This window comes from Rhododendron vialii, chromosome 12a, assembly GCF_030253575.1.
Source record: "Rhododendron vialii isolate Sample 1 chromosome 12a, ASM3025357v1".
Classification (NCBI taxonomy): Eukaryota; Viridiplantae; Streptophyta; class Magnoliopsida; order Ericales; family Ericaceae; genus Rhododendron; species Rhododendron vialii.
In genome coordinates this window covers 22367619-22511797 of record NC_080568.1, presented here as the reverse complement: position 1 = coordinate 22511797, position 144179 = coordinate 22367619, and the positions used below count along the sequence as shown (strand labels likewise).

The 144179-nt window shown below is 38.1% G+C and overlaps 5 protein-coding genes and 1 long non-coding RNA gene across 7 annotated transcripts; 1 reads left to right on the top strand and 5 right to left on the bottom strand.

Moving 5' to 3' along the window:
* Positions 1 to 12956: 12956 nt before the first annotated feature.
* On the bottom strand, positions 12957 to 25188 carry LOC131309574 (uncharacterized). The gene is made up of 10 exons (XM_058336190.1): positions 25123 to 25188; positions 24389 to 24637; positions 23642 to 23676; positions 23117 to 23207; positions 19137 to 19227; positions 18996 to 19052; positions 15318 to 15433; positions 15025 to 15219; positions 13855 to 13946; positions 12957 to 13744 (listed from the first exon to the last, which is right to left on the bottom strand). Exons 1-10 carry the CDS (start codon positions 25186 to 25188, stop codon positions 13111 to 13113), a joined length of 1626 nt encoding a protein of 541 aa, XP_058192173.1. The 3' UTR covers positions 12957 to 13110.
* Positions 25189 to 50984: 25796 nt separating this feature from the next.
* On the bottom strand, positions 50985 to 55348 carry LOC131311085 (uncharacterized). Of its 2 annotated transcripts, none has more exons than XM_058338407.1 (7): positions 55118 to 55348; positions 54556 to 54809; positions 54238 to 54459; positions 53612 to 53704; positions 53421 to 53528; positions 52862 to 53324; positions 50985 to 51227 (listed from the first exon to the last, which is right to left on the bottom strand). In XM_058338407.1, exons 1-6 carry the CDS (start codon positions 55188 to 55190, stop codon positions 52869 to 52871), a joined length of 1206 nt encoding a protein of 401 aa, XP_058194390.1. In that variant the 5' UTR covers positions 55191 to 55348; the 3' UTR covers positions 50985 to 51227; positions 52862 to 52868. The 2 variants fall into 2 exon arrangements, with proteins under 2 accessions (XP_058194390.1, XP_058194391.1); XM_058338408.1 differs by having other exon boundaries at positions 54331 to 54459.
* A 9201-nt stretch (positions 55349 to 64549) lies between these two features.
* Positions 64550 to 65501, top strand: LOC131311086 (uncharacterized). The gene is made up of 3 exons (XR_009195400.1): positions 64550 to 64689; positions 65186 to 65266; positions 65398 to 65501. It is a non-coding gene; the product is annotated as an uncharacterized LOC131311086 (long non-coding RNA).
* A 4208-nt stretch (positions 65502 to 69709) lies between these two features.
* Positions 69710 to 75413, bottom strand: LOC131311084 (valerianol synthase TPS8-like). The gene is made up of 7 exons (XM_058338405.1): positions 75282 to 75413; positions 74812 to 75085; positions 73830 to 74202; positions 73171 to 73389; positions 71653 to 71794; positions 70916 to 71164; positions 69710 to 70385 (listed from the first exon to the last, which is right to left on the bottom strand). Exons 1-7 carry the CDS (start codon positions 75393 to 75395, stop codon positions 70095 to 70097), a joined length of 1662 nt encoding a protein of 553 aa, XP_058194388.1. The 5' UTR covers positions 75396 to 75413; the 3' UTR covers positions 69710 to 70094.
* A 9338-nt stretch (positions 75414 to 84751) lies between these two features.
* Positions 84752 to 91551, bottom strand: LOC131309573 (uncharacterized). Its single transcript, XM_058336189.1, has 5 exons — positions 91122 to 91551; positions 90892 to 91002; positions 90497 to 90804; positions 89761 to 90390; positions 84752 to 85114 (listed from the first exon to the last, which is right to left on the bottom strand). The coding sequence occupies exons 1-5, from the start codon at positions 91549 to 91551 to the stop codon at positions 84752 to 84754; spliced, it is 1842 nt and encodes a 613-aa protein (XP_058192172.1).
* Positions 91552 to 97511: 5960 nt separating this feature from the next.
* LOC131309572 (uncharacterized) lies at positions 97512 to 108565 on the bottom strand. Its single transcript, XM_058336187.1, has 5 exons — positions 108518 to 108565; positions 106368 to 106428; positions 103522 to 104677; positions 97874 to 97965; positions 97512 to 97763 (listed from the first exon to the last, which is right to left on the bottom strand). The coding sequence occupies exons 1-3, from the start codon at positions 108563 to 108565 to the stop codon at positions 103701 to 103703; spliced, it is 1086 nt and encodes a 361-aa protein (XP_058192170.1). The 3' UTR covers positions 97512 to 97763; positions 97874 to 97965; positions 103522 to 103700.
* Positions 108566 to 144179: the final 35614 nt, after the last annotated feature.

Genomic DNA, 144179 nt, shown 5'->3' with positions numbered 1-144179 from the left:
ACTTGGGGAAGGTCTTGCAACGGTGCGAGGAAAAGCAGCTGGTACTTAATTGGGAGAAATGCCACTTCATGGTGACCCAAGGAATTGTGTTGGGACACATTGTCTCATCTAAGGGTATTGAGGTGGACAAGGCGAAGATTGATTTGATCGCAAATCTTCCCACTCCAAAGTCTATAAAAGACATTCGGTCTTTCCTCGGTCACGCCGGTTTCTATAGGCGTTTCATTAAGGGATTTAGTGCTATCTCCCGACCGTTGTGTCATTTGTTGTCAAAAGACACCCCATTTGTGTGGTCTGAGTCGTGTGAGGAGGCATTCCAGACATTGAAGCGGAGTCTCACTACTCCGCCGATTGTTCAGCCTCCAGATTGGAGTTTGCCCTTTGAGTTGATGTGCGACGCCTCTGACTATGCTGTCGGGGCAGTTTTAGAGCAACGACGAGGGAAGGATCCCTGCGTCGTGTACTACGCGAGCAAGACATTGAACGAGGCACAGATGAACTACACCACTACCGAGAAGGAATTGCTCGCAGTGGTGTTTGCCTTAGACAAGTTCCGGTCCTACTTGGTGGGTTCGCAGATTGTGGTGTATACCGATCATGCGGCCTTGAAGTATCTGATGACCAAGCAGGATGCGAAGGCTCGCCTTATCCGGTGGATTCTTTTGCTGCAAGAATTCCACCTCGTGATTAAGGATAAGAAAGGGGTTGAGAATGTAGTGGCCGACCACCTGTCTCGTCTGGAGTTTGAGGACCCCACCTCACATCTCCCCATTGTGGATTCTTTCCCTGACGAGCAGTTGTTCGCTGCTAATGTGTGCCCATGGTTTGTAGATATCGCCAATTATTTGGTGACTGGGCAAATTCCACCCCATTGGTCCACAGCTGAGAAGCAGCGATTTTTGAGAGAGGTCCGGCAATATATTTATGATGATCCATATGTGTTCAAGTATTGCGCGGACCAGATAGTGCGCCGGTGTGTCCCCGAAACTGATCAAAGGGGAATTTTAGAGTTTTGTCACACCGAGGCGTGCGGAGGTCATTTCTCTGCAAAGAAGACCGCCGCCAAGGTCAGTGAGTGTGGTTTCTTTTGGCCGAGTCTTTTTAAGGATGCATACATCTTTTGTAAGTCGTGTGACCGGTGTCAGAAATTAGGTAAGGTTGGCCCGCGGAATATGATGCCCCTACAGAACATTTTTGTGATAGAGGTCTTCGATTGTTGGGGTATTAATTTCATGGGCCCGTTTCCGGTGTCATACGGTTATGAGTATATCCTCTTGGCGGTGGATTATGTTTTCAAGTGGGTTGAGGCAGTCCCCACTAAGACCAGTGATTCTAAGGTCGTGCTAGAGTTCTTACGAACTAATATTTTGTCAAGGTTTGGCATGCCACGTGCCATTATCTCTGATCAGGGCACACACTTTTGCAATAGGTCTTTTGGGGCGTTAATGAACAAGTATGGCATCTCTCACAAGGTGTCTACTGCTTATCACCCTCAAACCAACGGTCAGGCTGAGCTAGCGAATCGTGAGATTAAGGGGATTCTAGAGAAGACCGTGAACCCGAATAGGAAAGATTGGTCACTTCGGTTGACCGATGCTTTGTGGGCGTACCGCACTGCTTACAAGACCGTGTTGGGTGCTTCACCCTACCGGCTTGTTTATGGTAAGGCCTGCCACTTGCCCGTTGAGATGGAGAGCATAAGGCCTATTGGGCAATTACGACGCTAAATGCGAGTTTACCAGAGGCGGGTGCCCATAGGAAGCTCCAGTTGTGTGAGCTTGAAGAAATTAGGAATGACGCGTATGAGAGTGCGAGTATTTATAAGGCTAAGGTTAAGGCGTATCATGATAGAAATATTCAGCGCAAAACCTTTAGTGTTGGTCAGAAAGTGTTACTGTATAACTCGCGCCTTCATTTGTTTCCTGGTAAGTTGAGGTCCCGTTGGGATGGTCCCTACGTTGTGCATAAGGTTTACCCGAATGGTTCTGTAGATATTTGTGACCCGAAAAATAATAATATTTCCAAGGTTAACGGGCAACGTCTAAAACCATTTTTGGAATATGTGGAAATAGGTGAACCTGATGAGGTTTTGGTCGATCCTGTTTATTCGGATGACCCTGTTGTGTAGCCGTTGGGCTACGTTCCGACGGGTAGCTTTCGCGTACCACTGTCTTCACTAAGAAGTGGACCTGGCCCCTAGCAATAGGGGTACCCATCATTGACTTGGGTTTTGGGAATAATCTTTGTACACTTGTTCTTTTATTTCTTGTTAATCAATAAAATCCAAAAAAAAAACAAAAACAAAAAGAACATTGGAAAAGGAAAAAAAAATTAGCATAATGGTCTGGTATAGCCACCTGGTCAAAGCTATGTATGTAGTACTTAGGAGGTTGGGTCTGGCGGCAGGCGCGTAGTTAGCAGCGAGAATTCTGTCTGAACCATCTGAATTTAATGTTCAAACTCTGTGGAGATTGCTTCACAAACGGAGTGGTGGGTAAGGAATCTGGAAGCCTCAGAGGGAGTGACAGCCTATTAGATGATGGTACCACTTCTCAAGATATCGTTGAATCCTATGCATATTGTCCTTCCAACAAATAGGGAAACACAGTCTTTGGCCAGGGAGAAAAGTAGTACCCGTGTCTTTCGCGTGAAGAAAGTGGATAGTTTAATTTTTTGTCTTTCATTTTATTTCTTGCCTTGTTTATTTCTTTTAGTTATTTTTATTGCTGTTTTGGAGGCTAACTTTTTGCAGGTTGTTCGATCCAAGTTGGGGGGTCTCCTTCTCTCTATAGTTTACTCTGCTTAGCCCCTCCTTTTCGAGGTGATATCTCTCATCTCTTTTATGTTTCTGTCCTATCTTTATTTTTTATGCTCTCAATGCGGACATTGAATAGTTCCAGTTGGGGGGGGGGGGGGGGGGGGGGAGATCACTTTGTTCTTTATTTTGTTAAAAAATTGAAAAAATAGTGGGTTTCTTTTTGCATGAGACTTGAAAGCTGTTGAGATTGGCTTGCGATTGATTGAGATATGATAGCCATTCTTGTAATATTGTGGTGGCATTGTAGTTCTTTTTGCTAGTTTATCGCGAAAAATTTGTCATGGCATTTATTTTTAGCACATTCGCACTTCACGTCTGTTTGGGCTTTGGTTGCTTGTGAGCTGTGACTTGATTATTCTTGATGGCTAGTTTAGTGGAGACTTATGCCCCATGTGAGTTTAGAACCTTATCTTTTCTTGGAGTGGTGTCAAATAAACTCTTATTGTCACAAAAGAGCTAATTTATTGTTGATCTCATTATTTTTGTCGTCGAGTGTTGGGAATATTGCCTACTTATCTCTTGGGTTTGGAAATTGCATGGTTGTATTGCTCCTTGGAGAGGATTATAGGTCATCTTTGATATCTTGAGCCAGTTCGTTTCTGTCTTTTCATATATTCATCCATTATGAGCCCATTTGAGCCTCATGCATACAGCCTTTTTCTTGTTAAGCTCCACCATCTATATTGTGTCTTGAGAAGGCTTATTAATTATGTGGAGGTGAATTATTTAGAAAAGAAAGGGTAAACGTTGTAAGAATTGAACTTTAATTGTTGGCGATCTTTCCCTTTCAAAAAAAAAAAGAAAAAAGAAAAAAAAAAAAAACAAAATGGCAAAAAGGGAAGATACCAATTTATTGTGAAAAGGAGAAACACTTGTTCCTAATGTGGAATTGTATTAAAGGTAACAGAGAGAGATAAGGTAAAGTTGAAAAGAAAAGAAAAAAATTAAAGAAAAGGGGCACGCATTGTTTTAATTGCCCTATGTGAGTTGCATGTAGCCATTCTCGGACACTTGAATTTTTACCTAGCTTTGAAATACTTTCCCTTTACCTAATGTTATTACCGGAATTGAAGTCCTATTTGATCCTCGAGGCAATTGGCTGTAGATTGATGGATAGAAAAGGTTTCCAATACTTATCATTCTGTTCATGAGATCGTGTATCCACTTTGTAGAGCTTTCTTTTTGTGTCAACTTGTGCAGAGTATTTTGCTTTCAGTTACATAATTTTCGACTGCACATATTGAGAGTAATATGCATCTTGTTTCGAGTGATTTCATTGTTGAGTGCATGACACGGTGAGATTTGAAGTCGAGACTCGGTCCGGAGAGAACTTTTGGTTATTTTTCACTTGTGACCAAAGCCCTTGTTCACACACGCTGAGTATAGATGCCATGGCTTATTTTTCCAACTTGATAGTATCCAGAACTACTTATGTCTGTTATCTCTTTTCGGTGACTTCATATTCTTTGCTTAAGATATCATTGAGCTGTCTTACAGGTTTTTGGGTTTCATGTGGAGAGGATTCATAGTGTTTTGTGGGTGATCACTGCTGAAAACCCTCACGAGACTCCACTCGTCCACTGGGAGATCACTTTGTTCTTTATTTTGTTAAAAAATTGAAAAAATAGTGGGTTTCTTTTTGCATGAGACTTGAAAGCTATTGAGATTGGCTTGCGATTGATTGAGATATGATAGTCATTCTTGTAATATTGTGGTGGCATTGTAGTTCTTTTTGCTAGCTTATCACGAAAAATTTGTCATGGCATTTATTTTTAGCACATTCGCACTTCACGTCTGTTTGGGCTTTGGTTGCTTGTGAGCTGTGACTTGATTATTCTTGATGGCTAGTTTAGTGGAGACTTATGCCCCATGTGAGTTTAGAACCTTATCTTTTCTTAGAGTGGTGTCAAATAAACTCTTATTGTCACAAAAGAGCTAATTTATTGTTGATCTCATTATTTTTGTCGTCGAGTGTTGGGAATATTGCCTACTTATCTCTTGGGTTTGGAAATTGCATGGTTGTATTGCTCCTTGGAGAGGATTATAGGTCATCTTTGATATCTTGAGCCAGTTCGTTTCTTTCTTTTCATATATTCATCCATTATGAGCCCATTTGAGCCTCATGCATACAGCCTTTTTCTTGTTAAGCTCCACCATCTATATTGTGTCTTGAGAAGGCTTATTAATTATGTGGAGGTGAATTATTTAGAAAAGAAAGGGTAAACGTTGTAAGAATTGAACTTTAATTATTGGTGATCTTTCCCTTTCAAAAAAGAAAAAAGAAAAAAGAAAAAAAAAAACAAAATGGCAAAAAGGGAAGATACCAATTTATTGTGAAAAGGAGAAACACTTGTTCCTAATGTGGAATTGTATTAAAGGTAGCAGAGAGAGATAAGGTAAAGTTGAAAAGAAAAGAAAAAAATTAAAGAAAAGGGGCACGCATTGTTTTAATTGCCCTATGTGAGTTGCATGTGGCCATTCTCGGACACTTGAATTTTTACCTAGCTTTGAAATACTTTCCCTTTACCGAATGTTATTACCGGAATTGAAGTCCTATTTGATCCTCGGGGCAATGGGCTGTAGATTGATGGATAGAAAAGGTTTCCAATACTTATCATTCTGTTCATGAGATCGTGTATACACTTTGTAGAGCTTTCTTTTTGTGTCAACTTGTGCAGAGTATTTTGCTTTCAGTTACATAATTTCCGACTGCACATATTGAGAGTAATATGCAACTTGTTTCGAGTGATTTCATTTATTGAGTGCATGACACGGTGAGATTTGAAGTCGAGACTCGGTCCGGAGAGAACTTTTGGTTATTTTTCACTTGTGACCGAAGCCCTTGTTCACACACGCTGAGTATAGATGCCGTGGCTTATTTTTCCAACTTGATAGTATCCAAAACTACTTATGTCTGTTATCTCTTTTCGGTGACTTCATATTCTTTGCTTAAGATATCATTGAGCTGTCTTACAGGTTTTTGGGTTTCATGTGGAGAGGATTCACAGTGTTTTGTGGGTGATCACTTCTGAAAACCCTCACGAGATTCCACTCGTCCTCTGGGGATCGCCTAGGGGTTTAAAAGGCTTGTTGCACGGGCTAAGTGCGATCGTGACTCCTACGAAAGTGGCTTAGTTAGAATTTGTTTTATTTATTTTCTTTGCTCGAGGACTAGCAAAGTGTAAGTTGGGGGGTGTGATAGGCGCGCAAATGTTCATATAAGCGCCCCCTAATTTATCATTGCTAAGTCTATTTATTTTATTACTTGGTATTTTAATGCTTAATTTTTGTGTTGTAGGTGTTTGAAGGATTTGATAAAAGAATATGCGAAATTGAAATATTAGATAGTGTTTGATACTCGACCGTTCGGATCAATCAAGTGGAATTGCTGTACAGGGTAACGATTCATAAATCAAATTGGCCATAGAATCAGACCATCACTGGAGGTGGAAAAAAAAGAAATTGGACTTGAACTTCTATTATGTGAGCCCAATTAATTGTTTACAATTAGTTTGAACATTGATGGACCAAAAGAAGGAAAGTGGCCCACAGCTTTGACGTGTAACAAAAGAGTAGGGTTTTATTTTATTAAGGCAGCACTTCTCTTCACTTGTAAAAGGAGAAGAACGGGGCTGCGGTACGGGGATCTCTGACACAAGACTTTTGGCTTTCCGCAGCATTTTTTTTACAGGCACCCTTTTTTTTTACAGAAAAAGAAAAGAAAGAATAGGGGCTGCGATCTCAAGGTACGGCTCACGTACGAACAATGGGCTATTGCACTTTTGACAGCCGAGGATCTTTACGGATGAAACAGCAAACGAAGAAGGGCTGCCGAGATCTCTTTCTGTTTGGATAGTTTTTCTTCTGAGTTTTATTTTTATCAAGTTATTTGAAGCTTTATTCAATTACTCGCATTCCGGTAATTCGTTTCAACTTTTGTTCTTAATTAAAGTTGTTCATTAATTTTCAGTTAATTGTTATCTCTCATTTATTTTCTTTCATGCTTAAATTTAGGGTTTCCTTTATTTATTGCTTAATAATGAGTGAGTAGTTATTTAGGTAGGGTCGCGGGGTGATTAGCACACCGTGGCCAGTCCGGATACTGCTCCTATTTTCAAACAATGTAAAAATTGTTTAAGATTGGAAAAATACTTCCCGCGGACGAACCTAGGCATTGTCGGAGCCCATGTGAACGGGGGAATGGGGGTCCAAAACCCATTCTCCGCTGCGCATGGGTAAACGGCGACCATAGAGTCTCGCATCTTGCGGGGTATCTTTTTCAATCTAAAATTGAACGTTTTTAAGAATATCGAATGGAGCAGGTTAATCCGGACTGGTTGCGAGTGCTATGAACCCTACGATTTTACCTCCTTTTAATTTTCTAGAAAAGCACATTCAATTTTCTTGTTTTAGTTAATCTCTCAATCAATCGTCAAAGGGTGGCTACCTAAGAGCCCGTTAAATTAGTAACAACCCGAGTTTTTAGTCAGCACACATCACCGTCTTTGTGGATTCGACTCCGGTCTTACCAGATATTGTGCTACGTCGGTCTCAGCCCTACGCTTGGGGCAACCCATTAATTTAGGTCTAGGATTCGGTCAAGCAGCACTCAAAACTCTTGGGCCGGCTCTGAGTATACGTGAGTATGTGTTGTATCATTGGGCCGGTTAGTTTACTTGGGTTGTACTTAACTAGGCCTGTCAATGGACCGGATCCGATCTGAAAAATTCGATCCGGATCCGATAACGTCAATCCGATAATCCGATAATCCGAATCCGGATCGGATCGGATCGGATTAAATCCGTTATCAATCCGAATCCGAATTTTATTTTTTAAATTTTTTTAAAAAAATAGGACATTTTAAAATAAAAAAAATGTTTAAGAAGTTGTATTTTTATTTTTATTTTAAATTTTTTTTTGGAAAATTTTTTTTTTGAAAAAAATTTGTATTTTTTTTAAAAATATATATATTTTTGCTAAAATTTTTGAAGTAAAAAAAGTTTTCGGATCGGATTCGGATATTCGGATCGGATCCGGATTTTTCGAATTCAGATCTGGATTACCACTATCGAATTTGAGTCTTATCGGATCCGGATCGGATTGGGTCTTATTGGATCCGGATCCGGATTGAGCCTTATCGGATCTGGATCCGGATCTGTCGGATCCAAATCGGATCCGGCCCATTGACAGACCTATACTTAACTATTAAACTCGGGTCGGACCAATTAGTGAAAGTGTATTTAATTACCGGACCCTCTATTTCTTATACATGATGAGGACTAGGGTTGCTTTATTTCAACGCTGAAATGACAAGTTTAAAAATTTGTATTTTTTTTAAAAATATATATATTTTTGCTAAAATTTTTGAAGTAAAAAAAGTTTTCGGATCGGATTCGGATATTCGGATCGGATCCGGATTTTTCGAATTCAGATCTGGATTACCACTATCGAATTTGAGTCTTATCGGATCCGGATCGGATTGGGTCTTATTGGATCCGGATCCGGATTGAGCCTTATCGGATCTGGATCCGGATCTGTCGGATCCAAATCGGATCCGGCCCATTGACAGACCTATACTTAACTATTAAACTCGGGTCGGACCAATTAGTGAAAGTGTATTTAATTACCGGACCCTCTATTTCTTATACATGATGAGGACTAGGGTTGCTTTATTTCAACGCTGAAATGACAAGTTTGGGCTGCGGCAGCCGGAGGTACTCACGTGGTTTTACTACTCTTCTAGTTGGCTTCCAGAAGTTCTAATCCTTTACTACTATTTTACTAATCTCTTTTTTGTCTTTATAGGTTAATTATGGAATCAGTTTTTGTTTGGTAGTTCAGAGAGAGAGAGAGAGGTGCGTGCACGGTGGAAATTATTACTAGTACTATACGTTTAAGCATCATTTGACTAGCTACAGTACATTGAATTATTATTCGAACACATATGGTTTTTCAGTACACTGAATTATTGTCGGGATCTGTAGTTTGAACGTAAAAGGCATTTTCATTTTTATTTCTTTTCTCGTGTCAAACAACTTGTGCACTTATATTTATTGACAGTTTCAATGTGAAATTTTGAGTTGGAGAATGTCGGATGTTGTGTTATTTTGCCTAACAAAAATATTGGATTTTGGGTTTGCACAATTTACTTTAATAAAATGTCTATATTTTATTTGTTTCAAGTTGTTAAAATAATTTTAATTAGGCTTCGTATTCCATGATTGTTACATGGTTCACAGCTGGTCAAGATCCCGAATGTAGGGTGTGACATTAGAAGTTAATTCTTGTCCCCGTGCACTCGAGCTGCTCGGCCATGTATGTCATCTTGACGTAGGCACGGTTACAGCACGTGAATCATCATTGCAGCTAGCTCAAGCCATATGCTTGATCCGTAACTGCCTTATCCTGTGTGTCATATGTAACGTCATTTGAGGTGGTTATCCGAGCGTGCCCTGCACGTGCTTACTTGGTGGCCAAGTAAGGTGAGGTCTATAAAAGGAGAAGGAAAATAACCTAATGATATACAGTTTCACTGTAACCATTAACCTACCTTCTTCTTCCTAGATCTAACTTGATCAGCGAGGGGAGCCAAGAACCAAAGCAAACTTGATGATCCTCAAACCGAACACCACGTTGCATAAAATAATGAGCAAAAACTAATTTTAATTGGAAAAATGAAATGAATTATGAAAAAAAAAAGGGGACCAAGTGACTATATTTTGACGTTAGTTTATTTTTATTTTTTTAAAAGAAAAGATAAGGGCCAGTTTTACAAGTTCGTTTTAAACCCAAGAATCTTAAGGCCATCATTGAGAGAGCCATTCATACATAAATAAGATATAATGAGAGGTTGCGAGTGACGTACAGTGTGAATAATTTGTAGTTTTTCCATACAAATTATAGATCTGCTGCCCCAAGAGTACTCGAATATGGAGAAGCACATAAATCTTGTGCTTGGTTTCCGTCAAAAAATGCAGTTGATCGAAACTTGATTTTGGGCAGTGGGTTAGTTTCGCCTCGATGAGTCGGATCCCAGAGAATTTCCCTGGTCACCGTCCGACCACCAGGGACACTGCACGCGCTGTTTAAATCCGGCGCACGAAAACCGAAAAGCTGCGTTCAGGTTCACACACCGTAGTTGGCACCCGCTTCAGAAGGGAGAAGAAGAAGAAGAAAACCGGTCATAATCCTTCCACGTTTTTTTTTTTTTCTAATCCTTAATCCTTCCATGTTTTGATCAGGTCCTTTTCCACTTTTGTCCTGATCCCAAGTTTGTAAATACTCTACTGTCAAAGATTCGCAAACCTAAATAAAACAAGAAAGAAAATTTACTGTTAATATATGGAGTACGGTTAAAAAGACTCGTATTAGCAAAACAAAAATAGATGAAAAAGACTGGCAAGTATTCAAATAAAGAAAAAAAAGAAAAGAAAAAGGCTAGAAGTAAGGTAAAAACCGTGTGCCATATTATACACATTAACTTACATCTAAATTCTAAAAAGACTGTCTCGTGAAGCGGGAATCAAATACTTAAAAAATAAAAATCTTAGTAGAATAGGGCTTAAGCCTATAATACGATTTAGTATATGGATAAAATTCCAAACAACCATTTTACATCACACAATTTCGCCATAATCTCCGAAGAATTAAACAATAGCAAGAAAGCCACAAGTTTTTACTCCACTGACTAAACACAAGAAAATAAAACCAAACGTTTGATTTGTCAAGAGGATGACCACTACAAGAAAAATTCAATTGGGTGACGAATGAAAATCGTCACAAATTGCATGTTTTTCGTCACAAATAATATAGGTGACGAAAAAAAATTTGTCGACTAAAGGTTGTCGAGGATTCCTACCTGGTGACGAAATCTATTTTTCGTCACCTATAGTGCCTTTTGATGACGAAATATTTCGTCACCAAAAAGTGAATAATTGGTGACGAAATTTTTTTCCTCACTTATTGTGCTTTTTGACGACGAAAAAATTCGTCACCGATGGGTCACATTGGTGACAAAATTTTTTGTCACTAATATAAGAAATCGGTGACGAAATTTTTCGTTGCGAAAGATGTTTTCATATGGGAAAAGAAATCCATCTTTCTTGCTCCTGCTGGGTTTCGAACCCGAGTCCCTTGAGTTTTTCGCGCAAGCTCCAACCAACTGCACTACACACACTTTTCAGTAAATATTTGAAATATCTAATATATAACACATATGTTTAACATGAAAATATATTTCGAATGTAATTTTGGACCTTTAAACATTAAAATTAGCAATTTTGATAAACATGAAAGTTGTAGGCAATTGAGTTATTGTTCAAACCCAATTTGAATTATCTCAATCGGAGATTTTAGGAAAGAGTTATGTCCGAAATACATTTAGTGACAAAGCGCAATTCATAAATTTCGTCATGAAAGGTACCCATTTGACAACGGAATATATTTTTTGTCGCTGAAAGCGTTAAAATGGTGACGAAATTATTTTTCGTCACCAAAGTTAAGCATTTGGTGACGGAAAAAATATTTCGTTACTAAATTGCTCACATTTGGCGACGAAATATATTTTTTGTCACCAAATGATTATCTTTGGCGACAAAAAATAATTTGGTAACCTTTTTTAAGCTTTCGGTGACGAAAAATGTATTTTATCGCCAAATGGGTAGCTTTAGTGACGAAAATATTTTTTTCGTCGCTAAACAGGCATAATTGGTGACGAAATTATTTCGTCACGAAAGTTATTAAAATAGTGACGAATTTAATATACTCATTTAGTGACAAAATTAAATTTCGTCGCCACTTTTTCGTCACTAATTTTCATTTTTCTTGTAGTGGACTTTCAATGAAGATTTATCTTTTACTTGGTTGACAGACAATCTAAATTTCGTTACTGTTCACCAAAGAGGTCAACAAAGAGAGGTTACTTAAACTTTGGAACACCAGCGCAATACCCTTGCTTGAAATGGTCAGTTGACTGATCAGTTCATTGAAGGCAATCCTTGACCTAGCCCAAGTACAATAGTATGGGCCGCCCTTCTTCTTCTTCCTTTGTTTGGGCTAATTAAGCACACTTAACGCTTGAAAAGATTTTTCTCCTCGTAGCTAAACTGTTTTCACCAAAAACTTATAATAATGATCTTGTTCGGAACCTTCATTTTCCGCTAAACTTTCCAAACTTCTTTCTTCGGTTTGAATGATGCTTCCAGTTTGTTTGATACAAATTGTGAGCTATACAATACCCAGACTTGACCTGATAGATGCCACTCGAGTTGAAGTGCATGTCACACCTATTACTGGGAGAGGAATTGCAAGAATGGCTTCCAACGAAAAGGCAAATTTAGATTTCAGCTTGTTAGATTTTGAATCTAACGAAAAGGCGATCTAGTTGGATATACCAACATATCTTCTTCTTCTTTTTTGTGCGTGTCATTCTTGGATTTATGTGTCACATGTCGGCTCCGTTTGTTTGGACGTAAAATGTTTTCCGGTAAAATGTTTTACCTATTTTACGGTGTTTGATTGTGTAAAAAATGAAGAAAACATTTTACATGTAAAATATTTTCCATCAATTGGATGAAAATGACTTACCCTTAAATCTTTCGTAAGTTATTTTTCGAAATGAACCCGTTGCCTTCTACTACAATTTTCACTTTTCAATTTCCTCGATCATCAGTCCTAATCCACGTTCAATTCCAATAATCTCATATCTCTTTACCTTTAAGTCCACCCCCCACTATTTTGTTGATTTTTGAAAATATTTTTAAGCGCCAACCAAACACCGAAAAATAAAAATTTGAAATTTATTTTCTGAAAAAATATTTTACATGGAAAATATTTTATATTGTAATACATCGAAACAAACGGAGCCGTAATGCACAGAAGAGCAATATCTTTGCTATAGATACGATATACCAACATATCTATAGCACTTCAATTTTTCTAACATACGGAAACACAACATTTATTTGGTCAAATCCATTTACAAACTTCCATACCGAATGGATGTGCTGCAATAATGAAGTACTCAGACAAAGCTGTATTTCAAGATGAAACAAATATCTAAGCAACATAAACTTATCACTCAATAGAAACCTACTGTATAATAAGATTTAGTACATGGATAAAATTCCAAACCGTTTGACATCACACAATTTCACCATGATCGATCTCCAAAGAATTAAACAATAGCAAGAAAGCCACAATTAATTTTTCACACCACTGACTAAACACAATCTCTTCTACAATATGACCCTAACATTATATTGCCCCCATTCAAGGATTCTTCATCTTGATCCTTAACTTCCCGGTCGCCTGCGCCGTTCTAGGATGCACAGGCCTTTTGCTAGAATCACACTGTTCGACTTCCACCCAGTTGGCCAGTTGATAACCTTCAATATAAGCGACTGAGGAACTTTTTGCGCATCTCCCTCTACTCTCCCCTTCGTTTTCTTCAGACCCGTCTCCAAAGCTTTCTCGAGAAATTCCATGAACCAGTTTCCCGCTTCTGTCTCAATCTGCCTCCCCAACTTGATCGTATTCTCAAGGCTGCAGCAAGTAGCCTTGTTTTCATCGTTTTCGGAAGAGGGAGGAGTGGGCACCACCTTGAGACATGATGATCTCACATGCTTCCCTAAGATTGTCTTCTGATCACTTCGTTCAGGAAACAATGCGATTGATTTGTAGAGTACATTTCTTCTTTTGGATGATGCTTTCGGGTCCAAGGAGTTGTGAGGGAGTTCATTTAAGATGGAGGAGTCTTCTTCAGGTTGTTTTGTGTTCGGGGTTTGGGCCATTTCAGTTGCTGTTGCTGCTTGAATGGACACCATTTCAGCTACTGCTAGCACAATTTGGGTACGAAAATCCAGGAACTGATCGAAACAGGCTGCCGGTGCATCTGATTTCGCAGTTTTGCTTAAGTTTGAAAACATCCTAAAAGGAGTCAATCATGTTAATTTATGAACGAAGCATTTAGATAAGTACTAAAAAGATTAACAAATCAAGTTTTTGGAAAAAAATTGGTGGAAGGAGAGGTATTGTACTTGAGGGGCCGGACTAGATTTTCGGTGGCTGAAGCATCTCTTAGTGCTTGAAGGGCAACCTTTTGTGCTGTTTCTCTCTGCTGCATTGCTTCCTATAATGCCACAGAATTTAAATTTATTGAGACAAAAATGTTCATAATCAAACGTAAATTTCAAAAAAGATCATAAGATTGATGGGTTGAAAGCATTGTTGTATGTTCAGTGGAAGTTAACAACATACAGTTCAACAAGACGGAATGAAAAGAGGTAGACAGTGATTGGGGAATTTTTCAAGGGCCAAATAAAATCTTGAAGTAAAAACTGAAATTCGAGTTGTACGTAAAGGTGCTATATGTCAGACATCTAATGGGACCATCAAAATCATTCTAAAACCATCAGCAATGATATTGTTTTTTATTGGGAGTGTTGGCCAAGTTTACGTCTAACCATTGCAAGTTGCGGATAAGGTGTTTTGGAGTGCGCTAATGCATTAAGAGGTGTAGTGCACCTTGGTAGGCTTCATCGACATCTCATCACCATATTCTTGACAGCTCTTTTTGGTAAAAGCCCTTGTCTGAACAAGTGACCATGGGATCCAAATAGTTTGCTTTGTTCTCTTTGGAACTTAAAAAGAATTTTTCAAAAAATTCTCCCTAAATTTCATCTACTTTCAACATTTCTCTCTCTATCTCTCTCCACTTATTATCCCTACTATTTTTCAAAAAACTTTTCAAATTCCAATCCAAATAAAGTACCGTGAATGTCCTCTTCTTAGTGAAATCTAAAAAATACACTGTTCAAATCATTATGATGGAATTTCGATAGAGCCCTCCGAGATATAGCACAACCCTTTATTGTATGACTACACAACAAGGGCCCTTTCTCCTATATTCAACACTCTCAATGTACCATGTGACATTTTCACATGATTCTCTTGACAAATCAAGTAACTATAAATCTTGTGTGTGAGACATAAAAACACACCATGAGCTAGAATACTACGTAAGCGGAGCTGCATAATACCACACAGAATTTCGGGAGTACCCAATAAGTAGTCCCTATTCACACTCCTTGACAATTACTATCATAGAAAGAGAAGGCATATAAACAGAATCCAATTCACATGTTATTCACACTCCTTAACAATTACTATCACAGAAAGAGAAGGCATATAAACAGAATCCAATTTACCTTTCCCAACATGCTTAGCTTTCCAGGCAAATTCATTTCCAGACTTTTGTTGTCGCTACTGGACTGAGACTCCGGTTGCGAAACCACCACCACCCTTGAGTTTGCTGAATTCTGTGCATCCCCAGCCCCCATTTTCAGAGAAGTTGCCGCTCTTGCATTGCGCAAGCTTGGCGGTGGAGTCACACTTTTCTTCTCCTGAAATAGAACAAACGAAAGAGAAAAAGGCTCCTCAAAACTTCTATCAAGAAAGAAATTTTCAAAAAAGGAATGGCAAAGAGGCAAAATGTACCTACAGCTGTGTTGTAGGGACTCCTAGGGATCCTCGGCTCTCTATCGCAAACACTCTTGCTCCTCGGAAACTTCGACACAGATGGAGTCACTTGCCGTCCTTCATACCGGAAGCCCAACACTTTTAAAAATGAAAATTCTTTAAGAAGAAAAAGTTCAGAGGGCAGCGAAAGTCTGATCGCTGCTATATATGCGGAAAGAAGGGGCACTATGCAAAATAATGTCCAAATAAAGTAGCAAGGGACAAAATGATGAACTCTTTGGCTCTCATTGATGATGATCTTGAAGATGCTGATGTCGAATCTCTGTTTTCTATCGACAATGAAGCAACAGATGAAACAGTTCTTACATTCACTTTTGATGATTCAGACGATTCATCAAAATCAGGTGACTCTTCTGATGATCCTGACTCATTCCCCTATGAAGTCCAAACATTTGGGTTCTCCAATATCATGCTGGCTCAACACTTAGCCAAAGTCAAAATCCTACTTGAAAAATATGAGAAACCCATACCAGTCATCGCTTTCTTTGATACTGGTGCAGCAGCCTCCATTCTCAACCCAACAATCCTCCTCAGGTCCTACTGACAATCGTGTTTTAGACCCTTTACAGCAACCAATGGAGAAACTTTTGTTATCACTTTGATCAGTAAGCCTATTACCATCCAACTTTTTTTGGGATACACCATAAAACACCAAGTCTATGGTTCTAATCTCCCAGGAAAAGATTTATTATTAGGCTTTGATATTCTCCAAAATCTCAGCAAAGTCTCCTGGCTCAAAAAAGGTTTGAAATACAAAAACTACCTGTTACCTTGGACCCCCCAACCAAATCTCTTTTCCATAGAAACTTTTTCCTCCATCAAAGAAACCATAATCTAAACTTCATGTGCTGAATTTCATTCTCAATTCCACACCAAATGCTCCAACCACTTTGAAAAAATCTAGATTTCTTCATTTCTCTTCCTTTTAAGAAAAATGAAGACATCAACCCTACCAAAGCTACCCATCATGGAATGAACCCAGAACACAACCAGTTTGCTCTTCAAGAGCTCCAGCAATTCCAATCAGAAGGTTTGATTGAGCCCACAACCTCTCAGTGGGCATGTGAAGCATTTTATGTGAACAAGAGGACAGAGCAGATAAGAGGAAAACTTCGCCTGGTTATCAACTACTAGCCTCGTAATCATTTTTTGCAGGATAACAAATTTTCTCTTCCTCGAAGAAGTGTTCTTTTTGCAAACTTGCCTAAAGCTCAAATTTTCTCAAAGTTTGACTTAAAAGCAGATTTCTGGCAGCTGGGCATCCATCCAGATGATCGTCCAAAAACTGATTTTTGCATTTCAGATCACCACTTCCAGTGGTCAGTCATGCCTTTTGGATTGAAAACAGCTCCATCCTTGTTGCAAAATGCCATGATTCAGGTATTTGCTCCCATCCTATCCTTAGCACTTGTCTATATTGATGATATCCTACTCTTTTCTCCAGATATTGAGTCTCATGTTGTCTTACTACAAATTTTCCATTCCCTAGTCCAAACCCATAGTATCATGCTTTCAGAGAAAAAGATGCTTCTTGCCCAACCAGAAATTGATTTTTTAGGGATGCATATCTCTAAAGGTCAATATACCCTCCAGCCTCATATAACTTCCCAACTTGACCATTTTCTAGATGAAAATCTCACAGTCAAACAAGTTCAACAGTTCCTTGGAATTGTTAACTATATGGCTTATTTTATTCCCAACCTTGCCCAATACCGAACTCCTCATTCAGCTCTACTAAAGAAAATCCCTCATCCTTGGTCAGCCATTTGTACTAAAGCTGTAAAAAACCTCAAAGCCATGCATAGCCAAACTCTTCCTCCATTAACCGTACCTTCAGATGGAAAGAGAGTTCTTCAGACAGATGCCTCTGATCTATATTGGGGAGCAGTTCTCTTGGAAGAAAATTCAGATCAAAAGCGCAGAATTTGTGGATACAAGAGTGGTGCTTTCTCTCCAACAGAACTTCATTACCACTATACTTACAAAGAAATTCTAGCAATCAAAAGGAGCATTGAGAAGTTTGAATTTCATCTAATCGGTCATCATTTTCTAATTGAGACTGATATGATGAGTTTTTCCAGCATGCTCAAGTTCAAACAGAAGCACCTCCCAAAGGCACAGTTACTCAGATGGGCAAATTGGTTTTCCAATTGGAGTTTTGATGTTGTTCACGTAAAAGAAAAACAAATGTCCTCCCTGAGTTTCTGTCAAGGCTCAAAAAAGAAATAAACCAATTTTCATAAACAAAACCACATTCCTTTGTTCCTGGTTGTTTTTTCATGATTTCCTGTTTCTATCCAGTCAATTTTTCTGTCCACCTTCAGTGTTATATTTTAGAGTTAACTCTTCTTTCTAGGTGTGTTCAAATGTGTCAAAACCTTCAACATCTCTGTATTTTTAAGTATGGTCTTGATGAAGGTCTCATAAAAGGTCTACCTTTCCATCCTGTCTATCTCTTTCTCACCCAGTTTGAAGTGTCCTACCACAATGTCTTTTATTTCAAAAAAGAAGCCTATCTTCTCTTATGGTATTTAGTCGATGTGTATACTATAAGTGTCTGTTTTAATAAATCAGCAGTATTGGTCTATCTGGCTCATGCGGCGTTCAATCAAGTTCAACCTCCAGAAGATTTCTTTTTGAAATTTCTCTTGCTCTTTGGAAATATACCCTATTGGCAACAGAAAATCAGACAAATCCCTAACAGTGCAGGCAGAGATCTCCAATTTGCTTTTTGGAAGCGTAGAGCTGAAACCGACGTAGCATAATATCTGGTAAGTCCGGAGTCGAATCCACAGAGACGGTGATGTGTGCTGACTAAAAATTCGGGCGGTTACTATTTAAACTGGCTCTTAGGTAGCCACCCCCTGTCGATTTGATTGAAATTAACTAAAACCTAGAAATTAATTGTACTTTTCAAATGAATAAAATGAGGTACGATCGTAGGGTTCATAGCACTCGTAACCAATTTGGATCAACCTGCTCCATTCGGTGTTCTTAAAAACGTTCAACTCTAGATTGGAAAAGATACCCCACAAGATGCGAGACCCTATGGTCGCCGTTTACCCATGCGCAGCGAAGAATGAGTTTTAGACCCCCATTCTCCCGTTCACATGGACTCCGACAATGCCTGCGTTCGTCTGCGGGAAGTATTTTCCAATCTAAAATTGTCTTTTTCATAGTTTGAAAATATGAGCAGTGTCCGAACTGGTTACGGCGTGCTAATCACCCTGCGACCCTACCTAAACGACTACTCACTAATCATTGCACAAAAAATAAAAGAAACCCTAGTTTGAAACATGCTTCTATTACTCAATACGAAAAATAAACAAGAGATTCAAACTAAACAAAAATAATCGAATAACTTTAATAAAGAACAGGAATCAATATGAGTTACCGAATTATAAATACTTAAATAAAATTTCAAGAACTTAAAAAGAAAAGAGCCACGAAGAAAAACACCGTACTCTAAAGCTGTAAAATAAAATCGGAACAATCCTCGCGATTGCAGCAGTCGGCAGCCTTTTTCTGTCCGTGGGAAAATCAGATCTCGGCAGCCCCCGTACGTTTCTGCGTCCGAATGAAAAATTTCCCTGTGCGCATGAGACCTCTTCCTTTTATAAACTGTTGCTGCCGAGTTTACTTGGAAAAGCCCTCGTTGAGAAATCAGTCAGTTGGGCCCAGCCTTGGTCAAAAATATCTATTAAACATTAGACCCACTAGGAAGTCCAATTAGTATAGCTTCGGGGCCCACCAATTTTATGACTTGTATTATTTTGCTAACCCATTTTACTTCCATTACCACGTACACAGCAGCATGGTAGGAGGAGAAAGTTATAAGACACAATCCAAGCTTCTTTTACTTCGATCAACAACTAAACAATGCACATTAAAATATTAAAAACCTCCGAATACCTACAATACAAAAATCAAGCATTAATCTCCAAGTAATATTATATAAATAGACTTAGCAATGATAAATTAGGAGGCGTTAATGTCAACATTTACGTGCTTATCAACTGTGTTCTCTCAATGGATTGACACCTGCAGAAGTCCCTTCATCTCTCCTCCATTATGAATCTGCAAACTGGAAATTCAACGATACTTATCCGGAAGAATGACGCCAAAATATCCGCTATTTTTTGGAACAGTATTACTTGACTGACAGAACTGAAGACTATTCTGGAAGCAGTGATTCAGATAATCTAGAGTGACAATCACGTGCTCATGCAACCTGTTTCTCCTCCCATTTCCGAGAAGGAGTGAAATTATTGGAATTTACTATTGTGTATTGTTGTAAGAAGTATAATTGATGTTTACTGTTGGTGTAAAGTACTAATAGGAAAGTCTGCATAGCAGGTGTGATATAGTCATTCCTTTATGGGTAGTAAATGTTGTGCATAGTAAAGTCTACGTCTATGTACAATAGATATGTTAAAGTCTTGTAACAGTAAATCCTAATTATATGGAGTCCTATTACAAGGATGTAATTAGTCAAGCAAGTTAATGTTTGTACGTAAGCCATGATGTAAATACCAGTGTCAGTATTCCCTTATTACGCCTATAAAAGGAAGGCCCTGCCTATTGTAATAACCAAGTTAGTTCAAGCCAGTGTTCCAATAATATTACTTGTGTCTTGTGTTTGCCTTTACTCACTCTATTTCTCGATTCTAACCTACTTTTTTTTTACCCACTTACTGTTGGTGTAAAGTACTAATAGGAAAGTCTACATAGCAGGTGTGATATAGTCCTTCCTTTATGGGTAGTAAATGTTGTGCATAGTAAAGTCACTACAAGAAAAAACACTTTTGTCGACTAAAATAATAGTCGCCAAATGATTATTTTTAGTCGCCAAAACCTTTCCGCGACTAAATTTTTGGTCGCCACTTTGGTCGGCGACACTTAGTCTGGGAAAGTTTTCGCCGACCAAAATTTTTTGTCGCCGAAGATTGTTTTTCCCGACAAAACACTTTTGTAGCAAAAGGTATTCGCGACTAACTTTAGTCGCCGCATCTAATTAATAAAAACCCTTTCGAAAAAATCATATTTACATACGGCGACCAAAAGTTTGGTCGCCGAATACAACTTTCCCCGACTAAAACGTTTTTGTCGCCAAATGTCGTGCCCAATAAATAATATTAAAAAAATTTTGGGTGCCACGTGGCCCCGTCTTTGTACCGCCACGTGGACCAACTTAGATCCTCCACGTGGCACGTGTGGAATAATCCAATCACATGTCTTTGCCAAGAATCGAACTGCTAACCTCCCTTACCTTATGAGGACGCATAACCACTAGGCTATGCGCTTAACTTGTGCTTTATTTCTAAAGATAATATATTTATTACATAAGAAAATAAAATAAAACTTATAAAACAATATTTATATAAAATAAAATAATATATTATATATTATGTACGAAAAATTATATATATAATATATTTATGTTTATTATGATATAATATACAGTAAAAATATGGTTAGATTAATTGCATTTATTTATAATTTACTCTAAAATAGTGATAATTAATTTTTAACTTTATGCTCTCATATGAGAGCCATATGAACAAATGAAAAATGTAACTTAATCATAAAAGCCATAGAGAAAAATATTAATTATGGCCTTTTAGCATATAATGATCAGAAATCCTCTTCGTATATTTTCCATTACTGATATAACTATTTTTTTATTAAAATTCGAAAATTCCTAAGAACCTAATCTAAATTGATAGTTCACTGTCGCAAGACCCCAACTGAAATCCTTTCTTCTACCAAAAAGGACTCTCTAAAACACTACCTTTGAGTCTTCGACATCGAAAAAAAAACTCTAACTTCTAAAAAAATTATCCTCGTCCCACTCCGTTTCTTTATCACATTGAAGCAACCTTCTTCTTCTTCTTCTTGTTCTTTTTTTTTTTTTTTATAATTTTGTTACATGCCTAAGGTCATAATAGTCGAACATGTCCCATATCAAATGAGTTTAACGCAACTTTTTTCCTGTCTTGTTTTTTTTTAAAACGCTTTATGGACCTGTGGTTATGTCTTGCTAATGGACCTGGAAAGCGTAAATTAAATTAGTGTCTAATTTTTTTAGTGCCTTAGTAGCGTAGGAGGATTTTTTTCATTGGAGTTAAAAATGGAGAAACCATGGCCAGATAGAGATTTGAGAAGTTCTTCGTAATTCATTTTTTTTTCATAGTGGGGTTTTTATGACGAGAATTTGTGCAATGTACCAATGGGCATCTTAGAAAAACTAAATGACCCACAAACGGCATGTTATTTTCATCCGCTCGGGTACATTTTGTAGATGCGCGCTATTTGATTAGATGATGAACGCGGATCTTCTCCTACCCCAGTAGGAGGACTTCCTCCAACCTCAGACACACGACAACCTTTCATTGGCCTAAGCTCCTTTCTCCTTAATCTGCCTAACCTCTAACTAACGGAAGTTAGCCCAACCCATATTCCACCGTAGGGAAATTAATCCTTTTCACCATTAACTCCAACAATTCAATGTCCTTTTTTTCTCATCGAGGAATTAGTTATAAAGCTAGACAATCTTTTTTTGTCTAAAAATATAATAGAGAAAAATCCAAAAAAATCAATAAAAAAACACGAAACAACACATATCCAATAGATGAACGCCAATGGGAAACCTTAAAAAAGAAAAAATTGGAATAGCTAATTTGGACGTTCAATCAAATTCAAAAGAGTCCAGAGCAAAAATGTCATTGCCGTTTGAATTCCAACAATGTCATGCCGCAATTGAAAACTATTTTCATCGGTGTAGATGGGAAAAATGATATTGGTAACTCATTTTACAGTAGCTAGAAGTTGGACTGTATATGATTCATTGAATAACAAGATTATGCAATTTGATTGATTCTTGTAAAGATTAGCATAAGAGTTAATTGGATAAATTCTATTAGATTTTTCCTCTTCCTTATTTTAAATGAAGGTTTTCTCCATTCATAGGAGCATTTTTTATTTTTTATTGCTTTGTTGAGAATATATGGAAGAGAGAGAAACTGAATTTAAAAAAAAAAAAGAAATGTAAGGAGAAAAGTGAGATTTAATTAAGGAGCCCTTTTTTTTGTTACTTTGGTAGCATTTAACATTAGATTTAAGGAGTTGCCATTCAAAAAAAAGTGAGATTTAATTAAGAAGTTAACGGTGGAATATGGGTTAAACTTCGGTTAAGTAGATGGAATAAATATAAGTTTACATGATATAATATATAAATTTTCGGCGACAAAATGACTTTTGGTAGCCAAATGGTAGCCTTTTGCCGACAAAAGATGTTTTAGTCGCCAAACGTTCACACAAACGGCGACAAAACGAATTTAGTCGCCAATTGGTAGCTTTTCCCGACTAATATTTTTGTCGGCTAATGTTTTTCTTTGCCGACTATTGGTTGGTCGCCAATTGTTTGTTTTCGGCGACCAAATGATCGTTGGTTGCCAAATGGTAGCACTTCGCCGACTAAAAATGTTTTAGTCGCCAAAGGTCTACAAAATCGGCGACAAAAAAGAATTTAGTCGGCAAATGTCTACGATCGGCGACCAAAACTATTTTAGTCGCCAAAAGTTGACAATCAGCGACAAAAACAAAAAATAATTTTGTCGCCGAAAGTTGGTCGCCAAATCTGTTTTTTCTTGTAGTGAGTCTACGTCTATGTACAATAGATATGTCAAAGTCTTGTAACAGTAAATCCTAATTATATGGAGTACTATTACAAGGATCTAATTAGTCAAGCAAGTTAACAACCAAAATGCAGTAAGCATTGTTTGGAAAGGAAATTCCACCGTCATTGTTTTTGTCGGATAGACCTGGTGCGTTCCTTGTAGCTCCAATCAACCTAAAATCCAGAGAAATATAACAAGTATACCAACCAAAATGTACTGTGACATTGGAGATGCTTGTACTTGATGTATCTAATGTGGGTGGTCCAGGATTCAAAGAATTACGATCCGTGTTCAATGGTCTGGTTTGTGGATTTATGTTACTGGTTTTGGTTTCAATCCGTTTCGAAATGCGTATATATTATCATTCCACGAGAGGTTATTGAGAGCTCTTGGAACAATGCTTCACATCAATCACAACACGCAATGAGTTATTTTGTGCCCCGGGGGCACTTGTTAGCAGAACCTTTATTATTATATATCCTTGTAGTGTTAACATACCACAAGTATAAATGACTATTTTTTAATTTTTAAAATAATCAATAGGAAAAGTTCAAAAATTCAAACATTTTTTTATGAACTTCGATTTATCGTTAGTGCACGTTTTTACACTTGGTCAAAGTATGCATTTTTTATTCTTCTTATCTGTAACAATTTAAGAGGGATTTCGTATTCCATCATTCAAGAGAAGGCAAGAGCAAATTCATTCAGAGGGTTCCTAGGTGTGGGTTTGTGCTCGAGGATTCGAGATCGACAACATGATTGAATATCTTTTGTGGTTCGGAGGGCACCATTAGACTTGTTGGTTTTAAGGCTACGGCAATCAAGCTGGGGTGTGGTGAACGTAGATCCAAAAAATAGATCATAATTCAATTTTTGAGTCACAATTATGTAGTAAAATTTTCATGTAAATAGACATTAACAAAAGTTCTCGATTCACCCATTTTAGGGACTTTTCACGTATATTCTTATGTCCATCTCAAGATTTTTTTAATCAGTATTAACTGTGGGTTGATTATCAAGAACGATGTAGCATTGGATGTTAACCTACAGTTTAGGCTTTACTTATCGGAGTGGTGTTGTATTTTTTTTTTTTGTTATTTCTTGTAAAAAAATTAAATTCTTTAGGTTGGCGCTCCTTGCTGATTAGTCTGATTTCAACTTGATTAGTCTGATTTCATTAAAATCACCACCTATGCACCAGGGTATTTGGGATAAGACTTTGGCTTGTAGTAGTTCACTCCATAATTCCCTCCTTCCCCTAGGATCCTTTGGAAGATCCTTGCTACTATGCAAAGAATGTGGGAATTAGTAACATTTAAAAAGTTTTCTGTAAAAGTATATTGTATATGCTTACCTTGCAGCTCTGTATGTCATTGATAACTCGGAATATTGTTGAGGGGGCCATGAAGATTCTAGGTTTTGATTGTAACCATTGGAATGCCTCAGGGGTTGCGATTTCTCCCATCCCTACAAACGCCGCCGTTGTGAGCAATGGAGATGTGATGGTTACTAAAGCATTGACCAAATGCTCATCCATTGTTTGCACATATCCTTTATTTAACCACTCGGTGTCAACGTCGTAGCATCTTACTACATCTTTGTACTGATTCGAATGAAGGACAAAGAAAAATAAAAATCAAGAAGAATTGAGTTAAAATAAACTTTTTTTTTTTTTTTGCTCTGCAAGTTAAAATAAACTTTACTAAATAAAATAAGAAACTTAAGCAAAATCTTGAACATTGTTTGTAATTTTATTCATTAGTTTTTCTTTTTCTTCTCCAAATGTGTCAATCACTTGAGTTATGTTAAATAGTTTTGTAATTTACTTATTGTGCTAGAAACTTACAACTTTTAATTTTGATTGTTGGATCCGAAAAAAAAAATGCTTAGGAAGTTTAAAACTTGAACTTATTATGATGGTTGTAGATAATCAATTTATGTGATTAAAAGGATATTATATATGAAAATATAAAAATAAAATGCACATATATTAGATGGAGGGACTTGGAAATTAACACTCTAGTAAGGCTGGATTTGAGAATATCAAATTAATCCCATTTGTTCATGATTTGGTGGAATTGTGCATACATAAGCTTCATCATCAGTTCCTTTAAAAGAAACTATCAAGTTGCCAGTTAACGACAAAACTGCCATTTCGATGTCATGTAAGTGAAATTTTTTGTAAAATATTTATGAAACAATATTAATTGTCCCAAATAAAAAACAAATTAAAAAATAGAGAGAACTATTTAGGGCAGCCGGCCATACTGTGCTTCTTCTAAATATTAGACGCCGTAGTTTAATTTTTTCTTTGCCATCTCCTGGTAAATTTCATCATGAACATTTAAGAGAGCCTCGTAGATTGGCTTCATGTACTTTGAGAGTTGATCAATCGCATTCATGTCCCACCTAACACCCGAGCACTTGATGTCACACAATCATACCACCTATATTCAGGGAAGAGCAATGTGCTAGACATGTTCCAAAGTTTACACATCCATTCTTACATCTTCATAAGTACATAGAAAAAATCACAACACTATTTAAGGGTTCCACCAGCACTTATCAAAGATCATCAACCGCGTTAAAAATCATGTTGATCGAGCATTGATTGATATATTTTCGAACCACATTTATTTTGATATATGAATGGGTTCTAATCCAATGTTGCAATCTTTTTCTAAAGGTGAATGCATTGTGATCAAATCCAGTGTTGCAATCTTTTTCTAAAGGTCGATGTCCTCGGAATAGCTCTAAGATGTGAACCATTTGGATCATCAAGGTGGGTCCAGAAAGGATCTGAAAATAGGCAAACTAAGTTATCAAAATGGATCCAAAAAGAACCAAAAAAAAAAAATGCTAATTTTTTAATTTTGTCTCTATAGCTAGCAATAGTACCTCTGCACTGCATTTGTGAAACATTTGAGTTCTTCATAGGTACCATGAGCCTCATAGATATCATTTAGAACATATATCATTATTATAATTTTTGTGAGAACCAGACGGGCAAGAGAGTGTTGCGGCTCGAAACAAACTGCTGTAGAATAGAAAAAGCACTCCACTGTCTCTCACATAAGGAATATGTGGCCGTACGTCCCAGTCTTTCCACCACCTAAATATATGAAAGTAGAATGCATGCTTGCATATGAGTTAAACAAAAAAACACTTACAGGAAGCCCATGGTACACCCCAATTAAAAGAATTAATCTTCTTCTGTTGTGCGAGTGTGTGGGTAAAATGAGCCTGGAAGCTGAATGGTTGCACCCTGAAAAGGAGAAGCATGCATTTAATCTTTTCTCTGTTTTGTTTTTTGAAAAGGCAATCTTTTCACTGTTCAAAGCGCTCTCAATGTTTTAATCTTCTTTTTTTTTTTTTTTCCCAATTTCGTTGTTTATCTTTTATGATAAGCTGTTTCTATTTTTCATTTAGGAAACAAAAAAGATTGAACAGAGTTTAGATTAACCGGTGTCATTGCCAAATATAAATAACATATACGCGCGCACACACAACATATTTTCTTTTAATAAGCACACACAAAATACTTGGAGATCTGGCAGTGTTCTTCCTTGTGTAACATTAGTAGTCGATTCCTAGAAGCATCCTTTTCATAAACAGAAATGTAATGCCCAGCTTCAACTCTTGGAATTTCCATTTGGAGTGGTTGGTACAGGCAGTGGCGACTCCAGGATTTTGGAACCATGGGGTCATTTATTTATAAGCATATACTTTATTATCAATTATAAAAAAAAATCAATGGTAATGACAACTAATAATCTAATTTTGACAAAAAACACATCAAAAGCTCAACAAGCATTTCAACTAAAACAATAAAAGATATCAAAAGGTATGTTCTAATAATCTTATTTTCAGTTTCACCCACACTAAAATAAACTCAAGAACTTCTACAGTTGAATTCAACGGGTTTCGCATTTTGAAATGTTGTATGATAGTTTCTTTGTCGATAATATCAAATACTTCTTTTACGCTTGCGTTTTATTCTATGTGGTGTCTTAACTTTTACTAAGGGTTACAAAGATGAGTAATTTTCAGTAGTCTTGGGCCCAACATGTCACGACCCAAAACCGACCTTGGAAGTCGTGACCGGCCAAGCGGGTGTTAAGCCGCCGAAGGCTTGCTTATATTCTAGTTTAGGGATTTCTAACATCGGCGTCATTTTAAACAATAGAATTCAAGTATGAGGAAGCGTAGAATAAATAAGATAATCCAGAGCTTCTAAGTGTACAAATATAATAGTTACAAACCATTAGACAATACACTATTCTCCACGGTTATTCTAACACCTCATTCAGCTACAACTTGCAATCTATCTTAACCTGAAAAATTGGAAAAAGATTTTCATAAGCTGAAGCTCGGGTGAAAAACGTATACTAAAGTTACAAGTTTGACCATGGAAATACCCCACATTATAAAACAGTTCAAAGCAACAATCCAAATATTTCCTTGAACATCCGGTACATGCATTTTAGCCCGTAAGCTCATTTTTTTTTTGATCCAAAAGATGGACCATTTTCTTTTCATTTCTCTTTCAACTTTTACAATTTTGAGCAATAATAGCATTCAACGGTATTTTTGCCAGTCGGTTGGGGAGCGACCCCATTGAAGAGTGGTAAAATATCATTACCCAGTGATGCCTGGCTGCATCTCCTACCTTATTACTTCACGCCACTAGTATCTTTACCCGTCCCCAAGCGCTCGGGACACCGTTCGAATGAATCATATTATCACGAGCATGTACTAGCAACCAGTAAAATTCAAGTTTCCAAAACATATTGCCATGGTCTAATTTAACTGAAACTCAAAAGATTTATAAACCAGCCATTGCATGCATTAACATCAATTAAACCAAGTAGGAAGTTCAACTTCCATATTTTTCAGCAAAATCAAGTAATGGCATCTCATTCCAAAATTTCAGAAAATACATGTAACTAAGGTATGTGCAACTCACCAAAAAGTAGCGTCTAGCTCATCACGCGTGCGAACTACTCCATTGAATTGATACCTAAGTAGAAGCGCACTGATTCTCACTAACCGAAAAATATGGCTAAGTAATTAGTCTAAATTAGGACATCCCTGTAGGACCAATAACAATTAGTTCCCAAATCTCCCACAAAAATCCAATTCTCAACCTTTTTCACCGATTGAAATTTGAAAAGGACCATAATGAAATGTAGTTTAAATGACATGAAATATTTATCCATTTAATACTCTAATTATGAAGAAAATGTCAAAAATAGTAACTCCTGTGAGTTTGTCCGAAAATTCTGGATTATGTAAGGATAAATTGAGGGGATGGGACCTAGAACTCAACAAGCAATCTGATCCTTTGTCAAAAATAAGTATCCTCTGAGATTATAAAATGGGTTTTATGGTGTAGGGCTCAAAAATTAGGAGTAGGGATCAAGAACAATGAAGGATAGGAGGATTTAAATTTACCGGTTAAGTTTTCTTGACTTCCGAAAAGAAATTGATGTTGAACGGTGATGGCCATGGCTGGACCAGATCTTAAAGGAGAAAAATGGCCGCCTCCTTCTCCTTCACTGATACCAAAGAGGGGTGGAGTTGATTTCCAAATTACTAAGTGTAATTAACTAATATAATATCCTTATACAAGACTATATATACTTCGGATTCAAAAGTTGAATCAGCACCCATTTCACCCATGCATGCCACATGCCACCACAAAGCACCGCGTTGCGCTTCGCGCCCGATCGTCGCTATTCTGGTCCGTTCGCGTACCAATTCCGGTCTCCAAAAATTCTCATAATTTCAACATAAATAAATAAAAATATGAGGATCATTGTAGCGTTGTTCAATTTTCAAGGCAAAATCCTAGCATTGAATAACTTGTACCGTGTATCAAATGTAACTCAATTATCCCTTAGTATTTACAAAATTAAATTAGAATTCACACATTCATTCGGATCACGATACACTTTGCGTAGCCTAACTAACTATTAGAATTAAATTAGAGTGTCGAGTCCCTATTTGGATCACGTGACTAGAATTTTAGAAGTCACGATTTTACACAACACCCATCAATTTGCCATCGAGGATCTTCTAATGATCATAAAGGATACTCACAATTCGAAGTGGATGAGATTAATTTATACAACACCATACATTTTTGCGGGATCCATATGCTTACCGGCGGAATATTCCATGGAAATGTGTTGTATTTAGGAGTGTTGGAGCACCAAATAATGTTTCTCGAAGGAGTGGGTGGGTTTCACCTGAAAAAATAATCTAGTGCGGTCATCAAATTGTAAAGTGTGGTCATCAAATTGTAATGGGTGGTGCTTTAAGTTTTTACTTTGACAAGGAAAGGGTTGGTTTCAAGTGGAAAAATAATCTAGTATGGTGTCTGATAAGTGCCAAAATATACATATTTGGGCTCTCCAATCTATATTTATTAGTCTTTTATTTTTGTTAACAGATTTTTATTATGCGTTTTTATATTTATCGGTTGCTCGAGCCCGTTGTCCGAGACTTTGGATAAAAAGAAGATTTTGAAGAAGTTTGGGGTTAAAAGCGCAAAATGCTTTAAAGTAAATTTTGTGAGTTATTATTATACATAGTTTGAGGAGCTTTGTGTAATAAAATGATGTCTACCCTATATAAGCAACAGAGCAATGACCTCAGCAGTAGCTTTTGTAAAAATGTTTTGACGGACGGAAATAGGACTGCGGCAGCTTGGGAAAAAGGGGATTAATTCCCACGGAAAAGAAGAAAGAACGGGGTTGCCGTGATTCTGCTTGGGATCACGCACGACGAGGCTGCCGAACGAGCTGCAACATGATTTCTTTGTTCCGAATATTATTTAGTTTTCTTGTGAGTTATTTTTCCATTCAAGTTTTGAAGCTTTATTTAATTATTCGTATTCCGGTAACTTGTTTTAATTTCTATTTTTTATAAAAATTGTTCGTTGATTCATGTTTAACTTAAATCTTTTATTTATTTTTTTACCTCCAGTAAAAAGCAAGATGCAATTTAAGGTTTATTTTGCTTTTTGTTTAATAATGTGTGAGTAGTTATATAGGTAGGGTCGTGGGGTGATTAGCACACCGTGGCTAATTCGGGCACTGTTCCTTTTATCAAACAATGAAAAAAATGATGTTAGATTGGAAAATACTTCCCGCAGACGAACCCGGGTATCGTTGGAGCCCATGTGAACAGGGGAATGGGTGTCCAAAACTCATTCTTTGCTGCGCATGGGTATACGGCGACCAAAGGGTCTCACATCTTGCGGGGTATCTTTTTTCAATCTAAAATTAAACGTTTTTAAGAACTCCAAATAGAGCAGGTTAATCCGGACTAGTTACAAGTGCTATAAACCCTACGACTGTACCTCCTCTCAATTTTCTGAAAAAGTGCAATCAATTTCTTGTTTTAGTTAATCTCTCAATCAAACCGAAAAAGGGATGCCTACTTAAGAGCCCGTAAAATTACTATAACCCGAGTTTTTAAGCATCACACATCACCGTCTCTGTAGATTCGACTCCAGACTTACCGGATATTGTGTTACGTCAGTCTCCGCCTTACGCTTGGGGCAACCCATTATTTAGGTCTAGGAATCGGTCAAGCAGTGTCATCGATCATCAAATTGTAATAGGGTCATTTATTAATGGAGAGTGATTTTGCCACTCCCCTTTTTGTTAATATCACTCCCCTTTGTGTCTTGATTCGATGATTTGTTTTGTGAGAGAAAAATAGTGGTATTAACAAAAAGATGAGTGACAAAATTAATTCTCTTATTAATTTGGGAAAAAATTCAATATGGTAATAGTATTTTTTTTTTCCCTCCATGGGGTTGCCCGACCCTGCGGCTCACCATGTGGCATCGCCACTTAATTGGTACAGGGCATGGGTCACTTCTTCTGCCAAATCTGGGCTTAAATGAGGTTTTAAGGACTCAAGCCTAGCTTTTGTAAAACAAAAAAAAAGCCTTGTCAAGTATATTATATCTTCTCCACGAGTCTTCAAAAAAGTAGCTTCATATTGGCTTAACATACCCATCGCATCACTGCTTATGGTTTCCTTGAAGTCCTCATTATTGTCTGTGAATCTTTCGGAAGGCATCTGGTATATTCACACGATCCACACACTATGTCAATAAGATATTAATTACTTTAACTTCCAACAAATTAAGTCTGTAATGTATGTACATGTATATATGAAAAAATGAGGTGTTTGGATCAAGCACCTACGCACGTTAGATGCCGTTGATTCCCGCATGAGCCCACTCGGTTTTTTTTTTTTTAAATTTTTGGACGGCTCGGATTGGTCGTCCGATGGCCGGAGAGAGCCCGACGCGGCCGTAGGTACGATTTTGGTGCCGGACCCATCTGTCCCTATAGCAGCACTCATGTACTAATAAAGAGTGATTCACAAATGAAAGTTCTTAATATGAGACAATTGATCTCATCAAAAATAATATGGCAACGTCATTTTTAAAAGTTAGCTTCAGCGTTGAAAGTTTGGGCTTGAATGAAGAAGGGATATGGAAAAAATGCTACATTATTTTGATCCAAAAAATGGTTTCTAGCTTTAAGAAACTTACAGTACTCAATATGTCATTGGATCGTTTTTCTTCTTTAACTATAAAAAGGGTTGCTTACTGGAAGACAAGTCTTAGCCATGTTGCCTAAAAAATCGAAAGTGAAGTGACACCATGAACAAATTATCATGGAAAACATGACTATAATATTCCTCGTACTTTGGAAACATGTTCTCCAAAAGCTCTTCAATCTCTTTCTGGAAGAGGTAGGAAACACCATGGCGTTCAAGTGCATCGATCAGAACCATCTTCTCTGCTCCTGATTTACCACCTCCAACATCGTCATGATCAAGTACTAGCATATCGACCCTTCACTTCTTCCTTCAACACTTCAACCTCTTTACTGCATTTTTCTAGTAACTGCGTCATGTATACATAGCAATGTCGAAAATGCAATTAGCTTTAGAATCCTTCAACATATACTAACCGCAGATAATAATGTATAGGAGTGTCTTTTTGTTCATTTTCCAGTGTTTTGATTCCACAGAAAATGTGAATTAGAAAGACATTGAACTACATCTATCTAGCTACATAACAATGTGGAAATCTTTCCCATCTGAACTACGTACATAAAGGGTCCAAAGCCTCTTCAGTTCATCTCTTTGTGACTGACTCATTGTGGGTTCCTGCTATATATACCGCGGTATATATCACACCCACAAATTCAAAATTCAAAAGCATCATAGAAGACAGGCCTCCAGACCCACTTGAATTTCTATGCTAATTACCTTACTTCATTCACTGAAAATCCAGAGCTTTGGCAATGCACATCAAGTAACCCAAGTAACAGTTGACTTTTAGTCAGAGTTGTGTGATCTAACCAATTAAATACTCCTTTGTTTTCTTTAACAAGAAAAAATAATTTTACTAATCAATATATATCGTAGAATATACAAAGACTAAAGGGAATGGGTGAGAACGGCATCAAATATGGTCTGGAAGCATGCATATGCAAGAAAGATGATATTCAAATACCTGGGTATCTAAAGTAAATGCGGAGAATCGATCTCCCCATAAACTGAGGGGAAAGTTCCTTAAGGGGCGAGGAGGCATTGTAGGCTTTTCCAGAGATAGAGATGATCCATTGTCGTTGGTGAAAGAAGGAAAAAAAAACAATACAATTTACGCGAATGAATATTCAAGCTAAAATCGCGAGTCCTTTTAAGAAGATTCAAGCTCTCTCTGATAGAACAACAGCTTGATCGTTTGTGACGGTTTGTCAAATGTTTTGAGCTAATAACTCTCCTTGAATAGGATGAAACCCAGCCTCCACCAGATAAAGCTTATCTCTGTAAATAGCTTAATTAACTCAATTATCCTTCCAACTTCATCTACATTTATTTTATTTCTGATTAGCCCTACAAGAAAAATTACATGGGGTGACGAAATGATTTTGTCGCTAAAGAACCAAATTTTGTCACCACATTTCATCACCTATAGGTAGACGTTAAAAGGGTATTGGTAGTTTTACTGACGAAACTTTTCATCATGCTTTCATCACTAAAAGCGACCAAAGTAGAAAAATCAGAGGAAAGAAGATTTTTTAATAGTATAAATTTTTTTAAAATAAAAAATAAATTAGTCTTAAATTTGGTGATGAAAGACCAAGTTCGTTGCCCAAAGTTACTCTTTCGATGACAAATTTTGAGTTTCGCCGCCAAAAGGTACCCATTCGCGACAAAATAAATTTTGACTCTAAATGTGTTATCTTTTGGTTAGGAAAGAAGATTTCGTCACTGAATGGTACTTTTGGGTGACGAAATTGTGAGTTTCGTTGCCAAATACGAGTAGTATGTTTGGGTGACAAGATTCTTTTCTCGTTGCTAAAAAGGTTCAATTTGGTGATGATCAAAGAGATACTATTTGGTGACGAAATTGGGATTTCGTCACAACGTTTTGTCACAAAATGCCATTTTTGTTGTAGTTATTGGGGGGTTATTAATAAAAGGCATAAAGAATGACTAAAGACTTTCCGTTTGACAAAAAAAAAAAAAAGGAAATAAACAAATTGTGCTTTGTCACAATAACCCAGTGATAGGCAACTACTCACCCAATAGAGAATCTAATGACACTTCTAGATCCCATTTTTAAACCGAGTTGAGATTAAATTGTGATTAGTTTGCTAATGTATGAGCAAATATTCAGTAAACCCTACTTTCAATACTACTCCATGAAATAGTTTAATATATAATCATGAGGAAAAAAATTTGAAACTACTCTAGGATGACTGGATATAATAGTTATATGCCCTTTCATCTTTTTTCCAATCTGCTTTATTGTAGTTTTGGGGGATTTCAACATTATTATTATATTGCAAAGGAAATATGTGGCATCAGCATTGTTTGACTTTAAAATTAAAGTTTGAAGTGATGCCAAATTCATGTAGAATTAACAACTTTTGATAGCTCTCTTAGAGCCAAATGGATATCATTCAAAACACGGATTTGTCGTCATTTTACGTGATTGGACTACCATGTTGAATTTGAAACTAAGGCTTTTTTTTGGCTATATTTTATAGTCATCAGAGGTTAGTGGGAAATTAGTCAACACTCAACAGAGGGGTTAAGAGACTATCCATAGTCTTGATACCCCAAACCCCGCCACTCGTAGAGCTTGAACTCAAGCCTCCGGGGGGAAGGGGGGTCAAGGACCTACCACTAGTGCTAGCTAATAGTTTAATTTGAAACTAAGATTAGAGATGCCGTTATTCACCTTATTCACAGGTAAGGGAAAGGGACAAACTACCTTTAAAACTAAGATTAGAGTGTGATATTTGTCCAAGAAAGAGCTGGAGATTCATTAAAGGATGACTAGCTTGTTCTTATTCCTCAATTTGCTCTATTGAAATCTAAGAGTGATTTCGTGTTCATTCATTAATCAAGAGAAGTCCTTTGGTGGATTTCTAAAGGCAAGAAATTCATTCAGAGGGCTCCTAGGTTTTCTAAAGGCAAGAGAAGTCCTCAATTTGTTTGTTTCAAGGCAAGCGATCAAGTTGAGGTGTGGTGAACGTGGATTCAATTAATAGATATCTTAAATCAATTTTGAGGAGTCACAAGTGTCTAGTATATAATTCTTGTAATTGACAAAAGTTCATGATTCACCCATTTTAGGGACTTTTTAAGTATATTCCTATGTTCATCTCAAGAATTTTTTTTGAGAAGTACTCCCTTTGTTCCATATTCTTGGTCTTATTTACTATTTGGGACCTCTAAAAAAATTGGCTATATATTTTAATTTATAATGTTTTTTTATATCAACTATGAATCTTGTTTGATCGATTTCAAATAATTTTAGTAAACATAGTTTTCGAAATCGTAAAAAATATTATAAATTGTGAGATGTAAACAATTATTTGATTGGCACAAAGAGTGAAACACGACCAAGAATATGGGACGGAGGGAGTATTTAACTGTGGGTTGATTAAGTGACGGTGTAGGTTCCTAACGGCCTGTTTGGATGAAGAATTTGTTTTGGATGGATATAGAATGAGAGTGGATTTAAAGGTGGATATGTATGAGGGGTGATATGTTAACAAGGGGCCCCACCTCATAAGAAGTGTGGATTTGTAATGAGGTGATTGGATAATTTTTTGAGAAGGGAAATTTGGAAGGTACATATGATGAGATAAGATATCAAATGACTTAATTGCCCCCAGTTTATTAATTTAATAGATAATAAAGATAAATTTCATTATAATTAGAATATATACATATTTATCATTATTTTTTTGGATAAAACAAATTCATTTTATCTTTACAATGTTGAAACCTTAATATTTATTACGATTTTTTAAAAAAAAATTTAAAACCAAATTTTATAAAATAAAATGCTTATGTATTTATTTAGAGTGGTTGAAAATATGTGACTAGTAATTTAAAAAAAAAAACATAATTTATACATACATACATACATATAAATATGTATATGTTACTGCCTTCTTTACCACCAAAATCCCAAAATCCCCTCCCCACTGTGTTCTTTTTTTTTTTTTTTTGATCGGCAAAAAAAATATTCATTAACTCATAACATGAAATGCAAAGCTATTAAGGTCTTGGGTACATCGGTCTGATCGACCACCCGAAACCCTCTTCTCCTAACCTCATGGACAAACTGATTTAGGCCCAACAGGCTGAGCCCAAATCAAGAGGAAAAAACACCTAACAACTCAAGGTTGGTAAGGAACCAGCACAAACCTAAATACACCAAAATGGGCAAAGCCCAACACCGTACCTAAGCCCAAAACAAACCCTAAACCCTAACGCTAGCCGCCACCACCCAAGCCGTACCTGCATCAAACCATAGCCAAACTCACCGCCTCAGATCACCCATGAAATCACAGCTGCCCAATGGAGTCCCAACCACCGCCCACCACCATCACCACCAAGAGGGGTTACGCACGCACGCTCCAATCCACCTAAAAAAACCATGGCCAGAACAAAACGAACCAGATATAAGGACGAAGAGAAGCGTGATCGTCTCAGCCGTGAGCCACACACCCTCCACCACCTGCAGCCAACCTCCGCCTAAAGAAACGCCTCTATTGCAACCACCACACCACTGCAGCCAAACCTTCAAACTGCTACTTCTCATATCCACAACCAAAAAAAAAAAAAAAAAACTAGAGCCCCAACCCACCCCTCGACCATTGGCAAGAACCCAGCACCATCCAACACGAGAACCGGAGGGAGCTCGACCGGACAGAAGAAAATAGATTGCCAAGCCGTTAGGCCGAGAAACCCGTCGTACCCAGCAGTACCAACGGCGGTGAACCGAAATGACCAGATAAAGGGCGCGGAGAAGAGGTAAAGGGAGAGGACAAAGGGAGGAGGTAGGAGAGAGAGAAGGGAAAAAAAAAAAGAAAACGGAGGCCTGGGGGGAGGAGGAAGGGGTGTCCCCCCCCCCCCCCCCCCCGGCGGCAACGAGGAAAGAAGCAGAAGAAAGTAGCTGGTTTTGAGAGAGAGAGAGAGAGAGAGAGAGAGAGAGAGAGAGAGAATGACATTTTTCTGGGGCCACCCAAATTTGCCAAATTCCTCCCCACTGTATACACCCAAATACCCCACTGTATACACCCAAATACCCCAAATTCCCTACACCTTCACCACAGAAAAACTCAAATACTCAACATCTCTTCCGATTACAAGCAGGAGAGGGCCCTGGTGAAGGAGTAGAGGAAGAAGGAGAGCGGGAGGAGAGAGAGCAGCTCCGGCGATGAGGGAGGCTCCGACGATGAGCGGTAGTCTTTTCTGCCTTTGTTTCCCTCTCTCTTTGTAACCGAATTTCTCAAATTTTTTTTCTTTCTCTTCTGGTTCAAGGGGGATTTGGAAGGGTAAAATAGTTTAAAAACCCTTGGATTTATCAAGGTTGGGGTCTGACCTCCGCTTCACAAATCCACCTCCAGGTGGATTTGAATCCGCTACGGTGTTTATATCCGGCTTCCTCAAAACTCAACCAAACACCGGCTTTGAGTGAGACAAGGACTACAAATCCGACCGCCTCAAATATCCACCTTCTTCTCCGCCATCTGATAAGTGCCAATATATATATATCCAATTCATACTTACTAGTATTTTATATTTGTTAATTGGTATTTATTATGTGTTTTTACGTTCACAGGTCGCTCGAGCTCGGTTTTCATGATTTTTGGGTAAAGATGGAAGTTAGCAAAAGTTTTGAGTTGAAGTGCGAAGTGCATTGAAATTTTGGTGGTCAATTTAATATTAGACAAAACCCAAAGGACCACGATTAATACTTTCAAACCCTATAAAACACTTTACCCTATTGACTTCAGAGGTCTGCTGACGTGAAAGAGGAAGAAAAACGGCTGCTGCCGAAGGGAAAAAGTTACAGACAGGGGCTGCGGCACATATGGTTTTAGTGTTTTCTTTTCTCTTCAAGTTTTTGAGGGTTCGTTTAATTACTTGTATTTCGGTAACTTGTTTTAATTTCTGTTCTTTATAAAAGTTGTTCGTTGATTCCTGTTTAACTTAGATATTTTATTTATTTTTTATCTCGCGCGTTTAAAAACATGTTTTGTAACGCCCCCAATCTTGGGTACGTTAAAAAGATAATTTTATTGAAAATTGAAATAGAGTCTAAGAGTTTGGCTCAATATTACATCATAAACCTTACAAAAGTATTTTTATTCAAACAAGGAGGGAACTAAGGTTCCTAACTACTGCTCTACTTCTTCCTCCATCCAGGCTAGCTCTTCAGCTCCGAAGGCCTCCAAGATGTAGAGTTCATCCTGTTCATCTATGAGGTCTGACATATTATACCGGCGTCGCCACCAATATAATAGGTCAGGGTCACCAAAAAGGCAACACTGTGAGCTTTTTAAGCTCAATAGAATAATCGAAAACCCACTAACCCTTAACTTTCAAACTATAACGCCCCGAATTTTAAGTACGTTAAAAGGACATTTTATTGATAAAATCAAATGGAGTCTGGCTCGTTATTACAATAAAACTCCCACAAGAGTTCAATATTTACACAAATGGAGGGGGTTCTAGGGTTCCTAACTACAGCTCTACCTGCTCCTCCATTCTGGCCAACTCCTCAGCTCCAAAAGCCTTCACGGTGATCTGCTTATCCTGATCATCTACAAAATCTGACACATTATACCGGCGTCGCCACCCATATAATATGCCAGGGTCACCAAAAGGCAACACCGTGAGCTACAACAGCTCAGCAGGATAATCCCATACCCGCTAACCCATAACTTATAAACAACAGTTTATAAGAAAACATCTATTTCCACATGATACATATATACGCAGCAAATAATGACACATCCACATTCATTAATCAACTATCGTTGGTGTCCAAGATTTTTCGTTTTTCTCCTACGCAACTCATCGTAGACCGTGTCAACATTTTCACATTTCATAAACGTATCACCTTTTTAAAAATTGATCATTTTTAACACACCCAACCTCGATTCCGCCGTTCCGGGTTCCCGAGTATTCTCACAATGGTTCCGCCGTCCCGGGTTCCCATTGACACACAAAAACATTTGCATTGGCTCCGTACCGCGGATAACCAAGCCATACCTCACCATGGTTCCGCCGCTCCGGGTTCCCATGGGAACGCACACATTTCAAAACCCTCGGTTCTGCCGCTCTGGGTTCCCGAGTATCCCACAATGGTTCCGTCGCTCCGGGTTCCCATTTGGGGTTTTCGAAATCTAAACCCTCGGTTCCGCCGCGCCGGGTTCCCATTGGCACACAAAACTTGCATTGGCTCCTCTCCGCGGATAACCAAGCCACATTACCAATGAGGCTACCATGTCCGGCCGCATTGGCAATCTTCACAATGGGCTACCAAGTCTGGCAACATTGTGGTTTTCACAATCCACGCAATGGGTTACCAAGTCCGGCCACATTACGAGTTTTCATACACACAACGGGCTACCAAGTCCGGCCACGTTGCGGTTTTCACAATCCGCACGATGGGCTACCACGTCCGGCCACATCGCGGGTTTCCATACACACAATAGGCTACCAAGTCCGGCCACATTGCGGTTTCAAAACACATCTCATCATCAACCACACCCTAGGTGTCATGTTTCTACTTTCTCGATTCTCGTATCTCGTTTACATGCAAAGACTCCGCGGTAGAACAAAAGTAAGCATGAAAAATTCTAACAAAATCATCCAACTCAATACTACTTATCATACTTAATCACTACTTATAGCATAACACCACATGTACGGACGCCCTTGGAGTGTATCACTTATGCTTATTCAAAGCACAACGCCACATGTACGGATGCCCTTGGAGTGAAATCACTTATGCTTTATCACACCACAAGTAATACAAGCAATTCATATATGCATACTCATAATCATCTTAAAGATCAAAATACAAATACTTCTAAACAAACGATAAGTTCTATCTTTCGAAATCCGTTAAGGATAATCTACTTTCTAACATACAGTTCTATACGTAGAGTTAAGGGACAAGGGGTTCTACCTTACTTCTTGGCGGTAGGGCGGCTACGAAAGGCAAGTCGGCTATCGGATGGAGTAACCTCCTATGGAATGCTCCCGGTAGCTTCGAAAGAGAAGGGTCTCTCTCGAAACTTCTTCTTGACTAACACTACTCTACTTTATGGATTGAAGGGTGGTCGGGTGGCGGTTTAGTGGCGGCTTTGGATGAGTTTTTTGAAGAATTCAAGAACAACTCAAGAACATGAAGAACAAGGAAAGAACAAAGGATTTCTAGAGAGAGAAGTTGTAGTATGGGAGGTGTGAGTTGAAATGGCACGGGAATGACTCTATTTATAGCCAAAACTTTGGCTATTACCCAATGGGTAAAATTTTCCCTCACAATTATTGTCCAATGGGTAAAAAGCCATGAATGACTAGATTTGTACTATGGATGTGATTTGGAAAGATTTTGGTGGAAGAAAATCTAAGGTGACTTAAAGGTCAAGATTTCCCATTAAACTAATAAATTGACACATGTGTACTAAGGCAATATTTAAATCATCCAAGTACTTATATAATATATACATAAGTACTTATGTACTCTAGGAAGATCAACTCCCCATTAAACTAATTCAATTGGGTACAAAACCCCAATATAAAATAATATAAGAGTACTTAGGAAAACTTAGGTCCTAAGGCTACTAAGTACTTTTATAATAAAAAAATATGTACTTCATCACATGGGGTTTAAGAAAAAAAGACCAGTTTAATAACCCATGTACTTGATTGAAAGAACAACCTATTACCCAATGGATAATAAATGTCCTAACTTCTATTATCTATTGGACAATAGTTACTAGGGAAACTTTTCTAATAAAATAATCCAAAACGTCCTTTTAAGCAATTATAATAGTACTTTGTTCAAATCTTTCATTAAATCTTTTTAATATAAAAAATTTGGGTTTCTATTATCCAATTGATAATAATTCTTCTAATTTTTATTGTCCAATGGACAAAAGTTAAAAGGAAACTTTTATATTAAAATAATCAAAAGTTGTCCTTTAAAGCATGTGACAAAAGCTCTATATTTAAATATAGGTGTGGTACCAAGTACTCTAATTAAATAAAAAGGCTAGGATTCTTCCAATAGAATAATAATAAAGTACAAGTACTAGTTTAATTAAATGAAGTACTTTGGAAATCGAGGGTTTAGATATACCCCAATAGTTTAATGCATAAAAGTACATGGAAAATCCATACTTGATTATTTAAATAGAACCTTGTACCTTGTTGAAAGATTTGGGCTATTACCCAATGGATAATAATTTTCCTAGCATGTAAAGACCAATGGATAAAAGAAGTACAAGTACTTTTTATCTTAAACCAAGATTTTGAAAGACTACATGTATTTTTAGTCAAATATAATAATGAAAAGTTTATTGTCCAATGGACAAAGATTACCCTAACAATATGGACCAATGGATAAAGGCAAAAGGTTCAAAAGGTCCAAAAGGTTTATCTAGTAACTAGGTGAGTTGGTTGCTCGGTTCCTCCAAGTAGTTGGTTAGAAACTAACTAGATTGGTCAGGTAGGGTTTCTAGTCGAGAGTTAACAAATGACCAAAATCTAACTACGACGGAAATTAATAAGAAATCATATAGCCACTCAAGAGAAAATAAGTAATTTAAATAAAATTCAATTATTTAACGAAATTTTTATTGACCAAAAATCAGGGTTGTTACACAAACAATAGAAATTATACAACAGACAGTAACAATAACACATCCATATTTGATATTCAACTATCGTTGGTGTTCATGATTTTCTGTGTTTCTCCTACGTGACTCATCGTAGACCGTGTCACCATTTTCCACTTTTCTTATTCCAAATCAACGTTTCCAAAATTTGTGTTTAACACACCCAACCTCGGTTCCGCCGCTCCGGGTTCCCAAGTATCCGCACAATGGTTCCGCCGCTCCGGGTTTCCATTGGCACACACACACACCCCCAACTCACATAATGCCACCAAAATTGGTCATTATGTAGTTTCAAAATATTTCCTTCTTTGAACACTTTTTCCTTGTTAACCACACCCTAGGTGCTATGTTTTTAACTTCCTTGATTTCGGTGTCTTGTTTTCATGCATAGACTCTGCGGTAAGACTTTCCACGTAAGGAATCATAAAGCATTCATTAAAATCTTGAAATTAAACTAGCAAGATCATCTAACTCTATATTATTTAGCATGCTCAAAACATAAGTTGACGAGTTCAACATACTCCCCATCCCTTTCATTATTTCTAGAAATCACTTTTCAAGTATTTCATGGAATTCTAACATTTTAGGCAACAGATAACCTTATACACTTATGACAGATAACCTTATATACTTATGAAAGATAACCTTAACAGTCAACAGATAACCTTATATACTTATGACAGATAACTTTAACAATCAACAGATAACCTTATATACTTAGAGAAAACGGTTAAGATCTTTGAACTAAAGACATTCTACTTTCCAACATACGATTCTATACTATACGTAGAGTTAGTAGGCTAGGGATTCTATCTTACTTCTTGGCGGTGGTCGGCTACGAAAATTTGGTCGTCGGTTTTGTGATTCGGCAGCTTCGGATTGCTTCGAAAGGAAGAGAGATGGACTTTTCTCTTCCTAGAAACAACTTGCTAACTAAACTAAGCTATGTTAAAGATCTAGTAGTGGTTTTGGAAGTGGTTTGGTGGTTTCTCTTAAGAACTCTCAAGAAACTCAAGAAACTTTGAACTTTTGAACCAAGAACACTTAGAATTTCTAGAGAGAAGTGAGAGCAAGAAGTGAAGGTGTGAGTTCAAGCTTGGAATGAGCTTCTATTTATAGGCAAGGCTCACTCTCTTCCTCCTCTTGGCCGGCCCCTCTCTCTCTCTCCATATCCCATTTTTTAATTCAAGAAATCAAGCTTTCAAGGAAGATCAAGGTCTAGTTTCTAGGTTTGCATTGCTAGGTTTAGTCCTTGGATTTGATTCTTGGAAGATTTGTGGAAGAAAGGAGAGTTTGTACAAGATTTTGTGTTAAACAATTGATAATTGTACAAAGTAGGACAATGGAGGTTAGATTTGTCAAAGATTGGAAGGATGAAGAAGATCATGGTGGTTAAGGCATGGTACAACCCAAATCTTTCTTCTATCTCTTCCTCTCTCTCTCCCTCCCTCTCTCTCTCAGCCAACTCTCTCTCTCTCCCCTAGAGGTGTAATATGGGCCGGGTCAGCGGGCACGACATGTTTGAAGGCGGCACGGGCACGAGCACGAAATAATCCTGGCACGGCACGGGAACGGGAACGGCACGGTCTTAGTGGGCACGCGACACGGCACGAGCACGGAAGTGAGCAGGAACGACACTGGCACGACACGGTCTTAGACGGGCACGACACTGGCACGGCACAGAAGTGGGACGGGGCACGAGTCATGACATGGCACGACACGGTTCAAGCCAGGCACGGCACGGGCACGCGACACGACACGAGCCCGGAAAGTTGACTTAGCACGGCACGGGCACGCGACACGGCACGGGCACGGGCACGAAAAGTTGACTTGGCACGGCACGGCACGGCACGGTCTTAGACAGGCACGACACTGGCACGGCACGGAAGTGGGATGGGGCACAAGTCACGACACGGCATGACACGGTTCTAGCCAAACACGGGGCATGGCACGGGCACAGAAGTGAGGGGGAACGACACGGGCACGATACGGAAGTTGGCTTGGCACGGGACGGCATGACACGGTCTTAGACGGGCACGGCACGGAAGTGGGATGGAGCACGAGTCATGGCACGACACGACACGGGCACGGGCACGCAGGGCCGATCTTGAGATTTTCGAGGCATAAAGCGAATTTTAAAAATGAGGCTCTATATTTTTAACAAAAAAAATCAATGTATGTCAGTATGTGTCTAATATAAGGTTTAGAGATTAAACTTTTAGCTTCATAATTTAACTAAAATAAAATTTTAAAACGATTTATACCATTAGAAAAAAAATGAATCAAACGTATCGGTATCGCTCATACATTGTGTTTTCTTTTTACTAATGAACTTTAATTGTAAGAATGTTATTTTTAATAATAAGAGAATTAATTATTTTAAACAACTTTTATCAAATTTTGTTGAGTTCGAAGTAAATATTATGCTTTTATATAGTCAAAAGTATTTTTTTTTCCTGTGAACTAGATATTAAAATTTAAAAATTAAATTAAAAAGAAAACTTATCCAAACATTTATAGTAGTGTGCAAAAAGATTTGAACCCTCAGAGTAACATTTAAAACAACTGAAGCATAACAAATACAAGAAAATCTGGCAAATGAGCCTCGTGGGGCTCGAAACAGGGACCTTTCGGTTTAAGCAATATGGACAAACCACTAATACTTGAAGCTTGGAACTCTACTCGTGCTAGAATTCGGAATAACTCATATATAATATATTTTCGTCTAATGAAAAACGAGGCCCAGTTTTCGCCCGAATTTTGGAGGCCTAAAGCGGCTTCACCTCAGGGCGGGCCCTACGGGCACGACACGAGTCACGAGGCATGGAAAAACCAAAAAAAATATGTTATTAAATAAACAAGAGTTTTAAGATTATAGTTTACTTTATTTGTGTGTATTTTTTGATAATCCAATAATTTATTAATCTTTTCCTTTTATTTAAGTAAAATAAGCTTTTAAAATATTTTATATGATTAAGAAATTTTGAATCAAATTCAAACATGATAATATATATTAATATTATATAATTCTATTTTTAAAAAACGGCCTCTTGTACGCTAGGTCGCTAGCCACACAATTGCAATACAAGTATGACGATCCATACCGTTCATTTCGTTGTTTTTGGTGTTTTAATCACTCTCGCACATTTTCGGGTCTATCGGGTTTTTGAAACCCTTTTATCGGGACGTAGATTTATTGATAGGGGATTTATTTTTATGTGCGATCGAGTATATAACGATAACCAATTTACTTTATTTTTTGCACAAATGATATAAATAGTCCCACATAAAAGGTAGACAGTTTCGATTTTCAAAAAACAACTCGGGCGGCCCTAGAGTGGTGCATTATAGGACTTTTACGTCGTTGGAAGCACCGAATGTGTTCTGATCACATGGTCTCCGATATCCGATTATCACCTATTTTGGGGAGGATGATAAATTTGATAAGATCTTAAATCGTAACGATTTAGATCGAATATTTGAAATAATGAGTCTGCAGCTACCGTTTAAATCTATACATCTAACTTATCTAGTTTTAAACCAATGTATTCCGTTATAGTCCAATGTACGCTAGCCACACGATTGCGACACAAGTATGATGATCCATTCCGTTCATTTCGTTGTTATTGGTGTTTTAATCACTCTCGCAAAAATTCGGGTTTATCGGGTTTTGGAAGCCCTTTCATCGGAACATAGATTCATTAATAGGAATTTTTTGTCATGTGCGATGTAGTATATAACGATAGCCAATTTGCTTCATTTTTTGCATGAATAATATAGTCACTCTCACATAAAAGGTAGACGGTTCGGATTTTCAATAAACAGCTCAAGCGGCCCTCGAGTGATGCATTATAGGACTGTACGAGAATTTTTGATAAGTTGGTGCATATGGATTATGGTGTATCGTATGCACATGATCACACACATCATATAAAAGGAATGAGATGCTGCCCTAGCAGACATCTCATTCAGTCATTCTCCGATCTCTCACTCTCTCAGACTCCTCTCAAGTTCTCAACGTCTCTCTGTCCTCTCACGGTCTCACCTCTGACGACGAGCCTCAACGTTCGGATTCTGGCACGCCTTATTTCTTTGGATCCATTCACCGAGTGATTCACCTCTCTCTGTCTCTCACTCTCTCACTCTCTCAGAGTGTAACGACCCTGAATTTTGGTCAGTAAAAATTTCGTTAAATATTTGAATTTTATTTAAATTACTTATTTTCTCTTGAGTGTTATATGATTTCTTATTAATATTCGTCGTAGTTAGATTTTGGTCCTTGGTTAAACTCTCGACTAGAAACCCCACGTGACCAAGTTAGTTAGTTTCCAATCGACTACTTGGAGGAACCGAGCAACCAACTTACCTAGCTACTAGATGAACCTTTTGGACCTTTTGAACCTTCTGCCTTTACCCATTGGTCCATAATGGTTAGGGTAATCTTTATCCATTGGACAATAGGCTTCCTATTAAAATATTTTGGTAAGTACAAGATATAGTATTTTAATGGTTTATAAAAACATGTGCAAAGTACATTTATTCTTTGTTTATTGGGGATTCTCCCACCCCTCCATTATCCATTGGTTAATAACCACAAGGGTAATTTTTGTCCATTGGATAATAAACTTTTTGTTATAAAAGTACATGTAGTCTTTCAAAATCTTATTTTAAAATAAATGGTACTTGTACTCTTTTGTCCAATGGTTATTAACCGCAAAGGAAATTATTACCGATTGGGTAATAACCATTAGGGAAATTAGTAACCCTTGGATAATAAAACCTTTTGACCAATAAACCTTGATGTGACTAAGGAACCTTCCAATAAAGTTGATTTGACTTGTACTTTATTATTATTTTAATAGAGAGAATCCTAGTCTTTTTATTGGGGTACTTGGTACCACATCAATATTTAATATAAGGCTTTTGTCACATGCTTAAAAATACTCCTTGATTATTTTACTATAAAAGTTTCCTTTTAACCTTTGTCCATTGGACAATAAAAGTTAGGAAAATTATTGTCCACTGGGTAAAAGAGTTATTCTTTCAACTAGTCATTTTTCTTAAACCCCATGTGATGAAAGTACACATTATTTTATTATAAAAGTACTTAGTAGCCTTAATAGCCTTTAAGGCCTAAGATTTTCCTAAGTACTCCTATATTATTTTGTATTAGGGTTTTGTACCCAATTGGATTAATTTATTGGGGAGTGGATCTTCCTAGAGTACATTAGTACACTAGTTTATTTATTTTATGTGGCATGTGCCAAAATGGATTTCTTTAATGGATTTTTGATTTAGAAAAATCTTGTACCTTAGTACTTTCTTATTCTTTCTTGTTATATTGCATGCATATGTATATATGTGTGTGTGTGTACTTGAGAGAGAGAGAGAGAGAGAGAGAGAGAGAGAGAGAGAAAGAGGAAGGAAGAAAGAAGGAGATGGGATTGTACTTTCTTGATCTTCCATATCTTCCTACATCTTTCAAGTCCATGGGTGAATCTTTCTCCTAACCAAACATAACTCTCCATTGTACTTCTATTATTGTTTAGCACAAAATCTTGTACCATTGTCTCCTATCCTTCCAACAAATCTCCCATAGTCCAATCCAAGGACTAACCTAGCCTTGTAAGCTACCTTATTAGGTCTAAGTCTATTTTGCCTAATGACAACCTATGATGGGCTATTATCCTAGCCTTTATTAGCCTAAGATTTGACTACAAGCTAGACCTAGGTTATAATTACCTAAGATTCACCTAGAAAGCCTAATGACCTTATAGCCTTACACCTAAGATTTGGCCTAAGATTGAAGTAAAGGTTATGACTTGATTGAAAGGCTTGATTTGATGACTTAATGGAACAAATCCATGGAGGATTTGGAGAGAGAGAGGGCCGGCCTTAGAGAGGGAGAGAGAGCCAAGATTTTGCCTATAAATAGCACCCCATGCTTCTCATTCAACTCACACCTTCACCTAGCAACTTCTCTCTCTAGAAAAATTATGTTCTTTATTTGTTCTTTCTTTTGTTCTTCATGTTCTTGAGTAGTTCTTGAGTTCTTCAAGAAACTCAACCTAAGCCGCCACTAGACCGCCACTCGACCACCCCCTCGATCCAAAAGTAGTAGTAGTAATAGTCAAGTAGAAGTTTCGAGAGAAACCTTTCTCTTTCGAAGCTACCGGAGACCACCGTAGGAAGTTACTCCGCCCGACCACCGACGTACTTTCCGTAGCCGACTAACCTTCCGTAGCCGACTACCGCCAAGAAGAACGGTAGATTATCCCTATCTACTACTCCCAATTATATGTAGTTCATCCTTACGTACTTATCGTTTGATTAGAAGTATTCGTATTTTGATCTTTAAGATAGTTATGAGTATGCGTATATGGGTTGCTTGTATTACTTGTGGTATGTGATAAAGCATAAGTGATTTCACTCCAAAGACGTCCGTACATGTGGCGTTGTGCTTTGAATAAAGCATAAGTGATACACTCCAAAGGCGTCCGTACATGTGGCGTTATGCTATAAGTAGTAAATTGAGCGTGATGAGTAATATAGAATTGGATGATCTTATTAGAATGATTCATGCTTATTTTACCGCGGAGTCTTTAAATGTAAACGAGACACGAGAACCGAGAAAGTAGAAACATGACACCTAGGGTGTGGTTAATTAAAAGAAATGTTTTCCGAGGAAGGAAATATTTTGAAACAACATAATGACCGATTTTGGGTGGCATTATGTGAGTTGTGTGTGTATGTAAAAAAAACATTTGAAAAGGTTGAAATGTTTTGGAAACCGCGGTGTGGCCGGACGTGGTAGCCCATCGTGTGAATTTTGAAAATCGCAACGTGGCCGGACTTGGTAGCCCGTTGTGTGTATGAAAACTCGTAATGTGGCCGGACTTGGTAGCCCATTGCGTGGATTGTGAAAACCATAATGTGGCCGGACGTGGTAGCCCATTGTGTGATGTGTGTTTTTTTTGTGTGCATTCCCATGGGAACCCGGAGCGGCGGAACCATGGTGAGGTATAGCTTGGTTATCCGCGGTACGGAGCCAATGCAAATATTTTTGTGTGCCAATGGGAACCCGGCGCGGCGGAACCATTGTGAGGATACTTGGGAACCCGGCGCGGCGGAACCAAGGTTGGGTGTGTAGCTTGGTTATCCGCGGTACGGAGCCAATGCAAATATTTTTGTGTGCCAATGGGAACCCGGCGCGGCGGAACCAAGGTTGGGTGTGTAGCTTGGTTATCCGCGGTACGGAGCCAATGCAAATATTTTTGTGTGCCAACGGGAACCCGGCGCGGCGGAACCATTGTGAGGATACTTGGAAACCCGGCGCGACGGAACCAAGGTTGGGTGTGTAGCTTGGTTATCCGCGGTACGGAGCCAATGCAAATGATTTTAAAAAGGTTGGGTGTGTTAAACAAATGTCTTTTGAAAGATTGTTTTGTAAATGAAAATGTTGACACAATCTACGATGAGTCGCGTAGGAGAAATACGAAACTCTTGGACACCAACGATAGTTGATTAACGAATGTGGATGTATCATTGATTAACTGTGTATATACTTATCATGTGGAAATTGATGTTGTATTATAGCTTTGTTTATAAGTTATGGGTTAGCGGGTATGGGATTACTCTGCTGAGCTTTGTAGCTCACGGTGTTGCCTTTTTGGTGACCCTGACATATTATATCGGTGGTGACGCTGGTATAATGTGTCAGATTTTGTAGATGATCAGGGTAAGCAGTTCACCGTGGAGGCTTTTGGAGCTGAGGAGCTGGCAAGAATGGAGGAGCTGCGGAGCTGTAGTTAGGAACCGTAGAACCCCCTTCATTTTTGTAAATATTGAACTCTTGTAGGAGTTTTGTTGTAATAAGAGCCAGACTCCATTTGATGTTATCAATAAAATGTCCTTTTAACGTACTCAAAATTCGGGGCGTTACACAGAGACTCAGACTCATACACACTCTCTTCTGTCTCTCTCTGTCTCGCTGCTCCTCTCTCTGTCTCGCTGCTCACGGTCACTTGACATCTCTCTTTCTCTCTCTCTGTTTTTGACTTTCTGGCGACACAACTCGCAATTCTCAAAGGATGAGTCGGTGCGACGGTGACAATCAGTCTTTCAACGTCTGTCACTCCGACTCTCTCATCACCTCAGGCTCAGGTACTGAGCTCACCGACTCACTCACCAGTCACTGTATCTCTCTGAGCACAGCTGCACAGGTACCTCTCTCACTTCCCTCTTCAGTTCCACTTATCTACTGTAAATAGGGTTTCTGAAAATAGGGTTTTAACTTGGTTTTTGAAATTAGGGTTTTTATTAATTGTTACTAATTTTTGAAATTAGGGTTATGAAATTAGGGCTCTTGTTAATTGTTACTAATTTTTGAAATTAGGGTTACGAAATTAGAGCTTTTGTTGCTAATTTCTGAAATTAGTAACAAGAAATTAGGGCTTTTCACTTTTGTTACGAATTTCTGAAATTAGGGTTACGAAATTAGGGTTTTTGTTGCTAATTTCGGAAATTAGTAACAAGAAATTAGGGCTTTTCACTTTTGTTACGAATTTTTTAAATTAGGGTTACGAAATTAGGGTTTTTGTTGCTAATTTCTGAAATTAGTAACAAGAAATTAGGGCTTTTCACTTTTGTTACTAATTTCTGAAATTAGGGTTACGTAATTAGGGTTTTTGTTGCTAATTTCTGAAATTAGTAATAAGAAATTAGGGCTTTTCACTTTTGTTACTTATTTCTGAAATTAGGGTTTTTGTTGCTAATTTCTAAAATTAGTAACAAAAAATTAGGGCTTTTCACTTTTGTCACTAACTTGAGTAATTTAGTATATTAGTATATTTTTGACAAATTTGTCGAAACTGATTTTGTACACACATGGACACGGGACACACCTGCACTAATTTCGTATATTAGTACACACATGCACAGATGCACTGTTGATATTTTGTATATTCTAGAAATGACCAGATCTAATGATTTTGTTATAGATATGCACTGTTGTCTGTTGATACTTCATACTTGATATGGATTAGTTTATTTTTGCATTACTTGAATATTGCATTTAGGGTTACAAAATTAGGGCTTTCGTGTTTCCCAATAACCCCTGTTATCACTACAAGAAAAAGCACTATTGCCTTCGCTTTTAAAAAAGTGGCTAAAAGTTCAATCTCGTTGGCATAGGATTTTACCTACAAAATTTGTTGCGTCGCTAAGGCGTGGCTAAAGGTGCGTCGACAATAGTTTTTGCCAACGAGAAGTCTATGCGTGGGTAAATGAATGAGTTTTAGCAACTACTTTCAGCGTTGGCAAAATGTCTAAGCTGTGTTGGTAATTGTTGTGTGTTGGCAAAAGTCAAGAAAAATATGGACAATATTTTACTTTTGCCAACGCAAAAGAGAAACTTTAGCGATGGCTATCTTTGTGGGCAAAGGACAAGCTTTACCAACGCAAATTGCTCGTTGGCAAGAGCACCATTTGCACTAAATTATAATTTTATTTTTTTCCTGTACTACTTTTGCCGACACCTAAAATGCGTGGAAAAAATAATTTGTATTGTATGTTCCATACCTTTGCCCATAGGCAAAGTTCTTAAATATATCCATAAATTTAAATTTAGAGCTCAATTTTCATAACATTTGAGGCCCATATTCCATCAAAATTCCTTAAAAACACACAAACATAGAATCTGTTATCAAATTTCAACAAAATCAATCCCATATGTATCCAAGTACATCCCAAAAGTAACTAACATTCTAAAATATCCAAAAAGGAACTTTGTCAATACATTTCAATATCCAAGAGTAATTTACCAAGTCTACCATATCCAAGTATCCTACCAATAAATCTATTATAAAAAAAAATGATCCGAAAAATATTAAGTGATTCCATCGCATTGCCTTGCCAAACCAATGCATCATCAACCTGTCAATAAATCAAAAAAAAACATCAATGAGAACTATGATTACTATCGTAATTGTGAAAATAATAGTACCTACTTTTATTGAAACAAAACACCCCAAAAGGAGAAGGGGAACAGAACACCCCAAAGGTTTAAAGTAAACCTAGGCTAAGTAACCCATAAAGTGTACAGGGTATAACTTCCCACATGTTTGACCCTTCCAATAATTGGGATGACACCACTGCCTGAACTACTTGGCAGCAGGCTAACCTGAAAAGCCTCACACCCATAGCCAAATAAAGCACCAGCATCACTTGATAGCAACAAAAAAACAGTATCCAAAAATCCTTAGACACAAGAGAAAATGGCACCAGGTGCACCAATAGATTCAGCATGTACACCAACAGATTCAATAGCATATGCCCAAGATTACCAATTTCATTTGAGACCTAAGGCCCTTTACTTCATGATTGATCTGCAAATTTGATTTAATGCCACTACCCACACCGCACCAGCATCACTTGATAGCAACAGAAAAAAGTTGCAACAAAAAAACAGCAGCAGAAAACAGTTGCAACAAAAAAACAGTATCCAAAAATCCTTAGACACGAGAAAATGGCACCAGGTGCACCACTAGATTCAGCATGTACACCAACAGATTCAATAGCATATGCCTAAGATTACCAATTTCATTTGAGACCTAAAGCCCTTTACTACATGATTGATCTGCAAATTTGATTTAATGCCACTAGCCACACTGCACCGCATCACTAGATAGCAACAGAAAACAGTTGCAACAAAAAAACAGCCGCAGAAAACAGTTGCAACAAAAAAACAGTATCCATAAATCCTTAGACACAAGAGAAAATGGCACCAGGTGCACCACTAGATTCAGCATGTACACCAACAGATTCAATAGCATATGCCCAAGATTACCAATTTCATTTGAGACCTAAAGCCCTTTACTTCATGATTGATCTGCAAATTTGATTTAATGCCACTAGCCACACTGCACCAGCATCACTTGATAGCAACAGAAAACAGTTGCAACAAAAAAACAGCAGCAGAAAACAGTTGCAACAAAAAAACAGTATCCAAAAATCCTTAGACACAAGAGAAAATGGCACCAAGTGCACCAATAGATTCAGCATGTACACCAACAGATTCAATAGCATATGCCCAAGATTACCCATTTCATTTGAGACCTAAAGCCCTTTACTTCATGATTGATCTGCAAATTTGATTTAGTGCCACTAGCCACCACCCAAAATTTTTGTTTAGTGTTGTCATGTAGTAACAACATTTCAATTTCTATTCATTCACAATGCCTCTTTTCTCATTCATGCCCACGCCTCTAACATTCTAGGAGAGAATTTTCAAATCTCCCACTATCCTAGAACTAGACTGCCCAATTTGGGTTAAGGAGTTGATTGAACCACAAGAACTGCTCTTAACTCTTTCTGGAGTGCACAGAAACATGAGTTGGGACTAGTTCTTGAGTGTGGTCCTAATCATGGCCGAGTGCCCTTGATTCAACAACTAATGATAGACGTATGAGATGCTACATACATGTATTAAATAATATCTAATTACTTAATTTGGTAACTCCTATCTTGATGGGTACAAATGAGGATGTAGGAGAAAATTATCGTTTTACCATTAACTTATCCAGTAGAAGTTGCATCATCCTCTTCACTTGATATGCTCGCCTCATCATCCTCTTCATCTAATGTGTTTAATTCGTCTGAGTTGCCCACCGCATCAGCCTCTTCATCTGATGTGCTTGCCTCACTATTGCACCCATCGATTACCTCTTGAACTTGGGCTGGATCAACCCCTGCTTTTACAGCCAACACCTGAAGAAGGCCTTGAACTACTGTCATTGTCCGAGAATGCTTAGTCAAGGTCTTAGCTTGATCGTCAACCTTCCTCTGTAGAAGAGACGCCTCGGGATCAGGTTCTTGAGGTTGATTGAACGATGAAATAGTACTCATGCGGCTCCTGTATTCCTTCACATAAATTGACCTTTTTCCAAGCACATCAACGGAAATTTGTCGCTCGGATGAAGGATTAGTGACATTGGGTTGTGATTGTTCTTTTAGCTTTGCTTTTAATTTAGCCTGTCAAATTTAAATCTGTTAGTTCGTGATAAGAAAACTGCAAAGATAAAACAAAAACAGAATAGCTGTACATCTAAGAATGTATAATATACATACATGATGCTCTCGAGCCTTGTCGTTTATCCACTCTCCCCCATGTCGATGACGTCTATGGGTCATCTCGAACTTCTCCGCAATGTTCTGTTTTTTACGCTTCTCTTTTAGCTGTAAGTCCATCAAATTTTCCAGTAAGTATGAATTCAATAATTAAAAAAGTAGGAAGTTCACAATTCTAAGCCAACACGTACAATCATAGAAGCTCGCGATATAAACGATCTGGAGCCACTTGTATGATTGAATTTCACCTTGGATCGGGCATGCTTTCCTCTGTCGGACTTCGTCTACAAGGAAATAAACAAATCCAATTGTAATGCTAATCAAGTTGCTCAATCCACCAAAATGCCAAGTTGAACAGGTTTCTTTTTCATGCAAACAACATATTAAAGAAAGAAAACTATGTGTGGACTCATACATGTTCAGATAGGATTTAGGTATGGCATGAAGTGTATATCCTTTAATCATTTTACTGATGGAAACAACATCCATAGCACCTAGCGATTTGTTTTAATTATTGTATTGAATCTTGTACAGCTATTATAGTGTAGAAAAGAAGACACAAAAGAACACATAAAACTAGATATTTTCCTTAAACTTGTCTTCCTTAAAAAAAAGAAAACAACGCACTTCAAATTCTAGTTGCTCAAAGAGAAGTTTAAATTTTTTTTTTTTTGGTGACATTGTAACTCCGAAATTCTTTAAAAAGTATCACATGTTTATTGTGAACCATCATGCCATACGATATATGGGTAAGATGTTTAACATGGGCAATTATGAGCGGTGTAAAAAAAAGATGGGTTGCGTGAGACGTCGTTACCTTCCAGTCCTTGGTCTCCCACACATTCTCAATCATGAACACCCAGTCCTCTAGTTTACAGGGATATGGTGCATGATTTTTGGGGTCAGCTACCTTATTTTTCATGGCAAAATAGCGTTTGCACAAGTTGCTCTTCCATTCCTTGTATAAATCCTGACACTTTAGGTCTATGGTTTCCCTAGCCTCCATATCATTCTTGTAGTCTCCAATGTCAAAAGTTTGCTGCAATTAGAAAAAAATAATTACAATATTTCTGCGACATATATGATTCAAATGAATAATGTGATAAATATTTGACTAAACATTAAATTAAATTACCCCAACTCTAACAACGATGGATTCTTTGATCCCAAAATCAATCGCTTTCCAACGAATGTCTCGAACAGGTGCATGATCTCTTATTTGTTCCCCAAGGGCAGCCGCCACTGCAGTGGAATGATCCCCTACTAGTTTCCGAGCCACACGGTCAATTTCAACAGGTATAGGATGACCAAGTTCTTTCCTAACCTTGTCCATATTCTTCCCTCGAGTTGGGCCTCGCGCACGCTTCTTGACCACAACTGAGGTTGGTGCTATTAAGACCATAATGTTATTTCACTATTTTTTTTTTGAAGGCAAAAAAATTTCATTAATTTTGAAATTGTTACAAGACTATAGGAGCAAGGAAACAACAACATGAAGAGTAAGAAGTAGTAACTACATGAAAATGCAATATCATAATGACAAAATGGTTGGAATGAAAAAGTGACTCAGGTGATTTACCTTCTAAGTTTCTAACAAGAAAGATCTGGCAAAATATAAGCTAGAATTTATAAGATTCATTACCGAAAAGTCATAAAAATTTGCAAATATTTCTCACTCACTCCAGTGATTGTTATACCTGCGTTAGGAAGCAGGTGAGGCTGGGTAGACGAGGTGGGGAGCTGGGTTGGCTGGGTCGTCACCCCAGGCATACTTTGCACATGATCAACCAATGGCGTTATAGCTTGTCCTTGTACAACCTGAGTTTCTCCTATCGGAATACTCGTATCTGTCCAACATGGCTCTGAATCTCTTGAAATGTGAGCAGCGTAGCAACCCTTCTTCTTTCTTGGAGCCCTACAAACCTAACATAATCCAAACAATGAATTGTTAGTTAGTACAAGTAAGCAACAACTGATGTGGATAGTATAGGGAGCAGATATTCTGCCTTGAACACACACGTATATATTCTGCCTTTAACACAACACAAAAATAACACATTACACACACACATATACACGTATATATTTCTGTAGTTATGATTGATTTGGTGGAATCAATCTCCAATTGAACTAGAGAGAGAGAGAATTTCTATGCAAATAAACATGTATATATCCACAGGTCGATATTCAAACACAGAAAAATAGGAGAAAATTTTACCTTGATTGACTGCTTCTCGCAAGAGCCCTAGAAGAAACCTCTGAAAATTGACAGAAAAAAGATAAAAGACGTGGGAAAGAAAAAGAATCGATGATAACGAGGGAAGTAAGAGCCGAGAGAAGAGGAGAAAATTTTACCTTGATTGACTGCTTCTCTCAAGAGCCCTAGAAGAAACCTCTGGACAGAAAAAGATAGAAGGCGTAGGAAAGAAAAAGAATCGATGATAACGAGGGAAGTATGAGCCGAGAGAAGAGGACATCGTGGGTTGAGTAGGGAACCAATGGAAAAATCTGAGCGCCCAAGTTTAGCGCCTTTTCTTTTCTGTAGTGTTTTTATTTTTCCCTCTTCACAGAAAATCGGTGCAAGGAAGGGGATCGGAGGTACTGTTGTCGAGAGAAAAAAGGGGAGGCACTGTTCGGATCTTGGGCGTGGGTAAGTGTGGGTTTGGTTGGGTTTTGAGTTTAGATTTTGGTGAAATCAGGTTTTAGGATTGGGTTTGAGCTAGAATGTCCAGATTACCCTTCTTTTGGTGTCAAAACCACATTTGGGGTTAGGTGTTATGTTTTTCCATCCATGGATTTTACGGGAGTGAGCAATTAGATGGAGTGGCTAACAGTTTAGTAGTTGGAGGGGGAAGTAGGTTCAATTGATAGTTGGAGGGGAAAGTAACTAAAAATTGAATAGTTGTAGGGGCAAGGAGATATTTAACCCTAACAAAATAAAAAAACTATACTACTTAGAAAAAAAGACAAAATAAAAAACTTTACCAAACCCATGCCGTCTCGTATCTCATATATATAAACGTATCACATATACAATTTCTATGCCCTTCGGTTGCATATTTTATTTTATTTTTTTGAATATTAAAAGTTCGGACCAGTTTACTCCCAACACAATTAATTTCAGAGTGCTGAAGTAAACGACCCGGCAACCTCTAGAGGGCGAAGGTTGGGAATATTTGACCTTCATGAAATTCGAACTTGTGGCCTCTTAATCAGCTAGTTACTATATTTTAGTAATGGTCAATCTGAACCATAAGAATTTCACGTCTCACTTATTTCGTCATTATCACAATAATCGAATATCATTGGATATCGGCGACCGCCTGATTAGACCACATTTGATGCATCCTGATACATTAAAGTATTGGATTGCAATATCCGATCCCATCTAAGTGTTTCCCACAAACCCCACCCCCCCCCCCCCCCGCCCGATCGGAACCGTTCATCTTTTATATATTAGGGAGTACATCAGTCATACCAAAAACGAAGTTAATCAGGTATCGCTATACACTTGATCGGACAGAAAACTCATTTTGTTAATAAAATTGTGTCTTGATAAAGAAGTTTTCTAAACCCAATCAAGACAAATTTTTACGAGAATGATATAATCAACAAGGAAAATAAAAGCAACGGTCTGGATCATCGTATTTGTGTCACAGTCAAATAGCTACTGTACGTTCAAATACAACATAAGACTTAGTTTGTTAAGAATTACATTGAACGTATTGAAGTTAAAAAGTCATTTCCAACTTAAATTTTTCAGTGTTCAATCTTAACAGTTAAGATTTCATGTCTCACTAATTCCATAGTTGTCACCAAAATCGAAGATCATCGGATATCGAGGACCGCCTGATCGGACAACATTTGATTCATTCTGAGGCATTAAAGTATTAAATTGCAAGACCTAACCCCCTCCAAAGTCTTTATTTTTCGATCCGAACCGTTTATCTTATACATATTATGAAGTTCATCATTTGTACCAAGAATGAAGTTGATCGGGTATCGCTACACATTTGATCGGATGGTAACTATCATCCAAAAAAACAAATTGCGTTCCAATAAAAGAGCTTTCTGAACCAGGTTGAGCCAAATTTTTATAATAATAATTTAATCAATAAGCACAACAAAATCAATGGCCTCGATTGTTAAAATAGTTTCGTTTTATTGAGATCCACTAAATAATCATATCAAACATTATTAAAAAATGCATAACATATAGGAGTAATATTATTAGATATTCCTTAACATGTAAGAGGAAGAATAGAGGAGTAACGAGGTGGGAGAGATAGCGGATAAAAAAAAAAAACAAGGTGGGAGAGATAAACAAAGAGGCGAGAGAGGAGGAAATCATGGAAAACTGGGAATAAAATGAAAATAAATTTGAGCGCGGAATTAAACTGCCTAAAATTTTACGATAAATCTATCCACACATACAATCTGTGCACAGATTTTGTTATGGGGCCCACCACGAGTCCCACACAAACGATCCGAGCCGTTCATTAAATGTAAAATATTTTTTCAAGGGTTCCCGTAAAAAATTAGCTCAATCCAATACCTACAGATGCTTGATTAATCATCTAACTTTTCATTACCCAAAAATCTGACTAAAAATTTAGATGATTGGATCGAGCACTTATGTGTATTAGATTAAGCTGATTTTTTACAGGAACCCTTGAAAAACTATTTTACAATTAATAAATGGCTTGGATCATTTGTGTGGGACCCATGGTGGGTCCCACAATAAAATCTGTGCATAGATGTATGTGTAGTTAGCAGGGTTCAGAATTTTATACTTTTCTGTGTCAGTTCCAATTTCATTTGCTTAGTAGGGCCATAATGGATCAAAATCCAACAATTCAACCTGAATTCAACCTGTTTAATTGGAGCCATTTGGGCCGGCTAAATTTTTGTTTGAATATTTATTACTTTTCAAAATTTTTTGTTAGATTGGTATTGGATTTATTCTATGATTTAATTATTCATCTCGATTAGAGGAGTCTAAAAATAAAAATTCACAACCAAAAGTAAATAAAAAAACATATTAAAGACGGAGAAAATTTGAAACAATTGTCTTTTTTGTGTTTAGTGTTGCCTTCTCTGAATTTTTTCAACTTCGATTTATGTTCTTATACTTTTCTAATTGATCTCGCAGAGGCGAATACTTGTTCCAATTTTTTTTTTAATAAAAAGCTAAAGAAAATATCCCTAAAATTAAATAATTCCGATTGCATTTCAATTTTATTTAAGGTTTTTTTTGATAGGCAACAAAATTTTATAAGAACTCGACAAAGGGTACATCGAGGGGAGATCAATTACGGACCACAAAGGATGAGGTACCAAAATAGGCCTACAAAAGAAAGAAAAGGAAAGGAGAAAAAATTGCAATCAATAGATATTGAATGAGCCTGGGAGTAAGAGGCCCAAGATTCAGCACTTCAATCCATTTGAACATTCAATACCAGCAGCACGATATATCAATTTCATTATAGTTTTAAGACGTCCTAGAGAGAAAAATCAGTATCATCAAACAATTGTAAAAATATTTGCTTTAAAATAATGGACGCCCACTATAATCGTATTGATATATCGTCCACTTATTGGACAACTACAAAAAATGTCACGTAACTAAGATAAATGTTTTATTTGTTTCAAGACAAAAAAGGAAAAATAACACATACCCAATGTTGAATTTTTTTGCCAATCGGTAGGAGAGATTATTACATCATGAATAAAATATAAAGTACAAACCACGGGACACTACATCAAGTCAACGAGATAACCAAGTCCAACAACCCAACTCAACTACAAGTCCTAAGGGGAGAAATAACCCCAGCAAATACAAAAAAAGAAAATGAAAAAAGAATACCCTCACAATGAAAAGACTCGAATTCCTAACCTTTTGGTAAAATAAAAGTGTCCTAGCCAACTAAGCTAGCCCCAATGTTTTTCAATATTGAGTTAACTTTTGGTAAAATATCCAAAAAAGAAAAGATAAATCTTTCCCTCGATGGGAGGATAGATTGGTCTAGTGTTTTCCCTACTCCAATAGCTGACTTGGAAAAGATAAATTTTTAGAGGTGGGGGAGAGAAAATTTAGAAACACTAAAAAATTTCGAAACAAAGGCTTCTATTAATAGTTAATTTACAAAAAAAAAAAAACACATTAACCACAATTAACCTATGTTGGAAAATGTGTGCCAATAAACTACCTTTTCCCAACGTAAAATGCTTGTTGCCATAAGGTTTTACTTATAGCTACGCGTATTGCGTTGCCAAAAGTACGATAGTGTTGGCAAATATTTCCCTCATTCTATCTAAAGGGCATCCAATCCAAATCCAATTGTTTTGCCTACGACAGTATCTACGTCGTGAAAAGTAATTAAAATTTTCAATAAGTTTGCCGACGCTTTTGATTTTTCGTAGCCAAAAGCATGCTTTTGCCAACTACTAATGCCTTGCGTAGGCAAATTTAGTTGCTAAAAGTGCATTTTCTTGTAGTGTATATTGTTTTTTTTGTAGATGGATGCTGGAAATGGGGAGGATCGTGACTCCCACTTAGGTTCTGATGAACTACCACGAAACCCTATTGGAACACAGCGTATGGGTTCTGTAGGTGAGGAGGCTGCTTCAAACATTGTTGGTGGTGGAAGTGGTCCAAGTGGAACAGGACCTCTAGGTTCTACTGCTACTCCGACAGATTCTACTCATGCAGCTGCAAATTCAGGCCTTAGTGGTTCAAAAAGGTCAAGACGCCACTCATGGGTATGGAATCATTTCTCTATAAATGAAAACTTGAAAAATGAAAATGGTGTTGACATAGGAGCTAGGGCTGTATGTCATTATTGTGACAAAAATTATAAATGCAAAAGTAATAATGGTGTAGGGCCACATGGTAGACATCTAAGAAGTAAACATGCTGATAAAATTGGTGATGCATCTGATAGTAGTAATTTTGTTTATTCAAAATAAAAAATGAGACATGGACTGGCCTTTTATGTAGTTGTAGCAGAACAACCATTTACTTTTGGTGATGATATTAGATTTGAATATTTTGTTAAAAATTGTCTGAATCCTTCATTTGCTAAAGTTTCTAGAAATTCAACTCGTAGTGATATGAAGAAAGCTCATAGTGAAGTTAAAAAAGATTTGATTAGTGAACTTGCAACTGTTGGTGCAATAGGTTTTACTTCTGATATGTGGTCTGGTATAAATAATCGTGGTTATATTTGTGTGACTGCTCATTATATAGACTTTAGTTGGACTTTGCGAAAAAAAATTATTGCTTTCCGTTTAGTGGAGTTTCCTCATGATGCTGAACAAATTTATGAAAGTAATATGGGTGTTTTTAGGGATTTTGAAGTTGTTGATAAAGTTTATAGCATTACTTTTGACAACTATAGTGCTAATAGTGCTACACTTCCATTGTTTATAAGAAATTTGATGACTCCTTATTTTGGTGAGTTATTGCATTTGCGATGTGTATGTCATGCCATTAATTTAGTTGTGCAAGATGGTTTGAAACATATAGCACCACAGATTAAAAAAATTAGAGATGCCGTTCTTTTTATTGCTACTTCCCCATCTAGGCAACAAGAATTTGATAAATTGTGCACATCACTTTACAATCTTAAACCCAAAAATATGAACTCTGATATTCAAAATCGTTGGAATTCGACCTACCTTATGTTAAAGTCTTGTCGAAAATATAGTGATGCAATATCTGCTTATGTTAATCAGAGGTATCGACCGTGTCGTGGTAATCCTTTAGCTCAAGCTGATTGGGAAATTGGTTTTGAGTTCATGAAATTTTTGAAAGTGTTTTATGCTGCTACCGTAGCTTGTTCGGGTGTTCGTTATCCTACTTCTTGTATTGTGCTTCATCATCTTTTCAATATCAGTGTCAATTTTCGTAAACATAGGGAACATCCAAATTTTGCACATGCTTGTATAGATATGGAAGGAAAATTCAGAAAATATTATGAGAAAATGCCACCAATATTTATGTTAGCTGCAGTAATGGACCCTAGGATGAAGTCACAAGGTGTTAGCTTGCTCTTAAGAGAGATTGGTACGAATTTGGGGATTACTGCTTTACCTTCTTCTGCTAATGTGAATGATTTATTGACTATCATGTATGCCAAATATGAATCTAAGTTTCGTTCTAATGCTGCATGTACTGCTGCTCCTTTAACATCTTCTACAAGTACCAATGATGAATTTTGGGATTTTGTTAGTTCAAATTTAGGAATAGGAAGTAGCACTGGAACTTCACGCATTGAACTTGAGAAATATTTGGACCTAGAATCTATTAACGTGAATGACAGGCGTGATTTTGATGTCTTAGCTTGGTGGAAAAAAAATGAAGATAAATATCCTGTTCTTTCAATCATGGCACGTGATCTACTAACCCCTTCTGTGTCTACAGTGGCATCCGAATCCGCCTTTAGTGCAGGTAAAAGAGTGTTGGATGAGAGGAGGAGCAGACTAGCTCCAGACATTTTGGATTGTCTCATATGCTTGAAAGATTGGGAGGATGCACGCCTTGGAATTCAAAAACGCTTAGCTAAAGATGAATTCAGAGACTATTTTCCAGATTCTGATATAGACAGTGATTAGAAGGACCTGCTGTCATTTGGTTTGAATCTATTATTCATTTTTTTTGTTGGGGTTGTGTCTGTGGCTTACTCATTTCAGCATTGTGTATGGCTTGTTCATTTCAGTAAGTGGGCTGAAGTGGATATTGTGGCAACTTATGAAGGCCTTAAATGGCAACATGATGTTGCCCCGACTTCAGTTTTTGGCTATGATGTATTTTGTTAACTAACATGTTGAGCCTAAGGCCCTAAGTTATGCTGCATGCCTTGTGGTCTGTTTAGCTTCACTTAACTGAAGTGGATGTTGCCTGCATGCGTTGTGGTGTGTGTGGACAGTGTGGCAGTGTGGGGTGTGTATGTGTCTCATTTTAGTCTGAAATGAATAAGCCACAGACATAACCCCAGTTTTTGGCAAACCGAAGTGTGATTGTGTTGCAACTTATGAAGGCCTTTAAGGCAACTTAATGTTGCCGCATCCATTTCAGTTTCCGGCTATGATGATAAAAAAACACTAATGTCTGAGCCGTAGTCGTGTTGTTATGAACTATGAAGTGGTGTTGCAACTTATGAAGGCCATAATGGCAACTTAACGTTGCATCCATTTCAATTTTCTGCTATGATGATAAAAGGAACTAATATCTGAGCAGAATTCAATTTCCTTATTCATCTGGCTTTTATATACCTGTTTTCTGCTGCTACTGCTGCTGGTTCTTGTTTTGTAGGACATTGTAGACCATAGACTCCAAGAACCAAACCACGTGAAGGCTGAAGCAAATTAATACCAACAAAATGTTGAAGGTGGATTTTCTTACTTATTTTTGTATCCATAGTTGTTTTATGATTCCCTCAATTAAAGTAAATGGTGTTTACTGCTTAGTCTGCTTATGTGCTGGAAATAGTGCATACAACATATGCAGTTTGATCTATTTGAATACCAAAAGTAAATACGTGAAATAAAAAGGATTGGAGCATTTTCAATCTCTAGACTCTAGTAGTTTATGTGTTAGTAGCTCGTATTTAGCTTGGTGGATACCTCTAGCCTGTTTTTATGCTAACCTGAGGTGCAATGAAGCCAGGCTAAATATTGAGTTGTTTTTAGTTAGTATAGTTAGTTTTATTTGATTGCATTTCTTAGCCGAGGTGGTAGCATAACCCCTCGGATATTCTGTTTGCTGAGTTGAGGTGGCGGCCTAGCCCCTCCAGTCTGTTAGTTTGTTAGTATGTTAGCTGTTTATTTGATTGCATGCCTTGTGGTCTGTTTAGCTTCACTTAACCGAAGTGGATGATGCCTGCATGCGTTGTGGACAGTGTGGCAGTGTGGAGTGTATGTGTGTGTGTGTGTGTGTCTCCTTTTAGTCTGAAATGAATAAGCCACAGACACAACCCTAGTTTTTGGCAAAGTGAAGTGTGAGTTTTTAGGAAACCCCGAGAGGTGTGAACGTGTAAGAGGAGTGGGAAAAGGAGTCGCACAAATAAGATTAGGTAAGTGAAGAAACTATTCAGTTCAAGTCTCAAATGGCACATGTGCTTAATGTAATCAACGAGTTAAATAAAAACCATGTAGTTCACTCATTGAATTCATTTAGCATTAAGATGCTACTATTGAAATGTGGTGAAACCGTGAATTAAGGAGTTTGGTCCTCTGGAACAATTCTGTTGAGTTGAGTCCTAAATGGTGGATGACGATTCCATTTGCATTATGTTCTCTTCGAATGGTCAGAAAAAGCATTGCAAGAGATTGCCCAATATATTCCTGCATTCATTCCAATAACCAACAACTACTTTGCCTAGAATTGAACCTTGAAGTTTTTTTTTTTACCATTAAGCTTTCAGCCCTAGTTGAGTTCACACTAAATTTCTGTGGATCATGTGGTTTTTACTTATCAATTCATGAATGACCCTTTTTTCCTCGCAAAAGTATCATGTAGTTGTCTGTCCCGCGTGTCTCAAATAATTTTACTCTATCTAAGCCCCAGGTAGCCTTCAAGGAAACGAAATTATGAACCATTGACTCACCTCACCTGATACAGCTCAAACACGTGACCTCCTTTTCTAGTTTGTGTCAATTAAGTTGAAAACCTCTTTTTGTTTTCTGCTACCGGCATTGCTATAAGAAACGGTTATCGTTATGGTTCTCAGAAACTATCAGTAACATGAGTTGGAACTTGGAAAGTACGCTAAAATAAAATCAACTTCTTTTAAAACTAGAAGCTGTTATAGTAGTTGATTAATGGTAACAAACATTTTGTTACGAAGATCAGTTGAGATAGTACTTCAATTGCAGGAGTTACTTGAGTAAGTTGAGTTGGGTGAGGCAGTTGGAACTCAAAGACGAGGTCTTTCCCAAGACCTTATCTCCATGCTTCCAGTTAAGAAATTCAAGTGTAGCTTCTTCTCTAGGAAGAAATCAAGAAATGAGAGGTACCATTTAAGATTCTGAACCCTGTCATTCTATCGTCCTCTTCTGTCAAGTTGCTACTTCTGAGGTTAGTTTTTATGTACTGAGAGATGTCCAACTTTCTATCCATTATTGTTCCGTACAATTCTGGAATTATGAGACAAAATGGAAAGGATTGACATAGGATAAGGTTATCAACAAAAAGTTGACCAATGTACACAGTTCGTACTGTCATGTCTATGGTTAACTAATTATTGGGCATTCATTTTAGCTCAGTGTATAGTTATCTCCCTCTGTTCTGGGGATTTAGAATTATGATAACCAATGTACACAGTTCGTACTGTCATGTCTATGGTTAACTAATTATTGGGCATTCATTTTAGCTCATTGTATAGTTATCTCTCTCTGTTATGGGGATTTAGAATTATGATAAAGTTAACTTTCCCCAATCTAAGCTGAAAACGGACATAACGGGGCGGGGTTGCGCGCGAGCCGAGTGACGTAGGTGCACAAGAGTACTTCGCGCCACAACCATCTCTTTTTTATGGGTTATACGGACCGATGCCTGCTGCTTCATCTGGGAGAAAAGAATCAGAGTAAGCTCCTTCTTTGCTTGTTTGGACGGTGTGGTTTAATTACCTTGCCAGTGAGTAGAGGGAGGAATGCTTTATGTTTAGTAATATTACTCAGAGAGAGTCGTGTTAAACACTTTGGTAAATGCCAAACCTTTTTACTTGCAGTTTAGTTGAGTTAGCCACCCTTTCCATTTTCAGGTTCAGAAATTTGACTCTAGGATCCTTCGGGAGATTGAGTATAAAGTACAAGTTTCACTTGAGCTAGCATTAGTTTCTTTGGTTAGTTTTGCTTCTACTCTCTTTGCTACCTGGGCTGAATTCAAGTAATGGAAGAGTGTTTTAGGCGTTGCATTACTTTAAAATTGGTTTTATGTATTCTTGTTATTATGTTTATTGTGTTCCTTTGACAGTTTTATGCTTGCAGTTCTGTATTTGTCATTGGGAGCAAAGAGGTGATGAATCGCAAAGAAGCAAGTTTCGAGTATGGAAAATGTGCAAATGAAGAATAGGGGATATTTGAACAGGGGATATTTGAACAAGATGGTTTGCCTTGTACATTTTCTTAAAGTGAGATGCATTTGTGTATTTTATGAAAACCATGTAATTACTTTGACTATTTTGTGTGATTTTGGGTGGAAATTATTTCCAAATCTGATGTAATGAATCATTGTGCATGGATGACTTGTTTGTTTTAATTGAAATCATGGGTTTGGATATAGTTGGTGTGTTGAATGGAATGGCAGTATAATGAATGGTATTTAAAACATTCAAAAAAACTAGGCTAACATAGGCAATGTTTGGTAACGTTGCCACTTTTCTATTTTCTGTTTTCTATTTGTTGAAATCAATTTCTATTTTTTTTTTAAAAAGTAAAAACAGAAAACATGTTTGTGTCAATTTATTTTTTTAAAAAAAAGAAGCAAACGGTGCCTTGTTGCATTTTTTGATGCCAAACAGGGACGTGCATAGATAATGTAGTGGAGGAAGATCACATGTGGCCTGTGGATTTGCAGATTCTCTTCTCTCTCTAAAATATACTCTGCCTCTCTCTCTCTCTCTCTCTCTCTCTCTCTCTCTCTCTCTCTCTCTCCTGCCTTTCTTCACGTTCTTCTCTTTCTGGTTTTTTTTTCTTCCTCTTTCTTCTCCATTTCCCTTGTCCATTTCTACTCCCCTTTTTGAGTGCTTTTACAGAAAGTGAAATTGTAAAGCTAGATCAAGTGACATTGGGTCTTCATCTCTCTCTCGATCCATCGTTGAAGATTGGGTCTTCGTTTGCTTCTTGATTTTGCTTGGAAATCCCCATTACTTCCTCCTTTATTTCAATTGAACTTTTTGGATTTTGAAGACAGAAAGTCAGAAAGAGAGAGAGATAGAGTGGAAGTTGGCTTTTGCTCTGGGCAAGACTTGAACTTGCGTCTCGCGCAGCCTGTTTTTGTTTTCAGAAATAATGGAAGCTCAGTTTTGCTACTTCTCCAATTTTCAAAAATTTTGAAAGTCATTCTCTCTTTTTGCAAATGAAAATAGACATGCAAACATACTTCCATGTCCAGTTTTTGAAAATTCAGGTAAAAAAACAGAAAACTGAAAGTGAAAGCGCTACCAAACATAGCCATAGTGTTCCAAACATGTATGAACCAGATTGATTATCTACAACTTGTATGGATGCGGTTTTTTTGAGTGAGAATGGTTTTCCATGGAGAGGAAACAGAGGTGGTAGGATAGAAGGTTTGCCTCCTGTTTGGTGAAATTGTATAATTTGTATGTCTGCAATTTTTTTATTTGGAGAACTTCAATTTTACATATCAAAGAAGATATCCTTCTTTTTTTCACCATATAACTGATAATTATTCCCAATTGCTTGATGGATATGAACAAAATATAATTTGAAGGAAGGAGATGAGCTATTCATAAACTATTCCAAACTCTCTGCCGATCTTGTACACAGGTGCTTCGTCTTCTCTTGTTAAACTATACCATAAGTTGCCTTCTCCTGATTATTTAAGCATTTGCCAGTGCCTGATGTTACTGGATGACCCAGAGGGTGTTTCCAGCATCTTGGAAAAACTTCTACGATCTGAAAATAAGGATGATGCTTTGCTCGCATTTCAAATAGCTTTTGATCTGGTCGAGAATAAGCACTAAGCTTTTCTACTGAATGTCAAAAATCTGTGTTTTTTGGGCACCGGAATGTGTGTTTTATGGGAAGATTTTTTTTTAGACAAAAATCAATTGCTGGTTGGTAATGTGTATACGAAAATCGATGGCACAACATGGCACGGCACGACACACGATTAAGGGCTGCACGGCATGACACGAACCGACAAAAAAGGCACGACACGAGTCACACGACCCGACAAAAAAAAGCACAGCATGACACACACAACCCGACAAAAAAAGGCACGGCATGACACGACAAAAAAAAGGCACGGCACGACAAAAAAAAGGCACTGCACGACACAACCCGACAAAAAAAGGTACGGCACAATCCAACACGATTAATTAATCGGGCACGGCACGACATGACACGATTTAAAAAAGGCATGGCCCGACAAAGCAAAATGGCCCACCACGGCACGGCACGGGCATGGTACGGCATGGCACGATGAAGTAAACGGGCACGGTACGACACGACACGAAGCACGGTTGGCACGGAAGAAAATGGCACGGCATGGCATGACAGGCACGTTTGACACCTCTACTCTCCCCTCTCTTGTACTAGTACACACACACACACACATATATATATATTACAATGTGCAAGAAATTAATAGATACTTTTGTACTTGTGTCAAAGAGTTTTAAAAGGCTAAGATTTTTCCTTTAAACTAATCAATTAGCACATGCGTACTTAGTAAGTTTTTTAATCAACCAAGTACATATACTAATATATAACAAAGGTACTATGTACTCTAGGTAGTTCAACTCTCCATTAAATTAATCTAATTGGGTACAAAACCCCAATATAAAATAATATAAGAGTACTTAGGAAATCTTAGGTCTTTTAAATCCAAGGTACATATATAATATAATATAGGTACAAACATCACATGGGGATTTAGAAAATGACTAGTTTATGAAACCCTAGCACTAGTTGGAAAGACTAACCTTATTACCCAATGAATAATAAAATCCCTAGTATTTATTGTTCAATGGACAAAAGTAATAAGGAAGCTTTTATACTAAAATAATCAAATGTCATTTTAAACAATTATAAAATTCTATTTTTTATAAATATTAGTACTTGAACAAATCCATCAAGGAACACTTTTAATATAAAGAATGGGGTTTCTATTATCCAATGGATAAAAGTTCTCCTAACTTTTATTGTCCAATGGATAAAGAAGAAAACCAAAATAATAAAAGAAAATAATTAATAAATTTTCAAGTCTAGGGTTTAAAAGGTTCACAAGGTTCAAAGATGGGCAAAAAGGTCCATCTATGGTTAGGGAAATGTAACTAGGTGACTTCCTAGTTTGGTTTCTCCAACAAGTTGGTTAGAAGCTAACTAGACTTGCTAAGTAGGGCTTAAAAGTCAAGAAACGATCTTTGAAGGGTTAAAGTGTAATTACGACAAATTATGAAAATTTAAAAGGAAATATTAAAAGCAATCTAAGTAATTAAAAGAAAAATTCAAATATTTAACGAAATTTTTATTGACTGAAAATCAGGGCTGTAACATGTTTCATTCTAAGGTTTCTTCTGTTTCTTGTGCAATGATTAGTGAGTAGTCGTCGGGTAGAGTCGCGGGGTGATTAGCATACCGTAGCCGGATTGGATGCGTTCTGCTCCTTTTCGAAATAAAGAATGTTTAAAAAATAATTTTAGATTGGTAAAATACTTCCCGTAGACGAATCTGGGCATTGTCGGAGTCCATATGAATGGGAGAATGGGGGTCCAAAACTCATTTTTCGCTGCGCATGGGTAAACGGCGACCATAAGGGTTCGCATCTTTCGGGGTATCTTTTTCAGCCTTAAATCAAACGTTTTAAAGAACACCGATTGAAGCAGATGAGTCTGGGCCGGTTGCGAGTGCTTTGAACCCTACGACCGTACCTTCTTTTTAATTATTTGAAAAGGATAAATATTTTCCTAGCTTTTAGTTAATTTCATCCAATCGATAAGGGGTGGCTATCTAAGAGCCCATTTAAATTATAACAACCCGAATTTTTAGTTAGCACACATCACCGTCTTTGTGGATTCGACTCTGGTCTTACCGGATATTGTGCTACATCGGTCTCCGCCCTACGCTTGGGGCAACCCATTATTTTAGGACTAGAAAATCGGTCAAGCACCATCCAAACACCTCGTAAGGATTGGATTTTAACCTACAGTTTAGGCTTACTCATCGGCATCTGTGCTTTGCATTTTTGGATACCGAGTGGCATACTATTGGTTGCCAATGTAGTTAGGATTACTTGTTTCTAGTTGTTCTGATGGTAACACGCCTTAAAATCAATCCCATGTGTGATGTGAGATTGATTTTAAGACCAATCAGGAATAATACTGATGAAGACGCTAATACAAAAAATGAAGTTTCGAACTACTTTAAGGCCAATGCTTCCTCCTCATCAATAATATTCCCATAAGTGAAAACCATAGTGGAACTCCTTAATAGGGAGCATTGCAATTTGATGCAACACATCTTCCTTTTACGAAACTAGTTGCAATAAGAGATCATGAACTTGTTTATGCTAAAGATTCTCATTTTGAAACACAAACACGAATAGAGAAAACTCTCAATTTTCATTAATAATCATCAAAAAAGCAAACAATTTGCCAGAAGGCTTACTTCTCAATTTATAGTAGAGCAGTACTAAAATACTGAAAAGGAAATAAAACATATGGGATAAAATCAATCCTTATTCTTCTTGACCAAGCATAGGAAACTAAATACTTCTTAGAATTCTTATTCTTAAAATTGAAATTCCCTAACAAAATTACTAAAATCAAAATAAGGAAAACTAGAGAATGCTATTTATTAAATTATTTCGATTTCCATTCTGCATCACAATTGCTCTTGGACATAGAGTACAAATTGAAATCCCAACATCCACTTATTTATTTCCCATTTGAATTTGGAAACAAACACCAAATTATCAATGCTTGATCATATGGAGATTGAATCTTCGTACAGTGCAATGATGGAGTCTTTGGCACATTTTGGTTGAGTATAGCCATCACTATACTTGTATACCACACCGTAAAGGCATGCAAAGTTGAGAATTCGAATGACAAGATCTCTAGATATCATAGTTTGTCTCATCATCTCTTCATTGATGTCGATCCATGCATTCTCAATTATTTTCAACAAATCACTAATGGCTTCCGGCCTTGAAACACCATGTTGCTTCATGTAGCACTCAACTCCAGTAGCCACGTGGCTTCTCTCATCTTCTGTCTTCAATTGTTTAAAAAAATTACAAAAACAATTGTTAGATAAATGATGACCATGTGTGAGCATCCACCATATGTCAATGTTTCACCTATCAGTATTGCAGAATAACTTTATGTAAAGGGAGTCGTGTGAGTGACACGTATCCCTTAATTGTTTGCAGTTTTTAGTTTTATTAAATTTTAGAAAATATCTTCATAACATCTTTGCATAGACCCCAAAATTTGCTGTTAACATAAATCAAAGCTAACATCAATTTTCCAATAATCATGTGATAAAAGGTGCTTTAAGGTAAAACAATCAGGCCAAATCAAACCCAATGGAAACCAGTTTTGTCAACTAGGCATGCCAAGGAGTTGGATTTTTAAATATATTGTTTTGATCAGATCATTGAAAGATCTAAACTCGTTGTACTGTTAAATGGAACTGCCTTCTTTGCAGTTAAAACCAGGATTACAAGATTCAGTCTGAGAATGCAGTTTCAAACCAAAATGCAAAAACGTCAAACAGAATTAACAGTATATTGTACTAATTACCTTGCAGCTCTGTATGTCATTGATGACTCGGAATATTGTTGAGCAAGCCATGAGGATTCGAGGTTGAGATTGTAACCATTGGAATGCCTCAAGGGTTGCAATCTCTCCCATCCCTACAAATGCCGCTGTTGTGAGCAATGGAGAAGTGATGGTTACTAAAGCATTGGCCAAATACTCTTCCATCTTTTGCACATATCCTTTCTTTAACCACTCGGTCTCAACGTCGTAGCATCTTACTACTTCTTTGTACTGATTTGAATGAACATAGAGAAAGTGAAAATCAAGAAGAATGTGTCAATCACTTGAGTTAAAATGAACTATAATAAAATAAGAAACATAACTCAAGCATAATCTTGAACATTAATTGTGTGTAATTTTACTCATTAGTTTTTTTTTTTTTTATTCATCTCTATATGTGTCAATCGCTTGAGTTATGCACGTTCCATAGTTTTGTAATTTACTTATTGTGTTAGAAACTTGCAACTTTTAATTATGATTGTTTTGATTTGGATTCGGAAAAAAATATGCTTGTGCAGCTAGCTTCGTTATCATCATGAATGAGTTCCTCTAAAAGAAACTATCAAGTTGCCAGTTAAAGACAAAACTACCATTTCAATTTCATTTATGTGAAAACTTTGTAAAATATTTATGAAAGAACATTATTTTCTCATAAAATTAGCAAAATAAAAAAAAAATAATAGTGAGAAGTATTTGAAGAAGTATTTAAGTTGCCATACCGCTTCTTCTAAATATTGGACGCTGTAGTTTATTTCTTTCTTTGCCATGATCTCCTGGTAAAATTCATCATGAACGCTTAGGAGAGCCTTGTAGATTGGCTTCATGTAGTTAGGGAGTTGATCAATAGCATTCATGTCCCACCTAACATAGGAGAAAGATGGAGTCAGAGGGGGACAAGTTAAGGCAGCCGCCACAACAACAATTTCAAAACATACTATTTACTACATTGAAAAAATTATTTTATCCTCAAACTACATAAGCCAGCCACCACTAAATTTTTTCATTATTTTGTTATATAGGATAGGAAGTCTTTAATCCTCTAGTTTTTTTTCCTATAAATTAAAGGAGGACAAAAAAATAGTCCAAAACCAAATTCAACGGGCCAAGTGAATATTATGAAATATGAGGTTTAAATTAAGAAAAATCAAACTTCACAATTTGTTTTTATGTAAACTCTATGGGAAAAGACAAACAGAGAAGACCTCTAAATGCAAACATAAAAGAAATGTAGCAAATTAAGTATCAAAGGCTGTGATTGAATGGCGTCGAAATTTGCAAATAAATTTTCTTCAAAGTCGAGAAGGTCTCATACATAGAGAAGCACATTGTTAAAAGTTTTGATGTCGATTCTATCATCAATACTTTTAACGATACGAAAAAGTATTTCAATTCAAAATACCTCATTTTAGTAGATAGATTAAATTAAAATTACACTGTCTTGGTATTGTGTTGGATATGACAAACATCGTGGATTATAGTTTTCAATATGCTATTTTAATTTTTTTTGAAGTCGATAGACATGCATATTATGGCCCCACCACTAAGGTAAAATTTTGGCTCAATCCCTGCACATGAGCACTTGATGTGACATAATCATACCTCCTATATTCAAGGGAAGAGCAATACTAGACATAAATGTTCCAAAGTTTACATCCATTCTTTCATCTTCATAAGTGATAGAAACACTCAAAATACTATTTAGGGGTCCCACAAGCGCTTGGAAGATAGAACGTAAGAACGTGTAAACTTGGATGTGTGGCTTGCTTTTTTGTATAGGGAAAGAAAAAAGGATCCTATCGAGTGCATACAAATGGATTGAACGGCCGGTCCAGTTTGCCTATTTTCGAGAATTTCTAAGGTCCCACTTAGATGATCTAAAAATCCTTCATATTTTAGAGCTTGTCAAAAAACATCAATCGCGTGAAAAATCACGTTGATCAAGTAACGATTGATATATATTTGAAACATGTTTAATTTGAAATAAGAATGGGTTCTAATCCGGTGTTGCAATCTTTTTCTAAAGATAAATGCACTATGATCAAATTGGTATATGATAACCATGGTTTTTGACGTGGTTGATGTCCTCAAATAGCTCTAAGATCTAAACCCTTTGGATCATCAAGGTGGATCTGGAAACAATCCGAAAATAGGCAAACTGAGTCATCAAAATGGATCCGAAAAGAATTTTTAAAAAAATTGGAATTTTTTAATTTTGTCTTTATAGCTAGCAATAGTACCTCTGCACTGCGTTTGTGAAACATTTGAGTTCTTCATAGGTGCCATAAGCATCGTAGGTATCATCTAGAACAGATATCATTATCATAGTTTTTGTGAGAACCAAACGGGCAAGAAAGTATTGCGGTTCGAAACAAACTGCTGTAGAATAGAAAAAGCACTCCACTGCTCTGTCCCTCACATAAGGAATATGTGACCGTAGATCCCACTCTTTCCACCACCTAAATACATGGAAGTACAATGGTTACAAATATGAGTTACCAAAAAAAAAACTTACGAGAAGCCCATGGTACACCCCAATTAAAAAAATAATTTCGTTTACCAAAAACTGAGCTTTTTAGCTTCTTTGTACTTTTATTTGCATGCTTTTGTTGTTTTTTTGTTTATCTAAAAATGTGAAGCTGTGGAGTAGGTTGAATCTTTGCTAACAACCGCACTTGAAGAGTACATCCTCGTACTCTTCAAAGCTCTCTCAATGTTGTAATCTTTTATTGTTCACAATTTCATCGTTCATGTTTCTTGATATGTTATTTCTATTTTTCGTTTAAGAAAAACAGATTGAACGGGAATTAGATTAACCAGTGTCATTGCCAAATATATATAACATGTACACACACACAACATATTCTCTTTTAATAAGCACACGTGGAATCTTAATTACCTGGAGATGTGGCAAAGTTCTTCCTTGTGTAACATCTGTACCCGATTGAAATCAATCTTTGCAAGCCTCAATAGCTTTTCATTCCTAGAAGCATCCTTTTCATAAACAGAAATGTAATGCCTAGCTTCAACTCTTGGAATTCCCCTTTGGAGTGGTTGGTACAGGGCATGGGTCACTTGTTCTGCCAAATTTGAGCTTAAATGTGGTTTTAAGGACTCAAGGCCAGCTTTTGTAAAACAAAAGGCCTTGTCGAGTATATCTTCTCCATGAGTCTTCAAAAAAGTAGCTTCATATAGGCTTAACATACCTATCACATCACTGCTTATGGTTTCCTTGAACTCGCCATTACTGTCTTTGAATCTTTCAAAGGCATCTGATATAATATTCACGTGAGCCACACCATGTCCATATGATATTAATTATTTTAACTTCCAAAAAACTAAGTCTGTAATGTAATAAAGAGTGATTTACAAATGAAAGTTCTTAAATAATTGATCTCATAAAAAATAATAAGGCAGCGTCATTTTTTAGAAGTTAGCTACAACGTTAAAAGTTTGGGCTTGAATGAAGGGATCTGGAAAAAATGCCACATTATTTTGTACAAAAATCTGTTCCAAAAAATGGTTTTTAGCTTTAAGAAACTTAATACTATATGGCATTGGATCGTTTTTCAGACAGTGATTTGAGAAACTTTTCAAATTGACTCGAGAAAATTTGCATGGTGTTTTTATTATGATGAGTAATAAACCACTTTTACGTATGGAGGTTGGAGTCTAGCTAGAACTACCCCTTAATTTGAATAATGATGCTACGTTGCGCAGACTTTCACAGATATGACAGAATAGTCTTATACAAGTTGGTCTCACAAAATAATGGGGGAGTTTAGCTCATGATATGCATCGGACGACTCCAAACGTATCTGTGTTCTGATTTAAGCACAAAAGTTTATCAGCGTTAAATAGTAAAAAGGGCACTTAATTACCAGAAGACAAGTCATAGCCATGTTGCCTAAACACTCGAAAGTGAAGTGACACCATGAACAAATTATCATGGAAAACATGACTATATTCCTCAAACTTTGGAAACATGTTCTCCAAAAGCTCTTCAATCTCTTTCTGGAAGAGGTAGGAAACACCAAGGCGTTCAAGTGCATCGATCAGAACCATCTTCTCTGCTCCAACATGGTGATCTAGTACTAGCATATCCTTCACTTCTTCCTTCAATACTTCAACCTCTTTATTGTATTTTTCTAGTAACTGCATCATCATATATAGCTATGTCAAAAATGCATCATATATAGCTATATATAACACTAATCGAGATCTATCAAATAAGATCTATATTGTATATTTTTCAAGATCCACGCTAAAAGATATAGACAAAAGGCATAAAAGAGACATACAGAATAATGGACAATGAAAATGAGACAGAGGGAGTATATTAATTAAATACCTGGGTATCTAAAGTGAATGAGGAAAATCGATCTCCCCATAAACTGGGGGGAAAGTTCCCTAAGGGGCGAAGAGTGTCGGGTATTGTAGGCTTTTCCAGAGAAAGATGGTCCATTGTCGGTGAAATTAAGAAGAAAAAAATAAATTATCAATACACTTTACGCGAACGATTATTCAAGCTAAAATCGCTAAGTCCTTTTACTAAGAGAGAGAAGGCTCAAAAAGCTCTCTCTCTGATAGAACAACACAGCTTGATAGTTTGTCAAATGATTCGGGCCAACTCTCCTTAAATAGGATGAAACCCAACCAGCCTCTGTTAGGAGTCTGATCTGCCTGAGGTCTTCTGTGTGCACTAAGGTCCAATCCGTTGGGGAGTATCTACAGAGTCCGCACCACATCACCTGGACTCAATATACATTGAATGACTCATATACACTTAAAATGCTTAGTCTTTGTAAGTGGTGAGCCATCTAATTGTATATTGAGGTCCAACCCTTTTTTTATTTATCTGATGTAGGGCTCAACCTTTTACACATGTTTCTAACAATCTCCCCCTCATGTGTGAACCATGCATTTGGCCTTAGCTCCCCCTCGATTTGATCCAAATGACTCCCCCTTGATCCATGATCTTTTTACTCTCCAACACCGATTTAACCTTGGACTTCATCGCACCCACTCCATCGATCGAGAACCAACCCCTTCACTCCATCGAGAGCCTCCATGCAGCGCTCTGCCTACATCCTTGCTCCATCGAGAGCCACCTTGGATTTTTCTCGCGCCATTGAGAGTCTCCATGCAAGCCCAACAAATCGGTTTGAGTCCGCCCAAAGATCGTCAACCATCGGCTCTGATACCACTTGTTAGGAGCCTAATCCACCTGAGGTCTTCTTTGTGCACCAAGGCAGAATCCATTGGGGAGTATCCACGGAGTCCGCACCACATCACTTGAACTCAATATATATTGAATGACTCATATCCACTTAAAAGGCCAAGCTTTGTAAGTGATGAGACATCTAATTGTATATTAAAGTCCAACCCTTTTTCTATTTATCCGATGTAAGATTCAATCTTTCAAACATGTTCCTAACAGCCTCCACCAGATAAAGCTTAATTAATTAATGAATTAAATGACGACAAAAAAAAATGACAACAATTATCAATAATTTTTTTTTTAAAGAAACAGATGTCGCACGGTTAAAATGTTGAACGTACTGTTGCATGTTAACCCATGTTTGATACTTTACGTCCCACTTCCAGCAGCCCTTGACTTGGATCTTCTCAGTCTCCATGTCCATGGATTTGAAGGCATGTCTGGCATGCATGCATGGGAATTGAGAACGGGGTCTCCCTGGCCAGGCCCGTCCTTCTGGGAAAGTGAGGAAGTCTTGTGCCTTAAGCTTCTCTAACAATTTACTCCTTACGTCAGAATTTAATTGTTTTTAATTTTATTCTAACCGGTTAAAAAACGTGTTATATCTTTGAATCCGTAATATATTTCATATCGCATAAGTATTTTGTTTGATAAATCTCGATTAGTTCTATAATACAATATTTTTGAAATTACGTAAAATATTATAAATTGAAAGCTATAATCGATTGAAAAATGGCACGAACTCCAAAAAAAAAGACTATTAAATCCGGACGGAGGGAATATTTATTTTTGGTAAAATTAAGTATGTGCTCCAAAGTTAATAGGGTGTACAAAAAATAAGCACGTTATGCAAGCGTAATTGCTAGTGTTGTCGCTAAAAAATACAAGAAGAAGAGTGATATTAAACTGATACAGTCACATTAATCAATGATTACTGCTTTCGGAAATTTTATCTACCTCGTTATATGTATTCTTTTTTTTTTTGAATTTTTAGATTGATTTACTACTTATTTTGTTCTATCTTATGTTAAGGGTTCCAACAAGCCAACCTTGAAAATCGCCTCTGACCCTCAAAATGCCGGGGACGTGCTTGTTTCAAGCCTATAATAATTCATTAGAAATCAGGGGGAGCCATGGAAGGCCACGAGCTGAAGACTTAAGCCCTTATTTGGTTGCAAACTTGGAAAAAAAAAATCCAACTCAAAAAACATTCGTTCTCTTACTTTTAATTATTACTCTCATTTTTCTCTCCACTTATTACCCATATATTCTATCATTACTCTCATTTCTCTCTCTACTCATTACCAATATCTCCAATCAATACACTCATTTCTCTCTCTCTCTCTTCGCTCATTACCCTTATCTTCAATTATTACCCTAATTTATCTCTCTACTCATTACCTCTATTTCCTATCATTACTCTCATTTTTCTCACCAATCATTACTCCTATCTTCAATCATTACTCTTATTTCTCTCTCTATCTCTCTTCGATCATTATCATTATCTTCAATTATTACCCTAATTTCTCTTTTCACTCATTGTCCCAAAAATCAAACTCAAAAATTTCCCAAAAGGGAATCGAACAAGGCATTAATCTCCTGAATTTTCACTCAAACTTAGGGCACTAGATAGGTATAGCCAGGTATATGTAGTGTATACATTTAAGCTAATTTTATACAACATACGAGCTAGCTAGTCTAATGAAAAAGCATAGTTTTACTATTCAACTGGTGCATGATTCAAGTCCTAGGGTTCTCTCTTTTCCTTCTGCATAAAAACAATTTTTTCCTCTCACACAATCACAATCCAACGAAAAAATTTAGTTTTACTATCCAATAGACACATGATTCAAGTCCTAGGGTTCTCTCTTTTAATTCCTTTTGCATAAGAATAATTTTTTCTTCTCACATACTCACAATTCCTAAGGTATATTTGTTTGATTGGTGCATGTAGTGGCCCCAGAATAGGACTCCAACCATCCCCAAGCCAAGAACCACTTGGCGCATTCACATCAGCCTGTTTGGGTCATCGCAGAGCTCCATCCAATGTACCCACAGCTCGGGGTCCCATCGTCATGTGGCTCGGTTGCTCCAAGCTAGGTTGGGCTCCTGATGCCCTGAGCGAATTATTTGTGATATCCCACTTTTTCAATAAAAAATAATTATTATTTTGATGCAAATAATTAAATCTTCTATTTTTCTTTTCCGAACTTCTTTCTAATACAAAAAAGGATGTTGATTGTTATTTACGACATTTATTTCAAAAATTCATATAAACTTGAATAACTTATAATTTGATTTGCTAGATAATATTAAACTAGTTTGAATGAGTATACGCAGGGCCGGCCCAACCCCAAGGCCCAAGAGGCCTGGGCCTTGGGCATCCTAAAAATATTCAATTTTTGGGGCACTCAAATTTTTTTTTGTATTTGGGTTTGAATAGAACTCTTTTATAGCCCTATACCATAAAAAATGCCAATCCAACATGCAAATAAAAGCCCAAAAACTCAGATGACCCAAAAACTCGGTGATATTTTTGTAAATCAGAGAACTAATTGGTCCATTTTTGAAGAAAACAAGAAAACCAATGCTCTGCGCCTTTGGCACGTTTTTTCCATGAGAATATGTCCGGCTCACATGGAAAACCATCTTTGCCAGCCAACCAATCAACAGGTGACAGCTCAGCTATTGCCTTTGGTTGCCTTGGAAAAACATGTGCACAGCTATTACTACTGTGGTAAAAAGCAAAAAAGGAACAATCATTCTACCTCCACACCCAAACACACACTCATTTGCACATCCTCACTCATAATAGGGGTATAATCTGCACACACTATACACCCAGTGTGTGTGAGCCCCACTTCTATTGTGAGTGAGGATATGTAAATGGGTGTGTAAGTGAGCGTGGAGTTAGAATTAACATAGTGTACTATGGTTGGTTTGGTAGGTTTTGATTAAAAAGTTAGAACTAACTTATTATTTTTTCTATTCAATTATTTTTTCCATATTTTTTAGTTTTGCATTCAACTCTTGTGACTTATTGATTCATCTCAATGAGAGGGATTGAAAAAGTAAAAAAAAAATTGATCGAAATTCATAATTTTTTTTATAAAATACAATAATAAGTAAAAAATACAACTTTTTGACTTATATTTTTGTATTTTTTAAAAAAATTACGAGTTTCAATCCAAATTTTTTGTTTTTTTGATTCATCTCGCCGAAACAAATCAATAAGTTACAAAAATTTGATGCAAAACTCACAAATACGAAAAAAAATTGAAAGAAGACAAAAAAAAAGTCCTTACATTTTAATAATCCCACCATCCCAGCAGTATATTGTTCTGACAAAATTGGTATGGGTACGCCACTTGTACACCTCCTTGTATGAGACTTATTTTGAGGGCCCACACAAATATTGTGAACCTTGCAATTTGTTCACAACATTTTTTGAAGGGTCCCTATAAAAATCAATTCACTCAGACATCAGTAAGTGCTTGATCTATACGATGTTTTTTTGGTCTATACAAGTAGAGACAAAAAAAAAATGCAAAGATCAAGTACTTACTGATATCCGGCTGAAATGATTTCCTAGAAACCCTTCAAAAAATATTTTGAACAAATTAAACAACTCAGATCATTTATGTGAGATCTTGAAGACTTTGTATTTAATTTGTGTTCGTATGTAGTAATAATTAGTCGAAATTTTATATTAGATTAGCTTTCTCGTATTTTGATCATTGCTGTAAAAATTGTTGTGTTTTAAGGGCACACTTTTTTGAATTTCGCCTTGAGCACTCAAAACTCTTGGGCCGGCTCTGAGTATACGTGAGTATGTGTTGTATCATTGGGCCGGTTAGTTTACTTGGGTTGTACTTAACTATTAAACTCGGGTGTGAAAGTGTATTTAATTACCGGACCCTCTATTTCTTATACATAATGAGGACTAGGGTTACTTTATTTCAACGCTGAAATGACAAGTTTGGGCTGCGGCAGCCGGAGGTACTCACGTGGTTTTACTACTCTTCTAGTTGGCTTCCAGAAGTTCTAATCCTACTATTTTACTAATCTCTTTTTTGTCTTTATAGGTTAATTTTCTTTCTTGTAGTTCAGAGAGAGACAGAGAGAGAGGTGCGTGCACGGTGGAAATTATTACTTGTACCATACGTTTAAGCATCATTTGACTAGCTACAGTACATTGAATTATTATTCACACACATATGGTTTTTCAGTACACTGAATTATTGTCGGGATCTGTAGTTTGGACGTAAAAGGCATTTTCATTTTTATTTCTTTTGTCGTGTCAAACAACTTGTGCACTTATATTTATTGACAGTTTCAATGTGAAATTTTGAGTTGGAGAATGTCGGATATTGTGTCATTTTGCCTAACAAAAATATTGGATTTTGGGTTTGCACAATTTACTTTAATAAAATGTCTATATTTTATTTGTTTCAAGTTGTTAAAATAATTTTAATTAGGCTTCGTATTCCATGATTGTTACATGGTTCACAGCTGGTCAAGATCCCGAATTTAGGGTGTGACATTAGAAGTTAAGTCTTGTCCCCGTGCACTCGAGCTGCTCGGCCATGTATGTCATCTTGACGTAGGCACGGTTACAGCACGTAAATCATCATTGCAGCCAGTTCAAGCCATATGCTTGATCCGTAACTGCCTTATCCTGTGTGTCATATGTAACGTCACCTGAGGTGGTTATCCGAGCGTGCCTTGCACGTGCTTACTTGGTGGCCAAGTAAGATGAGGTCTATAAAAGAAGGAAAATAACCTAATGATATACAGTTTCACCCTAACCCTTAACCTACCTTCTTCCTAGATCTAACTTGATCAGCGAGGGGAGCCAAGAACCAAAGCAAACTTGATGAGCCTCAAGCCGAACACCACATTGCATAAAATGAGCAAAAACTATTTTTAATTGGAAAAATGAAATGAATTATGAAAAAAACAAAAAAAAAAAAAAAGGGACCAAGTAACTATATTTTGACGTTAGTTTATTTTTATTTTTTTAAAAGAAAAGATAAGGGCCAGTTTTACAAGTTCGTTTTAAGCCCAAGAATCTTAAGGCCGCCATTGAGAGAGCCATTCACACATAAGATATAATGAGAGGTTGAGAGTGACAGTGTAAATAATTTGTAGTTTTTCCATACAAATTATAGATCTGCTGCCCCTAGAGTACCCAAATCTAGAGAAGCACATAAATCTTGTGCTTGGTTTCTGTCAAAAAACGCAGTTGCTCGAAACTTTATTTTGGGCAGTGGGCTAGTTTCGCCTCGATGAGACGGATCCCAGAGAATTTCCCTGGTCATCGTCCGACCATTAGGGACATCGCACGCGCTGTTTAAATCCGGCGCACGAAAACCGAAAAGCTGCGTTCAGGTTCACACACCGTAGTCACACTACAAGAAAAAAGAAAATTGGTGACGAAAAAGTGGCAACGAAATTTAATTTTGTCACTAAATGAGTATATTTAGCGACGAAAAAATAAATTCGTCTCTGTTTTGACAACTTTCGTAATGAAATAATTTCGTCACCAATTATACCTGTTTAGCGACGAAAAAAATATTTTCGTCACCAAATGTACTCATTTGGTGACAAAATACATTTTTCGTCGCAGAAAACTTAAAAAATGTGACAAAATTATTTTTCGTCGCCAAAGATAATCATTTGGTGACAAAAAATATATTTTGTCGCCAAATGAGAGCAATTTATTAACGAAATATTTTTTCGTCACCAAATGCTTAACTTCGGTGACGAAAAATAATTTCGTCACCATTTTAATGCTTCTAGTAATGAAAAATATATTTCGTCGTCAAATAGGTACCTTTCGTGACGAAATTTATAAATTGCGCTTTGTCACTAAATGTATTTCAGACATAACTCTTTACTAAAATCTCCGATTGAGATAATTCAAATTGGGTTTGAGTAATAACTCAATTGCCTGCAACTTTCATGTTTATCAAAATTGCTAATTTTAATGTTTAAAGGTTCACAATTACATTTGAAATATATTTTCATGTTAAACATATGTGTTATATATTAGATATTTCAAATATTTATTGAAAAATGTGTGTAATGCAGTTGGTCGTCCCTTGTGCGAAAAACTCAGTGGACTCGGGTTCGAAACCCGGCAGGAGCAAGAAAGAAGTATTTCTTTTCCCATATGAGAACATCTTTTGCAACGAAAAATTTCGTCACCGATGTGACCCATTATTTCGTTGCCAAAAGGAATGATTGATGACAAAAAATTTCATCGTCAAAAAGCACAATAAGCGAGAAAAAAAATTTCGTCACCAATTATTCACTTTTTGGTGACGAAATATTTCATCATCAAAAGGCACTATATAGATGACGAAAAATAGATTTCGTCACCAGGTAGGAATTCTCGACAACCTTTAGTCAACAAATTTTTTTTCGTTATCTATATTATTTGTGACGAAAAACATGCAATTTGTGACGATTTTCATTCGTCACCCAATTGAATTTTTCTTGTAGTGTCGGCACCCGCTTCAGAAGGGAGAAGAAGAAGAAGAAAACCGGTCATAATCCTTCCACGTTTTTTTTTTCTAATCCTTAATCCTTCCATGTTTTGATCAGGTCCTTTTCCACTTTTGTCCTGATCCCAAGTTTGTAAATGCTCTACTTTCAAAGATTCGCAAACCTAAATAAAACAAGAAATAAAATTTACTGTTAATATATGGAGTACGGTTAAAAAGACTCGTATTAGCAAAACAAAAATAGATGAAAAAGACTGGCAAGTATTCAAATAAAGAAAATAAAAAGACCAGAAGTAAGGTAAAAACCGTGTAGCATATTATACACACTAACTTACATCTAAATTCTAAAAAGACTGTCTCGTGAAGCGGGAATCAAGTACTTAAAAAATAAAAGTCTTAGTGGAATAGGGCTTAAGCCTATAATACGATTTAGTACATGGATAAAATTCCAAACAACCATTTTACATCACACAATTTCGCCATAATCTCCAAAGAATTAAACAATAGCAAGAAAGCCACAAGTTTTTACTCCACTGACTAAACACAAGAAAATAAAACCAAACGTTTGATTTGTCAAGAGGATGACTTTCAATGAAGATTTATCTTTTACTTGGTTGACAGACAATCTAAATTTCGTTACTGTTCACCAAAGAGATCAACAAAGAGAGGTTACTTAAACTTTGGAACACCAGCGCAATACCCTTGCTTGAAATGGTGATCAGTTGACTGATCAGTTCATTGAAGGCAATCCTTGACCTAGCCCAAGTACAATAGTATGGCCGCCCTTCTTCTTCTTCCTTTGTTTGGGCTAATTAAGCACACTTAACGCTTGAAAAGATTTTTCTCCTTGTAGCTAAACTGTTTTCACCAAAAACTTATAATAATGATCTTGTTCGGAACCTTCATTTTCCGCTAAACTTTCCAAACTTCTTTCTTCGATCGGTTTGAATGATGCTTCCAGTTTGTTAGATACAAATTGTGAGCTATACAATACCCAGACTTGACCTGATAGATGCCACTCGAGTTGAAGTGCATGTCACACCTACTACTGGGAGAGGAATTGCAAGAATGGCTTCCAACGAAAAGGCAAATTTAGATTTCAGCTTGTTAGATTTTGAATCTAACGAAAAGGCGATCTAGTTGGATATACCAACATACCTTCTTCTTCTTTTTTGTGCGTGTCATTCTTGGATTTATGTGTCACATGTCGGCTCCGTTTGTTTGGACGTAAAATGTTTTCCGGTAAAATGTTTTACCTATTTTCCGGTGTTTGATTGTGTAAAAAATGAAGAAAACATTTTACATGTAAAACATTTTCCATCAATTGGATGAAAATGACTTACTCTTAAATCTTCCGTAAGTTATTTTCCGAAATGAGCCCGTTGCCTTCTACTACAATTTTCACTGCTCAATTTCCTCGATCATCAGTTCTAACCCAAGTTCAATTCCAATAATCTCAGATCTCTTCACTGTTTAAGTTCCCCCCCCCCCCCCCCCCCCCCCCCCCCCCCCCCCCCCCAATTTTGTTGATTTTTGAAAATATTTTTTAGCGCCAACCAAACACCGAAAAATAAAAGTTCGAAATTTATTTTTTGGAAAAATATTTTACATGGAAAATATTTTATATTGTAATACATCGAAACAAACGGAGCCGTAATGCACAAAAGAGCAATATCTTTGCTATAGATACGATATACCAACATATCTATAGCACTTCAATTTTTCTAACATACGGAAACACAACATTTATTTGGTCAAATCCATTTACAAACTTCCATACCGAATGGAGGTGCTGCAATAATGAAGTACTCAGACAAAGCTGTATTTCAAGATGAAACAAATATCTAAGCAACATAAACTTATCACTCAATAGAAACCTACTGTATAATAAGATTTAGTACATGGATAAAATTCCAAACCGTTTGACATCACACAATTTCACCATGATCGATCTCCAAAGAATTAAACAATAGCAAGAAAGCCAAAATTAATTTTTCACACCTCTGACTAAACACAATCTCTTCTACAATATGACCCTAACATTATATTGCCCCCATTCAAGGATTCTTCATCTTGATCCTTAACTTCCGGTCACCTGCGCCGTTCTAGGATGCACAGGCCTTTTGCTAGAATCACACTGTTCGACTTCCACCCAGTTGGCCAGTTGATAACCTTCAATATAAGCGACTGAGGAACTTTTTGCGCATCTCCCTCTACTCTCCCCTTCGTTTTCTTCAGACCCGTCTCCAAAGCTTTCTCAAGAAATTCCATGAACCAGTTTCCCGCTTCGGTCTCAATCTGCCTCCCCAACTTGATCTTATTCCCAAGGCTGCAGCAAGTAGCTGGTTTCTTGTTTTCGGAAGAGGGAGGAGTGGGCACCACCTTGAGACATGATGATCTCACGTGCTTTCCTAAGATTGTCTTCTGATCACTTCGTTCAGGAAACACTGCGCACTACGCCAAATTAAGCTTTTTGCGGTATTTTATAAATGCCGGTAAAGATAAAATTAATGCCGGTAATAGTATTCCCGGCATTTGTTGACGAAAATAAAAAATGCCGTGTAGGTAAGTGTCGGTAATATATAAACGGCATTTGTACAAATGTCGGAAATAAAACCGGCGTTTGTTACTAGTTTTACCGGCATTTGTCAAATGCCGGGAAAAGAATTGCCGAATATACATTTATTAACGGCATTTGATGCAAATGCCGGAAAAGGTAATATTACCGGTATTTTATTAGTGCCGTATTTTTTTATAACTTTTACCGGCATTTTTCAAAATGCCATTTTTATATCTTGGTATTTTCTTTTCATTGCTTTTTCTGGCATTTGAAAAACGCCGCTAAAAGTTTTTTTTTTTTTTGCCGATTTTCATTTTTAATACATAATTTTTTCATTAACAAATTATCCTAACCTAGTACCATTTTTGATAACACATTTCCTGTATACAAAATTATAACTGTCCAAAACAATTTGAAGTTCCACTGCCAAAACCAAAATGCAAATTCCGTATATAAGCAAATTGGACATCATAAAAGACAATCTCAAAGCAACAAAAAATAACAATGCTAGGCATAGAATGCCAATGTGAAAATCAAACCCAAAGCGTCAAAATATTAGTTTCAATTGCAAGTGTATCTCCAAAAACAGAAGATCATACTAACCAAAGCAACACAAAGACCCAAAATATGCTTTTGGTTGCGAACTCCAAAACAAAAAGAACAAAAACAGTTTTCATTATCTAGAAGATTTCCTGTCATTCCTATTCACTACAAGAAAAATCACATTGGGTGACGAATGAAAATCGTCACAAATTGCTTGTTTTTCGTCACAAATAATATAGGTGTCAAAAAAAAATTTGTCGACTAAAGGTTGTCGAGGATTCCTACCTAGTGACGAAATCTATTTTTCGTCACCTATAGTGTCTTTTGATGACAAAATACTTCGTCATCAAAAAGTGAATAATTGGTGACGAAATTTTTTTCGTCGTTTATTGTGCTTTTTGATGACGAAATTTTTTGTCATAAATTATTCCTTTTGGCGACGAAAAAATTCGTCACTGATGAGTCTCATCGGTGACGAAAATTTTCGTTGCAAAAGACGTTTTCATATGGGAAAAAAATCATTCTTTCTTGCTCCTGCTAGGTTTCGAACCTGAGTCTCTTGAGTTTTTCGCGCAAGCTCTAACCAACTGCACTGCACACACTTTTCAGTAAATATTTGAAATATCTAATATATAACATATATGTTTAACATTAAAATATATTTTGAATGCAATTTTGAACCTTTAAACATTAAAATTAGTAATTTTGATAAACATGAAAGTTGTAGGCAATTGAGTTATTGTTCAAACACAATTTGAATTATCTCAATCGGAGTTTTTAGTAAAGAGTTATGTCCAAAATACATTTAGTGACAAAGCACAATTAATAAATTTCGTCACGAAAGGTACCCATTTGATGACGAAATATATTTTTCGTCCCTGAAAGCGTTAAAATGGTGACGAAATTATTTTTCGTCACCAAAGTTAAGCATTTGGTGACAAAAAAAATATTTCGTTACTAAATTGGTTTCATTTAGCGACGAAATATATTTTTTGTCACCAAATGATTATCTTTGGAGACAAAAAATAATTTCGTCACCTTTTTTAAGCTTTTGGTGACGAAAAATGTATTTCGTCGCCAAATGGGTACTTTTGGTGACGAAAATATTTTTTTCGTCGCTAAACATGTATAATTGGTGACAAAATTATTTCGTCACGGAAGTTGTCAAAACGGTGACGAATTTATTTTTTCGTCGCCAAATATTGTAACGACCCGGATTTTTAACCCAATTTTTTTTTCTAAATATAATATTATTAGAATTATTTTTCTTAATGCAATTTTTTTTTAAATATAATTATGCATACAATATATACATGCATTCTTTTTTTAAATTTTCCTACACATACATGAGTACATGCACACTCCTTCTCCTCCCTCACCTCAAACTCTTTCCGTCTCTCCGTCTCCTACTCAGTCTCTATTTCCTCCCTAACCCTAAAACCAAGCCAAATTCGTCCATTCCAAATCCCATGAACCCAACCCCATTAAATTCACTCTTATTCTCTTCCACCGAAATTCTCCTATAAATACCACACCCCATTGACCCACGAAATTTACACCACAATATTCCCCACGCTCCACCAGTCCAAAAGAGAGAGAAAAATAAGAGAAAACCAAGTTTCAATCCATGGAGTTCTAGAGAGAGAAAGAAAGAGAGAAAAGTGGGTTTCGTAGCCCCGACCAACCGAGACCCGAATTGATCATTCCAATCACTTTCCTCAACCCCAAGCATCATTCAATTCGAGTCCTCAACCCCAAGCATCATTCAATTCGAGCCCAAGGTCCCCCGATCGCCAAAACCGAAGTTGTCTTCTCCAAAAATTCAAGATTCGTTTTTTTTAAATCAATTCGATCCGATTAAAGGTATTATAATCCTATCCAACCTCTTCTCTAAGTATATTAAGTGTTATTAAGTGTTTATATGCTTAACCCTATGTCCCGAACAAAAAAATATATAGTTCAATGAGCGTTTTCTGCCGTATTCACCAAATTGATATTATTTTTGAGTCCGACACTTTATTTGTAATTATTTGCGAAGAAGATGACCTTTCTGATATTTATTTTACATTCCGTCTGATATTATTATTATGAAAAACTACTGACTTGATATTACTTTCTTACAATATAATACCAACTTAGTATAAAACGTATTAATTATATCAGTTTAATTTATCTGATAGATTAAGTTGGTTTTAAACGTTTCGAAACAACTTTGCGACCTTCCGAACATCGTTTATGACGCCCGAACTATTTTTCCTCGACTTTTCACAACTCAAGGATCATAACTTGTTAAGATCATATTTTTTTATTTAATTATCTATTTATTTAATTATTTATTAGTTTCTATCAAAGTTTACAAACGAAAAATCTTTGCGACCTTCTAAACAACGTTTTAACACCCAAACTAATTTTTCCTAGACTCCTTGCATCTCAAAGATAATATCTTGTTAAATTAATATTTTTTTTTATTTAATTTACTATTTATTGTTATTTCTATAACGTTTTCAATCAAAAATTCTTTACGACCTTATAAACCTTATTATAAATGCCCAAATAATTTTATTTAGACTCTCTACATTCTGAAGATAAAATTTTGTTAACCGCAATATATTTTAAACTGTAAATTATTTATTATCTATTTACTTCACTTTTGGTTACTTTATTTAACGTCTTTATTTAAATAAATCCTGTGACCCTCCGAATCCAACTTTTGACACTCCACTGGTTGCGTAGGATCTTTAGGACTCTTATTTAGGTCATGATAAATACTCCAATATTTTTATCTAATTAATGTATTTTATTGGTTTTTAATTAATCTATTATCTTAGAATTAATTAATAAAAGCCCAGAAAAATTTTCTTTTAATTTATTTTAAAAACTCTTACTTTATTATTGACATTGTGACTATACAAGATTAAGGGCAACGGCCCGTTCATAATAAGTTGCGTGATTACATTGTTTATTAATTGTTTTAATTATTATTGATTTGTTGTATATTGCATCGATACTTGATTTGAATGCTAGATTGGACCCTAGAGACATGGGATGGTGTTGCGAAATAGAACTCATCTAGACGATGCTAGATAATGGATAAATTGGAAAGTTTTATTTTTAGATTGCCTGCAGGCGGGATTTTGAGATGTGATGAGTTGGATGTGATGGTTTGAAACTGGCAAAGTAAGCCCAGTGTTGATTGATGAATGATGATTGGCAAAGTAAGCCCAATGATGAATGATGTATTGATACTGGCAAAGTAAGCCCAGTGATGATTGTGAAGTGGTATATAAGATAAGCGAACCCTAGTTATGATTCGGGCATGATAAGCTTTCTTTTGTTGTAATGAGAGGGATACACGCTAGGTACATAACTGAAGTGCAATCCGCGACAACAAAAGAAAGTGAGCTCATGGGACAGGGCATAGCTAGCGGTTGGGGAGGAAAGATCTCGCGGAGAGATCTTAGATTTCACATTAGGTTATGGATAGTAATGAACTGGCTTATGTGGAGAATATTTGTTTGACTTCTTCGACTCAATATTATCTTGTTACCTGCTAACTGTAAAATAAGGGGGGTAGTTGGGTTGGATTATTCTTCTGGGTGATTTATCACTCACGGATACGTTTGTATCCTGGCAAATCGTTTGCTTCGGCGATCAATTTGCCAGTGGGCGCAGGATTCAATGAAGAGGATTCAAAGATGTTGCAGTTCAACACGGAAAGAATATCAGGAACGAAGATCGAGTATGTTTCGGATTTGTATCAAGCCTAGAGTCAGCTCTGAAATTAATGTATTTTGAATCAGCAAATTTATCTTGTGACTGTAATAGTTAAACTTTATTTTGAAAAATTATATTTATTTAGCAAATTTTTTTAAAATTTTATTTTATATTGCTTCCGAAAAGTCGGGGCGTTACAAATATACTCATTTAGTGACAAAATTAAATTTCGTCGCCACTTTTTCATCACCAATTTTCATTTTTCTTGTAGTGTATTGCATGCCTTTAGATTGTCCTTTGTTTTCCCCAAAATATTGAGTAGTGTCCCAAGTATGTTTTCCAATACATTCTTCTCGGTATGCATCAGGTCAATATTGTGGCGAATCAAAATATCCACCCAATACTCTAAGTCAAAAAATATACTTCTCTTTTTCCAATTATGTTCTACTCCTTGCTCCATAGTGTTGGCACTTATTCCATCATCAGCATGTACTCGTCTCTTTTTAGGTGCAGTTCTCCCCCTTTCTTCACCCTTCCCAAAATTATTCTGAATGAATTGAACTTGTTTAAAAATATCAGCACCTGACAAATGAAGTGGCCTTGTTCTAGTTTCAATAGTTCCATCAAAAGATATGGCATCTTTCCGAAAGTTATGTCCTTGATCCAAGAAACGTCTATGGCCCATATAGCAATACTTCCTAAAGTTCTTCAACCATAGAGACTGAGTTTCCACATTGCAAGAAGGACAAGCTAGTGCTCCTTTTGTGCTCCAACCAGATAGCATCGCTAATGCTGGAAAATCATTTATAGTTCCCATCAATATTGTCGCTCGCATATGAAACATTTGTTGGGTTGATGCATCAAAAGTAAGCACACCTTCAGTCCACAATTCTTTTAACTCCTCAATCAAAGGCTGCAAGTAGACATCAATATCATTTCCAAGACCATGAGGACCATCAATGAGCAAAGCCAAAATGAAAAACGGTTGTTTCATGCACAACCATGGAGGCAAGTTATACGGCATCAACACGACTGGCCACGTGCTGAATAATGCTCATTGTTCTAAACGGGTTAAAACCATCGGCTGTTAATCCCAATCTCACATTTCGAATGTCTTTCGCAAATTCAGGGTGTTTTTCGTTGAATGTTTTCCAAGCAGGTGTATCAGCAGGGTGCCTCCATTTACCATCATTGGTCCGTCCCTCTGCATGCCATCTCATATGTTTTGATGTTTCCTTTGACATGAAAAGCTTTTGAAGCGCTGGCTTTAAAGGAAAATGTCTTACTTGTTTTGCAGGAATTTGTGTTAGTTTGGCCATTCCATCATCTGAAAAGACAGTAGATTCTTTATACCGTGATGTTCCACATTTTTCGCAGTTGCGCAGCCCCTTTTTATCTTTCCAAAACAACATACAATCCTTGGGACACGCATCAATTTTTTCGTAACTAAAGCCTAAGGCCTCATTAAACTTCTTTGCTTCAGCAAACGACTTGGGTAAGGTTTCACGAACTGAAATGCTTTTCTCTATAGCTCAACTAGCATATCATATGAGGTATCAGTCCAACCACCAAGCACTTTTATATGCAACAAATGAGTTGTAAAAGAGAGAGCTGTGAATGTCTTACAATTGGGGTACAACTCACGTTGTGCATCTTCAAGCAGCTTAAAAAATTTCTTAGTCTCCTTATCGGGCCCTAACCCCATACATTCAAGTCCTTCACTATCTCTGATCCCACCATCTTGCCTTGGAACTCCAAATGCATCATGCACCATACCAATCTTATCATCTTGAAAATAAGAGCTTTGATTTGCATCCGATTCATTTCTACTAGATGAAGCTAAAGACTCTCCGTCAAGTGTCCATCTTGTATACTTTGTATTGAATCCATTTATAATTAAATGTTCTTTCACGCCACTTCTTGTCCCAAATATAAGGTTCACACATTTCTTGCAAGGACAATATATCTTTGAATCTGGATGCTTTTTATCATAAGCAAATTCTATGAACTTTTCTACCCCTTGTATATAGGTAGGGTCTAGCCTATTCCTTATCTCAATCCAACTCTTATCCATAGGAGTTAACTTAAAGAAACCTGAAATTAATATCGTGTCATAGTATTGGTTATAAATCACAATAAGAATGAAACATGGATGAGAGAGATAAGAATACATTTTGTTGCTACACAGAAAACGTATAAGTCTTATAAAAATTGCATAGTAATCTCACATCTAACCCCCTATCCCTATATGGGAGAATAATAACAGTAGTTAATTGAATAGTATAGTGTCACCTTTCCTATAGTGTCATGCATAGTGTAAACTTTCTTGTAGTATATCAAACATTGGAGTGCTTTATTAAGTTTGCTCTGTGTTGTTGCTACATATCTAACTATTCCAGTTCACAAAATTCTATTTCATGAAGGGCAGAACTCAGAAGATATTATTCACTTGCTCTGAAATTCTTAGGCTAATAATCTACTTAAGATCAATAATGAAGAAAACAATCTGAAATTCATCAATCAAATATGCCTAGACCATAAAATGCAAAGAAGCCATATCAATGATCAAAGATATTCACAGATATTATATGCCAATTTGGTTGACTTGGAATCCATGGTTTTCTTTTTTGCTAGTGTGCTTACAGTCAGATAAATAAAACAAAGACTCCAAAGTCAATTTAAGATTAACCAGAAAAAGAATGCAACTTCCACTGTTGAAATCCAGCAACTTACACATTCACGAAACCAACAAAAGTGGGCAGACACTTAGGCAGTTCTTCACAGAGAAAAATGTTCCAGTTGCAAAATTATATTAAGACAAGGTCAAGTGATCAATGACCGCAAAAAATGACCCGAGTTCTTTTTTGGATAACAATGACCTAAATTCTTGTAACCAACCAAACTAGAAAACTTCCATAATTCGAGGGAACGTGAAAAAGAAGTCTGATTGAGATCAGGACACAAATTAATTACACAATTCCTTTATTGTCAATACATATACCAAACTTAGTTGAATATACCTGCTGTTCGGGAATTAGTTCCTTCAGCTGAGAATGAAGATCCTACACAAGATAGGAAAAAATTAGATGAAAAAGGCCAGCAAACAAAAGTAAGAGAATTAGAGAGAACCTTAGTTAGAAGAAAATGTTACTAACACCAATTCCTTTTAAGTATCGACAATGCACAATTGCTAGAAATGCGACATGCATCATTATTATTATTTTCTTGTCATTTTTTCCACTAGGCTTCCCACTTCCCTAGTTTCCTACATCTCTGAAAGACGAAAGGACGATGTACATATTCTGGCCAGAAGGCGAGTGAATTCAAGATCCATAAACTGGAAAAATGCACAGAATTAAAAAAACGAAAAAGAAAAAAAGTAGGAATGGGGTTCTAGAGAGAGACGGTCCTCCTTCTCTCTAGGATTTCCCTAATCTAGTTCCATGGCAGATGGAGCTATATCCTTCGCGGATGGATTATTTGGGGATCGAAAGGCACATATTCTCAGTCTCTTCAATGACCTAGCGGTGGAAATGCAATGCGCAGCTATGTGCGCGGAAGGTCGCGAGGCAATATTCAAGCGTCTTAGCGATGCTGGAAAATCAACCAAGGAATCAACTCCAAGTGACACCACCAACGGTTCCATTCACATGGCTGATGGGCTGGGTTTCAAAGCTATTGATTCCAACACTTTACGTAGGAAGCAAAGGATAGTCACTGCTTCTACCACCAAATCAGTCCTAAATCTTCTAATTTAGGAACCCATTCACTGAAAGCTCAATCACAGTTGCTTGGGAATCAGTTGTGGTTAGTGTTGAATACCAAGTGCTACCTCCAATTTGTAAGTTTTGTAACATATTTGGGCATACTTCCCACCAGTACTCCAAGTCTCCAGTGGCTAAGTTTGTAACACATTTGGTTACAGAAACATGATAGTAGGTTGGAAAAGGAAAAAACAAGGCAATTCTTGATCCTAGTCATGAGAAGGATGAGCCAATTCCGCTCACTGTTGGGGGCTAGACTAGTTCAGACATGTCCGGGCTTGTTTGAGCGACTCATCACAAAATCTGTCCTAGTCAATCCTCCTAGACTAGACTGCTTTCCTGCACATCTTCAGTACATCAACCATTATCTTTTGAAAACATTAGTGACACCAAGACCTTACTTTATGACATAGTGTTAGGTTCAATGGCATAGGATAGATCATACTGTTGCCTATAAGGGCCACACAATACTGGAACACTCCTTCAAATGGACGACAATAGTGCATACGGTATGACAGGACAGAGCTCCCACGAGATTGGGCATGTCACCTTTTGATGCCGTAGGAATCTTATTCTAGTCCCCACAAAAATGCCTAACCTAAGTTTCTTAGCATAATCTTTTATTTAGCGCCTGTTAGAACCCACGTTCAGCTTTATTTAGGCCATAAGATGTGAGTAGTCCTTAATGCCACTATCGTGACTTACATAATGCCTCACCTAACCGACTCAATTGTGCTATTAAGAAAGAGGAGAACGGGGAAAAAAAAGAATGTTTAGCAATAGAAAGGCACAAAATGAAAAGTGAATAATACGAGAAAATTGAACCTTGTATAGCCCAGCTGGAGTATAGTTCTTAATAGGTTATCTTTGTTAGTTGCTAATTGACTGCTAATTACTCATAAATAGGAGGCAACCTATGCATTCAGCACCAAATATCTGAAGACAAAAGGGTATCAAATACAGCTGCATATTTTTTCCAGGAGGCCAAGCTACCTTGCATGGTTGGTAACTCATTACAACAACCAGCACATAAACAATCTTAAGTTATAACGAACAATGACAAGGCCCATTCCATCAATCAACCAATTTTAATCTAACTAAATCACAATACAAAACTCATCTGCAAGGAAATTGGGTATGTAATTCTGGCATTGCAGTTTGAATCAGCTAAAACTTGTGTAGCAAATGCATACTTACATTCTTTGTTCCATCTTCCTCCCAGTTAAGACAAACAACAGCAACAATATGGGACTTTATGCTTCTCAACAACTTTCCATTCTGTAGCACACAAGGGACATAAAAGTACACATAAGCAACCTTGAAAATCTGTGTGTCTTAGTACAGCTACTATATTTAGCAGTACGTTGAATATAAACAAAGAGAATCATAACGCAGAACGAAAGTGAACTGGGAGTTTATCTTCGAGGGGCACAATTAAATAAGGAGACTAAAATCATTTGAACTTCTTCATGTCAGACTTTGGAAACACCTTGTTAACAAGAATAAATAGTAACTAATAAAAGAGAGGTTGCTTTTATGGCCATTTCCCGTTAATCTTGAGAGTCACTAGCATCTTTTATTGTCCTAATATTCCGCAGTTGTTTATTATAAAAACTAGAAAGACTGAGCAAGGATCAATAAGCATCACTTGAATATTTTCTATCTCTAGAATTTGGTTGATTAGGATGGAAAGTTTTACTACTGTTTAATTTTATTACGGTTCGTTTGGACATTAATGGAAGGAGTTCAGTATAAGATTTGACACTCCATTTTCAATGTTTCATACTCAATTCTTTTCTTTCAACAGTTAAAGAGAGTATGGGAGACTAATAGCATAGTTTGATAAAGGTTTTCTAAACTATTTGTCTTCTTGTACATTGTCCTCATTGCCATGTTGCAGGGTTAGGACCCTCTTTTGACTGGATGAGTTTCTAACTAAGTTATTGGAAAGAGATCAGAATGAACTTAAACTGTAAGGGGCCTAAAGGCAGCAACAAGAGATAATAGTTGGGACATCTGTGATGCATGTGAGATCGTGGAGAAAGTTGGGACATCTGTGATGCATGTGAGATCGTGGAGAAAGGCTAACAGAGTTTTTATGGTTTTAAGAGAAGGATAATGGATTGGTTCGACGAAATCGGAGCATCTGCTGTTCACCAAAGAGCCAAGAGGTCTTTGAGAGATGTGGCTTGCTTAAATCAGGCCCTTCTGGCCAAAGTAGCCTTGCGAATTCTCAAAAATCTGGGTTCATTGCTTTCTTCTATTTTCTAGGGAAATATTGTTGGAGACCACAGTTTCTTGATGCAACTGCACCTTCTAACGCATCTAGAGTAGCATTATGTTGGGAAAGGAGCTGCTGAAAAAATGTTTGATATGTTGGATTGGGGATGTAACTAAGATTAGTGTTTCTAAGGATAAATGGATTCCCAATGTGGATAACCCATGTGGTGGAAGAGGAGTGCAGAGATTTTGAGGAATGAGAACTTTTGCTTTAATTTGTGGGGTAAAGGTTGGGGTTTAGGTCTTCGTCCGAAGTTTCAGCTATTCATTTGGAAGGTGATACATCACATTTCGGTGGTTAAGGATGCTATGTTGAGAAGGAAGATTGATATCAATTCGAGTTGTCCACTATGTACAGAGATGCCAGAGACAATTGAACATGTGTTTGGGCTTGTGCAGTTTTGTGCAACGACTTAGAACCCAATTGTAGCTAACTTAAATATTGAAATGGCTCTGATGGATTTTGTTAAAATGTCAAGACATGATTTTAAGGGTGCTCACAATGTTGATAGAGCAGCTTTGTTGTCTTATGTAAATTTTTGGTTTAATGGGATGAGCTTATTTTTTACAAGAAAATAATAATAATCTTTACTTTTGTCATATTGGGAATCAATGCCATATCCTTGTTATTGTGCTACCTGACTTGTTGCCACTAGACAATGTAGTCGCAAGACTTCAATGAAGTACTGCCCCCATATTACCCCTACCTGGTACCTTCCACGTGCAACGCACGTGCTACTCTCCTAGTATATAGTAAAAGTGTCATGAAGTATGTTAAATATTTTGGCTTTATCTCCAACTTAACCACTACCCATAAGGCGAAGGTCAATAAGACCCTTTTTTTTTTATCCATCCCTTACATGCAAGGTTCATTTGTACAGTGGCTCAAGCTTATGGCCACTGTGTTCACTCTCTTAACATGCATTTTAACAACAGTTTATACGCGTCTTTGAAAGACCCACATCTATCTATACACAAAATCGAGATGGTCTCCACCAATTTCAGCCAAAAATATAAATAAATAAAGTTTTTTGTACCATCAACTACATCATCTATACACAAAATCAAAACCAACAGTTTAGCAAATCCTGCAGTCTAATGGCAGTTATACAACACAAGCAGTACATCAATTTTGGAACTATGAGCATGCAATTCTGAAACCCTAAACAGAGAGACGGGATTCAAGGTTCAAAGGTGAACAAATGAACAAATTTTGTAAACTCAAAACTCTAAATAGAGAGAGGGGATGCGAAGTTCAAACCCAGAACACAGATCAAACCCTGAACGCAGATTTGTTCGATCAAGAAGAAATAGTGTACCTGTGATGGTGAGATATGATGCAAAGACCAGTGAAGATGGGGATTTTTGTTTGCAGAGAGATCTACAACTACAGATTTCATTATTGAACTCTGAGCTATCTCGTACAACCACCGTCAAATGGCTATCGCACAGAAGGAAGCTATGGCCGACGCTGCTCTTGTAATTCGACAAGACAGGCAGAAGCATCCTCAACGAGGCCCACTGGAATGGAACGACGATCACCAGGTTTTTGGGGTTTCAATTTGGGGATTTTCGGGGGACTTCTGTTTTTGGGGATTTTCGTTTGCAGTGGTACTCTGGGGAGTGGGGAGTGAATCAACTAATGATGGGACGAGAGATGGAAGGAAAAAAGAAGAGGGAAAAAGGAAAAAAGTAGGAGGGAAAAGTACTTCACAGTACACTACTAGACGACGTCGTGTTTTAGGAGGGGATAATAAATTGCGCGGGTTTGTGGTAATATTGGCGCCCATAACGAAACTAAAAATGGCATTTTCTGAAATAATGCCGTTTTTGAGTACTTTTTACCGGCATTTTATTACTAATGCCATTTAAAGATTAATTTTTCCAGCATTAATAATAATGCCGGGAATAACAAGTATTAACAGCATTTTAACACATGCCGGTAAGAAAATTGCCGTTAATGCCACATTTTCTTGTAGTGGTGATTGATTTGTAGAGTACATTTCTTCTTTTGGATGATGCTTTCGGGTCCAAGGAGTTGTGAGGGAGTTCATTTAAGATGGAGGAGTCTTCTTCAGGTTGTTTTGTGTTCGGGGTTTGGGCCATTTCAATTGCTGTTGCTGCTTGAATGGACACCATTTCAGCTACTGCTTGCACAATTTGGGTATGGAAATCCAGGAACTGATCGAAACAGGCTGCCGGTGCATCTGATTTCGCAGTTTTGCTTAAGTTTGAAAACATCCTAAAAGGAGTCAATCATGTTAATTTATGAACGAAGCATTTAGATAAGTACTAAAAAGATTAACAAATCAAATTTTTGAAAAAAAATTGGTGGAAGGAGAGGTATTGTACTTGAGGGACTGGACTAGATTTTCGGTGGCTGAAGCATCTCTTAGTGCTTGAAGGGCAACCTTTTGTGCTGTTTCTCTCTGCTGCATTGCTTCCTATAATGCCACAGAATTTAAATTTATTGAGACAAAAATGATCATAATCAAACATAAATTTCAAAAAAGAACATAAGATTGATGGGTTGAAAGCATTGTTGTTTGTTCAGTGGAAGTTAACAACATACAGTTCAACAAGACGGAATGAAAAGAGGTAGACAGTGACTGGGGAATTTTTCAAGGGCCAAAACTAAAATCTTGAAGTTAAAACTGAAATTCGAGTTGTACGTAAAGGTGCTATATGTCAGACATCTAATGGGACCATCAAAATCATTCTAAAACCATCAGCAATGATATTGTTTTTATTGGGAGTGTGTTAGAACTATGGCTCATATGTTATTGGGGGGGGTGCGGGGGGTGTTGTACGGTAGGGTTCGTACAGGGGTATTTTTGGTATACAGACCAAATACCAGATTAGGGTTAGAATAGAGTCAATATAAATACTCTATGTTGTAAACCCTAATTCATACTGTGATAATAAAGAACAGCAGCCGCTCTCGCTCCCGTGGACGTACCCAGTTTTGGAAAATCACGTATATCTCTGTGTTGATTCTTTACTGTTTATACTCGTAAATCGTGTGTGCGTGTGTGTGTGTGTCGATCCTAACAAGTGGTATCAGAGCTACAGGCTGTTTTAGATCACACAGAAGAACGATGTCATCGAGTTCGTCTGTTTCGAAGTTCGATGTGATGAAGTTCGATGGAACTTCGAATTTCGGATTGTGGCAACAGCAGGTAAAGGATCTGTTGGTGCAGCAGGGCTTGTACAAGGGATTGAAGGCGAAGCCAGAAGCCATGTCTAACGACGATTGGGAAGAACTCCAGATGAAGGCGGTGAGTACGATTCATCTGTGTCTTGCAGACGAAGTAATGTATCACATGTTGGGTGATGAATCGCCGGCTGGGGTTTGGACTAAACTGGAGGGCAGGTATATGTCAAAATCGTTGACGAACAAACTATTTCTAAAGCAGAAACTGTTTGGGTTGAAGATGGCCGAGGGTGCTGATCTGATTCAGCATATCAACACGTTCAATCAGGTTGTGAGTGACCTGCAACGGATTGACGTAAAGTTTGAGGAGGAAGACCAAGCGCTGATGTTACTGTGTTCACTACCGATTTCTCTCGAAACCCTAGTTACAACCTTACTTTGGGGGAAAGAAACCCTAGAACTGGAGGAAGTCACTACAGCCCTTCTAGCGTATAATCAACGCAAGCAACAAACAGAATTGCTGCAGGGTGAAGGTCTGGTGGTTAAGGGGTACGGGGATCGTGGCAGGAAGAATGAGAGGGGTGAATCAGTTTCGGGGCGTGGGAGGTCTCAGTCAAAGAACAGGTCCGAGGGCACGTTTGAGTTCAAGTGTTACAGGTGTCATGAACCGGGGCACATGAAGAAAGACTGTCCGCAGAAGAGTAAGGGAACTGACTGGAATAAGAAGGGAAAGGAAGGGGAGAGGAAAGATGGATCAACTTCTGCAAACGTTGTGGAGCAGGAGTCAGATGATGGTGATATGCTTTCAGTCTCAGCAAGTTCAGATCACATGGCAGATTCGTGGATTATGGATTCAGCATGTTCTTTTCACATATCTCCTATCAAGGAATGGTTCAACACATACAGGTCAGTGGATTGTGGTAATGTTCTTATGGGTAACGATGCATCGTGTAAAGTCATAGGAATAGGCACAATTAAAATCAGAATGTATGATGGTGTTGTGAGGACTTTGGGGGATGTTAGACATGTTCCAAAATTGAGAAAGAATTTAATTTCGTTGGGAACCTTAGACTCCAATGGCTGTGGGTATAAAACAGAGAGTGGAGTCATGAAGGTAACGAAGGGTGCTATGGTGATGATGAAGGCTTGTAAAGTTCCTGGTAATATTTACAAGTTGGTAGGGAGTACAGTTGTAGGTGGAGCTGCTGCCACTACAACAGACGATACTGATGATACTATGCTTTGGCATATGCGGTTGGGACATATGGGAGAGCGTGGGATGTTAGAGCTACATAAGAGGAATCTGCTGAAAGGGGTTAAATCGTGTAAATTGGATTTCTGCAAGTTTTGTGTTCTGGGAAAACAGTGTAAGGTGCAGTTTAGGAATGCAACTCACAGAACGTAGGGAATTCTTGACTACGTTCATTCAGATGTTTGGGGGCCAGTGAGGGTAGCTTCGAAAGGAGGATCTCTGTATTTCTTGACCTTTATTGATGATTTTTCAAGGAAAGTTTGAGTGTACTTCATGAAGCACAAGTCTGAAGTCTTTGCTAAGTTCAGAGTGTGGAAAGCTGAAGTGGAAAACGAGATAGGGAAAAAGATTAAGTGCCTCAGGACAGACAATGGGAAAGAATTCAAGAATGGGCATTTTCTGAAGTTTTGTGAGGAACATGGGATTCGCGACACTTTACAGTTCGAAAGACACCACAGGAGAATGGGGTGGCAGAAAGAATGAACAGAACCATTGTAGAAAGGGCACAGTGTTTAAGATTGAATGCGGGACTTCCGAAGGTTTTTTGGGCAGAAGCAGTGAGTATGGCATGCTTTGTTATAAACAGGTCACCGAGTGCTGCTTTGGATGGGAAGGTAGCTGAGGAGATGTGGACAGAGAAAGAGGTTGACTACTCAGGGTTGAGAATTTTTGGGTGTCCCGCCTATGTTCATGTTCCCAGTGATGAGAGGGCAAAGCTTGATGCGAAGTCTAGACAGTATATCTTTCTTGGTTATGAGAAAGGGGTCAAAGGGTACAAGCTTTGGGATTCAGAGACACAGAAGGTGGTGATCAGTAGGGATGTGGTATTTGATGAGGACTCTATGATCAAGGCACATCAAAGGGTTCAAAATTCTGAGTCAGAGGAAGTGAACAGCAAACAACAGGGCGTACAGATTGAGCTGGAGAGTTTTGATATAGGTGATACTCAGCTAGATGAACAGCTTGATCAACAGCAGCAGCAGGAGCAGCATCAAAGCTTGGCCGCTGGGAGAACCAAGCGCACTATCAAGCCACCAGTGAGGTATGGGTTTGATGACTTGGTTTCTTATGCATTGACTACTACTAGTGGGGATCCATCTACTTTTCAGGATGCTATTACGAGTTCTGAAAGGGACCAATGGATGGAAGCCATGGTAGAGGAAATTGAGTCTTTGCATAAGAATAAGACTTGGGAGTTGAAAGAACTGCCCAAGGAAAAGAAGCCAGTGGGTTGTAAGTGGGTATACAAGCAGAAAGATGCAGCAACAAAAAATAAGAGAGAAAAGTTCAAGGCTCGGTTAGTGGCAAAGGGGTATTCACAGAGGAAGGAGATTGATTTTGATGAGGTCTTTTCTCCAGTGGTGAGGCATACGTCGATCAGGATTATCTTGGCATTGGTGGCTAGCTATGATTTGGAGTTAGAGCAGATGGATGTGAAAACGGCATTCCTCCATGGTGATTTGGAGGAAGTCATATACATGGAACAGCCTGAGGGGTTCAAGCAGCCAGAGACTGAGCATCTTGTTTGTAAGTTGAAGAAGTCCCTTTATGGACTGAAACAGTCTCCAAGACAATGGTACAAGAGGTTTGACTCTTTCATGATACGGATTGGGTACACACGCTGTGAGTATGATTGTTGCGTTTATGTTAAGAGTCTTGATGATGGTTCCTATATTTTCTTGCTTCTTTATGTGGATGATATGCTGATTGCTGCGAAGAGTATGGTTGAGGTAAATAGGTTGAAGTCTTTATTGGGTAAAGAGTTTGACATGAAGGATTTAGGAGCGGCTAGGAAGATACTTGGGATGGAAATTCGCAGAGATAGGTCAGCTGGTAAGTTGTGGTTATCTCAAAAGAATTATGTGGTGAAAGTGTTGGAGAGGTTTAGTATGAATAATGCCAAACTGGTCAGCACTCCATTGGCAAGTCATTTCAAATTATCTTCAGCTCAATGTCCGGTGTCAGATGAAGAAATTGAGGATATGTCAAGGGTGCCTTATGCAAGTGCAGTGGATTGCTTAATGTATGCAATGGTTTGTACGAGGCTTGATTTGGCACTTGCAGTTAGCACCGTCAGTAAGTACATGGCCAAACCAGGCAGAGAGCATTGGAAGGCAGTCAAGTGGATGTTCAGATACTTGAAAGGTACTTCAGATTGCGGGATTATGTTTGGTAGGCAACGAGGTCAGATTTCAGTTGTTGGGTATGTGGATGCAGATTATGCTGGGGGTTTGGATGACAGAAGGTCTACAACTGGTTATGTGTTTACACTTGTGGGTGGGCGTATTTGTTGGAGATCCATGGTACAACCTCTGGTGGCTTTATCAACTACTGAGTCTGAGTATATGGCAGTGACTGAGGCAGCTAAGGAAGCATTGTGGTTGAAAGGGTTTGTTAAGGAGCTTGGCATAGATCAAGGTGGAGTTCAGTTGCATTGTGACAGTCAGAGTGCCATTTATTTGGCAAAGCATCAGGTGTATCATGCTCGAACCAAGCATATCGACGTGAGGTTTCACAAGGTGAGAGAGTTGATTGATGCAGGAGATTTGATACTGAAAAAGGTGCACACTTCTGAGAATGCAGCTGATATGTTGACAAAGACGGTTACTGCAGACAAGTTCAAGCATTGCTTGGACTTGGTTAATGTCTCCCGGTGCTAGGAAAATGGAGGCATCCCCCCAACTTATTGGATAGTGATGGTTATCTTCTGAAGGGGCGAGAGTGAATTCGCCAAGGTGGAGATTGTTAGAACTATGGCTCATATGTTATTGGGGGGGGTGCAGGGGGCGTTGTACGGTAGGGTTCGTACAGGGGTATTTTTGGGATATAGGCCAAATATCAGATTAGGGTTAGAATAGAGTCAATATAAATACTCTATATTGTAAACCCAAATTCATACTGTGATAATAAAGAATAGCAGCCGCTCTCGCTCCCGTGGACGTACCCGGTTTTGGGGAACCACGTATATCTCTGTGTTGATTCTTTACTGTTTATACTCATAAATCGTGTGTGTGTGTGTGTGTCGATCCTGACAGAGTGTTTGCCAAGTTTACGTCTAACCATTGCGAGTTATGGATAAGGTGTTTTGGAGTGCGTAATGCATTAAGAGGTGTAGTGCACCTTGGTAGGCTTCGTCGACATCTCATCACCATATTCTTGACAGCTCTTTTTGGTAAAAGCCCTTGTCTGAACAAGTGACCATAGGATCCAAACAGTTTAATTTTTTCCGTGAATGTCCTCTTCTTAGTGAAATCTAAAAAATACACGGTTCAAATCATTATGATGAGATTTCGATAGAGCCCTCCGAGATATAGCACAACCCCTTATTGTATGACAACACAACAAGGGTCTTTCCCCTATATTCAACACTCCCAAAATACCATGTGACATTTTCACGTGATTCTCTTGACAAATCAGGTAACGATAAATCTTGTGGGTGAGACATAAAAACACACCATGGGCTAGAATACTACGTAAGCGGAGCTGCATAATACCACAGAGAATTTCGGAAGTACCCAATAAGTAGTCCCTATTCACACTCCTTAACAATTGCTATCATAGAAAGAGAAGGCATATAAACAGAATCCAATTCACCTTTCCCAACATGCTTAGCTTTCCAGGCAAATTCATTGCCAGTCTTTTGTTGTCGCTATCGGACTGAGACTCCGGTTGCGAAACCACCACCACCCTTGAGTTTGCTGAATTCTGTGCATCCCCAGCCCCCATTTTCAGAGAAGCTGCCGCTCTCGCATTGCGCAAGCTCGGCGGTGGAGTCACTTTTCTTCTCCTGAAATAGAACAAACGAAAGAGAAAAGGCTCTTCAAAACTTCTATCAAGAAAGAAATTTTCAAAAATGGAATGGCAAAGAGGCAAAATGCACCTACAGCTGTGTTGTAGGGACTCCTAGGGATCCTCGGCTCTCTATTGCGAACACTCTTGCTCCTCGGAAACTTCGACACAGACGGAGTCACACAGCTTTTCCTAACCAAAGCAAGACTGGTCGAATCCCCCTTCGAATCCACCATTTTAGACAAAAGCCCTCCTCCAAATGAAGACCTAATAACAGACCCACCACCACTTGAGCTTCCGTCTTTCACAGCCCTGCCACTTATCATCGGCGAACCTGGAAAAATACCGCCGAATCTCCCCGAATTAGTTCTCTCTTTTATCGGTATACTGCACTGATCAAAGTCCAAAGGAACAGGCTTTAAGCTCGAAGGTGAGGAATTAGAAACAAGAACAGAAACAGAGGAAACAGAGTCCCCTGTTCCAACCTGCCCTGTTCCCCATGACCCTCTTCTTGGAGCGGAGTTATATGAAATGGGTTTCTGCTCACTTCTCTCTCCTCTCTCTCTCAAACCCATCAACGGCTCCGGCGTGCCCACCAGCGGGTGGCGGCCGGGAAGCGGCTTGGCGCCCTTAACCACCGGAACAGGCGACCCGGGTTCCAACTTGTCCACGCAGATGTACTGACCCAGCTGCATTTTGTTGCTCAAAACAAGGTCATCTTGTTCAAAGGGCAGACTGACGTAGATTGAGTGGGAAGAATCCGAAACCTTGACGTAAAACCTGTGTTTCGGCCACAGATTCTTCTCGTCAAGATCCGCGGGGATGATGTCGGTGACCTGTAATAGCGAGCTGCGGTGTTCGGTTGTGGGTTTAACCCCAGAATCATTCCATTCAGTCGCTTCAGTAGAACCCCAGGCCGTTCGGAAATTTAACTCGAAAACGTGATTGGGTACCAAGAAATCTGAATTGGTTAGGAAAATTTACCAAGAAGGAATCAAGAGAATTCAGATTCTTAAGACTCGGGTTCTATGGGAATTTCGTAATTGGAAAAAATTTATTTTTATAGTTAACCACAATAAAATTGTACACAATTAACTACATTACAGACTACAAAAGTATATAACACATATTTTCAATGAAATTATATAAAAATGAGCACAAAATCTCAGACAAATTTTTTAAAGTATATTTTATATGAATATCGACAAGTTTTAAAATGATCGAGATAGTTTTATTAATAATATTATTTTAAAATGTTGCTCTTAGATGGTTAAAAATAAATACAATTAAGAAAAAATCGTTCCAAATAGACAAACAATTCAAAAACCAACAAGTATAAACTATGTATATTTTCGAGATATATGCAATGTATAGTAAGACACTTTCATAATTATGCTAAATATACAAAAATATAACAAAATTATTTAATTTTGAGTGGGGCAGTCCTAGCTACTCGGTCTCAGACCCGTGACCGTGACCTTTAATTCTCAAACTACCACTCTTTCCGCTAGGCAACACAACATTTCATTGATACTTTTGCCAAGTTATATATATATATATATATATATATATATATATATATATATATATATATATATATATATATATATATATATAGTCCGATCAAGTCCACACCTCTTCCGGTCCGCACCGTCCGGTTTAATAAAAAATTGCTCAAATCAAGCCATTCCCGGTGTTTTTTTTGCCGATTTCTCTTAGGTACCCTTAAAATCACATTCTGAACACATTGAGCGGCTTGGATCATCGAAATTCGATCGGAAAATAGGAGGTGCGAACCGTAAGAGGTGTGGACTTGATCGGGACTATATATATATTAATAGTATAAATATTTTGAAAATAAAAAATTAATTAGTCTTAGATTGGTGACGAAAGACCAAGTTCGTTGCCCAAAGTTACTATTTCGATGACGAAATTTGAGTTTCGCCACCAAAAGGTACCCCATTTGCGATGAAATAAAATTTTCGTCTCTAAATGTGTTATCTTTTGGTGAGGAAAGAAGATTTCGTCACTGAATGGTACTTTTGGGTGACGAAATTGTGAGTTTCATTGCCAAATAGTATGTTTGGGCGACAAGATTCTTTTCTCGTCGCTAAAAAGGTTCAATTTGGTGTTGAAAAAGATACCATTTGGTGATGAAATTTGGATTTCATCACAACGTTTTGTCACAAAATGCCATTTTTGTTGTAGTAGTTATTTGGGGGTTATTAATAAAAGGCAATAAAAGGCATAAAGAACATCTTTTTTCCAATCTGCTTTATTGTAGTTTTGGGGGATTTCAACATTATTATTATATTGCAAAGGAAATATTTGACACCAGCATTGTTTGACTTTAAAATTAAAGTTTGAAGTGATGCCAAATTCATGTAGAATTAACAACTTATGATAGCTCTCTTAGAGCCAAACGGAGTTCATTTTAAAAAAACACGGATTTGTCATCGTTTTACGTGATTGGACTACCACGTTGAATTCGGAACTAAGACTTTTTTTTGGCTATATTTTATAGTCATCAGAGATTAGTGGGAAGTTAGTCAATAGAGGGGTTCAGATGCTATCCATAATCCTGAAATCCCAAACTCCGCCCCTCGTGGAGCTCGAACTCTAGCCTCCACGGAGGGAGGGGGGTCAAGGACCTTCCACTAGTGCTAGCTGGTAGTTCAATATGAAACTAAGATTAGAGATGCCGTTATTCACCTTATTCACAGGGAAGGGAAAGGGACAATCTACATTTAAAACTAAGATTAGAGTGTGATATTTGTCCAAGATAGAGTCGGAGATTCATTAAAGGATGACTTGTTCTTATTCCTCAATTTGCTCCATTGAAATCTAAGAGTGATTTGGTGTTCATTCACTAATCAAGAGAAGTCCTTTGGTGGATTTCTAAAGGCAAGAAATTCATTCAGAGGGCTTTGAGGTGCGGATTTCTAAAGCAAGAGAAGTCTTCAATTTGTTGGTTTCAAGGCAACGGCGATCAAGCTGGGGTGTGGTGAACGTGAATTCAATAAATAGATATCTTAAATCAATTTTGAGGAGTCACAAGTGTATAGTATATAATTCTTGTAACTATACATTGACAAAAGTTCTTGATTCACCCATTTTAGGGACATTTTACGTATATTTCTATGTTCATCTCAAGATTTTTTTTTCTTAAGAAGTACTCCCTCCATCCCATTCTCTTGGTCTTGGTTACTATTTGGGACCTCTAAAAAAACTGGCTATATCTTTTAATTTATAATATTTTTTATATCAACTATGAATCTTATTTGATAGATTTCAAATAATTTTAGTAAACAAAGTTTTCGAAACTGTAAAAAATATTATAAATTGTGAGATATAGACAATTATTTGAGTGGGACAAAGAGTGAAACAAGACCAAGAATATGGGATGGAGGGAGTATTTTTAACTGTGGGTTGATTATCAAGTAACGGTGTAGGTCTCTAACGGCCCGTTTGGATGAAGGATTTGTTTTGGGTGGATATAGAATGCGGGTGGATTTGAAAGTGAATATGTGATAGGTGCGTAAATATACCTATTTGCGCTCCCTAACTTAGGCTTGTTATATCCGTTTAGTATGTTACTTGGGGTTTGATACTTGTTATTTATGTTTCAGAACTCATGTAGTCGATGAATAATATTTGGAGCTAAAGTGCCAACTTGAATTTCATTTTGTGTCAAGCAAAGCCGGTGCCGATGAAATTAATCAAGAGATAGATAAAATAAAACGAGAAGCATTGGATCAAATTCCTGCTAGCCTTTGCACGTGGGTGTGGCTGGAAATTATCATGGGCCAATGATGTTGGGCTGATTTTAGAGAATTGGAATATGGCTTGTGGAAACAAAGGAAACGTGGAGGCCGAGAGGTAATCTGATTAAGATTATCAATGGGCCAATACTAGTACTTCTTGTCTAAAATGGTTTTACACGGCAAGGAAGGGAGGTGAGGGCTTTTGCTGATGGAGCCCCACGCACGCAAAACAGAGAAAATAAAGGGCTGTTGCTGCCGTGGAAAAGGTTGGAGGAGGCGATCCAGGATTTGGTTCGACACTAACCATACGACGGACGGGGGCTGCCATTCTTTGGTTCGAATATTGTTTAGTTTCTTTTGAGTTTTTCTTTTCACCAAGTTATTTAGAGTCTTGTTTAATTACTCGCATTCCGGTAATTTATTTTAATTTATGTTCTTTATAAAAGTTGTTCGTTTGTTTTTGTTTGACTTGGATCTCTTGTTTATTTTCCGTATCGAGTAATAGAAGCATGATTCAAATTAGGTTTTCTTCTTTTTCATGCATAATGATTAGTGAGTAGTCGTATAGGTAGGGTCGCGAGATGATTAGCACACCGTGATCAGTTCGGGCACTACTCCTATTTTCAAACAATGAAAAAACAATTTTAGATTGGAAAAATACTTCCCGTAGACGAATCCGAGCAATGTCGGAGCCCATGTGAACTGGAGAATGGGGGTCCAAAACTCATTCTCCGTTGCGCATGAGTAAATGGCGACCATAAGGTCTCGTATCTTACGGGGTATCTTTTTCAATAAAAAATTGAACGTTTTTAAGAACACCGAATGGAACACGTTAATCCGGATTGGTTACGAGTGCTAAGAACCCTACGACCATACCTTTCTTTTAATTATTTGAAAAGTACAATCAATTTCTAGATTTTAGTTAATCTTAATCAATCGACTAGGGGTGGCTACCTAAGAGCCCAGTTCAAATTGTAACAACCTGAGTTTTTATTCAGCACACATCACCGTATTTGTGGATTCGACTACGGTTTTACCGGATATTGTGCTACACCGGTCTCTGCCCTACGCTTGGGGCAACTCATTGTTTTAGGTATAGGAAATCATCAAGGATTTTTGGCGCCGTTGCCGGGGACGGTAATGTGTGTTAAGAATTTGGGTAGTTACTTTTATATTATTATTTTTCTTTTTAATTCTTTGTTTTGAGTCATAATAAGTAGAGCTAGGCAATCTTCCATCATAGAAAATCAACCACCTCTAACTTCTTCTTTTTTAATTGTTGAAAAGAAAAAAAATGGCCAATTTTACAAGGTGGTATGGAGGTTATGCAAGACAATTTGATGGTCCAGTGTCACTTCCTATATTTTATGGTTTGGCCTCAGAAATTCCTTTTTCGCATGTTGCTAACCTTGAGAAAGGTTTTGCTAGCGATGAAGTAGCTCTTTTACATGTATTCTCAGCATCTTTGTGTGATAGTGCTCAAGATTGGTTTAATTTTTTAAGTCCAAAATTGACATGGAATGAAATTGTAATACAATTTTTCAAAACTTTCAATCCCTCATATGAGACTCATATGCTTTTACAAGAACTATCAGATTTCTATCAACAAGATGATGAGTCTTTGTCACAATGTTGGGAGCGATTTAAAAATTTTGTATTCTCTTGATCGAGTTTTAATTGCGTACTTGGCAGTCTTCTAGTTACTTTTTGCCATGGTTTAAATTCAAAGACATACCAGGTGGATTTTAGGTCCACTGACGAATTCCTGGATAAAAACGCTGAAGAGACTTGGGATTACCTAGATGAATTAACCCAAAAGCTCCAATTTTATAAGTTGACTGAAAGTTCTGAGGATACCAATCCTGATGGGAGGGAAAAAGAGGAAATAGAGCCGCCTTATTATGATCAATTAGCTGATTCTCTCTCTTGCAATCAAGTTGAAAATTTTCAAGTGATTAATTCTTGTGTATTGGGAGATGAAACAACAAAGCCGCTTGTAACTAACGAAATAGTTGGTTCATCTGAAGTGCAGCAGTCTTCTCGAGATCATTCTAGTACACTTGAGATGGATTTTCATGACGCGACTCCTGAGGAGTCATTGCCAATAATTGTGCAAAGTCCACTTGTTCTTGATGATCAAATATCCCCAGCCATAAATGTTGATGTCATCACTCCTATTGAGCATCTACCATTGCAAAAGATTGTTAAGTTAGAACAAATTGATTTTCTTGGTGTTGATAATTTTAATGTGGTTTACTATACATTTTTCTTAAAACTCATCAACAACTTGAAAGTTAATTTGGTTGGGAATATGCAATTGGTAGAATTTAAATTTCAAACGCTGCTAAGGCAATTAAGATATTCTAAGTATTTGGTTTTGTGGCATGGTCGCGTATAATTTTTAACGGAGTGCTTGAAATGGGGTGAGATGTTGATTTTGATTGCTCTTCGTAGTGTGATGAATGGTTGGATTTCACGTGATGGGAGTGAATGTCATTAACTTTTTGTATATATTTTTTCTTTTCTTTTCTCTTTCTTAGTTTAGCTGCTTTTATTTTATTCATTATTTTTTTTTTGTGAGGACTAACATTACAGGATGATTCGTTCAAGTTGGGGGGTCTTCTTCCCGCAATTTTATTTCTTGCATAATTTTCCATTGCGAGGTGATACCTTTCCCTTCTTTTTCTTTTATTTCCTATTTTAGTTCTTGCATTCAATGAGGACATCGAATGGTTCAAGTTCGGGGGAGGAATTACTTTGTCAGCTTATTTTTTTTTTTTTTTTTAGACTATTAAAATTCTAAAAAAAAAAAGAAATTTTTAAAAAAAATAGTGGGACTCTTTTTGCATGCGATTTGACACTTGTTGAATAATTGAGTTGAGGTGTGTTGCCTACCCTAGTGATATCTGTTTTTGGCTTGGTTGTTCTAATTGCTAGCTTGTCTTAAGAAGTTGATCATGACACTCTTGTATAGCACTATTGCACGTCACGTTTATTTGGGCCTTGACCACTTATGAGCCGTGACTTAACCAATCTTGATGGCTAGATTTGCGGAGATTTATACCCTAGTGAGCTTTTGTGCCCTATCTTTTATTGGAGTGGTATCACTTTAACTCTTAGTTTGTCATGGAAATAGTCTATTTGTTGTGATCTCATTATTCTTGATTGTTGAGTGTTGGAACTTAAATGCATAACAATATCCCTTGGGTTTCGGTTCGTCACATGGATGTTACACCCCTTGGAGAGGATTATAGGCCTTTTTCTTGATGTTTGGGCCAGTTCGTTCTTCTGTTTTCACATTTATCCCTTGCGAGCCACTTTGAGCCTTATATATTTAGTCTTTTCTTGGTTAGCTCCATCTTCCATATTGTGTTTGGAGAAATGCAAAAATATAAAGGTATAATTTTTGGATGGATTGTGAAATTTTGTGCTTGAAATGTGGTGCCCCTGAAAAAAAAAAAAAAGAAAACACAACACTACAAAAGAAAAAAGAAGAAGAAAGGGATGCCAGTATGTTTGAAAAAGAGGAATCGTGCTTTATGGTTGAAAAATGTTGGAAGGTTAGAAGGAGTGATAAGGTGGATTTGAGAAGTGAAAAAAATTGGGCTCACATTATTAAACTAGCCTTAAGTTATTTGTCTATTCTCGGACACGTGATGTTTTACCCTAACCTTGAAATATTTTCCCTTACCCCACATTACAACCGAAATTAAAGTCTTATTTAATCCTTGGGGTGATGGGAAGTGGATTGAAGGATGTGAGATAGAGTTCCAATGCTTTGTAGTTTGTTCTTGAGACTTTGTGGCCACTATATAAAGCATTCTTTTTGTATCATAGTGTGCGAGTGTTTTGATTTCATTTATATAACTTCTAACCGCACACTTGAGAGTTCATACTATGCACCTTGTTTCGAGTGATTTTAGTTGTGAGTGCATGACACTGTGAGGATTGAAGTCGAGACTCGGTCCATGCACACTTTTGGTTGTGGCCCATGCCACACACACATGCTAAGTCTAGGTACCATGGTTTATTTGTTGACTTGATAGCGTTTGGAGCTATTTGCGCTTTCTTATATCTTTGTGGTAGCTGCGCATTCTTTACTTGATAGACCAATGAGTTGTATGACAAGTTTTTGGGTTTCATGTGGAAAGGATTCAAGGTGTTTTGTAGATAATCATTGCTGAAAACCCTCACGAGACTTCACTCGTCCTACTGGGGCCACTCGAGGGCTTAAAAGATCTATCCCTTAGTTATTTGGTTTTCTTTTCTTTGCTAGAGACTAGCAAAATGTAAGTTGGGAGATGTCATAGGTGCGTAAATATACCTATTTGTGCTCCCTAACTTAGGCTTGTTATGTCCTTTTAGTATGTTTCTTGGGGTTTGATACTTGTTATTTATGTTTCAAAACTCATGGAGCCGATGAATAATATTTGGAGCTAAAGTGCCAAGTTGAATTTTATTTTGTGTCAAGCTAAGCCGGCGCTGATGAAATTAATCAAGAGATAGATAAAATAAAGCGAGAAGCATTGGATCAAATTCCTGCTAGCCTTTGCACGTAGGTGTGGCTGGAAATTATCATGGGCCAATGATGTTGGGCTAATTTTGGAGAATTGGAATATGGCTCGTGGACACAAAGGAAACGTGGAGGCTGAGTGGTAATCTGATTAAGATTATCAATGGGCCAATACTAGGACTTCTTGTCTAAAAAGGTTTTACACGGCAACGAATATAAAAAGGAGGCGAGGGCTTTTGCTGACGGAGCCCCACGCACACACAACAGAGAAAATAAAGGGTTGTTGCTGCCGTGGAAAAGATTGGAGGAGGCGATCTAGGATTTGATTCAGCACTAACTGTAGGGAGGTATTTTCGAACAGAAACAATTAATGGCCGAACACATGAAACGGGGTATCACAGAATAAATACAATAAAATGAACCACCACGAGTGGTGATCGGCAATATAGACCAATGACATGAGAAGTCATTGGTCCAAGCTATCTGTTCGGCAGATTGAGACATATAATTATATTGGTCCAAATAGACAATAGAGGACCAGTTACATGTGAGGTAACTGGTTCAGGTAGTCTGTTCGGCTATGAGAGAGCCGGACAGAAGAAGAGCTCCAGTCAAAAGCTGGAGTAAAGGGAATATTCTAGAGTTATGATATTCCCTAAGGGATGAAACCCCAAGAAACTAGGATCTGGGAAAGATACCCACCGAGAGTGGGATGTTCGGCCAGTTATGGAGAGGAGTCCTAAAAAGGATTCTTAAGTGTTAAAATGATAAGGGAACGAGAATCCAACATAACTTGAGATTCCTATACGGGATAGGAATCTTAGGGTAGCAAGGATGTTTGGACAGCAAGCGTACGGAAATCTATAAATACAAGGTAAATCTAGATGGAAGAGGTACGCAAGACATTGCACTCATATTATTCTCTTCTTGATAATTAGAATTTTTTGACTAAGTACGTGATACTAATTTAGGCATCGGAGGGCCTTTGCCACGAGAGGCAAGGGTGCGCTCACCCCCTGTTTGTTTTCCAGATTAGGGTTCCTACGATGAATTAGGGTTTCGATGAAGGGGCACGAATAGCTGTTGCAATTTGGTACAATTCTAAAGCACCAATTGTTTTTTCTCCCCCCCACACTAACCATACGACGGACGGGGGCTGCCATTCTTTGGTTCGAATATTTTTTAGTTTCTTTCGAGTTTTTCTTTTCACCAAGTTATTTGAAATCTTGTTTAATTACTCGCATTCCGGTAATTCATTTTAATTTATGTTCCTTATAAAAGTTGTTCATTTGTTTTTGTTTGGTTTGGATCTCTTGTTTATTTTCCGTATCGAGTAATAGAAGCAAGATTCAAATTAGGGTTTCTTCTTTTTCATGCATAATGATTAGTGAGTAGTCGTATAAGTAGGGTCGCCAGGTGATTAGCACACCGTGACCAGTTTGAGCACTGCTCGTATTTTCAAACAATGAAAAAACGATTTTAGATTGGAAAAATACTTCCCATAGACAAATCTGAGCATTGTCGGAGCCCATGTGAACTGGAGAATGGGTGTTTAAAACCCATTTTCCGCTGCGCATGGGTAAATGGCGACCATAGGGTCTCGCATCTTACGGGGTATCTTTTTCAATCAAAAATTGAACATTTTAAAGAACAGCGAATGGAACAGGTTAATCTGGACTGGTTACGAGTGCTAAGAACCCTACGATCGTACGCTTCTTTTAGTTATTTGAAAAGTACAATCAATTTCTAGGTTTTAGTTAATTTCAATCAATCAACAAGGGGTGGCTATCTAAGAGCCCAGTTCAAATTGTAACAACCTGAGTTTTTATTCAACACACATCACCGTCTTTGTGGATTCCACTCCGGTCTTACCGGATATTTTGCTACGTTAGTCTCCGCCATATGCTTGGAGAATCCCATTATTTTAGGACTAGGAAATCGTTAAGCATAGGGCGGAGACCGACGAAGCACAATATCCGATAAGACCGGAGTCGAATCCACAGAGACGGTGACATGTGCTAACTAAAAACTCGGGTTGTTACTTATTTGAATTGGCTCTTAGGTAGCCATCCCTTGTCTTTTTATGCGGAGATTAATTAAAACCTGATTGTACTTTTCAAATAATTAAAGGAGGTACGGTTGTAGGGTTCACAGCACTCGCAACCAGTCCGGACTAACCTGCTCCACTCAGTGTTCTTAAAAAACATTCAACTTTACATTGGAAAAGATACCCCGCAAGATGCGAACCCTTATGGTTGCTGTTTACCCATGCGCAGCGGAGAATGAATTTCGGACCCCTATTTCCCCGTTCATATGGGCTCCGACATTGCTCGGATTCATCTACGGAAACTATTTTACCAATCTAAAATTGTCTTTTTCATTGTTAGTTTGAAATAGGAGCAGAACGTATCCGATCTGGCCACGGTGTGCTAATCACTCCGCAACCCTACCTATACGACTACTCACTATGCATTAAACAAGGAATGATAAAAATCCTAGTTTGAAACATACTTTTATTAGTCGAGATGAAAAATAAACAAGAAATATTAACTAATCAAATACCAACGAATAACTTTTACTAAGAACAAAAATTAAAATGAATTACCGAAGTGCGAGTAATTGAACAAAGCTTCAAAACTTGAAGGAAAAACTCGAAAGAAAAGTAAAATAATATTCCGTACAAAAAGCTCGGCAGTCGTCGTCCTCATAAAACCTGTTGGCCTCGTTCTTTCCTCGTCCTTTTATATGTGAGAGAAGTGCCGACATAAAAAAACCAAAACCTATACTCCTTGTCGTTTTCTTTTATTCCAAGCTGACTTTGATTTTTTCCTTCTTGGCCCATAATCACTCTTTTACTCTATGTCCCGTCTTTTAGTAAATAAGCATTGGGCCTACGCAATAAAATTGAAAATCATTGTCCAGTAATGCCTGTGAACTAATTAGTTCAGTGTTAAACTCCATATGACCTTCAAACGGACCAGCTTCGCGCTTTTTATACCGAATAATCCATATACCTACAATACACAAATTAAGCATTAAGCACCAAATAATATTATAAATGAGACTTAATAAAGATAAATTAGGGGGTGTTAATCTGAACATTTACGCGCCTATCACACCCCCAAACTTACACTTTGCTAGTCCCGAGCAAAGAAAACAAATAATATAAATTTTAACTACACCACTTTCGTAGGACTCAAAATTACACTTAGCACGAGCAACAAGCCTTTTAAACCCCTAGGTGATCCCTAGAGGACGAGTGTAGTCTTGTGAGGGTTTTCAGCAGTGATCACCCACAAAACACCTTGAATCATCTTCACATGAAACCCAAAAACCTGTCATTCAACTCATTGGTCCATCAAGCAAAGAATGCCCAGCTACCACAAAGATATAAGAAGGTGTAAATAGTTCCAAACGCTATCAAGTCAAGAAATAAACCATGGCACCAAGGCTTAGCATGTGTGTGTGACATGGGCCTCAACCAAAAGTGTGCAATGACTAACAACTCTCTCTGGACCGAGTCTTGACTTCAATCCTCACAGTGTCATGCACTCACAACTAAAATCACTCGAAACAACGTAAATAGTATGAACTCTCAAGTGTGCGGTTAGAAGTTTATGTAAATGAAATCAAAACACTCGCACACTATGACACGAAAGGAATGCTTTATATAGTGGTCACACATTCTCAAGAACAAACTACAAAGCATTGGAACTCTATCTTGCATCCTTCAATCCACTTCCCATCACCTCAAGGATCAAATAGGACTTTAATTTTGTCTGTAACGTTGGGTAATTGAAAGTGTGTAAAGGCTAGGATAAAACATCACGTGTCTGAGAATAGGCAAATAACTTGGGGCTAATTTAACAATGCGTGCCCATTTTTCCACTCTTTTCAACTCCACATTATCTCTCCTTCTAACCTTTTTAACATTTTTCAACAATAAAGCACAATTCCTCCTTTTCATCTATATCAGTGCCCCTTTTATTTTTCTCTTTCTTTCATTTTTTTTTCTATTTTCTATTTTCGTTTTTTTAAGGGACACCACCAATTCAAGCACAATAGTTCACAGTTCATCCAAAAATTACACATTTATACTTTTGCTTTTCTCCAAAACAATATGGAAGGTGGAGCTAACCAAGAAAAGGCTAAATATAAAAGGCTCAAAGTGGCTCGCAAGGGATAAATGTGAAAACAAAGGAACAAACTGACCGAAACATCAAGAAAATGCCTATAATCCTCTACAAGAGGTGTAACATCCATGTGACTAACCAAAATCCAAGAGATATTGTTATGCATTCAAGTTCCAACACTCAATAATAAAAAATAATGAGACCACAACAAATAGACTCTTTCCATGACAAAATAAGAGTTAAAGTGACACACTCCAATAAAAGATAGGGCTCAAAAGTTCACTAGAGCATAAGTCTCCACTATTCTAGCCATCAAGATTGGTTAAATCGTCACAACTCACAAGTAGTCAAGGCCCAAATAAACGTGACGTGCAATAGTGCTATACAAGAGCTCCATGATCAACTTCTTAAGACAAGCTAGCAAGTAGAACTACCAAGCCAAAAACAGATATCACTATGGTAGGCAACACAACTCAACTCAATTATTCAACAAGTGCCAAATCGCATGCAAAAAGAGTCTCACTATTTTTAAAAAATTGTAAAATTTTTCTTTTTTTTTTAGAATTTTAATAGTCGAAGAAAAAAAATAAACTACCAAAGTAATTCCTTCCCCCAACTTGAACTATTCGATGTCCACATTGAATGCAAGAACAAAAATAGGACATAAAAGAAAAAGAAGGGAAAGGTATCACCTCGCAATGGAGAACTATGCAAGAAATAATATTGTCGGACGAAGAACCCCTAACTTGAATGAAGCATCCTGCAATGTTAATCCTCACAAAAATAAAATAAAATAAAATAAAAGTAACTAATCTAAGAGTGATTGGTTTTTAGAGAGAGAGTAGGGCAAACCAAAACCTGATTTTCTAAAAACAAGAAAGACCTATTTATAGAGGTCTCGAAACCAAAAGAAATTACATCCAAATTCAATTGAAATGAAATTCACCGAGTGCAACAGAGGGGGGCCCATCGACATGACTTTCTATTCTCCGGATGTAAAAACTCCATAATTGAGTTTACTGTTTCACCAGAATTAGGTGAGATAATTACTTTACACCGAAAGTAAATTTGTCTTCAAGCAACATTATTGCTTCTTTTCTTTTCCTTTGCGAGGCAGCTGTTCCGCCATTATTTCGGTCATGCTGTCCCAATAGTCTCCCAGAGTTGGTGCTGGTGTGGACCCGTCATCTTCATAGGGGTCCTGGGATTCTCCTGCTAAGCAAGTGAATGGATTATTGTCATCTTCATTGCTCTTTGCTGATGTCATGGATTCATCATCAGCTGTTATTGTTGGTGTTGTTTGGACAGTTTGCAAGAACTGCTCTTTCATGAAGTCCATGGTCTTCATAACAACTTCATCGTCTGATAAATTCGGATTTTTTGCTCGAATTTGAGCAGAGATGTCCAAAAATGGATTCTTGATTGACAATTTTTCCTTTTGCTTAATTTGCAGTTTCAACTCCTTTGTTGCAGATCTTATCTCTTCAAAAGTTTTTTCTATATTAATGCCTTTCCACCATCTATATTGAAAGGTTCGTTGGAGAACTGGAAGACCTAAATCATTTTTTCCAATTTCAATATCCCACTTCCAGATCCATGGAATGCCAAAAGTAATCATAGTGAGAAGGAATGATTTTCCTTCTGTAGTACCCTGCAATTGGGGATGATTGTTGTTGAAGAACTCCATTTCCTTCTGAACCTCGGAAGGCAAGAAATCAGCTTTGGGTCCAAATTTAGACCACCATTGAATAAACCAATTTGGAAGCTCATATTTCCCCACAAATTTGGGACATATTTTTAAAAACCAAGAATGTTTTCTTTTTTGGTTTTGGTAATAAAAAGCTTTTGTCCAGGCTTCAATGTAATCCCAATAATTGAAATGTATTGGAGCTCCATTTTCACCTTTTATTGACAAGGTTTTGGTTTGAAGTGGGTGAATTTCCCATTTTCCAATTGGAATGACCATTTTAATTATGGCCTTACTGTAACTAATTGGACTTTTTTGATCCAATTTAGTTTCGTAAGTGTGGTTAAATTCCACAGAACCTGTCTCGGAGAGCATTGTCTCATATTGATATCTGTATTTCCCATTGGGAACTGGATAACTCATTGTATCCAAATAACGGGACTTAATTTCCCACGGATTATTGCAATATTGTTCATCCTGCGATTCCAGGATTATTATTATTTCTTTGGTTTCCAACAATTTGAAAACCTCTTCTGTTTGCACCACCTCTGCCATAGAAAGAGATGATGATGCTGATGCAGCATCCTGTAGAGATGGATATTGGAGTTTGTGAGCCTTTAAATAGGCTTCCACTTCTGCTTGCGTAACTCTCGATTTGCCACGCCCACGAGCACTATTACCACGACCTCTTCCTCTATCTGGAGGTCTATTCATCTGCAAAATTAAGCAGTAGAGAGAATAGTTAACTTCATTTGAAGTCGTTGTATTGACAACTGGAGACACTCAATGTCCCAGTCTTGATCCTCATCCTCAATTCCATATTGTTGATAATGCCGAAGCAGTGCTTCTCTAGCATGTATCCATCTTATTAAATTGTGACGAGTTTGAGGCCACTTAAATATTATCATTTCAATATGAGTTTTGAAAACATCTCTCTTCAATTTCAACCATTGTTGAAATATTGTTCTTTGATGAACAAAATTTTGATGATTCATCCTTGCAAAAATACACGTGTAAGAAAATCAGGTAGAGAATTTTTCTCTCCCTTTATAAATTCCATATCAAAATCAAAAGCGGATAATTCAGACTGCCATCTAGCAAAAATTTGCTTTGAAGCAAGGTTTTTAATATCCTGCTTAAGAACCTGCTTGGCCGCACTGCAATCAACTCTGAGTAAAAATTGTTGATTCAATAAATCATCTTGAAATTTATTTATGCATTTAATAATGGAAAGAATCTCTTTCTTTATAGTGCTATAATTAGCCTGAGCATTTTTGAAGAGTCCAGAAGTAAAACGTACTAACTCTTCCTTACCAGAATTCGGATTATATTGCTTCAAGATGCCACCATAACCAATATTAGAGGCATCAGTTTCAACTATTTTCTTCCATTCTGGTGTAGCAATAGCAAAACATGGAAGTTGCTTAGCTTTTAATTTAATTTTCTGGACAGCTTTAGTGTGTATTTCTGTCCAAGGGGGAGGATTCTTCTTAAGTCTATCATATAAAGGAGCCGAATCCTGAGCTAACTCCTTATAATAGTCTCCTATATAATGAAGACTCCCAAGAAATCTTTGCAATTGAGTCTTATCTTTTAATTCATCCGGAAATTTTGAAGCAAATTCTATGCTTCTGTCTATTGGAATAATTCTTCCTTGATAAATATTATGTCCTAAAAATCGGACATTAGTTTGAAATAGTTTCATTTTCAGAGCGGAAACTACCAAACCATTTTTCTTAATAACATCTTTAAAAATCCTAAGATGTCTAACATGTTGATCGATGTTTTGAGAAAATATTAAAACATCATCAATATAACAAATTGCAAATTCTGCATAAGGATAAAAAAATATCATTCATAATATTTTGAAATTCTGAAGGTGCATTCTTCAGACCAAATGGCATAACATTCCATTCGAAATGTCCAAATGGAACTGTGAATGCTGTTTTATATCGATCAGATTCATTAATTTGAATCTGCCAATAACCAGATTTTAAATCAAATTTAGAAAAGATGACTGCCTTATTCAGTCGATCCAACAAATCTTTTTTATTAGGAATGGGATATCTTATCCACATTAAAACCTCATTGAGGGGTTTATAATTAATAACTAATCTAGGAACACCTCTCTCCTTCTTAGCATTTTTATTAACATAAAAAGCTGTGCAACTCTAAGAAGAATAGCTTTTCCTAATTAGCTGCTTTTTAAGCCAACTATCAATCTCATTTTGACATAATTTCAAATATTCTTGTTTCATCTGAGAAGGTCTTGCTTTAGTAGGGATTTTTCTTTCATTAAAACCTTTCTCATAGGGAAGTGAAACAATATATTTTTTCCTATCCCAAAAAGCATTAGGGATATCACTGCAAATTTCCTTTTGAAAATCTTTTTCTATTTGAGAAATTTTCTCTTTTAAAACGGGTTTTTGCAAAGTTTCATCAATCCCCATTAGCCTTATTTCTTTTTGAAGAAAATTTATTTGTTTATCTTTATTAGAAATTTTTCTCATAATATCATTTATTTCCTTGTATACAGGAGGAGAGACAAATTCAAAGAAAATTTCATGCTCATCAATATGAGCAGTTATTCCAGCAGTACTAGTCTGCATTGGCATCAACATAGTCAAAAAAGGAGTTCCCAATATTAACTCCTGTTGGAGATTCCTTATACAAAGAAACGATGTTTCCAAGCAAATTCCTTTATTGCAAATGTAAACACTATTAAGCTTATATTTAATTATCATCTTAGTCCCACTTGCATTAGTGAGACTCTGAGAGGTCTTCTCAAAATATTGAGTTGGAACTATACCCTCTTGGATACAATTCATGACAGCACCACTATCAACAAGAGCAACAATATTGTTAATAGTGTATTCCTTATGAATAACAAGATTTACTCTAACATGCCATTTTTGGTAAATCATATTATTGATATTATGAAGATAAGTAAAATCATCCGTTTGACTCTTATCTTCTTTATCTAAAGGAATCAATTTTTTTGTTAATATCACAAAGTTCTTGAGTAGCTCTGTTTTGAAAAGATTTTAACAGTTTGATTTCTGTTTTTGAAATATTTATTTCACCCTGAAGGTCAGGAATAGTAACAGGTTTAGTTCTATCAGTTTGTTCTATCCTATCTAGAACATTTTTAAAACTATAAGTCTAATTAGGTGATAGGCGCGTGGAATTCGTGAATTTAAGCGCCTAAGTAGGGAAATTGGCGCGTTAGACGTGCATTTAATCCTCATTTTTCCATTTAATGCGTGCACGTGGTCGGATTTTGTGTTTACGTTTGGATTGCAGGAAATTGGGATGATTTGGTACGAATTTGAGGTGCCTAGAAAGCCGAGATGAGGTTTGAGAGCAAGGAGGGCCGTGAAGACTAAGTGTTGGAGCAATAATTCGTGAAGAGCTCAACAGAGATTTCGTGAGCGCTACAGAAGAAGTGGTACAGCGCTCAAAAGTGAACAAAAGGGCTCGCGAGGCAATCAAAGGATCCGAGAGCGCTACACCATTTCTGGTGTAGCGCTACCGAGCGGGTACGAGGTCAACGCGCTCCAGCACTGGTCAACGGACATCAGCATTTTAAGGGGTTCGGTAGCGCTACAAGGAAAGTGATGTAGCGCTACCGAGGGGCTTAAAAAGGGCCTAAAACGTTGACGTTTTGGGTTAAGCCGGTTCCAATTCCGATTAATTTTAGGATTTTTATTGTTTTTAACGGGGATTAATATAAATACCTCGTTTTAAGTTAGTTTTAGGGTAGATTTTTCATTCCAGACTTTTACGTAGCAGCTTTTTCACTAACGTTGTTTTGTTTTCTCTCAGTTCTTAAGTTTTCTGCACTATTTCTTTCAATCGCTTGGATTCTGGTAACGTTTGTCGAATTTCTTCGTTAATTAAAGTTGTTCGTTATTATCTATTCTACGTGGATCTTTCTTTTATTTTTTTTCCGTCTCTTCTGCAATAGATGATCATGTTTCGATCTAGGGTTTTATTTTCTGTTATTTCAAGCATGCGTGAGTAGTTCCCCAGGGTGCAGCCACGGGACGAAGGCGTCCTGTGACTAGTTTAATCAATGTTTTACCTCGGGTACGAATTAATTCATTTTTCCAACAGTTTTGGGATATGAAAGAAAATCCCTTTCTAATAAACAAAACCCAGGCATCATCAGATTTTAAATGCGCATGAGAGCTGGTGACAAGTGGTGGGCATTTATTAGGAACCCCTTTTTTTCTTATTCTGAGATCAGTGAATTGAATAATTGTGTCCCGAGTAAATATTGGTTAGGCTAGTTGCAGACGCTGGGTTCCCACGGCTGTACTCTCCTTTAAATTTATAGTTAATTAAATCAATTCAGTGATTTAGGTAGTAAATCAATCAATCAAACAAAGGGTGGCTACCTAAGAGCCAGATTAAACTAAAGTTCATCACAATTGAGTCAACACCGTCCGTCCGTCTCTGTGGTTCGACTCCGGTACTTCCGGAATTATTGTGCTACATTGGTCGAGAGTCCTACGCTTGGGACGCGTTTTTAGTCTTTATTTATTAACACCTGGGTGTTCAAGCATTTTTGGCGCCGTTGCCGGGGACGGCGACGTGTGTTCAAGATTGTGAGTTATCGTGTCGTTTGTCTTTTAGTGAGTCACCATAGGTGTTAAGAAAAAGGTGTCCTTTAAACAGGACCCTCTTTATTATCGCGACCCGACTCATCGTTTAGCTCGTAAAGAACTGGAGTCGAGTCAGCCTGTGCTTTCTAGTTTTTCCTCTTCTAGTTTAGAGTCAGACTCAGCTGATTACCAGTCAGAGTCTATCCCCATTAGTGGTCTTCATATAGAGTTACCTTTTGAGTCAGTTAGTGTCAGCAATCCGCTTTACCAGTCGGAGATAGAGTCAGAGTCAGAATCAGAATCAGTAGAGATGGGGGATCGGCAGGTAGTTGTTCAGCCGTCTCTGAGGCAGCACCTACATCCTGAGAGGACTACTCCTCCCGGACCCATTGTGTTTCCACAAGAGACACAGGAGGCACGTAATGCCTTCACCGTCAAACCCGGTGTCCTTAATAGCCTCCCTAATTTCCACGGGAGGGAGTACGATGATCCGTACGAACATGTGCGGACATTTGAGGGATTGGTGCGCAACCTAGCGTCTAATACCCAATATGAGAATGCATGCCTCAAGCTGTTTGAGGCAACATTGAGGGATGGCGCGCTATTGTGGTTTCGAATGCAAAAGTCTCAGTCCTTCACCACTTGGACGCAAGTGCGTGATGCCTTTTATAGGAAGTATTTTTCTGAGGCTAAGACTAAGATTTTTAGGCGTCAAATCCAAGGTTTTAGACAAGAGAGAGACGAGTCATTTCTCAAGGCGTGGGAGCGCTTTAAAGAGTTGCTCCTAAGGTTACCACACCATGGCTTTGATAGGCTTCAGTTGGTCGGTTTCTTTCATTTGGGACTTAACGCTGAGTCAGTCCAGCACATAGAATATTCCTGCAAAGGGGACGATTTCTTGTCTAAAACAGCAGATGAGGCTTGGGATTTCTTAGATGACCTAGCTGATAGGCAGAGGGCTTTAGAGCCATCAGATTTTGAGCGATCCGGACCTTCTGGGTCCAACGTTATCCCGGTCACCATTCGTGACCAGCGACTCCAGGCTCAGGTTGAGAAAATGGCCCAGAGGTTAGAGGACCTAGAGGTTAGGCAGGTTCGACCAGTCAATGAGGTGTCAGTGGAGGAAGTTTGTGTGTGGTGCGAGTGTAAAGGGCACACCGCACCTGTTTGCCCTGGGTTTATTGCCGCCAAGGGGGCGAGCCAATTTACTCAGGAAGAAGTAAATGCAGTTAGGACTTGGGATCCGTATTCGAGCACATATAATTCGGGATGGAAGGATCACCCCAATTTTGGGTGGTCGGATTCCAGACCCGTAGGTGGAGGCCAAGCTCAACCCTTTGCGCTACCTCCGCCCCAACAGTTCCAACAGGCCCAATCATCTAGGCCTCCTCAGGGTCAGGTCATCCCATTCCACTTCCAGCCACAGCCTGGAAGGGGGGCAGGTCCATCCACTCGTGGTCCTCCCCCAGGTTATTCGCAGATGGCCCAGCGTGATCATAAGTTAGAGGATACTGTCAATTCCCTGATGCAGTCACAGATGACTTTTCAGACGGAATCAAGACAGCAAATTAGGGCCCTTACAACCCAAATGTCACAACTCACTGCAGTTATCAGTCAATTGCAGCAGGAGAAGGGTAAGTTTCCAGCCCAAGGTAGTACAGCAGGGGCCCATTATTTGGGAAATTCTTCAGGCCCTAATCAGGAGGAGGCTAAGTCTGTCACCATTCTTAGGAGTGGAAAGGAGATCGAAAAGTCAATTCCGCTAAAGCAAAACCCAGCTCCACCCCCGGAGCCGGTTGTTGCACCGAAAGCAACTCCTGATATTGTTGTGGAGTCTCCTGAGGTGGTGGTGCCTGCAGCTGCAGTCCCCACGACTCCAACGCCGCCAGCTGTGCCAGTAGCTCCATATCCCCAAAGGCTGGTAGTGAAACCTAAACAGAACATGAACCATAAGATGGTAGAACTTTTAAAGAAAGTGCAATTCCCTATCACTTTGATGGAGGCAATTGAGTCTTTTCCCTAGTGCGCGAAGGTATTGAAAGACCTTTGCACGAAAAAACACAAGAGCCAAAACAATATAGTTCTGACTGAGCAGGTGAGTTCAATTCTTCAGACTGAGATTCCTGCAAAGTGCAAGGACCCTGGGTGTCCAACCATTACCATAGATATCGCTGGCCAAACATTTGATAAGGCATTGCTGGACTTAGGAGCAAGTGTTAACTTACTCCTCTATTCAGTATACATGAGGCTAGGTCTAGGCGATCTGAGAGCTACTCCGGTCACGCTGCAGTTAGCGGATAGGAGTGTGAGAGTACCCAAGGGTGTGGTAGAGGATGTGATGATTCGGGTAGGTGAGTTCCATTTCCCTGCAGACTTCATTGTTCTGGACACTTGCCAGAATCCTGAGATTTTAGAGAAGACTCCCATCATTCTCGGTCGCCCTTTCTTAGCTACTTCTAATGTCGTCATGAATTGTAAAACTGGCAGAGTCCAGTTGTCTGTGGGCGAGGAGATGATGGAAGTAGATGTCTATAATGTGAATACTCTAGTGGAGGATGATGAGGAGGTAGAAGAGGTGAGCCTGATCAACGCGTTAGTACAGGAGCAAATCGATACAGTCTTGTATAAGGATCCTCTGGAGATTACGCTTACCGCCGAGGAGGCGTCATTTTTAGATTCTCCAGAGGTAGGAAGTTTGTTAGAACTATTGAGTGTCGAGGATTCAGTGGAGGATGTGTGTGGGGTCTCTTATGACCCAATGTTCGAGCCTCTAGGCGACCCTCCGCCTAAGGTTCTTCCATCTTCGGTCCACCCGCCTAAACCAGAGTTAAAACCTCTGCCGGACACACTAAAGTACGCCTTTTTAAAGGGCGATGATACTTATCCGGTTGTGATCTCCTCATCCCTTGAGGAGAATCAAGAGAGGAAGTTGCTTGAGTTGTTGAGAGAGCATATAGGCGCGCTTGGCTGGACTATAGCTGATTTACATGGTATAAGCCCAACGGTGTGTACACACCGAATCGATCTTGAGGATAGCGTGAAACCTTCTAGGCAGCCTCAGCGGCGCTTGAATCCTCACATGAAAGAGGTGGTTCGAGCTGAGGTTTTGAAGCTCTTAGATGCGGGTATTATTTACCCAATTTCCCATAGTCAGTGGGTGAGTCCGGTTCAGGTAGTGCCTAAAAAGGCTGGGGTGACAGTTGTCACCAATGAGCGAGGTGAGTTAGTGCCGACCCGGATTCCCACAGGATGGAGAGTATGCATAGATTACCGGAAGCTCAATGCGAGCACCCGGAAAGACCATTTCCCTCTCCCTTTCATTGATCAGATTCTGGAGAGGGTCGCTGGTCGAGCTTTTTATTGTTTCCTGGATGGGTATTCGGGGTACAATCAGATAGAGGTTGCGTTAGAAGACTAGGGAAAGACCACTTTCACGTGTCCGTATGGTACATATGCCTACCGTCGCATGCCTTTTGGGTTGTGCAATGCACCTGGTACTTTTTCCAGGTGCATGATGGGAATTTTTAGCGACATGGTAGAGAGGATATTAGAGGTGTTTATGGATGATTTCTCGGTCTTCGGGGACTCATTTGATGGATGCCTCGAGAACTTAGGAAAGGTGTTGCAGAGATGTGAGGAGAAGCACCTAGTGCTGAATTGGGAAAAATGCCACTTTATGGTAACCCAAGGGATTGTCTTGGGACACATTGTGTCCTCCAAGGGTATCGAGGTGGACAAGGCTAAGATAGACTTAATTCGTAAACTTCCTACTCCCAAGTCTGTCAAGGATGTGCGTTCATTTCTTGGACACGCTGGTTTCTACCGGCGGTTCATTAAAGACTTTAGTGCTATCTCCCGTCCGATGTGTCAGTTGTTGGCGAAGGACGCACCCTTTGTGTGGTCCGATGCGTGTGAGGAGGCATTCCAAAAGCTGAAGCGGAGTCTCACTATTCCGCCTATTGTGCAGTCTCCTGATTGGAGTCTTCCTTTTGAGTTAATGTGTGATGCATCTGACTATGCAGTCGGAGCTGTTTTAGGACAAAGGAGAGGGAAGGATCCATTCGTGATTTACTATGCGAGTAAGACGCTCAATGAGGCACAAATGAATTACACCACTACTGAGAAAGAGTTGTTAGCGGTGGTGTTCGCCTTGGATAAGTTTCGATCCTATCTGGTAGGTTCGCAGATCACAGTATTCACCGATCATGCGGCCCTGAAGTACTTAATGACCAAACAGGATGCGAAAGCTTGCCTTATTCAATGGATTCTGTTGCTGCAAGAATTCCATCTCATTATTAAGGATAAGAAAGGGGTAGAGAATGTAGTAGCTGATCATCTATCTCGTCTGGAGTTCGAGGATCCCACTTCGGATCTTCCCATTAGAGATTCTTTCCCGGACGAGCAGTTGTTCGCTGCTAACGAGTGCCTGTGGTATGCTGATATTGCCAATTATTTGGTAACTGGGCAGATCCCTTCCCATTGGTCTACCCAGGAGAAACAGCGTTTCTTAAGGAGTATCCGCCAGTACATCTTCGATGACCCATATTTGTTCAAGTACTGTGCGGATCAAATTGTGCGTAGATGTGTCCCCGAGTCTGATCAGCAGGGGGTCATAGATTTTTGTCTTGGGGAGGCATGTGGGGGTCACTTCTCTGCGAAGAAGACCACCGCAAAGATCATGCAGTGCGGGTTCTGGTGGCCCGATATGTTTAAGTATGTGCAGGCGTTCTGTAGGTCATGTGACCGTTGCCAACGGCTTGGCAAATTATCTTCACGTCAGGAGATGCCCCTCCAGCCCATTCTTGTTCTAGAGGTGTTTGATTGCTGGGGCATCGATTTTATGGGTCCATTTCCCAAGTCTCATGGTTTTGAGTACATTCTGTTAGCAGTAGATTATGTGTCAAAGTGGGTGGAGGCGATTCCCACCAAGTCAATGGAGTCCAGAGTTGTCCTAGAGTTTCTTAGGGCCAATATTTTGTCCAGGTTTGGCGTGCCTCGCGCCATTATATCGGATCAGGGCACGCACTTCACGAGTCGGTCATTTGCGAAATTGATGGGGGAGTTTAGAGTTACTCATAGGGTGTCTACATCTTACCACCCCCAGACCAATGGCCAGGCCGAATTAGCTAACAGAGAGATTAAGAGGATTTTAGAGAAGACGGTGGGTGTGACTAGGAAAGATTGGTCCACCAGGTTGAATAATGCATTGTGGGCTTACCGCACAGCTTACAAGACCGTATTGGGTGCTTCACCCTATCGGCTCGTTTACGGTAAGGCCTGCCACTTGCCAGTTGAGTTAGAGAAGAAGGCCTATTGGGCCATAAAGAAAGTGAATTCTAGTTTGAGCGAGGCGGGTGAGCATAGGAAATTGCAGTTGTGTGAGCTAGAGGAGCTTAGAAATGACGCGTATGAGAATGCTAGAATCTATAAGGCTAAGGTTAAGGCGTATCATGATAGGAATATCCAGCGCAAAACCTTTAGGGTTGGTCAGAAAGTATTACTCTATAATTCGCGTCTCCATCTATTTCCAGGGAAGTTGAGGTCACGATGGGACGGTCCCTATGTGGTGGTTCAAGTGTATCCGAATGGTTCAGTCGATGTCCGCGATTCTAAGGATGACCATGTATTTAAAGTTAATGGGCAGTGTCTAAAACCCTATTTGGAATTTTTAGAGGTAGGTGAACCGGATGAGGAGTTGGTCGATCCTGTGTATTCGGATGACCCAGTTGAATAAATATCTCTGCTTTTTATTTCCTTTTCTTTGTATAGTCTTAATCCAAAAATACAAACAAATCAGAAAATTGAAAACACCAAAAAAAAAAAAAAAAAAAAGATTTTTTTTGTTTTAAGTTTTGGGCTTTTGACTTTTTGGTCTTGTATAGCCACCCGTTTCTTGCTCATCCGCTTGAACGGGGAGAAAAGTATGACACGTGAGACTACGTGAATGTCTGTTGGTGTTCTGTTATTTTTGTTTTATTTGTTTGTGGCCCGGATAACACGAGCCGGGCAGGACTAACGCCATTTGCATATTTTCGGTAGTTGTGGTTTCAGTCTTTTGGCAGGGTACGCGTGCTACCACACCAGCCTTGGTAGATTAGGCCTCACCGCTGGGGTGATGGAGGCATTCAGGAGCTCTAAGTCATGAGTGCCATTGTGTGTGGCGGTTGTAAGCCCGAAGCCCCCAGCGCGGCCTTGTGTGACTAGCTGTGGTCCTATTCTTTGGGACCGAAGGAGCAAGCCCTGGAGCAGCTGCAATGACGGGAAATGCAAAGGCGACAAACTCCTCGAACATCGGCCGAGGTCAAGGTGGTTGGCTGCCACCCCAGGTTCACTCTTTCCTTCTCTTTTTCCTTATTTTTCCGTGTCTCCATGCTTTGGGGACCATGCGCATTTCAAGTTGGGGGAAGGGGTGTACTTTGTACACGTGTAATTCTGTTTTGAGCGTTGTTAGTCAGTTTATGTTTCATTTTCAGTTTTGATTTTAAATTTTTGTTTTGGGATACGATGGTTATGCCTGTTAGTATGAGTTAAGTGAGCATGTAGATTTTTATCTCATTGGTGGCCTGTTTAACTCATTTACATGCATATATCTGGCATCTCTGTTTGCATACTTTCGCACTTTAAGCGACGATGAGTAGGTGCCCCCACTTAGTTCACAATGAGTTCCTAAAACATTCCCATGTTCCTTTGTTCATCAATTTCTGCACTTGCACAAAATAGTAGGCATTTGTACCACTCGTCGTAGTCTGAATATTTTTGCATGCATGCTGTGAGAATTGAAAACGGGCTTAGGGGATGAAACAAGGCAGTCTTTGCGTGATTTAACCACTATATGAGTCCTGTTGATCCCAGTTTAAACCCGTCCGTGTCAGTCAACCTGTGTCAGCTTAGAAAATCGGTGTTTGGATGGTGTGTAGTTTGGTAGTCCAGCTCTGTGCGCATTTTAGAGGCCTCGAATTGTTGAGATAGAGGAGCATCGTAATTTTTACTGCTTTTTGGGTGCTGTGTCTTGGTAAACCGAAAACCTTAATATTCAGCCAAAACCCAAACCCTTAAACCATTTTTAATCCCATCTTAATAAGAGAGAGTTTTTTAAAAAAAAAAAAAAAGAGAGAAGTCAACTGACCCCTTTGACCTATTATCTAAAAAAAAAAAAAAAAAGAGATAGCAGTTCGGTAGCGCTACACCAAAAGTGGTGTAGCGCTAGAGTATGCCCGGTTTAAAAAAAAAAGGGGCTTTGAACGGTCAAAGGGTAGGTCCCCTCTTAATTCCTCTCAGCCTTTCCACTTCCCCACAAACCCACGAATCTTTCTCTCTCTCTCCCTTCCATCACCATCATCTTCTTCCTTTTCTTCTTTCCATACCAGACTCTCCATCCTCTATAACCACCCAAAACCTAAAACCCTAAAACTCCATTACTCCCTCAAAACTTCACCAATCTTCACCAAAATTCACATAAACACTCCTTTCACCCTCCTCTACCATAATACCCAAACCAAATTTCCTCTAACCTCCCAAAAATTCCAGATCCGAAAATTCCAAAACCCACTTTTTAAGCCCAAAACCCACCAAGTCATGGCACCTAAAAAGCAAAACATTGGCAAGGGGAAAGGGAAGGCAGTGGCTGAAACCTCTGGCACGGAAGAGGAAGTTCCAAGGGGTCGGGCTAAGCGTAGGGACCGTGAGCAGATCGAGAGGGATAATCAGGAAGCATGGGAGGCATCCATAAAGGAGCGGGGAGTAAAGAATGAGAGGCACATTATTGATGACGGGTTGTGGCCAGTGGACTATCCCCCTTTTCTCGCCATTCGAGACCAAGGTTTGAGGTATTGGTTCGAACCTAACCCTGGGTTTAATAATGCGATAGTTGAAGAATTTTATAAGAATATGGTTGTGCCGGAGCCGGGTCACTTTTTGGCTCCGGATGCTCGTATTACTTCAAGAATAGGTAATACCCCGGTGTTTATTAATGCGGCTGAGATAGCCACTGCTTGGGACTATCCAAGGCCTACAGAACCTACAAATTACCCTAGGCTGGATGAGACGTTTAGTCAGGATCAGGTGGCTGAATATTTGTATGAAAACCGCAGGAATGCAAGGATTCCTCATTGGCCTGGTAAACTCACAGCGGAATATAGGTTCCTTAACCAAGTGGTTTGTTATAATTTGTATCCTAGGGGACGGGAGGGTGCACCCCAGAGATCAGTTGGGAACTTGATGTTTGCATTCATGGATGAGGATACGGTCTGTGATTGGGCCCTATATGTTTTTGGGCAGATGTGTGATTTTAGGGATGCCCCGACTACTTTGAGGATGCCTTTCCCATGCCTGATTACCAAAATTCTTAGGAGCAAAAATGTTCAGGGAAGGCGATTCTATAGTAATGATGATTTACTGCCTGGGTATATAGACTCCTCGATCATTAAGCGGAGTATGGCTCAGTTGAGAGGGATTGAGGGGTCGTTGCTTACTCCACCACCGGCTAGCGCTAATACTAAGACTTGGTTGGAGAAAATATTTGGTTGTGTAACAGGCATTGCTAAGAGCCAGCGGAAGTTGAAGAGGGAGCAGAGGCTGTTGGCTAGGAATCAGTCGGATTTACTTGATAGGCAGCGTCACCTGCAGGCACAGATTTCTAGGCAAAATCCAGGGCCTTTCCGACCTCGACAGTGGCCAGCGTTAGAGGTGAGCGACGACTTTGCGGATGCACCTGAGGAGGAGGAGCATTCGGATGCTGGGGATGGTGATTGAGCATCGAGCTGGGCTACTGGTGGTGTTATTTTACGTGTCTTGTCGAGTCATGTCAGTTTTTGGTGTTATTTTATGTGGTTTGTGAGTCGGTGGTTAGAGTCGTGTCATTTCATGTAATAACCCGTACATCGTTATATTATATTATTAATGTTTTGTGTTGAGCACCGGTGTGGTGCCAGTGTCAAGGTGGCGGCCAGTCAGGGTAGTATGTCCATGCGTTTCTATAGGCCGCCACCCTTTGCATGTTCTTTTTTTTTCTGTTTATAAACCACGGTCGTTATAAGCCTGTTTAAGTCCTTAGTTGATCCAATGCACGTTTTTAACTCTCTTGCATGCATGTTTTATATTTCGCTATGGATGTGTGATATCTTTATTTCGTTGAGCTTTCATTGTCATAATTGGCGTTATTTTGTTTGGCACGTGGTGACTTTTAATTCCATCCCACGTTGGTCGCCAAGCGCCTCGCATGGGATGTTGAGTGTTCCGGTAAGTGAGAGTGGCATTGTGACTTAGCGGGGGCAATTCTATCTCTAGTTTGTTTTGGTGCGGAATTGTTCAAGTAATAGTTAGGGCATGCATGTGACTGAGTTAAAGGTGGCAATGAGGAGGAAATTTTGTGTTCACTTAATTTTTGTACAGGTTGCATAACCTTCGTATCCCCTGTTAAGTTTTTATTTCTTGTCTTGTTATTTTTATTTCGTCCGTTGCTAGGGACTAGCAACGCTCAAGTTGGGGGATGTGATAGGCGCGTGGAATTCGTGAATTTAAGCGCCTAAGTAGGGAAATTGGCGCGTTAGACGTGCATTTAATCCTCATTTTTCCATTTAATGCGTGCACGTGGTCGGATTTTGTGTTTACGTTTGGATTGCAGGAAATTGGGATGATTTGGTACGAATTTGAGGTGCCTAGAAAGCCGAGATGAGGTTTGAGAGCAAGGAGGGCCGTGAAGACTAAGTGTTGGAGCAATAATTCGTGAAGAGCTCAACAGAGATTTCGTGAGCGCTACAGAAGAAGTGGTACAGTGCTCAAAAGTGAACAAAAGGGCTCGCGAGGCAATCAGAGGATCCGAGAGCGCTACACCATTTCTGGTGTAGCGCTACCGAGCGGGTACGAGGTCAACGCGCTCCAGCACTGGTCAACGGAGATCAGCATTTTAAGGGGTTCGGTAGCGCTACAAGGAAAGTGATGTAGCGCTACCGAGGGGCTTAAAAAGGGCCTAAAAAATTGACGTTTTGGGTTAAGCCGGTTCCAATTCCGATTAATTTTAGGATTTTTATTGTTTTTAACGGGGATTAATATAAATACCTCGTTTTAAGTTAGTTTTAGGGTAGATTTTTCATTCCAGACTTTTACGTAGCAGCTTTTTCACTAACGTTGTTTTGTTTTCTCTCAGTTCTTAAGTTTTCTGCACTATTTCTTTCAATCGCTTGGATTCTGGTAACGTTTGTCGAATTTCTTCGTTAATTAAAGTTGTTCGTTATTATCTATTCTACGTGGATCTTTCTTTTATTTTTTTTCCGTCTCTTCTGCAATAGATGATCATGTTTCGATCTAGGGTTTTATTTTCTGTTATTTCAAGCATGCGTGAGTAGTTCCCCAGGGTGCAGCCACGGGACGAAGGCGTCCTGTGACTAGTTTAATCAATGTTTTACCTCGGGTACGAATTAATTCGTTTTTCCAACAGTTTTGGGATATGAAAGAAAATCCCTTTCTAATAAACAAAACCCAGGCATCATCAGATTTTAAATGCGCATCAGAGCTGGTGACAAGTGGTGGGCATTTATTAGGAACCCCTTTTTTTCTTATTCTGAGATCAGTGAATTGAATAATTGTGTCCCGAGTAAATATTGGTTAGGCTAGTTGCAGACGCTGGGTTCCCACGGCTGTACTCTCCTTTAAATTTATAGTTAATTAAATCAATTCAGTGATTTAGGTAGTAAATCAATCAATCAAACAAAGGGTGGCTACCTAAGAGCCAGATTAAACTAAAGTTCATCACAATTGAGTCAACACCGTCCGTCCGTCTCTGTGGTTCGACTCCGGTACTTCCGAAATTATTGTGCTACATTGGTCGAGAGTCCTACGCTTGGGACGCGTTTTTAGTCTTTATTTATTAACACCCGGTCTTTATAAGTCTTATTAGGCATGAGAGGTTGTTCCCTTTCTTCTTCAATGTTAGAAGAAATGTAAGTCTCAATGATTTTTATTTTCAGCTGAGGGTCCCCAATCTGATCAATTATATCCAGTAAGCCTTGTTGCTTATTGGTAAGAACATTGATACTAAGGCCATTCATTTCAACAATAGCCTTCCAATAATTATCAGAAGTTGAGCATTCAACATTATTACATCTACAATTATTAGAATCTTCTTCTTTAGAAGTAGAAGAAGTGTTTTCTTCTTGGTCATGGTCAGATACTTCATTTATCTGATCCTCTGAGTCTTCCTGTGACTCAGAATCACTGGAATTCAATAATAACTTAAAAAGTTGTTTTAACTCATCCTCAATCTGAAGCTCATTAAGCTTCTTCTTGGTTTTGCACTTGTTAGCATAGTGCCCTATTTTACCACATTTAAAGCATTTTGTTGTGGCCTTCTTGTAGGATTTACCCTGTTTGTTCTTATCCGAGGTAGATTTCTTAGAATCAGATGGCTTAGAAGTCTTTTTATTCTTATGAGTTTTCCTTTTGGAATGTCGTCTAGTAGTTTTATTACTACCTTTCTTCTTATTATTAGTCGGTTTTGGGTATTGAGTCATATCATACCCAAATTGATCACAAAATTGACCAACCTCTTGTTTTCCAGTCAAATTTTGTTTTTTCAATTGGTTGTGTAATTTAATGTCATTACACAAAGTTAATCCTTCCTGGATAATAATGGCAATTATTTGCCCATAGGTATAATTATCATAATTGATGGTGAGACCATTATTTTGATCTCTCAAATTCTTTCTTATTTTCTCTGCAAAAAAGTAAGGTAATCCATCCACAAACTTAGATTTCCAATGCTCACTATTAGCATCAGTTCTTTGCATGACTTTTGCAAGAAACACATCTTTATACCAACGAAAATGGGTTAACGTTGGACATTTTAGATTTTGAAGTAATTCTCTACTTCTTTCACGTTGGTTATCCCAGTGGCCAACAAAATGTAAAATTATTGATTGAACAAGGGTATACACAACATCTTGTACTTGTTCACCATTATCCTTAATTTTTACAGCATTTAAAATTTCTGATCGTTGGTTTGCTGTTAGGACATTATCCCACCAACCTTTGATCATGCCAGTGAATCCAACGGTGATCCATCCAGCAACATTTTGATCATCATTATCATTATTAACACAAATAGTACTATACATCAGCATTTGATGTACAACAACAAAAATTTGATATTCAGTCATACCATCTATGTTCCATTCATAAATGGTTCTGCCACTATAAGACATTTGTTTCTGGAAACCAGATTCCTCATAAAGCATATCTTGAGGAGTTGGTCTCAAATAGTAATATCTATCAGCTCCTGAGTAAGGAAACTTAGTAGGATATTGAATTTTATTAACAGCATTAGACTGTGACTGAGTAAAAGAATTCTCTAATTTAAGAATCTCTTGGTCTTCCATATCACTAAGATTCATATCCTCAGATATGGTATTCAAAGAGAAACCATGAAGTCGCTTCTGTAATTCTTTGACTAAGTTAGTAGTTTCACTTGGATTTTTCAAATTGAATCCAGTTATAGACACAGGAGGTCTAATATTAGAGGGTGAAACTTCATCCTTTTCCTTATTCTTGGGTCTAAGTTCCATAACTTGACCATCAATATGGCTAACCTGCTCTTCAATTCGAACTAGTTGGTCACCAATAGTATTAAGAATTAGATTGGTATAATTATTTTGTTTGTGAATCCTGCCATTAACAGCTGTGTTTGTAGGTTTCACAAAAGCTACAGTTTCTAAAGAGGGTTCAGAATCTGAGCTTCCTTCAACAGATAAAGGAATAGTTGGAGGATGTATAGAAGAGATTAGGACACCTGTCATTGATCTCCATGTTCTCTTATAATCCTGGATGACATTAATTTGTCGGTCCATTTCCATAAAATATTGTCCATAGAACCGGTGAACAAATGGGATAATAGTATTTGTATAGCTTATGCTATCATAAAATTCTTCTTTGAATTTTTGTAGCTGGTCTCTGCTATACTTAGAGAAATACCATTCTCTAAATTCCTTATATTTAGGATGTTGAAATTCTCTATTAATTTCTTTTCTTATTTCAGGATCTATTATCATTATTAATAGTAAAATTCATTTCACTAGCAGTAGGTGATTCTACTGGGTTATTGTAAACTCCATGAGGAATTTGATTTTGGGATATTCTAATTCCTGCCAAATTGATATCTTCAACAGGATGTTGTGTTTCGGGAATTTCCGAAATAGAGTGTCTGCTAGTAGTAGGAATACTGACCCTATATGGTTGTCTAGTGGCAGAGAAACTAGAACTTTGACTCCTTGCAAGTCTATCAGATTGGGAATTCCTGAAATTCAAAGATACAGTGCCATCACTGTCCTGAACTATTTGTTCAATTTGATTAACAATGGGTCTAGGAGGAACAGCATTATTAATCACCCAATTTTCTGGAAACGTAATTTCTTCCCAGTTAATCAACCTATTGGTTGCTATATTTGAGGTCAACATATTTGTTTCGACCAAAACAGTTTGATCCAAAGGTCTTAATTGACGAACCCTAGGATTAACAGTATTCAAAACTTTGTAACAAATTCTATAAACAACGGCTATTACTTCGGATCCAGGCAAAAAATCATAGCCTCTTGTTCGGATCCTGCAGTTCAAAACTTCACTCAAATTCCTATCCGTCAGTGATAGGGTTAAATTGGGATAAGCATTAAAATAAACAGGACCATGACATAAACTGGTCTCAACAGCCCCCATAATTGACTGTCTCCAATTGTTACACCTGCCATCTCGAAGTGTTACTTGAAGGCAAGTATCCATACCAAGCAAAGTTAATGGTTTAAGTGCAATTTGTACTAAACCAATATGAACATATTTATATCTATGCATATGTGCAACAAGATCACTACGATCCATACGATTTATTATCTTATCCTGAAGCTCTAAGCTCTCAGTTCTTTCCATGGTTTTTATTGCCATGCTACTTTTAAATTCAAACAAACCATACCCATATATATTAGAAGGGCGTACTGGAGGAATTGTCCAGTGGTTCAATTGTTCTTGCACATCGACATATTCAATTAATTCTGAATTTTTTATTCGATCATTATCAGATCTAAATATTCTTCTCATTTTGAGATTGTGTTAGTGCACATAAATATTATTCTTTCATGAATTTGCCCTCTTTTTTTTTTTAAATGGAAGACAGCATTCAAGATAGCACGTCTGTCAACGATTTATCGGAGCAAGGCCAAATCACCCTTCCCGGGTCCTCATGGTCGGACAAATCCGAACGCGACTTGGGTGACGTCCCACTACCTAAAATGCCTTCTTTCATTTAAATTTTTGCTTTAAAAATTATTAAAAGGCATCTTCAATCTAAGAATAATAAATACTTGCACTAACAGGTTATTTTAAGCCATCTGGCTCTGATACCAATTATATACTGTAAAAACAATAAAAACAACAGTATGAAAATTGTACTGTAAAAACAGTATGTAGGATCAAAAGAAACTAACCTTATTATTATAAAGGTTGTAACCAATGTACAACAGAGGAGAGGAGAAAATCATGGTGATTGGTTTTTAGAGAGAGTGACCACTATATAAAGCATTCCTTTCGTGTCATAGTGTGCGAGTGTTTTGATTTCATTTATATAAACTTCTAACCGCACACTTGAGAGTTCATACTATGTACCTTGTTTCGAGTGATTTTAGTTGTGAGTGCATGACACTGTGAGGGTTGAAGTCGAGACTCGGTCCGGAGAGAGTGGTTAGTCATTGCACACTTTTTGTTAAGGCCCATGTCACACACACATATGCTAAGCCTAGGTGCCATGGTTTATTTCTTGACTTGATAGCATTTGGAACTATTTGCGCCTTCTTATATCTTTGTGGTAGCCGGGCATTCTTTGCTTGATGGACTAATGAGTTGTATGAAAGGTTTTCGGGCTTCATGTGAAGATGATTCACGGTGTTTTGTGGGTGATCACTGCTGAAAACCCTCACGAGACTACACTCGTCCTCTAGGGAGGGCCTAGGGGTTTAAAAGGCTTGTTTCTCGTGCTAAGTGCAGTCGTGAGTCCTACAAAAATGGTGTAGTTAAAATTTATATTATTTGTTTTCTTTGCTCGGGACTAGCAAAGTGTAAGTTGGGGGGTGTGATAGGCGCGTAAATGTTCACATTAGCGCCCCCTAATTTATCTTTATTAAGTGTCATTTATATTATTATTTGGAGCTTAATGTTTAATTTGTATATGGAGTTTAGCACTGAACTAATTAGTTCACGTCCATTACTGGACAATGATTTTCAATTTTATTGCGTGGGCCCAATGCTTATTTACTAAAAGATGGGCCATAGAGTAAAAGAGAGATTATGGGCCAAGAAGGGAAAAATGAAAGTCAACTTAGAATAAAAGAAAAAGAAAAGGAGTATAGGTTTTTGCTTGACGATTTCCTAATCCAAAAATAATGGGTTGCCCCAAGCGTAGGGCGGAGACGCAGCACAATATCCGGTAAGTCCGGAGTCGAATCCACTAAGGACGGTGAAGTGTGTGCTGTGGAACCTCGGGTTGTAGTATTTAAATTAGCTCTTAGGTAGCCACCCCTAAACTTTTAGTTGATTGATTAACTAATGCTACTGATAAATTGCTTGAAAGATTAAAAAGAGAGGTGCGGTCGTAGGGAATCCGGCGCTTGCTACTCAATCAGAATCCGCTCGCTTTTCATAGTTCTAAAAAAATGGTTAAATTTAGGGAGAATTGGAAACCCCGAAGAATGCGAATCCTAAGGTTGCCGATCCCGTACACAGCGGCGAATAGGTTTTGGTCCCCCGTTCCCGCTCACATGAGCCCTGGCAATGTCTCGGATCGTCCAACGGACGTAGTTTTCACCAACTAAATTTATTTAATTGAATTAATGTGCAGAAAATTGCGAGATGAATCCTAATTGGGTTGCGGCGCGCCTTTACCCAGCGACCAAATTGCGAGATAAACCTTAACTTGCATCATGCTTGGAATCAAAATTAAACAAAGGATTAAAACTAAAACGAGATCCACAAGCAACTTTAATTAAGAATAAAACGCGATACGAGTTACCGGAAGATGTGTTCTTGAACAAAACTTGAAAGCTTCAAAAGAAAAGAGCTCTGGAAAGAAAGAACGTGAAAAGAAAGCTGCTAAATAAAATTTGAACCCTAAAAACAAAGTTCTCCGGGGTATTTATAAAAAAAACCCCTATATTCGGAATTAAAAAATGATTAAACAATCATTATTTTCGTTGCGGCCGTCGATTAAACAATGATTAATTCCGTTGTGGCCTTCGGTATTGATACTGTAATTTGAAGTATCGATATAATTATGACTGTTCTTCCGTGGACCAATTTTACACTTAATTGTATCGATACGCGGAATTTTGGTATCGATGCCCAAGTTCCTGTTAAACTTTGGATCACTCTTGCAACTCATTGTATCGATACATGCCATGGTCGTATCGATACCGCTCGCTACAGTGGCCATCTTTCGATCCTTGCATGGGTTTTGACCACCCGACATGCAAACGACATCACCCGACGTTTACGCCTCCGCTTTGGCATCCCGGCAACGTATGAACCGGCCTCGAAACCACTCATTCCAACCTTGGCGCTAAAACCACCATATTACCTGTGAAAATAATAAAAACACAAAACCAAAGCAAAATACGGCATCAAGTGGAAAATGGAATAAAACGCGCCCCTAATGCGCTAATTTGCCCTACTTAGGTGCTCATATCCAAGATATCACGCACCTATCACACCCCCAAACTTGAGCGTTGCTAGCCCCGAGTAACGAACGAATAGAAAAAATATTAAAACACAAACTAAAATAGCAAAACGGGGATACGAGGGTTATGCAAAATTAGCAATAATTAGGCGACCGAGAAATTTCCGCTCCTCACTCTCCTGCAACTCAAACACATGCAAGCCTTGGAAAAACAGGAACAAAATTAGTGCCAAAACACATGCAGAGATAAATGCCCCACAATGGCAATGTTGCTACACACGCTCACCGGAACTCTCAAACATCCCATGAAAAGCGTTTGGCGAACTACGTGGGATTGAAAAAAGGTCACCACGTGCCAATCAAAAATAACGCTCGCAAAGAATAACAGCTCAAGATACCACTCATGATTCCACAATTTGAGCGACATTAAATAAATCACATGCATCTACGAGAGCTAACAACATGAGTAAGATCTACTAAGGTCTTAATAAAGCTTATAACGACCATGGTTCCAAATAAAGGGAGAGATATGCAAAATTAGGCGGCGGCCTATAGTAGTGAAAGGTAAACTACCCAGACTGGCCGCCACCTTACCCTTAGCTAACAGCATGCACCCATTGGTGCCAACTAAACCAAGTCCCAACGAGAAAATAAACCAACATACTAAATTATTACAGACCCAAATACTAGAAAATTAAAAACAGTCCACTGACACTGAAAAACATGAAATACCACATAAAATAACATCACCACCTAGCCTTATGCATCATGGAAAACCCAGCTCAATCTGAATCAATCCCAGCGAAATCATCGCTAACCTCCAGCTCCGGGAAGGTAAGCGGCTCATATGGAGCAGAAGACTGTCCTGTAACACGGTTATACAACCACGCCACCTGCTCATCCCGGGCGATGTGATCTCGATTCCTCCTCCGTGGACGGGCTGGACCCTCCGCCGGAGCGCATTCTTGCCCCAAATTCGGATCCGTTGCATGACCGGAAGAACCCACGCCCTTTCCTTTCTCTGCCTCAGTAGCCTTCTTCTTGGGTGCCATGTGAGTGGTGGGTTAGTAAAAGGTAAAGTTAGGGTTTTTGGGTAGGATAAGATTTGGGTTTTTGGTGGAGTTTAGAAAGGAGTATGTAGTAGAGGTGGGAAAAAGGGAAGTTTTTGTGGAGTTTGGAGAGATTTTGATGGTGGAAAGTGGTTTTTTGGAAGATTTTGGTGGAGGAAAGTTTCGGTGGTTATGGAGGAAAAAGGGGGGAAAAGGGTTGAGAGAGAAAGGAGATGAAGAGAAAAGAAAAGGAAAAGTGAAGAGAGAGAGAAAGTCAGCCGGCCCTTTTGCCTTAAACCTTTTCTTTTGGTTTTTTTTTTACTTTATGGAGTTCGGTATCGATACGGACGGGAGATGTATCGATACCGGTGGAACTGTCAACTTTTGGCCGATTGTCTTCTTTTCTTCTTTCTCTTTATTTATTTTTTTTGGCTGGGGTTTTTTTAATATATTTTTTGGCAAAGGTTTTGGTTAAGGGTTTTGGGTAAGGATTCACACACACGACAACCATCAAAAATTCTTCGATTTCACCCCAACAACAACGATGCTTCGAACAAGACACCCATGATGCACAAAGCTAGACCCCCCAAAACTTGAATCCAACCCACACACCGGCTTCCTAAGTTAGACTCAGGAACTGACTCGAACTGGTTTAAAATTGGAAAAAGGGACACATATGTGGTCTAATTATAGAAGAACGCCTTGTTTCATCCCCTATGCACGTTACCAACTCTCATAAATGCATGTGAAATATTAGGCTACTCAATTATGAAATAAACGCCTACTATTTTCCGCAAATGCGAGAAGGGAAAAACAAAGAACACATGAATAATTTTTTTTTAGGATGCAAAAATTAACCACGTGGGAACACCAACTCAATGTTAACAACAGCTCTAACATGTTCACGAAACGCCAAATATATGCATGAGTCCAAGTTAAACAGGCACAAAAATTCGGCTAATTATAACATGCTCGCCAAATTTTGACAATCAAGCATAACAAACTATCCCCAACAAATAAAATAAAATAAAATAAAATAAAAATAAAAATTACCCCTAGCAGCACCACGAGAACGTGTACAAAGTACACCCCTCCCCCCAACTAAAAGCATGCTATGTCCCCAAAGCATGGAGACAAAGCAAAAGATAAACACAAGAGAGAAGAAATGGACCTACGGGTGGCAGCCAACCACCATGACCTTGGCCGATGTTCGAGGAATTTCCTATCACCCAGCCTGCGGGCCAACCACTGTAACCTGCAAAAGACATTAGTACCGCCTGGTCGTGGTATCCGGGCTCCCAAAACAAAAATAAAAAGAGAAATACTCCACCAAATCTTCACATGATCAACGTGTCATACTTTTCTCCCCATCCCGCGCGGGTGGGCAAGGAACGGGTGGCTATACAAGACCATGATGCTATTCTTTTTTTCTTTTGCAATTTTTTTTTTGTTTTCTTCTTTTTTTTTAGAAGCAAAAATAACTAAACAAAAGACAAGAATAAATAACAAAGAAATTAAAGACAAATATACATAGATTGTGCCAAGAACAATAGAATGGGGTAAAATCCCAAGTCATCGACACAAAATTGCCCTTAGTAACCGGAGCTGGGCACACGATCCTTATTTTACTAGCGGCGTGCGAAGCTATAAAACCCAAGTCAATGATGGATACCCCTATTGCTAGGAGCCGGGTCCCCTTGTCAGTGAAGAAAGTGGTTCGGAGAAGCTACCGTCAAAACGTAGCCATGACGGCTACACAACAGGGTCGTCCGAATAAACAGAATCGACCACAGCCTCATTAGGTTCACCTACTTCAACATATTCTAAGAATGGTTTTAGACGCTGCCCATTAACCTTGGAAATAGTATTATTCTTAGGGTCACAAATATCAACCGAACCATTCGGATAAACCTTATTCACAACGTAGGGACCGTCCCAACGGTACCTCAATTTACCAAGAAAAAGATGAAGGTGCGAGTTATACAGTAACACCTTCTGACCAACACTAAAGGTTTTGCGCTGAATATTCCTATCATGATATGCCTTAACCTTAGCCTTATAAATACTCGCGCTCTCATACGCATCATTCCTAATCTCCTCAAGCTCACACAATTGGAGCTTCCTATGGACACCCGCCTCAGGTAACCCTGCGTGAAGCGACTTAATGGCCCAATAGGCCTTATGCTCCATCTCAACGGACAAGTGGCAGGCCTTACCATAAACAAGCTGGTAGGGTGAAGCACCTAACACAGTTTTGTAAGCAGTGCGGTAGGCCCACAAGGCATCGGTCAACCGAAGTGACCAATCCTTCCTATTCGGGTTCACGGTCTTCTCTAGAATCCCCTTAATTTCACGATTCGCAAGCTCAGCCTGATCGTTAGTTTGTGGGTGATAAGCAGTAGACACCTTGTGAGAGATGCCATACTTGCTCATTAAAGCCCCAAAAGACCGATTACAAAAATGCATGCCCTGATCAGAGATAATGGCACGTGGCATGCCAAATCTCGACAAGATGTTCGTTCGCAAGAACTCTAGCACGACCTTAGAATCGCTGGTCTTAGTGGGGATAGCCTTAACCCACTTGGAAACATAATCCACCGCCAGGAGGATGTACTCATAACCGTATGACCCTGAAAATGGGCCCATGAAATAAATGCCCCAACAATCGAAGACCTCTATCACAAAAATGTTCTGGAGGGGCATCATATTCCGCGAGCCTATTTTACCTAATTTCTGACACCGGTCACACGACTTACAAAAAACATATGCATCCTTAAATAGACTCGGCCAATAGAAACCACACTCACTGACCTTGGCGGCGGTCTTCTTCACGAAAAAATGACCTCCGCACGCTTCAGTGTGACAAAACTCAAGAATTCCCCTATGATCAGCTTCGGGGACACACCGGCGCATAATCTGGTCCGCGCAATACTTGAACACATATGGATCATCGTAAATATATTGCCGGACCTCTCGCAAAAACCGCTGCTTCTCAGCTGTGGACCAATGGGGTGGAATTTGCCCAGTCACCAAATAATTGGCGATATCTGCAAACCTTGGGCACACATTAGCAGCAAACAACTACTCGTCAGGGAAAGAATCCACAATGGGGAGATGAGAGGTGGGGTCCTCAAACTCCAGACGAGACAGATGGTCGGCCACTACATTCTCGACCCCTTTCTTATCCTTAATGACAATGTGGAATTCTTGCAACAAAAGAATCCACCGGATAAGGCGAGCTTTCGCATCCGACTTGGTCATTAAGTACTTCAAAGCCGCATGATCGGTAAAAACCACAATCTGCGACCCTACCAAGTAGGACCGAAACTTATCTAAGGCAAATACCACCGCCAGCAACTCTTTCTCAGTGGTGGTATAGTTCATTTGTGCCTCATTCAGCATCTTGCTCGCATAATAAACGACGCAGGGATCTTTCCCTCGCCTCTGCCCTAAAACCACTCCGACTGCATAGTTGGAGGCGTCACACATCAACTCAAATGGCAAACTCCAATCCGGAAGCTGAACAATCGGCGGAGTAGTGAGACTCCGCTTCAATGTCTGGAATGCCTCCTCACATGACTCAGACCACACAAATGGGATGTCTTTTGACATCAAATGACACAACGGACGGGAGATAGCACTAAATCCCTTAATGAAATGCCTATAAAAATCGGCGTGACCGAGGAAAGACCGAATGTCTTTTATAGACTTTGGAATGGGAAGATTTGCGATCAAATCAATCTTCGCCTTGTCCACCTCAATACCCTTAGATGAGACAATGTGCCCCAACACAATTCCTTGGGTCACCATGAAGTGGCATTTCACCCAGTTAAGCACAAGCTGCTTCTCCTCGCACCATTGCAAGACCTTCCCCAAGTTCTCGAGGCATTCGTCAAACGAATCCCCGAAAACTGAAAAGTCATCCATAAACACCTCTATGATCTTCTCTACCATGTCGCTAAAAATTCCCATCATGCACATTGAAAAGGTTCCGGAAGCATTGCACAA

What these genes read in the sequence shown, in the direction of transcription:
- LOC131309574 (XM_058336190.1), bottom strand. Translation starts at nt 25,188, where the DNA reads ATGGCAGTTTTGTCGTTAACTGGCAACTTGATAGTTTCTTTTAAAGGA. An exon ending in TGGTAATGGAAGTAAAATGG is followed by an intron (nt 19,053 to 19,136) that starts GTTAGCAAAATA and finishes AATGTTTAATAG; the next exon opens with ATATTTTTGACCAAGGCTGG. An exon ending in AATCTAGTCCGGCCCCTCAA is followed by an intron (nt 13,745 to 13,854) that starts GTACAATACCTC and finishes GACTCCTTTTAG; the next exon opens with GATGTTTTCAAACTTAAGCA.
- LOC131311085 (XM_058338407.1), bottom strand. Translation starts at nt 55,190, where the DNA reads ATGCCTGGGGTGACGACCCAGCCAACCCAGCTCCCCACCTCGTCTACC. An exon ending in GGGAGACCAAGGACTGGAAG is followed by an intron (nt 53,705 to 54,237) that starts GTAACGACGTCT and finishes ATTTCCTTGTAG; the next exon opens with ACGAAGTCCGACAGAGGAAA. An exon ending in TATCGCGAGCTTCTATGATT is followed by an intron (nt 53,529 to 53,611) that starts GTACGTGTTGGC and finishes ATGGACTTACAG; the next exon opens with CTAAAAGAGAAGCGTAAAAA.
- LOC131311084 (XM_058338405.1), bottom strand. Translation starts at nt 75,395, where the DNA reads ATGGACCATCTTTCTCTGGAAAAGCCTACAATACCCGACACTCTTCGC. An exon ending in TTCACAAACGCAGTGCAGAG is followed by an intron (nt 71,795 to 73,170) that starts GTACTATTGCTA and finishes CTCCTATGTTAG; the next exon opens with GTGGGACATGAATGCTATTG. An exon ending in ATGACATACAGAGCTGCAAG is followed by an intron (nt 70,386 to 70,915) that starts GTAATTAGTACA and finishes AAACAATTGAAG; the next exon opens with ACAGAAGATGAGAGAAGCCA.
- LOC131309573 (XM_058336189.1), bottom strand. Translation starts at nt 91,551, where the DNA reads ATGGATAAGAGTTGGATTGAGATAAGGAATAGGCTAGACCCTACCTAT. An exon ending in TGATGCGTGTCCCAAGGATT is followed by an intron (nt 90,805 to 90,891) that starts GTATGTTGTTTT and finishes CTGTCTTTTCAG; the next exon opens with ATGATGGAATGGCCAAACTA. An exon ending in AAACAAAGGACAATCTAAAG is followed by an intron (nt 85,115 to 89,760) that starts GCATGCAATACA and finishes AATTTGGCGTAG; the next exon opens with TGCGCAGTGTTTCCTGAACG.
- LOC131309572 (XM_058336187.1), bottom strand. Translation starts at nt 108,565, where the DNA reads ATGAGTTGCCCCAAGCGTAGGGCAGAGACCGGTGTAGCACAATATCCG. An exon ending in CCGGTGTAGCACAATATCCG is followed by an intron (nt 106,429 to 108,517) that starts GTAAAACCGTAG and finishes CCTGTGAATAAG; the next exon opens with GTGAATAACGGCATCTCTAA. An exon ending in CCAGCTAGCACTAGTGGAAG is followed by an intron (nt 104,678 to 106,367) that starts GTCCTTGACCCC and finishes TAACCAATTCAG; the next exon opens with ATTTCTTGGTACCCAATCAC.